This window comes from Musa acuminata, chromosome BXJ2-2 (assembly GCF_036884655.1).
Source record: "Musa acuminata AAA Group cultivar baxijiao chromosome BXJ2-2, Cavendish_Baxijiao_AAA, whole genome shotgun sequence".
Classification (NCBI taxonomy): Eukaryota; Viridiplantae; Streptophyta; class Magnoliopsida; order Zingiberales; family Musaceae; genus Musa; species Musa acuminata.
The window spans coordinates 5,884,957-6,029,135 of NC_088339.1; the positions used below are offsets into that span (position 1 = coordinate 5,884,957).

Genomic DNA, 144,179 nt, shown 5'->3' on the forward strand with positions numbered 1-144,179 from the left:
TTTATGATTTCGTCAATTCAAAGTGATCACGGTGGTGAATTTCAAAACCCTGATTTTTAAGAATTTTGTGAATCTAATGGATACAATCATAACTTCTCTACTCTAAGAAATCCTTAACAAAATGGAGTAGTAGAAAGAAAGAATAGAAACTTACAAGAAATGGCAAGAACCATGTTAAACGAACATAGCCTACCCAAATATTTTTGGATCGAAGTCATAAATATGGTATGCTATGTTATGAATAAGGTTCTAGTAAGACAACTACTTTCCAAGACTCCTTATGAGTTGTGGAACAATAAAAAACCCAACATTTCATACTTTAAAGTTTTCGGATATAAATATTTTATTTTGAATGAAAAAGATGCCTTAGGTAAATTTGATGCAAAATCCGTGGAAGGAATTTTTCTTGGCTATTCCTTTGTTTCTAAAGCATTTCGTATCTTTAACAAAAGAACTTTGATTATAGAAGAATCAATTCATGTTGTTTTTAATGAAATTTTCGAAGTTAAGAAAAATGAACTTGATGATGATATTGATTTTGACACTTTGAATTTAAATGAAACCCCTTCTCCAAATAGTAATTTAGATGCATCTTCTTCCGAACCTTCCTTACTAAAGGAATGGAAGTATGTAGATGCTCATCCTAAGGAGCTAATTATAGGAGAAATATCGAAAGGGGTTCAAACTCGTTCTTCTCTTAAAAATTTTTGTGCCAACGCTGCTTTTCTCTCCTAAATTGAACCTAAATGCATTCACGAGACCATGAAAGATGATTCATGGGTCATTACAATGCAAGAAGAGTTTAATCAATTTGAGAGAAATGAAGTGTGGAAGCTTGTTCCTAGACCAAATGATCATTTAGTTATTGGTAATAAATGGGTCTTTAGAAACAAGCAAAATGAATTTAGTATCGTGGTTCGAAACAAGGCTAGATTAGTGGCCAAAGGTTTTAACCAAGAAGAAGGTATCGATTATGAAGAGACCTTCGCTCTTGTGGCTTGATTAGAAGCCATAAGGATACTCCTTGCCTATGCGGGTAGTATTAATTTTAAGTTGTTTCAAATGGATGTTAAAAGTACTTTTCTTAATGGCTTTATTTTCGAAGAAGTTTATGTTGAACAACCTCCCGGATTTGAGAATGATAGTCTCACTAATTATGTGTTTAAATTGACTAAAGCTCTCTATGATTTAAAACAAGCCCCAAGGGCTTGGTATGAGAGACTTAGTTCATTTCTTATTGAAAATAATTTCTCTAAAGGCAAGGTCGATACATTGTTTATCAAAAATTTTAAAAATAATTTTTTTATTGTTCAAATTTATATTGATGATATTATTTTTGATTCCATGAATGAATCTGAATCATTTGCTAAAAGTATGAGTCTTGAATTTGAAATGAGTTTAATGGGTGAATTTGATTTAAGCCTTATAATAATTGTCTAGATTGAAGTAGATTTTAAGTGTGCAGGATTAACTACGATAGCAAGGCATAAAGCAAAATGAAGTCCCGGAGTCAAGAATGAAACTTCGTTGGGAGTTCGAGAGTTCATCAAAAGTCTGGACAATCGTCGGAAGTTCTATCGGAATTGACCGAGAAGTCCATGAGCTTGCCAGAGAAGCTTGTCGGAACTCGCCAAGAAGATCATCGTGAAGTCTAGGAGCTTGCCGGGAGTCTGTTAGAACATTGCCGAGAGATCATCGGAAGTTCGTTGGAAGATCGCTGGATGCTCATCGGAAAGAAAACTAGACTTACGGACTTATTTAGATTAGTAAATGTCTTAAAATACATAGTGCATAATTGGGTTGGAATTGGGCCAACTCAATTAGGGGACAATTGGGCCAAGTTTGGGTTGTGTTTGGTCAAGTGAGAAGGCCCAAACAGTGACCCAATAGGTGGAATTGACATGGCATAGACTCTAAGACTATTTCAGGCGGTGGTACCACCAGTTTGGGTGATGGTACCGTCCAATGTCAATGTTGCTAGCAATGGTACTGCCCAACACAAGCGGTGGCACCATCAGGACCCGGAAAACCCAGGATGAGACCTTTCTAGGCTCCAAGTTTGAATCAACTTGAGGCCTATAAATACCCCTCTAATCCCTGGTTAACTCATATAAGAATTGAGTGAAAAAAAGCAGAAAAACTCTTTTGTAATCTTGTGAGAACTCCTCTAAAAGCTCTAAGTGTTAGTATAGTTTTAGAGATGAGTGAAGGAGGTGTAAAGGTTATCTCCTAAACCTATGAAAAAGAGAAGAGGGTTGTAAAAGAGTAGTTGATCTTCGCCCGTTGAAAGAAGATCGTTAGTGGATGTCGATAGCCTCGGTGGAAGAGGAATCGGCGGAGTGGATATAGGTCATGACGACCGAACCACTATAAATTAGTTTACATTTCGTTTTAAGCAATTTACCTTTACTACAAATTGCTTTACCTTCTTATTACTTTCATTAAGCTATCATACTCTCTCAAGTTAATACATTATGAAACGGTTTTTTATCGTACAAAGATTTTTAAACCGACGTATTTTTTTCGCTGCACTAATTCAACCCCCCCCCCCTTAGTGCCGACTCGTTCTTAATAGTTGGTATCAAAGTCACATTATTTCTCATTGGTTTAAGACCCAAAAAAAATAGCTCTTTTCGAATTTCAAGAGGGATTTTCTATCGTTCATCCTCCTATGTTCAATGGAATGGACTACACTTATTGGAAAACTCGAATGAGAGTTTTCTTGCTTTATATAGATTTAAACTTATGGAATTTAGTTGATAACGGATTTAAAAAGTCTTCTACTCCAATCAAAGAATGGAATAACTTGGAAAAGAAAACTTTTTCTTTAAATGCTAGAGCTATGAATGCTCTATTTTACGCCTTAGACAAAAATAAATTCAATCAGGTTTCTACTTATGAAATGACTTTCGATATTTGGCATACACTTGAAATCACACACAAAGGCATTAGTAGAGTAAAGGATTCTAAGATAAATCTTTTCATGTATGATTTTGAACTATTTGAAGCTATGCGAAACCATTTTTGACATGTACACCCATTTTACGGATGTTGTTAATGGCTTAAAAGCTCTTGGCAAATATTTTTCAAATCTTGAACTTGTTAATAAAGTTTTACGATCTCTTTCTAAAACTTGGGATTCTAAAGTAACGGTCATTCAAGAGGTCAAGGATTTGAATACTTTTCAACTTAAAGAACTTATCGGGTTGTTAATGACCTATGAGATGACTTGCAATGCTCACAAAAAGCTTGAGAATAACCTTCCAAAGAATAAGAAGGATTTGACACTTAGAACAAATAAAGACCACTCGAGCGAAAGCTCAAATGATGAGGACTTTGAACTCCTAACTATAAAGCTCAAAAAATTCTTAAAATAAGAATCAAATAACAAAAATAAACTTAAAAAGAAGAAGTTACAAAAGAAGAAGAAAACACTCAAGGTGGCTTGGGACGAATCAAGTTCATCCAAAGATAAAGAACAAACCAACAAATGTGAGGTGGCAAACTATGCCTTAACAACTTTCGATGATGAGGTAACCAAAACATCTTTGCTTTATTTCAAAATTACATGATGCATTTCATGAGTTATTTTTAAATTAATTTAAAAAAATTATAAATATTTTTTTTAAAAAATTACGTGATGTAATGAAAATAAAAAATTTAGGAATCATGCTTATCCTTCCAGTAATTTTTGAAAATGATCATAAAAATTACATGTTTTATGATAAAAGAACAAAATGTTAGACTTTAATATATTGCTTCAGATAAATCCTATGTATGTTTTTAAGAAGCATTAATGTGCATCTTAATGATTTTCGTAATGCTTTTCGATTTCATTTAAAAAGGTTTTATGATTTATGAAATCATGCTTGATGAAATAATGTAATGATGATTTGAAATCATGCTTAATGATTATATATTTCAAAGTTATACAGGATGATTTTTGTGATTCATGGCTTATTGATCTTTGTCGCAATGAAAGTTGATTTTTCGGTTTTAAACAAGATGGATAGTTTTCATATGAAAAACTTGAGCATATTTATATGAAATATAAAATGAAACACGTAAAAAGGAAAATGTATGATCATTGGAATTAAAATGATAAATCAAATCTCTTGTTTAAAGAAGCCATATATTTTGATGTGTCATATTTTTGGTCATGATGATGAAATTTATTGTTTTTCGGTCTTAAACAATGATGCATCTTTTTATTTGGTATAAAAAATACAAAGGCATGCTTGTATGAAACAAATAACTTAAAATGAAACATCTCTATCTGATTGATTTTTCAATAAAAGATTTATGAATCTATATATATTATGCTTTTGTGAATCTCTTGGACTATGAAAATGAATTTGAATAAGTTTTATCGAAATCATAATTTCTTGAGATTTATAACATGAAATCTTTTATGAATCAATATCTCTTATTTGATCTCTTATGTTTCTCTTTGTCATTTACTAAAGACGAAAATAATCCAATTCATAATCTTGATTTCTCGATATTTGGTACTTGAAATCTTTCTATGAATTAAGATCATTTTCTACTTGTTTCTTTTTGCTATTCACAAAAAAAAAAGGGGGGGGAGACTTATCCTAACAAACTATGATATGCTACTATTAGGAAATCTTGGGGGCGACATCATATGCACAGCAGAAGAACAAGAAAACAAAATCCCCGATTCCCAAAGAGATGTTCGTCGTCGTGCGAGGATTAGTGCGCAAAATCCGCGAAACTTAAAACTGCGTATAGAGTAGATTGTGTTACCTAGGGAGATCGTATATCTCTGTTTCCTTGCATATCCTTAGGAGAGGGTGAAGGAGGTCAAGCGTCCTCCTCTCTAGCGGTGATCCACACAGCAGGGTTGCGACGACGCTCCTCAAAACTCCAGGCCTGCTCTGAGGTGGAGAGGGAGAGGAGAATAGGAAAGGCAAGCAAAGGCTCTAGCCTATGAGGCTCTGAATCCCTCCTATTTATAGAGGTCCCCTGTCAAACCCTAATGGGTCCTCCCCTAGTGGGTATTGGATCTGCATCCAATAAGACAAGGGCTCCGTCGGATATCTTATATCCGAACCTCTACTCATCGCAATGCCTACCATATGTGTGTGACCCTCTAGGCCCAATATCGAGCTGGCCGTGAGTCATACCTATCATAACTCCTTCTAATTCAGTGAATTATTATCTCTGTAATAATTCACTTGACTCATCGACTACGGACGTACTGGGCCACTACGCCATAGTCCCCAAACGATACAAGGGAATCCAATCCATTGGACCTGTCTGTCCTCAGTTACCGTGTACCTATAGTCCCTCATCCATCTAATATCCTAGAGATCGTATATCGAGCATGGTGCTGTCAGACCCATACGGTTTCTACTCGAGTCTCGTTCTAATCGGATTCTCCCTGAGAACTCTTTCTCTCTCAACCTGAATGACTCTGGCTAGGGATTTGTCTGAGCAAGAATACATGGGATATTCCTCTCATGACGCCGAGAGTGGATGATCCTCTATCGACACTCAATAGCCCTCGTAAGGTTGACTACCATTCCCAATGACCAGTTGTACTAGATCTGGGACAGCCAAACCTATAAGTCTGGTATCAAAGAGTGGAGCACTCATACAGGACATCCTTGGTGTCTCAAGTTTAAGGACCAGATACACCACTAGGACTACGGAATCACTGTCTGACAATAAGACATCATCAACCATCCAGCATTCCGTAAGCGGATCAATCAGTGAACTCATTCTCCAATGAGCACCTGTACTATATCCCTAGTGTCCCTACACGAGCAGCTATAAGACCAACTGCATCCATCATATGGACGGGTATACAGCACACCAGTCTGTTCGGTTATCACGATATCCCTCTCGAGTAACCTATGACCGGGATTATTTAGGATATGTGTTTAAAGGTGAATCGATCTCATTATCGTGATCTCATCACGATCCGATTCCCATTGCACAAATCCAAGGACATCACAATATATATATACATTTATGCAATAGTTATAAAGTGATATATGCTAAAATATAATAAGTAAAAAGATTCTGTATCAAGTCACACGTGCCATCAATCACGTGATTGGCTTGCTAGGCACCTATGACTAGTAGCTACTTGACATCTTGAGAATTTATGACTTGAGTTTTGTTATGCATTTCTTCCCTTCTTCGTTCTTATTTACAATGACAAAAGGGAGAATCAATTAATAAATCAATTAATGTCATTTTGAATCTCTTATGATTTTGATGATTTGATGATTTGAATCTAAATAAGATTTTTCCAATCGAATCATGAACCTTCTCTTTTTTTCTTAACTTGAGATTTTCTTTTATGAATCAAGATTTCTTACTCTTTATTTTCATATGATTCTTGTATTTTGTTTAAGAGAAAATTTTCTATATGAATCATATCTTTTGGTATTCACATGATCTTATCTTTTATGAAATGATTTTTATAATTCCTTGTATTTATGAAGTATATCTCAACACAAAAATTCTCTTGATATTCTTCAAGTGATGATATGAAATTATGCATAAAATACTCATGAATTTATGTTGATGCATACAAATGAGAAATTATGATCATGCAAGGTAAGATGTAATGTTGTTAGGATCGGGGTCGGCACTAAGAGGGGGGTGAATTAGTGCAGCGGAAAGATTACATCTCGAATAAAACTTTGTTCGATAAAAACCATATCCGACGAAAACCTTTTCATAAAGATCTTAACTTGAAACCTGTTTGTAAATGTATTAAAGGTAGTAAGCTATTAAAGAGATTTGCAGTAAAGATAAATTGCTCAAAGTAAAATGCAACCAGCTTTTTAGAGTGGTTCGGTCAACGTGACCTACATCCACTTTCGGCTTCCTCCTCCGACAAGGTCACCGACGTCCACTAGAAGCCTTCCTTCAATAGGTGAAGGTCAATCACCTTTTATACCCCTCTTCTCCTTTTACTAGGTTTAGGAGATAACCCTTACAAGCACTCACTTTCCTCTCTAAACAAAAATCTAAGTTTAAGCTAGAGGAGGGAATACACTTATGATCGCAGCAGCATTTTCTCTCTTTTATTCTCTCTGTGCTTGTGTGTTTTAACCAGTGATGAGAGGGGTATTTATAGGCTTCAAATTGATTCAAACTTGGAGCCTAAAACTTTCCCATCCCGAGTTCCCTAGGCATGGGCGTTACCACCGCCTAGTGTTAGTTTGGCTGACACTGTCTTGGGTGATGCCATCGCTTGGGGGGCAGTGCTAGGTGGTACCACCACCCAGACTAGTGGTACCACCACCTGGCACCCTGCTAGGGGCAGTACAACCACCTAGACTAGCGGTACCACCGCTTGACAGTCTCGAAGACTGTGCTATAACGGTGAGACTTCTTAGGGCACTGTTTGGGCTTCTTATTAGGCCCAACACAATTCTTACATGGGCCTAGCTGGCCCCTAATTGGGTTGGCCCAAATCCAAGCCCAATTACTTGCTAACTATGAAATCCTAAGACATTTGCTAAGCTAAACAAGTCCCTATGTCTATTCTTCCGGTGAGCTTCCGGCGAACTTCTGACGATCTCTCGACAATGTTCCGACGGACTCCCTATTGAATCTCGGATTTTGATGATGAAGTCAATTGTCATTTGTTATCTAATCTATATGTTGAGATAAGTGTGCAGGATTAACTACGATGAAAGTAAGACATGCAGCAGGAGTTGCGCCGGAGTCAAGACAATGATCACGTTGGGAGTTTGAGAGTTCGACAGAAGTTCAGACAATTGTCGGAGGTTCTACGGGAACAAATCCGAGAAGTCCATGAGCTTGCCAAAGAAGCTCGTCGGTACTCACCAAGTGGATCGTCGCATGTCCAGGAGTTTGCCGGAAGTTCGCAGGAACATCACCGAGGGTTAATCGGATGATCGACGGAAGTTCACCGGAAGCTCGCCGGAAGAAGCGATTGACGCACCGGAGCAAGTTGCAGTAAATGTTTTAGGGAATATCGTAGTTAGCACAATGATTAAGTTGGAAATGGGAGGTGATCCCATTAACTTAATCTTGGGGCAATTGGGCCCCTGAAAAACCCAAATTGGGCCCAATGGATCAACCCATTCGGACCCTGATTTCTGCCAGGCGGTTGAACCGCCCAAGGCAGGAGGTTGCACCGCTTGGGCTGAGTCTCCGAGCGAGACTAGGAGGTGCAACCGCTCCAGCCAGGTGGTGGCACCGCCTGGGCTCAGTCTCCAAGCGAGACTGGGCGGTGCAACCTCCCTTGACAAGAGGTGGCACCGCCTGAGCTCGGTCTTCGAGCTCTGCCAGGAGGTGCAACCGCCTCAGTCAAGCGGTGGCACCGCCTAAGCTCGGTCTTCGAGCTCTGGCAAGAGGTGCAACCACCCTTGACAGGAGGTAGCACCATCCAGAGGCTCAGTCTTCGAGCTCTGCTAGGTGGTGCAACCGCCTCAGTCAGGAGGTGCAACCGCCTAATCCCGGAATTCCGGGAATTGACAGTTTTGAGCTCCAAATTTGAACTGGGTTGGGGCCTATAAATACCCCACCCATTCAGCACTGAAAGGGCAAGAGCTCACACCGAAATCCTGATCTTGTTCTGTGATTTTTAGAGCTCAAAATTGTTGTAAAGGCCAAAAGTTCTTCTCCCTCTTTTCTTCCAAGTTCTGATCTGTAAAGAGAGGAGAGAAAATTCTGTAAGGGTTGTCTCCTAAGCCCGTCAAAAGGAGTGAAACTGTAAAAGGGTGGTTGGCCTTCGCCTATTGAAGGAAGGCCTCTAGTTGACGTCGGTGACCTCGTCGTTGGAGGAAGCCAAAAGTGGAGTAGGTCAAGATTGACCGAACCACTCTAAATCTCAATTTACATTTACTTTGAGCATATTATCTTTACTGCAAACCTCCTCAAAAGCTTACTGCTTTCTGCGCATATACGATCGGGTTTTAAGCTTTGCACTTTCCGAATCGGCGTTTAGACGTAAACTAGTTTTTTCGTACGATCATCATATTTCAGTTTGCGTTTACGTTTTGATTTCTATCATAACTGTAAACTGCCTTTATATCCTTGCTTAAACTATATCTCGCTTAATCAAGTGATTTACGAATCATCATTTAGACGTAAATCAGTTTCTTCGTACGAATATCATATTTCAGTTTGCGCCTACTATTTGATTTGAATCATAACTGAAACTGCATTTGTATCATTGCTGCATTTCGCTTAATCAAAAGTTAAAGTGATTTATGAATCGGCTTTCTTACCGAAATCACTTTTATCGAACGAACGCAGTTTTTATTTTAATCGTAAAAGGTTTTTCGCTGCACTAATTCACCCCCCCCTCTTAGTGCTCTTGATCCTATCACTCCCAACAAGCTCCTTGACTTCACGACGATCTTCTTGTCGAGTTCCGACAAGCTTCTTTGGCAAGCTCTGAGACTTCTCGGCTGGTTCCTCCGGAACTTCCGACGAATGTCCAGATTGTTGAATCTCGTATTTTGATGATGAAACTACTTGATATATGTTTATGATTTAATCTACGTTTTGAGTGATGCAGGGTGCTTCGATCAGGATGAGACAATTAAAGCAGGAAAATCATGTTGTGCCGGAGGAACATGTCAGAAGATTGGACATCGGGCCGGCGGATCGGTCGACGTATCGACAGAAGGCTTCGGGCCGTGGACTTGGGCATCGGGCCAAGAAGAGCGGGTATTGTGCCAAGGATATCGGAGTTGCGGAGCCAACTGGCCGATTGGGCAATAGGCCGCAGGAAAGGACGATGCGCCGAAGAATCGGACGAAGCGTCGAGGGACCAATGACATGCCGGACAACTTGGTTAATTGCTTAGGATTAATTGTCTCGATCGAAGTTTTTGTTTTGTGTGTGCAGGATTAACTACGATGAAAGTAAGACATGCAGCAGGAGTTGCGCCGGAGTCATGACAATGATCACGTTGGGAGTTCGAGAGCTCGACGGAAGTTCGGACAGTCGTCGGAGGTTCTGCGGGAACAAATCCGAGAAGTCCAGAAGCTTGCCAAAGGAGCTCGTCAGAACTTGCCATGTGGATCGTTGCAAGTCCAGGAGTTTGCCGGAAGTCCGCAGGAGCATCACCTAGGGTTCATCGGATGATCGACGGAAGTTCGCCGGAAACTCGCCGGAAGAAGCGAGTGACGCACCGAAGCAAGCTGTAGAATATGTCTTAGGAAATAATCGTAGTTAGCACTTTGATTAAGTTAGAAATGGGAGGTGATCCCATTAGCTTAATCCTGGGGCAATTGGCCTGAAGAACTCAAATTGGGTCGAATGGTTCAACCCATTCGGACCCAGGTTGCTGTGGGAGGTGCAACCGCCCAGGCAGGGAGGTAGCACCGCCCAGGCTATGTCTCCCAGCGAGACTAGGCGGTGCAACCGCCCCAGCCAAGAGGTGCAACCGCCCAAGGCTCAGTCTCCGAGCGAGACTGGGGGGTGCAACCTCCTCTGTCAGGAGGTAGCACCGCCAGAGCTCAAGTTTCGAGCTCTGCCAAGCGGTGCAACCTCTCCAGTCAAGCGGTGCAACCGCCTGAGCTCGGTCTTCGAGCTCTGGCAGAGCGGTGCAACCGCCCCTGATAGAGAGGTGCAACCGCTTGGGCTCAGTCCTCGAGCTCTGCCAGGCGGTGCAACCTCTCCAGTCAGGAGGTGCAACCGCCTGATCCCGGAATTCCGTGATTTGATCGTTTTGAGCTCCAAATTTGAACTAGGTTGGGGCCTATAAATACCCCACCCATTCAGCACTGAAAAGATACAGACCTACACCGAATTCTTGATCTTTTCTGTGATTCTAAGAGCTCAAATTTGTGTAAAGTCCCAAAGTTCTCCTCTTTCTGTTCTTCAAGTCTTGAGTTGTAAAGAGAGGAGAGAAAGGTTCTGTAAGGGTTGTCTCCTGAGCCCGTCAAAAGGAGTGAAACTGTAAAAGGGCAGTTGGCCTTCGCCTATTGAAGGAAGGCCTCTAGTTGACGTCGGTGACCTCGTCAGTGGAGGAAGCCAAAAGTGGAGTAGGTCAAGACTGACCGAACCACTCTAAATCTCTGGTTTGCTTTTATTTTGAGCACTTAATCATTACTGCAAACCTCCTACATAGCTACTGCTCTCTGCGCTTTTACGAATAAGTTTCTAAGTTCTGATCTTTCCGAATCTGCATTCAGACGTAAATCGGTGTTTTCTTACGATCTTTACATTGCAGTTTACATTTACGTTTTGATTCTATTTATAACTGCAAACTGTCTTCTGCGCTTTTACGAACGAGTTTCTTTGCAGTTTACGTTTACGTTTTGATTCCATGTATAACTGTAAATTGCCTTCTGCGCTTTTACGAACGAGTGTCTAAGTTCAGATCTTTCTGAATCTGCGCTTAGATGCAAACTGCGCTTAGACGCAAACTGCGCTTAGACGCAATCTGCGCTTAGACGCAAACTGCGCTTAGACGCAAACTGCGCTTAGACGCAATCTGAGCTTAGACGCAAACTGCGCTTAGATGCAAAATGCGCTTAGACGCAATCTGCATTTAGACGCAAACTGCATTTAGACGCAAACTGCGTAAACTGCGCTTAGACGCAAACTGTGTTTAGACGTAAATTGCACTTAAGCATAAGTAATCTTAGAATCGGCTTTTGCATCAAAATAGTTTTTATCGAACGAACGCAGCTTTCGTTTTTAATCGCTGAAAGATTTCCGCTGCACTAATTCACCCCCCCCCCTCTTAGTGCTCTCGATCCTAACACAGACTTCCGATGAACTATCAAACTCCCAACGTAATCACGTCTTTGACTCCGGGACTTCATTTTGCTTTATGCCTTGCTATCATAGTTAATCCTGCATATGCAAAACACACTTTGATCAAGACAATTAATACTAAGCATTAATTAAGTTGTCCGGCATGTCATTGGTCCCTCGACGCTTCATCCGATTCTTCGGCGCATCGTCCTCTCTTACGGCCTATTGCCCAATCGGCCAGTTGACTCTATAATTCCGATATCCATGATGCAATATCTGCTCTTCTTGGCCCGATGCCCAAATCCACGGCCCGAAGCCTTCTGTCGATACGTCGACCGTTCCTCCGGCCCGACATCCAATCTCCTGATATGTTTTCCTCCTGTACAACATGATTTTTCCTGGTTTAATTGTCTCATCCTGATTGAAGCATCCTGCATCACTCAAAATGTAGATTAAAATATAAACAAATATCGATTGGTTTCATCATCAAAATTCGAGATTCAACAATCTCCCCTTTTTTGATGATGACAATCAATCGACGACAAAGTTAACCTTAACTCCCGGAGTTTAAACAAACTCCCCTTATCAATATGCCATATTGATAGAGACTCTTGGATTCGAAAATCCAAGCGAACATGTTATGATAAAATCATGCATGACATCAACATACTTCTCCCCCTTTGTCATCAACAAAAAAGGAGAAGTTCAACTATTCATGTGTTTGGAATATTCAAATTCAATACATTGCATCATAAATCTCCAGTTTTGTCATCATGTAAGCTAGTTAAAATTTTGAGTTTTGTAAGTTTATAAATTTTGCTAGATATGCAAGTTCAGCATGCTTGTTTTGCAATGTTCAAGCTAGCAATTGTTTGAAAAAGAAAGCAAGTTTGCAAATTTGCTTTTCTTTGCGATGTGCAAGATAGCATATTTTTGCATCTTCTTGAGATTTCAAGCTAGCAACTCTTGGTAATGTTCAAGATAGCAGTTTCTTCTCTTTTGAGAAGTTCGATTATTTTTGCTTCCTTTGCAAAAATGTAAGCTAACAAAATGTTACATTATTTTACAACATGGAAACTAACAATTTGAGATGTTCAAGAAGCAAGTTCTTTCTTCTTTTTTGAGAAGTGTAATTTTTGCTTTCTTCTTAAATTGTGTGAGCTAGCATCTTTTATCTCCCCCTTTGTCATTGTCAAAAAGAAAGGAAGACCCTTAGTATCAATTTTCAGATTATGACAAAGATAAGTATCAATCTTATTTGTGCATCATTATATTTTCAAATTAAAACATACACATTTTCAAAACCTTACATTTCATTTTTTATGCATGATACTTAATAATAAATCAATCATCATTATGAGCATATCATACATGATACTAAGACATTAAAAAATTTAATCATTTATTAACATTTTGATAATAAATCAATCATCATATATGATAATCATAAGCTAGCAAATTTTATATCATTTTAGAGCATCAAAACAATATCATGAGTATTTCATGTATAATTTTATTTCATCACATTCATCATTTAAAGCATTCAAGATACACATCATATGCATCACAATAAAAAGCATAAGTATTGCATGCATCATTCCAAATCATAAATGTTTCAAATCATGATGGTATTAATTTGTCAAATTGCACCCTATCATTCATGATCATAACTTTTCCCTCTTTAATCATTGTAAACAAGAAAGAATAAGGGAAGAACAAAATAGTGTAAAATATTTTAATCATTTCAAGGCATACAAGCCATAAATACAATGACATCATGTCATGAAAGATAAGACATCTTGAATTACAAAAGACATGATTTATTTTATCAAATCTCTTCATTTTATAAATAGCAAAAATTGTAGGTGTACAAAGAAGAGATCTTAAAAAAATCTTAAGTAATAAATCCAAGAAATCAAGATCATAATTTGAATACAAATTCATTCAAATTCAAATCATCAAGTCATAATCATTTTCAAAAGATTCATAAAAAGATGATCAAATAGATTTATCAAAATCAATAAGATAGAGAAAATTTTTTTTTAAGAAAAATGCTTTTCTCTTTTTAGTTGTTTCAATTCATGTGATTAACTTTATTCAAGCATGCCCCCCCCTTTTTTTTATTTATGCCAAATAAAAACATGCATCAACATTTAGGATCGAAAAATAAATTTCGTCATAAAAACCATTCATCTTGCTTATAACCAAAAAAAGTCACTTTTATTACAGTGAAAATCAATAATCCATAAATCTCAAGAATCATCATGCATAATTTCAAAATTTATTAAGCATGGTCATTATGCATCATTACATTATTTCATCAAACTTAAAGCATTTTCAATCAAGTTCATTGTAGTCATGCATTTTTCTTTTTAGGTGAATCTAATTTTTCATTCTTAGTTTCCATACAAAAGCCATGCATCATTTTTAAAATCGGAAGACAATATGAAAATCATTAAGATATACATTATTGCATCTCAAGCACATACATAAAATTAATCATATTTAGTGTGCAAGCATTAGATTAACATTTTATTATATTTTCATATAATTTTCATGATCATTTTAAAAAATTACTTAGAAAGATAAGCATGATTCCTAATTTTTTATATTTTCATTATATTTTTAAACATACAATTTTTAAAAAATAAAATTTTCTAAACTAAAAAAAATGCATCATGAAAGGCATCATGTAATTTCGAAATAAATTAAGGGAGTTTCGATTACCTCATCGTTGAAAGCCATTAAGGCGTAGTTCGCCACCTCGCCTTTCTTAATTTTCTCCTCATCTTCGGAGGAGCTCGATTCATCCCAATTTTTGTTCTTCTTCTTACGTTCAAAACAAGTAGTTACATTCTTTTTATTCTTTAATTTTTGTTTTATGAACTTTTTAAATTTCTTAGTAAGTTCAAGTTCATCATCACTTGAACTTATGCTCGAGTGGTCTTCAAATGTTCTAAGTTCGAAATACTTCCTGTTCTTTGGAAGGTGGTTCTCGAGTTCTTCACATGCATTGCACGTCATTTCATAGGTCATCAAAGACCCGATTAGTTCTTCGATCAAAAAAATATTTAAAATTTTGGATTCTTGAATAGCGATTGCTTTTAAATCCCAAGTTTTAGAAAGTGAGCGTAAAATCTTGTTAACGAGTTCAAAATTCGAAAAGCTTTTACCAAGTGCTTTTAGACTATTGACGATATCCGTAAAACGGGTGTACATGTCTCCAATAGTCTCCATTGGTTCCATACAAAACATCTCAAAATCATGCATCAAAAAATTTACTTTAGAATCTTTTACACTACTTGTACCTTCATGTGTGATTTTGAGAATATGCCAAATATCGAATGCCGTTTCGCACAAAGAAACCCGATTAAACTTCGATTTATCTAAGACGCAAAATAGAGCATTCATAGCTCTAGCATTTAAAAAAAAAAAATCTTCTTCTCCAAATCATTCCAATCTTTCATTGGAAGAGAAGACATTTTAAAACCATTTTCGAGTATGTGTCAAAAATCAGGATTCAATAAAAGAAAACTCTCATTCGAGTTTTTCAATAAGTGTAGTCCGTCCCATTGAAAAAGGGAGGACGAATGAGAAAATGACCCTCTTGAAAGCCGAAAAGAGTCATTTCTGCTAGTCATAGGTGCCCAACAAGCCAATCACGTGAGTGATGGCACGTGTGACTTGATACAAAATCTTTTTGCTTATTATATTTTAGCGTATATCACTTTATAACTATTGCATAAATGCATATATATATATTGTGATGTCCTTGGATTTGTGCAATGGGAATCGGATCGTGATGAGATCACGATAATGAGATCGATTCACCTTTAAACACATATCCTAAATAATCCCGGCCATAGGTTACTCGAGAGGGACATCGTGATAACCGGACATACTGGTATGCTGTATACCCGTCCATATGATGGATGCAGTTGGTCTCACAGCTGCTCGTGTAGGGACACTAGGGATATAGTACAGGTGCTCATCGGAGAATGAGTTCACTGATTGATCCGCTTACGGAATGCTGGATGGTTGATGATGCCTTATTGTCAGACAGCGATTCCGTAGTCCTAGTGGTGTATCTGGTCCTTAGACTTGAGACACCAAGGATGTCCTATATGAGTGCTCCACTCTTTCATACCAGACTTATAGGTTTGGCTGTCCTATATCTAGTACAACTGGTCATTGGGAGTGGTAGTTGACCTTATGAGGCTATTGAGTATCGATAGAGGATCATCCACTCTCGGCGTCATGAGAGGAATATCCCATGTGTTCTTGCTCAGACAAATCCCTGGCTAGGGTCATTCGGGTTGAGAGAGAAAGAGTTCTCCGGGAGAATCTGATTAGAGCGAGACTCGAGTAGAAACCGTATGGGTCTAACAATTGGGCAACCTCAATTAGGGGACAATTGGGCCAAGTTTGGACTATGTTGGGCCAAGTGAAAAGGCCCAACAATGACCCAACAGGTGGAACCGATGTGGCACAGTCTCCGAGACTATGTACGGCGGTTGTACCGCCCAAACTCAGTCTCCGAGACTGTTAGGTGGTGGTACTGCTAGTCTAGGCGGTGGTACCGCCTAGTGTTAGTGCTACATGCGGTGGTACCGCCCAACACAAGCGGTGGTAGCGTCAGGACCCGGGAAACCCGGGATGAGACCATTTTAGGCTCCAAGTTTGAATCAACTTGAGGCCTATAAGTACCTTTCTCATCCTTGGTTAACTCACATAAGAATTGAGTGAAAAAAAGTAGAAAAACTCTATTATAATCTTGTGAGAACTCCTTAAAGCCTCTAAGTGTTAGTATAATTTTAGAGGAGTGAAGGGGGTGTAAAGGTTTTCTCCTAAACCTGCAAAAAGGAGAAGAGGGTTGTAAATGGGTAGTTGATCGCCCATTGAAAGAATATCGTCAGTGAATGCCAGTGGCCTCGACGAAAGAGGAATCGGTGGAGCGGATGTATATCATGACGATCGAACCACTATAAATTGATTTACATTTCATTGTCACTATGCTCTCACACTCTTTCAAGTTAATATCTTTACGAAATGATTTTCATCGGAATCAATTTTTGATTGTACAATGATTTTCAAACCGATATAATTTTTTCGCTACACTAATTCACCCCCCCCCCCCCCCCCCCCGCTCTTAGTATCGACTCGTTCTTATTGTTGAATCTCGTATTTTGATGATGAAACCAATTAATAAGTGTTTATGATTTGATAAGCATTTTGAGTGACGCAGGATGCTTCGATCAAGGAGATTCATTTAAAGCAGGAAGAATCATGTTGGGCCGGAGGAAAACATGTAAGAAGATTGGACGTTAGGCTGGAGGATCGGTCGACGTATCGTTAGAAGGCTTCGGGCCATGGATTTGGGCATCGAGCCAAGAAGAGCAGATGTTGTGCCAAGGATATCGAAGTTGCGAAGGTCAACTGGCCAATTGGGCAATAGGCCACAAGAGAGGACGATGCGCCAAAGAATCGGATGAAGCGTCGATGGACCAATGACATGCCGGACGACATGATTCATGCTTAACAATAATTGTCTAGATCATAGTGTGTTTTTATTTGTGCAAGATTAACTATGATAGCAAGGCATAAAACAAAATGAAGTCCTGGAGTCAAGAACACGATTTCATTGGGAGTTCGAGAGTTCGTCGGAAGTCCGGACATTCGTCGGAAGTTCTACCGAAACCAACCGAGAAGTCCTGGAGCTTGCCAAAGAAGCTCGCTGGAACTCGCCAAGAAGATCATCGTGAAGTCCAGGAGCTTGTCAGGAGTCCATCGGAACATTGCCGAGAGATTATCGGAAATTCACTGAAAGATCACCGGAAACTCGTCGGAAGAAACCGGACTTATTTTGCTTAGAATATATCTTAGGAATCATAGTTAGCATATAATTAGAGTTGAGATTGGGAGGTAATCTCATCAACTCTGTTAGGGGCCAATTGGGCCTGAAGTTGGGCTGGTTTGGATCGAATTCAAGGCCCAACCAAGATGCTGAAAACTTGGCCTACGGTGGCACCGCTTTGTCACGGACTTAGCTGGTTTTGCCTAAGTCGTGCGGCACCCTTGCGTGTCCGTCCGCAAAGGTCAGCCTCCCCGAAGCCTCCCCTTGTCCCTTAGGACCAACAAAAGAGAGAACGGGCTAGAGAGAACGCCTCAATCGGGATCCACAAGCAAACATCTCTGAAAAACACTTCATAGATAATGCAAATTATAAACAGACTTTACAAGCTCTGAACAGTGGCACAACAAAGGGTAAAATGGTCCATTACAGACTGAAAATCTCTCGCACGTGTCCACATGACACAACCTTTATTTACAAGCCTAAAGAGGCCACCAACCCAACTAAAATGGGACTATTAAGCCTTCGGCTGCCCCTATATATGCTGTACAAGGCATGAACATGCCAAAAGACACGGACATACATAAGCATTACATCAAACATCCTGTTTCGAAGTTTGTCCGTGACATTCTCCCCCACTAATTCCTTCGACGTCCTCGTTGAAGCCTTTGTCGACACTGCAACTCCTCGCCTTTGCTGAGTCTTCAATCTTCTGCTCCAGCTACAATGCGCCTCTTGACTCCCAGCTGCTCTCCGCTACTGTTTTTGAGTAGTCGAACCTTTTGATCCGCCATGCTACTGCAACTCACCGATGACTCTGACTCTGGTGTGGGGTTGGCTGAGTTGTGTTGATCATTGTTGATTCCTACGGATCCCCCAGATGAAGGAAAAGACCATCCATACTGCGCCAGTCTCTCAAATTCCTCATGCTGCTTGAACTGGGTGGATGCTTGTTGGAGCTTTAACGAGCATCGTCTCGCAAACTTCTGAAGTTTTGGGTCCTTCCTCCACAAAATTTGCTCATTGACTCTTCTTTCAATTAGTTGTCACATCCAAGTAGGTTCGCATCACTTCCGCTTTCGATTGGCATTTCGTTGGGAAATGAAGCGGACAATCTACTCTCAGTAACACTGATCACCGTTGGTGAGGATTTGACAACTATTGTCTTCCATTATCTTCGAAGGGTCTTTGAACATATGCAGAGCTCCTCTGCTGGATAGATAAGAGAATTGGGGTACTCGGTTTCGCCCATTCTCTTAAGAGTTGAGAAGGCAAAGGTTACTTGACTTCGCCCACCTCCTCGAGGTTGTACTTCATGCATCGAGCTGGTTACTGGCCTTCGCCTGCTCTTTGCTCACACTTCTAAAGCACATGAAGTGTTTGCACTCCTTGCGTTGAGTTAGCTACTGTGATTCACCTTCTCAATGCCATCGAACTTCTGGAATGCAGGAAGTTTTCACCCCAACTTGGAGTAGTTCTCTCATAGGTTTGGTCGCCTCTGGGATTGTACCGTCTTCTCCATCAACCCTACCGCCTACTCCTCTGAGTAGCAAAGGTACAGCACCGCGTACTGCCTGCTTCGTTCCTTGGTTATGCACTCTTGCATGACCCGAAGTCCTTCACTTTCGGCTATCTTGATGAGAAGCACATTGACACCGATCTTATGAAGTTCTTCGGCCTCTGCCCTTCAGCCTTGTCTCGATACTTGAAGATTGCCTCTGCATTCTCCACCTCCTCGGCCCCTTTCACGACCAAGCGCTCTCTCTCCATGAGGGCAAGGGATCAATGACTTTCACGGAAGTCCCGCCTCTGCGGTACCATGACGCTGCCATGCCCATGGCCCGACTATCCGTCGCATCGCATCTGCATCCCTTTTCTTCACGATCAGTAGATATGTCTCCGTGGCGCTCCTTTGAGTCCACCTCCATTCTAACTGATCCTTAATTTTCGGTAGCTAAGTCCCTCTAGACTCGTCGTCGCTTCCTCGCCCCTTTCGACCCCCCCTGCTTCAACACCTCTGTGTTCTCCAAGCAGTCTGTTTGGTCGATGGAGAGACAGACTGCAACTCCCATGCATGGCCTCTGCCATCACGTTGTAGGGTTTGCACCAATTCTGTTCTCCTTAGCTTCCTTGGTAGCAACGTTCGCTTACTCGGCCTTGTCCTCTGACTTGCCGGGCTCCCTTAAGCGAATATGAGCTCTGGAGCAGTCCAACTCTCCAGCTGCTTCGATCATACCTCTGCATGATCAAGTTCCTCCCATGGAACTCACTGGTACTTGCATTCGAACTTTTCCCTTGGTGGAACATAGCCCCCATATGCTGATGACCAAGGTTTTCATCCGATGCAAAATTCGATGCACGCCCGGAAGACCCGCCTCTGCGGTACCATGGCCTTCACTCCTTGAATCCATAGCCCTTCTTGCCGTCGTGTTGTTCACCGAAGTGGAGCTTCCAGTAGCTCCCGATCATACCTCCATATGATCCAGTCCCTCCCGGGACTAGATTGTGTGTGTCGCATTGCCACGAACTGTTCCACCACGATCCGCTGCACCATGTCGCCTCCTGATGACATCTCCATTGCATTCTGATCCTTGTGGAATAAACTCAAATTGTGAACCCTCCATGTGTGGCCTTTGCCAATACATCGCAGGGTCTCCTCCACCTTCGATTTTGTTCGCTCCTTTGGCAATCGACATTCATCCACCCACTCTTGGGTCACACCTAGATGAAGCACCACTCTAGGACAGTCCATCGCCTAGTAGCTCCCGAAGTCCACCGACTTCACTGTAATTTGTTCATCATTGTCTAGATCCTGGACCTCTGCCCCTACCAGCACAATCTCCGCTGCGCACCGCTTCCTTCATGGCAACTTGAATGACAACACTGTGGCATATTCTTCAAGAGTACCCACCTCTGTGTCCTCTTGCCCCATGCTAAGGCCTTCTGAACTCAACTTCGCCTTCGCAAATTGAGTCGCCTTAGTTCCTCCATCAAATGCTCCTCCGAGATAAGGTGCATGTGCCCCGAAGCTCCCTTCGTCTTTGGCACCATGCAAGATGAGTCCGCTCCGTCAGAATGAAGGACCCATGGAACAACATGATCTTACTCTTGCCTCTGCAAGAGTTCATATCCTTGACCTCTGTCTAAGGAAAGCACTGTGCCTCTGCTCCATGTGCCAACTTCTATGCTGGCTCCCTTCAAGCGGCTTGAGTACTTCGCCAAGTTACCCCCAAGTTGCTCCGCTCATCGTTTTTGCATTGAGTCGATGGTGGCCCTCGCGCCCACCATTCCACGGGTCAGCCCTCCCTTGAGTCCGATCTCCATATCGACTCTGAGTGTGCCTTCATTTAAGTTGCTTCAGGTCGCTCCCCCACTTGATCTCGCAATGCATCCACCAATGCATTCTCTCGAGCGAGATCATGCGACAACTCCTCGCTGCTTGCTCGGTCCATTGAGCTTCGTGGAGTGGTTGTTTGTGAGGTACTCCTCCTCAACATGTGAGGTCCGTCTCACATGATTCTCCTTCTGGAGAGCCGAGACTTATCCCTCCTGGATAACTGTCCCGTTAGAGCAACATCTCTCTTCGTTTCTGAGACCACCATCCCCTTGGACTACTTCGATATGCTGAACAAACTGTGCATTGTTCTGCCTCTTGCAAACGCACTTGCTAGATTGCGCCTCCACGTCAATACAGCCACCGCTGCACCCCTCAAGGCCTAGCAACATGCTGAACTCGTTGCACACTTCAGCCTCCTCCGGATGTATCCTTCGCATGACGAAGAGAAAGTTTCAATGCTCCATGACGCCGAGTTTCGGTCACCTTGGGATGGCCACGAACAGTCCGTCGTCCGCATACAAGCCCATGCATGAGTACCGAATTCTTCGAGTTAGCAATTCCCCTCACCTCTGTGAGCTTTACAAAACTCTTTCGGTCGCTGAGCAACTCATTCCACCTTGCCTGGTCTCATCCTTTGCCAAGCACCTCGCTTGCCTTGAGCACCATCAAGTATAGTTGTCAACGTTGAGCCGTAGCTCAAACTCAGTCATCCCAACCTTTGTGCGCTCCGCATTCTTCCAAGCTTGTCTGTTCTCGTGGTGCCTCTTGCGCGAAGGGTTGGCCATTCCTCTGAATGCCAATGTCGGATGCCCGCTCTTCCGAGCGACTCCTTTTCCCTACATCTCCATGCTCGTTTTCCCCCCAACGATCGCGCGTGTGCTGACTGCCCTCAACGCAGCCCCGCTAGGTCCCCCACGTTTGTATGCTAAGTGTTTCTATGAGTGCTTGTCCCGCTCTGATACCATGTGTCACGGACTTAGCTGGTTTTGCCTAAGTCGTGCGGCACCCTTGGGTGTCCGTCCACAAAGGTCAACCTCCCCGAAGCCTCCCCTTGTCCCTTAGGACCAACAAAAGAGAGAACGGGCTAGAGAGAACGCCTCAATTGGGATCCACAAGCAAACATCTCCGAAAAACACTTCATAGACAATGCAAATTACAAACAAACTTTACAAGCTCTGAACAGTGGCACAACAAAGGGTAAAATGGTCCATTATAGACCGAAAATCTCTCGCACGTGTCCACATGACACAACCTTTATTTACAAGCCTAAAGAGGCCACCAACCCAACTAAAATGGGACTATTAAGCCTTCGGCTACCCCTCTATATGCTGTACAAGGCATGAACATGCCAAAAGACACGGACATACATAAGCATTACATCAAACATCCTGTTTCGAAGTTTGTCCGTGACAGCTTGTGAGACTCAGTCTCCCAAGTGGTCTGAGCAGTGGTACCGCCCCTGTTTGGTGGTGGTACCGCCATAGCTCGGTCTCCGAGCTCCGTCAGGCGGTGGTACCGCCCAATGGCATGATGTCAGGCGGTAGCACCACCCCTATCAAGCAGTGGTACCGCCCAGTGCAGTGTTAGTGTTAGACTGATATTGGTGGTTTTTATCATGATTAATTATATAAATATAATAAAAGATCCTACGGGATGATAATTGTTATATTGAATATAATCAGTCATAATATGATATCTAATTACTTATGTGATCCTTATTTTAACTTTATATATAATTTTAATTAATTAAAGATGTTATGGCTAATTCCTAATTAATTAAGAATATATGGATCACTAGACATTTTAGACATATAAAATTGACTCATAAGCATAAATTAATATAACCAAATATGCATATATGAGCATTTTACCGACTAAAAATATTAAAATATTATATCCTCATGATTTTCAACATGAAATATATCAAGAAGTTTAAAAAAGAAACCAAAATCAAGTTATATTCATGATATAAAAATAAAAACTTTCATATCAAGGCAGAGGTTAATTGGCTCTGATACTAACTGTTAGAAATTTTAATACAAAAGTATGTTTCTAAACCATTATGATAGAAACACAAGAAAAAACTATTGTGGAAACGAAATTATGTACCTCCAGCCATTGTTGTCAAAAATTTCAGCAACGATTTTTCCTTTTATTTTGGTACTTCTTGGTTCAGAACTCTCGCTTTAGATGTTGTAGAAAATATTTTAGACTTGAGATAAGATGTTGAGCCTAGAGACCAAAACTATCGTTTATATAAATGTTCTCCCATCAGGAATATTTATTATCACCAACTCATAACGTTCAAGAATTAATTCAAATTTATAACATTTGGACCATAATGAAGAATTTAATTGATATTAAATAAAATATTTAATAATAATGATTATATTTAGAATGAAAAACTAAAATATTTAAATCATAATAAATGAGAAAATTGATTATAATAAATGATGAACTTAATAAGAATAGTTATATTATGGTTAAATAAAATATTTAATAATAACGGTTAGAATACTAACACGAGCCAACTGAAATATGCGATGGAGTAAAAAGATCTAGTAGACTATCATTGGAAAAATTATTTAATCATAAGATTTAAAATCATTCTATAAACCAAATAATACATACTAATGAATTAAAATCAAGAACCTTTTAAGGTATTCTATAGTCCTTGTTTGATCCCCAATAGTTAAAATCTTCTTGGCGATAAAAATAAACAACCAACACTTAATTTTATTTTGTTAATAAAGGTCGACGATGTTGACACTATCGTCACTAGAAACAAATACACATGAGATCTTCTATAGTTCGTCGGGTCACCAACTTCTATGTAAATTATTTCTAATACATATAATCTAAACCTTTTCCGTCAACGTCACTCTTCGGTGTGGTACATCCAAAATAAGTGCAACATCCCAGACTATTAGATGTCCATAATACCATGTAACACAAAAGTGCATCCATCCAATTGATCCACAATACCAAAAAGGATACCCGATATGTTGGAATATCTATTAGATGTCAAAATGGAGTCTTACTATATGACACTGCCCAAGAGAAATGGTGAGTAAATGACCGTACCTCAAGAACTTGGGACAAACAAAATCTTATAAAATGGTTGATGAAACTATGATAAATTGCAGAGTTGATGAAGTCAGGGGTGATGAAGACAAAGGTAATGAAGACATCCCAGACTTTACATTTGATAAAATTTATAATTAATTAGTTGTATTAACATAAATTAATTAATATTAATGATTGCATATTCAAATATATGTCATAAGACCTTCATCAATATTTTACTGAGAACTTCGGAGACGAAGGATAAACGAAGAGCCTTTTTTTTTATTCAAAAAATAAAGCTATCAACACGACAAGGATAATGAAGACCTAATCACAACCCATTTTGATTAACTAATAATTGAAATAGCTTGCCTTTCGTTAAAGCTTATGTGTATGCTTTTATAATCATTTATTATTAGCTTAAATTTATATAGACTTAAATATCGTGAGTTAAAACATTACTGACATAGAGATACTCAAATATCCATAAAGGCAGAGGATTGTTTGCGACACGAAGGTAGAAGATGAAGTGGGAATCATAGATGTCTCAGTAGGCTAACATCCATCAACATAAAACAATAGTGAGAACAAAGGGAAAAAAAAAAGAGACATGAAGCAGAAGCAGGAGAACCTATGGCTTCTCCCCCCATCATCTCATGGTAAAGCAACTTAGCTCCAGCGTTAAGTTTCGAAACTTTGATGGCAGGGCTTTAGCTCTCTTCTTCTCTCATAGATGTTGAATGAACATGACACATTCGGAAAGCCTACTACACTATCACAGAATCTGGTGGCCAACATGTGTAAATATCAAGTTGGTGGGTTGCTTTTGATTCATCTACAGGTGATATAACATGAGAACACTTGAACTGTGAATAAGGTCGAATCAAAGAGAAAATAAGTGCCTGATGCTTCAGCATGCTTAGGCATGAGTTAAAGTAAGTGCGTGATGGTTAAATAAAAGGACAAGATAATTGACTCAGAGAAATCAAGTTAAAATTTACTCTTTAGATGACATAAGGTCGAGAAAGCTTCGACCATTGAATCGCCAAGAAAGCTTTGACAACGAGAGTTCGTCGAGGAGATGTCGAGGCCGAGGATGGAAAGCCGACAAGATATCGCCGTGAAGAAAACCCAAGGAGACATCACTACCAAACCTTTGTCACGGTTACACTAGGATTACAGTTGTTTGTAGTGTAACCCAAATTAGGTCGGGCCATGGGATATTAACTGAGCCGATTCAATAGCAATCGGTTAGTTCACGAGCCTATCATAGACTGTTGTCATTTGTGAAAAAAGAGATGCCCTAAAGTAAAAACGAATATGGGAGTCATCTCGTAATACTGTTTTGTGTGGTAAATACAAATTTGTAAATATGTAATATATATGTATGTATATGTATATATATATATATAGGATGCAGGGGCCCGAGGAAACGTGTTATGCTGTCTATTGAACTAGACTTTTGGCGTCAAATATAATAGAATTTTGACCACTGCTCGCACGATTGCCCCAAAAATAAAAGGACCTCTGAACAAATCAAAATGCAGTGCTCGAGGAAACATGTTATGCTGTCAATTGAACTAGACTTGTGGCGTCAAATATAATAGAATTTTGACCACTTGCTCGCACGTTTGCCCTAAAAATAAAAAGACCTCTGAACAAATCAAAATGAAGTGCTGTTAAGTGCAACTTCAATTGAGAAAGATAAAGGAAATAAAAAAGAAAGGAAGAAAAAATAAAAACTTTACTATTTCCATTTTTCAAAGAATCAACGAATAGTTGACTGAGCCATCCAAATAATTTATAACATTTTATTTTTGCCCCACTACTAGTCCTTTCAGGAGCCTCATATTTTCTTCTTCTTTCTGTGACAAATGTTTGATACCTTTACAAGCTATGCCGGCTGCCTCATTAAGTGGTGTACAACACTTCGATGTTGTAAGAGTAACAAATGTACAACCTTTAAACTTAGAAAAGTAACAAAATGAATGAATAGAGCCTAATGGAACACCTGAGATGATGCGTAGAACTCACCTTCACTGAAGCCTGGTCTCAGATCCTCATTGCACATAAAGTCCAAAGGGAAAGAAACAAGATGACCTCTGATTGATTGCAGTCTCTCCATAGGGTCCGTGTGTTTGACATTTCCATTCTGATAAGTCTCCAGTTTCTCAGGAGTGATTCCTAAATCAATGGTTGTATGTCCGAGTTTCTCCTTCCAGATGTTGGTGTTTTGTCGGAAAGCAGCTCTGCATATGTTTGACATCGTCGGCGATTAATGTCTTAGCAGGAAAGTTTGAGCATAGATATCTGAAAATATGATTGTACCTTGAGTGGATAAGATCACTGGGTACACATGAAAAGACATCCTGGTAGATCATGGTGTTTGTCTGCCACAGAAACAGAGTTTAATAACTTGGGTTTGAAATAAGCTATACAAGGCAAACAACAGGCTGATCTGGTACCACAGCCAATACAAAATCCTTACTCCACAAGGAATCAATTTATGAAATTGACTCCAAAGTCTTGTAAAACAAGAATATATGTTGAAACCTTTCTAGCATGGTATATATATGTCATGCCGTTTTGCATGCACCACTGAATCAGCACAAGCCAATAACTAACTTGGCCATGTTTCATCACATATATCATGGTTCAGCATGGTAACATGGTACAGATCCAACATGGCTTGGCACATGCCATCAATCCATGATGATAGCACAACAGTCTTCCTTGACTCCTTCAAGAGATGGGTTAATTCCTATATTAAATGAATTCAAAATAAATTTTTATTTAGAAAGTTTTGCCTACAGAGACACTATATAAATGCATCCAACACATTGACAATAATACTTGGTGATATCTTCTATTAAAGTGAACAAGAAGGGGTATGATAAAAAACAGCTACATTTAAGGGCAATCCTAAACAAAACTCAATGAAATCACCAAGCATGTCAAGTTATATTCATTGGATACTCTCTTCCAAGATGACCAGATTTTAGCTAACCACAAACCTTTTGGCTCAAGACACCACAAATATTAGATGATGGAAACTTCAGTTTACTGGTTAGACATTTAGACCTTCATGCTCTTATATTGGTAAGGAAAAAGTTTGCCCTTTCATCACAAAAAGAGCAATATAGAGTCTGAAGCATCTGCAAAAACAAACCAAACATGATCCTTCTAGATTTGTTGATCCATTTGGAGGAAAGATTTGGTGATCTTGATCCTTCCTACAAGTGGACTTATGCTTTGTGGAGGATTGATAGAGTTGTTGAAACACGAGAGAAAACTGAAAGGAAAACGATCTAGATTGCTTCTTGAAAAGGAATACCTACAACTAAGAAGAGACTTCTTGAACAACAAGTTTGGAATTCTTGAACGATAGCTTGAACTTCATGTGTGATAGCTTGGACTTCATGAGTGATCCTCGGACTTCTTGAGGCTGCAATCTATGGCCTCTCCCTTTCTCCTCTTCTTTCTAGCCGCCGACTCTTCTTTCTTAGGCTGCTGCTGATCTCCTCTTCTTTCTAGCCACCAACTCTCCCTTTCTAGCCGCCAACTCCTCTTTTTATAAAAAGATTTGTACAGGGGAGGACTCCTAACTAGAGTAGCACTCTCAATCGGAGTCCAACTCTTTTTCCAATTCAGTTCCAACTCGGATTGAGTTGGGTTGAGCTTTGAGCTGGCTGAACTTGAGCTCTGAGCTTGAGTTTGAGTCGGCCAAATTTGAGATGAGTTGGAATATGAATTGAACTGAGTTTGAGCTGAATTGGAGTATGCCTTGAACCGAGTTTGAGCTGAATTGGGGTATGCCTTGAACCGAGTTTGAATTGAATTGGGGTGTGCCTTGAACCGAGTTTGAGCTGAATTGGGGTATGCCTTGAACTGAGCTTTGAGCCATGATCATGGCTTCCCCAATTTGACGATTTAGCTCCTATTTAATGTGAAATTGAAGATAGGGAAACTCTACTTCATTGGCTTTTTTCGTGAACCACCTTGCTGAATTCGGCTTTTTTCTTTTGCATTTTACTCGGAAGCTGTTTTTATGTCTCCTCGTCTTGTGGTAGGAACCTTCTTTTTAAGGATGGTATCTTTGTCTAGAATCTACTCTTAGTCGATCACCAAGTCATCTATCGAAGGCAGCTTCTTACTCAGCTTGTTATCCGGTGATGTCCCAAATGCCTTTAAGTTCTCCACATTCACAACTGAGTACATCTCCTTGTACGAAGGCAACTTAAATTGGCAAGTGTTGTCTCCTATTTGCTTTAAGACTTTGAACGGTCCATATCGGATAGGCTCGAGTTTCTTTCCTTATCCTTTCGTTCATTCCTTCCCTAGGTGCATGCAACTAGACAAGGCCACCTTGGTACTGACCCTTAATACAGTGTCGATCTAATCGCTCTTTGTACTTTTGCTGAGCCTGCTGAGCTCGTTAAACTTCATCGTGGTTGTTCAACTTCCTCGTGCACTTGTCGGATGTGCTCGAGAAATTTCTGGGCTACGTTGTCTTTTTTGGAGGTTTGTGACGTTGAATTGAACATAAAATGCATATCATAAGGACTTCGGTGTAATGCAAGTAATTTTTTGTTGATCAGGTAGTTCTTCTGAGATCCTTGGAACATCTTAAAGTTGTATGTCAAGGGTTGGCTATCTTGTATCAAAACAACCCTCATCACATGTCTGGACGCATCCACCTCCAACTCGAACAATCTTTATAAGTTTAGCAAGGCTAGGACAAGAGCCTCACTAATACTCATCTTCAGAAAGAGAAATGTATCCTTGTGTTTTGTCATCCACTCGAAGCTCCTTGGTGAGGGAGTACAATGTTGTGGCAAAGACAAAGAAGTTTTGGATGGGCTTACGAAGATATTGGCATGCCCCATGAAGCTCTGAACCTTCATGACCATCCTCGACCTCGGCCACTCTTAGATTGCCTTGACTTTGTGCGGGTTGATTTGAAACTTCCCTCTGCTTATGACCAAGCCGAAGTAGATGAGGGTTTGTTTCCCGATCTTGCACTTCTTCTAGTTGACCTGCACTTGGTGTTTCTCTAAAAGGTCGAACACCTTCTGCATGTGCTGAATGTGTTCTTCGCTCCATCGACTATAGATGAGGATGTTATCGAGGTAGATGAGTCATCAATGTGTGAATGGAGTACATTGTCCATCAACCTCATGAATGTGGCAAGGGCGTTGTAAAGTCTAAATGACATGATTAGCCAGTTGAACACTTGATGTGTTTTGAAGGCTGTCTTCCATGTGTCTTCTTCTCGAACTTAGACTTAATGATAGTAGCGTGTTGGCATTGATCCAGCACTAGTTTGATGAAGATGGTAGTGTGATGGAGCTGATCTAGCAAGTCATCTATCCTAGATAGGGGATACCGATTTATTGTGATCTTATTCAAGGCACGATAGTCAATGCACATATACCATCCTCCGTTCTTCTACAACATCACCACCTATGATCCACAAGGAACAACTCGGTTTGGTGATGTTGTTCTCGATTAGCTCAGTCACTTATCATTAGATATTTTCACCCTCCAAAACTGAGTTTTGGTACATGCTGAGATTCGATAGAGGTGCATCAGAGATGAGTTGTATTTTATGCTCTATTGCTCGTCATGGAGGTATTCCATTGTTTTCGATGAAGAGATTCGAATACCGATTGATGAGATCCTATAACTTTCCACCATCCTCTTTCTTGCATGCTAAGTCTTTCATTCCCGTGTTGACCAGTAGGATAAGCATTAGCACAAATTTTTGGTACTTGTTCACCATCCTTTTTGCTTGGCCGGTTATTATGAGATCAATTGAACGTCCATTTTTTTTCTTGCTTAATGATGAACCTTTTACCAAAACTCGTATTGCTGGGGCTAGCGGTAGTAGACATCTTAATCCCAAAAGTATGGACTTACGAATATTACTTGGTTTATGTCAAGGGCACCACTTCGCATTATACCTCATTGATGTATTTGCTAGTGATGGCAAAGCGAAACTTGCACTATCGATCTATCCTTATCTCCACACTTTTCTGGATCCAACTCAATAGATATGGGTTTAGATGAGGTATGGCTTGTAGGCCAAACTTCTGGACCAAGCTTCTTTTGAATGCCGATGTCAATTTCTTTTTTCACCTAAATTTTCAAAAGGAATAGCTCCTCCCAAACCTTTGGACTGGGGGTCGAACTTGAGTCTATAATCTTCAGCCTCACCATCAGCGATGGACTTGGATCCGCATGATCAATCGTCGCAAACTTGGTAGAATCTTCATTAGTGATCATAGATATTATCCGTCAACTTTGGTCGTTCTTCTTCTACATTTTTGGGAAAAATTCTGGTTAAACCTTTCGACACTTTTTTCTTATATGTGCAATTTTACAGTGACCACAAAAGAGGTCACTTTTCTTCGAGCAAGAACGATTCTTACTATTCTCAAAATTTTTCTCGACCTTCAAGGAACCCTCTTTGGTCTTCTCCACAACCCTGCCACTGTGGGTTTGGTTCTTCCTTTTGATCAGCATGGTCATTCCACTAGTGCTCGATATGTCATGAACCTTGAAGAGGCACAATTCGGTACTGATCTGGGTGTGCAAATCAACAGTAAACTTCATCACTGTCGAGTGGTTGTTGAAGGAAATTCTGAGTGCCAACGGTTGTTGTTAAAACTCAATGGTGTAGTTTGAACTATTGGTCTTGTCCTTATGCACGCTATGCCATCTTTTCCATCGATTTCGAGGTAGCCCATCAGATAGAGTTCTTGTCGAGTGAGTCTTTTAAATTGCCCTTATGTAATCTCTTTGTTGCCATAGGATCACAAGTAGACGTTCCACTCTACTAGAGCATGGCTGATCAACTTGACTCGCATGAGCATGACTTTGTCTTTGCTACTATATGTAGGTGTCAGGTTGATCAAGCCGCACATTTAACATCTCTGCATTGATAAAGCAGTCGTAGGAGGGGAAATCAATCCATACCTCAACTTGGAAAGGTCGGAACCTTTGTCTTCACCACTGGTTTTGCAGCATCATCATCATCACGGTGCATTTTAGTGAACTGATTTTGTTTGTCAACGAAGATAGCTCCTCCTTTGTTCTAGCACGCTTATCTCCATCATTTTTCACTGTCGTGTTGGCTTGAGATCAGATCCAATCCATCACGTTCTCCACCTTTTGCATGAGCACTGCGACTTGGGTAACAAGATTCGACGATGCTACTGGAGTAATTCAGGCCATCATGTCATCGGCTCTTTTCATTGGCGATCAAGGTTAAAACTCCTAAACTCCTGAAGTTCTTCCCCTAATCTTTATATCCTTTCCTCATGGTAACCATCCTAGGTGAGGATAGATGTTCTAATACCACCTGATATGTTTTGGGAAAGGACTTGATGATTTTGATCCTTCCTTCAGGTGGATTTAATGCTTTGAGGGAGACTCAATAAAGGTACTGAAAGAAGAGAACAAAGGCAAAACAATCTAGATTTTTTCTTGAAAAAGAGTACTTAAACACGAATCTATGAACGGACTTCTTGAGCGATAAAGCTCCGACTTCTTGTGGATAAGCGCTAACTTCTTGAGGCTGCAGTTTGCTGTCGCCTCTAGCTTCTCTCCTCTTTAAGGGCCAGCTGCTAACTTCTTTGTTGTGACTCCTGCTGGTCAAGGGCTTTCTCTCCTTCTAGGACTGGCTGGCGCTGTTCGTTTCTGGTGATCTTTGGCTGCCTAGAGGACTGCTAATCGGAGTCCAACTCTACTTCTAATTCGAGCCCAACTCGGATTGGGCTGGGTTGAGTCTTTGAGCTGGTCATACCTGAGCTTTGAGCTTGAGTTTGGCCGAACCTGACTCGAACTAAGTTTGAGCTAAATTGGAGTAGGACTTGGACTAAGTTTGATCGTCCCTGATCGCTTGTCTCTTATAACAAGGCAATCCAGAAGAAACAGAGCCTGGTCCAACCCCAAAACCTGATCGAACCAGGAACCATATTGAAGAAAGTGATAGGGGTACCATGATCTTCCCTGGTTGCCACATAGGGCCTGTAACCCTATGACTTCGAGAGGAATTAGGATCTAGGATCGACCCCATTACTAATCCTATCAGGAGTTCATCCAAAGGCAATCAGTCCTATTTCTTTCTAGTCTAATGTGTTTAGGATATAGTCAATGGTGGTCTATAAATAAATACTTGGTAATATCTAGTGCTGGTAGAAAATAATATATTACATAAGGTGACCAATCATGGAATGACAAGACTTCTGGATGACGAGCCAAAGTAGTCACAATGTTCAAAGGAAAACAATGGATTGAACTGCCACAAGAAAATCAGTTGTTTCCTAAAGGTTTCAGTTTCCTCACCTTAGCAGTTGCCGTCCAGATGTCCCTATATGTTGCATTGGTGACAGGATCCCTGATCTGACTTATCTGTATGAACCAAATAATGAGATTACAAGTAAAACATGAGAAAATCCAATAAGCTTTTAAGCATTATTCAAGGTCAAACACATTTTTGTAACTGTGATATAATGCATCACTGTCAGTGACGGATCCATCTTAGCAAGTTGCCTTCAAACAGACAAATTTTCCATGTGACATACAAAAACTGAAGAAGAGATCATTGAAGGATATCTGTGAATCTTTAGATGTATTTGGGTATCCAAAAGGAACACCCAAGATACAGTTTCACCATAACACTAGTCACAGAATGCTACTAGAGTTCTTGAAACCTGGTGAACTTACTAAAAATAAAAATAAAAAGACAATCTTTTGAATAGTATACAAAGTTAACAAACCTCTTCAGCACGAAGACCCAGGTGTTCTTGCCATAGTGAGAGGCGAAGACTAAGAGAAAATTTTCCAGCTTTCCATGGATTTCCATTCATATATGATTCAACAAATTCTTTATCTTCGATAAGAACACCAATCTGAGCAAGCAACACATGCCACCATGAAAAGGAATTACAAAGCATTGTTAAATAGGCAAAATAATATAAAAATAAAACTTTTGCCTGGAAAGAAATCAATAAACTAAAAGCAGATAACTGAGGCTCAAAGAAAATTTTCCAGCTTTCCACGGATTTCCGTTCATATATGATTCAACAAATCCTTTACCTTTAACAAGCACATCAATTGGAGCAGGAAATGAAATATAAAGCTTTGGTAAATAGGCAACACAATACAAAAGTAAAATGTCTGCCAAGAAATGAATAAGCTAAAAGAAGATGGCCCAGGCTCAAATAACTTTGACAAATTCCAGCAACATTTGAATTTTTCTCTAAAAATTTTACTCCTTCCAACTATTACATAATATGTGTGATTGGTGCCTCCAGCAGATCTCAAATTCCTGACCTTGTAAGTGCGCACACTGCACTTTGACCACTTTGATGTCTCCTCGAAGACAACTTCTGAAGTTTTCAGAATTGTCATCTTTAAAGATTGAATTTAAGCATACTTGTCTATGGCATAACATTAAAGGTAGAGTTAAAAAACTGATGAGAAGTACAATATCTATTTTCCCACAACTTTCTAGATAATTTACTATTGCCACTAATAAGGATTGAAATTTTGTATCGTACCGGAGTTTTGAGCTTCGCTCAGTACGGTACGATACTATGTACCGAGCTGTCACGGACTTATCTGATTTGCCTAAGTCGTGTGGCACCTTTGCGTGTCCGTCCGCAAAGGTCAACCTCCCCGAAACCTCCTATGGTCCCTTAGGACCTACAAAAGAGAAAACGGGTTAGAGAAAGCATCTCATTCGGGATCCACAAACAATCATTTCAGGAAACACTTCATAACCAATGCAAATTAGAAACAAACTTCACAAGCTCTAAACGCTCGCACAATAAAGGATCCAAAATGGTCCACTATAGGCCGAACATCTCTCAAAGTGTCCACATGATACAACCTTTATTTAAAAGCCTAAAACGACCACCAAACCCAACTAACTAGGGCTATTAAGCCTTCGACCTTCCCTCTACATGCTGTGGAAAGCATGAACAAACCAAAAGACACGGACATACATGAGCATTACATTAAACACCCTATTTACAGTTTTGTCCGTGACATTCTCCCCCACTTATTCCTTCGACGTCCTCGTCAAAGCCTTTGCCAACGCTGCAACTCCTCACCTTCGCTAAGTCTTCAATCTTTTGCTCCACCTACAACGTGCCTCCTGGCTCCCAACTGCTCTCCGCCGCTGTTGTTGAGTAGTCGAACTATTGATCTACCATGCTGTTTCAACTCGCCAATGACTCTGCCTCTACTGTGGGGTTGGCTGAGTTGCGTTAATCCTTGTTGGTTCCTGCGGATCTTTCAGATGAAGAAAAAAACAATTCTTACTATGCACTAGTCTCTCAAATGCCTCATCCTGCTTGAACTGGGTGGATGCTTTTGGAGCTTTAACGAGCATCGCCTCGTAAACTTTTGAAGTTTTTTGGTCCTTCCTCTATAAAATTTGCCCATCGACTCTTCTTTCACTTAGTTGTCACTTCCAAGTAGGTTCGTATCACTTTCGCTTTCGATTAGCATTCTATTGGGAAATGAAGCGGATAATCTACTCTCAGTAGCACTGATCACCATTGGTGAGGATTTGACAACTATTGTCTTTCATGTGGTTTCTTCGAAGGGTCTTTGAACATGTGCATAGCTCTTTTACTTGATATATATAATAAGAGAATTGGGGTACTCGGTTTCGCCCATTCTCTTAAGAGTTGAGAAGGCAATGGTTACTTTGATTTCGCTTGCCTCCTCGAGGGTTATACTCCATGCATCGAGCTGGTTACTGGCTTTCGCTTGCTTTTTGCTCACACTTCCGAAGCACTTAAAGTGTTTGCATTGCTTGCGTTGAGTTAGTTACTATGATTCACCTTCCCAATGCAATCGAACTTCTGGAATGCAGGAAGTTTTCACCCTAACTTGGAATAAGTCTTTAATAGTTTTAGTCGCGTCTAAGATTATACCGTCTTCTCCATCAACCCAGCCGCCTACTCCACTGAGTAGCAAAGGTATAACACCGCATACTGCCTGCTTCGTTCCTTGGTCGTACACTCTTGCATCAACCCAAAGTCCTCCACTTTCGACTATCTTGATGAGAAGCTTGTTAACACCGGTCTGCATTCTCCACCTCCTCGACCCCTTTCACGACCAAACGCTTTGCCTCCATGAGAGCAAGGGATCGATAACTTCACAAAAGTCCTGCCTTTATGGTACCATAGCATTGCCATGCCCATGGCCCTACGATCCATCGCTTCGCATCTGCATCCCTTTCTTCGCGATCGGTAGATCTGTCTCTATGGCACTCCTCCGAGTCCACCTTCATTCTAACCGATACTTAGTTTTGGGTAGCTAAGTCCATCTGGACTCGTTGTCGCTTCCTCGTCCCTTTCGACCCCCTGCTTCAACACCTCTATGTTCTCCAAGCAATTCCCCTTGGTCGATGGAAAGACAAATTACAACTCCCATGCATAGCCTTTGCCATCATATTGTAGGGTTCGCACCGATTCTATTCTTCTTAGCTTCCTTGTTAGTAACGTTCACTTACTCGGCCTTGTCCTCTGGCTTGTCAGGCTCCCTTAAGTGAATATGGGCTCTGGAGCAGTCCAACTCACCAACCGCTCTGATCATACCTCTGCATGATCAAGTCCTCCCATGGGACTCACTAGCACTTGCATTCAAACTTTTCTCTCGGTGGTACACAACCCTCATATGTTGATGACCAAGGCTTTCATCCAATGCAAAATTCGATGCATGCACGGAAGACCCGCCTCTATGGTACTATGGCTTTCACTCCTTGAATTCATAGCCCTTCTTGTCGTCGTGTTGTTCACTGAAGTGCAGCTCCCAGGAGCTCCCAATCATACCTCCGTATGATATAGTCCCTCACGAGACTAGATTCGTGTGTATCACATTGCTACGAACTGTTCCACCACGATCCGTTACACCATGTCGCCTCTTGGTGATATATCTATTGCATTCTAATCCTTGTGGGATGAACTCAGATTGTGATCCCTCTATGTGTGGCCTTTGCCAACACATCGTAGGGCCTCTTCCACCATCGATTGTGTTCACTCATTTAGCAATCTACCTTCGTCCACCTGCTCTCAGGTCACACGTAGACGAAACACCGCTCTAGGACAGTTCATCACCTAGTAGCTCCCTAAGTCCACCGAATTCGCTGAAATTTGTGCATCATTATCCGGATCCTGGGCCTCTGACCCTACCAGCACAATCTCCGCTGCGCACCGCTCCCTTCATGGTAACTTAAATGGTAACACTGTGGTATATTCTTCAAGAGTATCCACCTCTGCATCCTCTTGCCCCGTGCTAAGGCCTTCTGAACCTAACTTCGCCTTCGCAAGTTGAGTCGTCTTAGTTCCTCCATCAAATGCCTCTCCGAGATAAGGTGCATGTGCCCAAAAGCTCCATTCGTCTTTGGCACCATGCAAGATGAGTCTACTCCATTAGAATGAAGGACCCATGAAACGACATGATCTTACTCTTGCCTCTGTAAGAGTTCATGTCCTTGACCTCTATCCGAGGAAAGCTCTGTGCCTCCGCTCCATATTTCATCTTCTCTGCTGACTCCCTTCATGCGGCTTGGGTACTTCGTCAAGTTACACCCAAGTTGCTACGCTCCTCGATTTGCATTGAGTTGATGATGATCCTCACGCCCACCATTCCACGGGTCAGCCCTCCATTGAGTCTGATCTCCATATCGACTCTAAGTGTACCTTCATCTTGTGTTGCCTTGGGTCGCTCCCCCACTTGATCTCGCAATGCATTCCCCAATGCATTATCTCAAGCGAGATGATGCGATGACTCCTCGCTACTCGCTTGGTCCGTTGAGCTTTGTGAAGTTGTTTTGAGGTACTCCTCAACATGTGCGGTTCGTTGCACATGGTTCTCCCTCTGAAGAGCCCAAAGACTTATCCCTCTTGGATATCTGTCCTGTTGGAGCAACTTCTCTCTTCGTTTCCCTCTCTCTGAAAGTTTCAAAGACCACCATCCCCTTGGACTACTCTGCCTTGCTGAACAAATTGTGCATTGTTCTATCTTCCGCAAACGCACTTGCTAGATTGCGACACCACATCACTACAGCCTCCGCTGCACCCCTCAAGGCCTAGCAACATGTTGAACTTGCTGCACACTTCAACCTTCTACGGAGGTATCCTTCTCATGCTGAAGAGAAAGTTTCAATGCTCCATGGCGCCGAGTTTTGGTTGCCTTGGGATGGCCACGAACACTCCATCGTTCGTATACAAGCCTTTGCATGAGTACCGAATTCTTCGAGTTAGCAATTCCCCTTACCTCTGTAAGCTTTGCACAACTTTTTTGGTCGCTAAACAACCCATTCCACCTTACATGGTCTCATCCTTTACCAAGCGTCTCGCTTGCCTTGAGCACCATCAAGTATGGTTGCCAACGTTGAGTCGTGGCTCAAACTTAGCCATCCCAACCTTTGTACGCTATATATTCTTCTCAGCTTACTTGTCCTCATGGTGCCTCTTACGTGAAGGGTCGGCCATTCCTCTGAATACTAATCTCAGATGCCCGCTCCTCTGAGCGACTCCTTTTTCCTATATCTCCATGCCCGCTTTCCCCCAAACGGTCGCGCATACTGCTGCCCTCAACGCAGCCCCGCTAGGTCCCCCACGTTTGCATGATAAGTGTTTCTATGAGTGCTTGTCACGCTCTGACACCATCTGTCACGGAATTAGCTAGTTTTGCCTAAGTCGTGCGGCACCCTTGCGTATCCGTCCGCAAAGGTCATCCTCTCCGAAACCTCCTATGGTCGCTTAGGACCTATAAAAAAGAAAACGGGTTAGAGAAAGCGCCTCACTTGGGATCCACAAACAATCATTTCAGGAAACACATCATAATCAATGCAAATTACAAACAGACTACACAAGCTCTGAACGATCGCACAACAAAGGATCCAAAACGGTCCACTACAGACCGAGCATCTATCATAAGTGTCCACATGACACAACCTTTATTTACAAACCTAAAACGACCACCAAACCCAACTAAAATGGGGCTATTAAGCTTTCGACCGTCCCTCTACATGCTGTGCAAAGCATGAACAAACCAAAAGACACAAACATATATGAGCATTACATTAAACACCCTATTTATAGTTTTGTCCGTAATAGAACGGTATGCTAGGGCGTACCGAGCGGTACACCTAATTTAGGCGTAAAATCCTCCGAAAATACCTTAAAATAAATAAAAAGTTATGATAGAGTTTTTAAGTTAGAAATAAATATAGTAATAGCATAAGTTTAATAAAATCAATGTAAATTAGGTAAGAATAGTATCACATATCCATTTCGGACTTTGAGGAATAGTCTTATGCAAGGTTCGTATTTCGATCTGTTACGGATTGTCCTTTTGTAAATATTAAAATATTTATAAAAAATTATTTGAATTGTTAGATTATTTTGTTACACTATAAACTTTAAAATTCAAATGAATTAAATAATCACATATGTAGATATACCTGATTGTTGTTTCTACCACCAAAATGAACGCCTCCACGGGTGGTGGATCGGGGTCCATGGTTCTATATATCTGCATATCAACATGATATGTTTGTTGGACCCAATCATGAAATTGATCCCACGACATAATCTATTGACCCAATCGTGAAATTGATCCCATGACATAGTGTATTAATATATCGTATGCCATTGGTGCATCAATGTGGTGATGATCGTAGGTTGATCATCATGGATCGCATTTGTCTGAGGCGGCTCTTGAGGCATATATTGGTGAATGTTAATGCTTCTACTTTCGCTACTGATCTGTTGCTCTGTATCATACTGTTGCTCGGAGAAGTATAACCAACTATCACCGTACTACTATTGGTCGATTATTCTTTATAATACGATGGCTGTGAATACGATGATTCCCTTCCCCTTCCTCTTCCATGCATAAACTTGACCAATACTTTGTCAAGTTCTATAATCAGAATCTTGAGTGGCATGTATAAAATATTGCACCTCGGTCCATGAGTAAAATACATATCTCTTGATTAAAAGTTCTTTCTCTTAATCTTCCCAAATTAGCCTCGATTCAATTCACAAATCGTCACTTTGTAGAGTTTAGGAGAGTGCAAATATAAGAAAAAATGAGTTTGAGGTAGTTGAAGAGAGTGTGAAAGTGAAATGGAGTGAAATAGAGGAGAATATGAGTTTAAAAACCTATAAGAAAGAGCTCTAATGGTCATTTTGATTGTTGGAGTACTGTTACAGATCGGTAACGATTAATTTTGACCGTTATCGAGCTGCGCCGAACAGTAATGATCGATTTGTTACCAAGTTGTGCCAAGTGATAACGATCGATTTGTTATCGCCTGTATCATCCGATACGGGGCGTTATTGAGCATTCCGCCCGGTAGCGGGTGGTTCACGTAACGGCATGCTATCGGACTAGTATGTACCGCTTTTACCAGGTAGTATTATTCAAAATTAAAAACCCTGACCACCAATAAGAGCAATGGGAAGTTCAAGAAAATAACTACATTTATAGAAAATTTTCCAAGTCATGTTTCCTTGCATCACTCCAGAAACAAGTCTACTTGGACAAGTTTAGCTATATAAGAAATGAAGGCTAATTTAGTCATCCAATTACTTACTAAGGAAAGGACCCAATGTAGTTATGTACAATAATTAGAATGCTACAGAATACTGAACAATTATGCACGTAGAAGTGCTTTCTGCTTTACATTAAAAATGAAATGATTTACCATACAACAGAATAAAATAAAATTCCTCAAGAGTATGGACAATGTTGATATAAACAGACAAGTGATCTTGAAGCAAGTCTTCAATGAAGTTACAGAATTACAACAATTTAGGTAGTACAAGTATTCTCTACCAATTTTTATTGACTAGATATATTTCTTAAATGCGGAAAACCAAATAAAAAGATAGGATCATACCTCAGAATCTCTAGATCCTAACAAGCTTCTATCATTTATATTAGCTGAACCAACCAATGCCACCCGATCATCAACTATCATCAACTTGCTGTGCACATATATCTGAGAGAAGCAAATGCTATTAACAGGAAATCTTAAGTCATGATCTGTTACAGAATGGGGAAAAATAAAATGTACAAAACACAAAGATTCCTTAAGTAGGTACTTTTCAATAAAAAATTGAGTAGCAGCATATCCACAATTGACCAAGGATGCCATACAAGAAAGATAATGCAGATCAATAACAGCTGAAACAACAATTTTACCTGATGCTGCTAGATGATTGTAGTTCAAACTTTAAGGTTCAAACCCCAACTATGTACTCCCATACTATGAAATGGACAACTTACTACAAACCATTCACATTTTTTGCAGAATAATCAACAACTATAATGCTTGAGTCAGGCCAAATTATAGCAAAAATTAAATGATCTTACACGTGCAGTCCACTGCTGCATGATTCAAACCAATGATGTGCAAATCCTAATTTAATAAGTTCAGAATTGCACAAGTCATGAGACCTGTGGAATAAGTACCTAAACAAGCATGTAAACTTTTAGACTATTGTTATTACAAAGATCACTGTTTTGGCTACCGGACCCGTTTTGGTGATCTATTAGACCGGTACATACCGAGTTGGTGCTCAAGGAACTACAGGCACCTAACGGTCACAGTCGTCTGCCCAGCGTGTAAAGGCAAAGGGGAAGGTAGTAGCATCAATCGCATCGTTGGAAAGAATCGAGTTGGGCGACAAGACACCTTCATAATCGCATTCAACAACTCGCTCGATTCAGAGATATGATAGCAACACGGACAACAGTGCCTCGACGGATGATGGTGGCAATGTCGGGCAATCGTTGGTCTCGTCTACACAACTTGAGGGTGGTGCATGGACCGAGGAGCAATATTTTACACATGCCACCCAAGATTCAGATCATGGAACTCGACAAGGTACTGGTCAAGTTTATGCGTAGAAGAGGAAGGGGAAGGCAATAGATGAATTTGAGCAGATGCGACAGAGCCTACACATGATGTAGACACAGAACGAAGCTCATCGTATTCACAGTCGTCGTATTATGGAGAATCATACGACCAACAGCAGTATGGTGATAGTTGGTTATACTTCTCCGAGCAATAGTATGATACAGAGCAATAGATCAGTAGCGAAAGTAGAAGCTCTAACATTCACCAATATATGCCTCAGGAGCTACCTCGAATAAATGTGATTCATAACGATCAACCTATGATCATCACCACATTGATGCACCAATGGCATATGGTATATCAATACACTATGTCATGGGATCAATTTCATGATTGGATCCAACAAACATATCATATTGATATGCAGATGTATAGGATCGAGGACCCCGATCTACTACCCGTGAAGACCCGTTGTTCGTTTTGGTGGAAGAATCAACAATCAAGTATATTTAAATATGTGATTATTTAATTCATTTGAATTTTAGAGTTTATATTGTAACAAAATAGTCTAACAATTCAAATGATTTTTCTGTAGATATTTCAATATTAATAGAAGGACAATCCATAATGGATTGAAATACGAACCTTGCACAAGACTATTCCTCAAAGTCCGAAAAAGAGGTGATACTATTCTTACCTAATTTACATTGATTTTGCTAAACTTATACTATTACTAAATTTATTTCTAACTTAAAAACTCTATCCTAACTTTTTTTTTTATTTTCAGGTATTTCGGAGGATTTTACGCCTAAATTGGGTGTACCGCTCGGTACACGGTACCGTACCATACCGAACAAACCTCGAAACACTGGTATGGTACGATATTTCAATCGTTAGTTTAATTATGAATTTATTAATTAACTAAATTTTTTTCTTGTATTTAATCTGATTAAAGTCTAATTAGAGCTAATTAATCTCATTTTCTTAGTTTTGGACCCAATTAAGGATCCTTAGGTATAATTTAGACCTAATCACAACATGATTATTATTGCTTGATTATGATAGTTGTGGTGGATTAAGGTTAACTAAAGCTAATTAGGGTCTTTATTTTGATTTAGACCAAATTAAAGCAACTAGAGATAACTTATTATATTGTTCTAACTACTCAGCCTCAATGTGTGGTATGGATGGAAGAACATGACTTTACGCATGCCACCCAAGATTTTTATGAAACTCGTGGATTAGCACATCTCGTTTTTGGTCGGGAAAGGGGAAGGCAGTTGACTACTTTAAGCTGATGCGACAAAACCTATACGATGATGACACCGATAAGAGTTCATCGTATTCATAACCACTGGAGGATCTTATTACCAACAGATATATAGTGATGATCAGTTTTTTCTGGTCTAATCATTCTAAGTGATGATAGCCGAAGTTCCAATATACTCCAACCTCTATAGGCCTAAATGCCACAATTATACTTGCCTAAGAAGGCTCCTCGGATAAATGTCATTAATAATGATGGACAATGGTGGTTATAACATTAATACATCAATAATATATGTTTTCAATATAATATGTCGTGGGAGCAATTCTAAGATTCGAAGATTGGGTCTAACAAATCTATCATATTAACATACAAATTCATAGGATCAAGGATCTAGATCCATCGGCCGATGAGTCACATCATTCAATTTGATGGTAGAAGATGATATATATTAATGTTATTTTTATGGTTTATTTTGCTCAAATATTTAAGTTTCAACATCTAATCTAATATCTCAACTCAACTTTTTTCTTTGTATGTTATCCACAAGATTAATGAAAACAACTTTCTTCAACGAAGGATCGAAAAGATAAATTCAATTTTTCATCCATATAACCTAGAATTATAATCATTTATGGCTTAGATACCTTTTTATTCTTATTTAAATTTAACTTATATATAAAGAAATTAGGAGAAAAAATCCTAAAATATATATTTTTTATTTCAGACCATTTTTTGGCATTTTTATCGATTTATGCCTATGTATACTGGTCGGTACATACCAATCAACTAGGGACTGATACGCCTAGTTGACACGATATGATATTCCAACTACTTCTTAATCCTACCTATTAAGCTAAGAAATAAGATTCATCTTTGATTTACAATTATATTAGGGCTTGATACACAAAGAATCAAATTATTAAGCTAAGAAATAAGGTTACCTAATTTACCTAATTTTGGAAAAAATTTCTATTGGATCTATGCTTCCAACATTTGTCTTGAATTTGGGCTTCTATTGAACCACCCAGTTCAAAGCGGTCTATGACCTAATCTGTTGTCGGTATCACACATAACGCTCAGTACATATTGGTCTAGGCAGAATGTAGATCTATGCTAAATAAATCCACTAGGAGAAAAAAAAGAACCTACAACAGTCCTATTCCAGTCTGAAGGAGCATTTTATTATAGTGATTTTTCTAATATTACTTTCTTTATAATTATTGTTATGTTGCTATAATACTCCTCATAAAAATTGAGAGACTATCCAATAGAATGGATTGGGACAGTGAGCAAGAGATGAGTAAAATTCACTTTCTCATCCTTAAGAGTCTAAAATTCCAATTCATTTATGCCTCATATACACTCTATTCTGACATAAATGCAAAAAAAAAAAAAACTATTAAATTAGTTAAAAAAATAAAAGATGGTTTTTTATAATTTCCAGTCATTTTTTTATTTTTTTCCAAAAACTAGTACATACAAATGTACCAACATAAAGAATGCTGGTACCGACCGATATGTACGAATCCGCCCATGGACTGATACCATCAGTCAGCATGGCACGTCAATCCATGACTATGATAATATGAAAATTGTGAATCTTTAAATGAAACTATAAGGTAACACATATGAAATGCAAGAGCATTTTGTATATTGTGTTAGTAAGAAAAGAAGCTTATTATAGGTCCAAGTGAGAATTTTTTTGTACAAGGGAGCTACCTGATTGGTAACCAGATGACCTCCATCACAAAGCCTTCCATATGATCGAAGGCCATAAAATGAAATGAACTCATGTACTTTAGGACCCATTATGTCATAAAGATTCTGCAATATTGAATTTGGTCCTCTACAAATGGTTCGATATTGCCAATGCATTATTGCCCTCACAGATGCAGCACCACCATCATCAATGCCACCCTGTTATGAAGGTTCTCAGGTTAAGAACTAAGGAAAAAGAAAGAGAAAAAGGAAAACAAATATCCTGTTAGTGCACAGTACCTGAAACCCAGGTAACAAGGGTATGATAATAATAACCCTGAAACACTTCTTTTCTTTCTCAGCTCTCATAATACGTTGACACAGTGCTTCCAATACACGATTCCTTATTATGACATCTCCTGAGAGACCTGATATGAAAAACTGGTTCTGGGAAAAGGTAGAGATGGCAGACATTCAGAAATTGGTAAAGAGATAAATGATATTCTGGCTGAGAATGTCAATATAGAATCAGAGATACACATAAAAAATGATGCTTTTCTAGATTTTTTTTAAGAGCCTGAATAAAAGTGTAGCTGGAAATAAGCCACGTCATTGAGAAAGTGCTGCATTTTCTAGTCATTACAAGGAAGAAATTTCAAAATTAAACACACCAAACACAGAATATTTTACCCATATCAGTTTAGTATGTCTCAATAGTTATTACTACGCTAAACACCACCATGAATAAATATATGGCCAAAGGAAAACGTCCAAGGTACGAAATCACAAATTATTAGAAAATTTTAAATTCTTAGCAGGGTTCTGCATCAAAATTTGAACATGAAGAATGACGCCATAACAAGAAGGGCATCTGAAGCAATAATCAGATAGAAGGCAAGAAAAGATGGATGACAGCAATCAGAAACTAACTTGTTTGAACAGAAATAATGCCCTGAGAACTCAATATCTACTGGATTAGGAGCATCCTTTTCCTTTTTTGTTGGAACAGTATGGGAGGCATGTTTGTTTTGTCAGCCAAAAGCCTTCTTTTTTTCTATTTATCCCTCATCTCCCTTCTTTCCTCATGTATTCTTCTTTATTCTAAACTACTTTTGATATTGTTACTGAACTACAGTATTCTCTTTCATTTGTTAATTTGTTAAAAGTATGAGATATGAGAAGCTACTGTAATTTGTATAATCTTGAGTTGGAAATTGCGAATAGTTTGCTTCTTGTGCATATTCTTCTCACATATTTCGATGTGCCTGTCATGTATGACAGTCCATAAATGGCATTTTCTCATTGCAACATGTCGCCCTATGTAAGCTACTCACAAAAGATCAATCCCTTATCCTCCATTACAGCAAACAAGTCTACATCTTCTCTGTAAAACATGTGGATAGTTTTAATTTTTTCTGCTTTTGCAAAACTTGCTTTTAGCATTTTCTTTATCATAAATTTGTACAACATAATCACATTATTCAATTGAAATCAGATTCATGCAATACTGTACACAAGTACAAGTATCCTAGACCATGGACAGCGACAATAGCGGAGTTATTGCTCAACCGACTACTGTCCAGGTCTAGTTGATCACTTTATCTTAATTATTTATTCAGACCATAGTTTTTCCTAGATTGGTATATGGTATTATATGTTGAATATGAATTATATACTAGCTAAACCATTACTGCCTACTGCCACGATGTCACAGACAAACTTCGAAACAGGATGTTTGATGTAATGCTTATGTATGTCTGTGTCTTTTGGTATGTTCATGCTTTGTACAGCATTTAGAGGGACGGCCGAAGACTTAATAGACCCATTTTAGTTAGGTTGGTGGCCGCTTTAGGCTTGTAAATAAAGGTTATGTCATGTGGACACGTATGAGAGATTTTCGGTCTATAATGGAACATTTTACCCTTTATTGTGCAACTGTTCAGAGCTTGTAAAATCTGTTTGTAATTTGCATTGTCTATTAAGTGTTTTCGGAGATGTTTGCTTGTGGATCCCAAATGAGACGTTTTCTCTAACCCGTTCTCTCTTTTGTGGGTCCTAAGGGACATGGGAGGCTTCGGGGAGGCTGACCTTTGCGGACGGACACGCAAGGGTGTCGCACGACTTAGGCAAAACCAGCTAAGTCCGTGACAGATGGTATCAGAGCGGGACAAGCACTCATAGAAACACTTAGCATGCAAACGTGGGGGACCTAGCGGGGCTGCGTTGAGGACAGTCAGCACACGCGCGACCGTTTGGGGGGAAAACGAGCATGGAGATGTAGGGAAAAAGAGTCGCTCGGGGGAGCGGGCATCTGACATTGGCATTCAGCGGAATGGCCAACCCTTCGCGTAAGAGGCACCACGAGAACAGGCAAGCTTGGAAGAATGCGGAGCGCACAAAGGTTGGGATGGCTGAGTTTGAGCTATGGCTCAACGTTGACAACTATACTTGATGGTGCTCAAGGCAAGCGAGGCGCTTGGTAAAGGATGAGACCATGCAAGGTGGAATGAGTTGCTCAACGACCAAAAGAGTTATGCAAAGCTCACAGAGGTGAGAGGAATTGCTAGCTCGAAGAATTTGGTACTCATGCATGGGCTTGTATGCGGACAATGGAATGTTCGTGGCCATCCCAAGGCGACCGAAACTCGACTCCATGGAGCATTGAAACTTTCTCTTCGGCATGTGAAGGATATGTCCGTAGGAGGCTGAAGGGTGCAACGAGTTCAGCATGTTGCTAGGCCTTGAGTGGTGCAGCGGGGGCTGTATTGACGTGGATCGCAATCTAGCAAGTGTGGTTGCAGGAGGCAGAACAATGCACAGTTTGTTCAGCAGATTGGAGTAGTCCAAGGGGATGGTGGTCTCCGAAACGAAGAGAGATGTTGCTCCAACGGGACAGTTATCCAGGAGGGATAAGTCCCGGCTCTCCAAAGGGAGAATCATGTGGGATGGACCTCACATGTTGAGGAGGAGTACCTCAACAAACAACAACTCCACAAAGCTCAATGGTCTGAGCAAGCGACGAGGAGTCATCGCATGATCTCGCTCGAGAGAATGCATTAGTAGATGCATTGCGAGATCAAGTGGAGGGAGAGACCCAAAATAACTCAAATGAAGGCACACTTGGAGTCGATATGGAGATCGGACTCAAGGGAGGGTTGACCCGTGGAATGGTGGGCGCGAGGGCCACCATCGACTCAATGCAAAAACGAGGAGCGGAGCAACTTGGGTGTAACTTGGCGAAGTACCCAAGCCGCATGAAGAGAGCCAGCATAGAAGTTGGAACATGGAGCAGAGGCACAGTGCTTTCCTTAGACAGAGGTCAAGGACATGAACTCTTGCAGAGGCAAGAGTAGGATCATGTTGTTCTATGGGTCCTTCATTCTGACGGAGCAGACTCATCTTGCATGCTGCCAAAGACGAAGGGAGCTTCTGGGAACATGTACCTTATCTCGGAAAAGCATTTGATGGAGGAATTAAGGCGACTCAATTTACGGAGGCGAAGTTGGGTTCAGAAGGCCTTAGCACGGGGCAAGAGGACACAGAGGCGAGTACTCTTGAAGAATATGCCACAGTGTTACAAATCAAGTTACTAGGCAGGAAGCGGTGCGCAGCGGAGATTGTGCTGGTAGGGGCAGAGGCCCAGGATCCAGACAATGGGGCACTAATTGCAGCGAAGTCGGGGGACTTGATCATACAGAGGTATGATCGAAGCAACTGGAGAGTTGGACTGCTCCAGAGCTCATATTCGCTTAAGGGAGCCCGACAAGTCAGAGGACAAAGTCGAGTAAGCGAACGTTACTACCAAGGAAGCTAAGGAGAACAAAATCGGTGCAAACCCTATAATGCGATGGCAGAGGCCATGCATGGGAGTTGCAGTCTGTCTTTCCATCGACCAGAGGAAGCTGCTTGGAGAACACAAAGGTGTTGAAGCAGGGGGTCGAAAGGGGCGAGGAAGCGACAACGAGTCCAGAGGGACTTAGCTACCCAAAATCAAGCATCAGTTAGAATGGAGGTGTACTCGGAAGAGTGCCACAGAGGCATATCTACTGATTGGGAAGAAAAGGGATGTAGATGCGAGGCGACGGAGAATAGTGTCATGGGCATGGCAGCGCCATGGTACCGCAGAGGCAGGACTTCCGTGAAAGTCATTGATCCCTTGCTCTCATGGAGGGAGAGCGCTTGGTCGTGAAAGGGGCCGAGGAGGTGGAGCATGCGGAGGCAAGCTCCAAGTACCGAGACAAGGCTGAAGGGCAAAGGCCAAAGAACTTTGTAAGACCGGTGTCAACGAGCTTCTCATCATGATAGCCGAAAGTGAAGAACTTCGGGTCAGACAAGAGTGCATGAACGAGGAACGAAGCAGACAGTACGTGGTGCTGTACCTTTGCTACTCAGTGGAGTAGGCGGCATGGTTAATGGAGAAGACAGTACAATCCCAAAGGCGATCAAACCTATGAGAGAATTACTCCAAGTTGGGGCGAAAACTTCCTGCATTCCAGAAGTTCGATGGCATTGAGAAGGTGAATCACAGTAACTTACTCAACGCAAGGAGTGCAAACACTTTAAGTGCTTTAGAAGTGTGAGCAAAGAGCAGGCGAAGGCTAGTAACCAGCTCGATGCATGGAGTACAACCTCGAGGAGGCAAACGAAGTCAAGTAACCTTTGCCTTCTCAACCCTTAAGAGAATAGGTGAAACCGAGTACCCTAATTCTCTTATCTATCCAACAGAGGAGCTCTGCACAAGTTCAAAGACCCTTCGAAGATAATGGAAGACAATAGTTGTCAAATCCTCACCAACGGTGATCAGTGCTACTGAAAGTAGATTGTCCGCTTCATTTCCCAACGAAAAGCCAATCGAAAGCGGAAGTGATGCGAACCTACTTGGATGTGACAACTAAGTGAAAGAAGAGTCAATGAGCAAATTTTGTGGAAGGACCCAAAACTTCAGAAGTTTGCGAGACGATGCTCGTTAAAGCTCCAACAAGCATCCACCCAGTTCAAGCAGTATGAGACATTTGAGAGACTGGCGTAGTAAGGATGGTCTTTTCCTTCATCTGGAGGATCCGTAGGAACCAACAGGGATCAACACAACTCAGCCAACCCCACACTAGAGTCAGAGTCATTGGCGAGTTGAAGCAGCATGGCGGATCAAAGGTTCGACTACTCAAAAACAGCAGTGGAGAGCAGCTGGGAGCCAGGAGGCGCATTGCAGCTGGAGCAGAAGATTGAAGACTCAGCAAAGGCAAGGAGTTGCAGTGTCGACAAAGGCTTCGACGAGGACGACGAAGGAATAAGTGGGGGAGAATGTCACGGACAAACTTCGAAACAGGATGTTTGATGTAATGCTTATGTATGTCCGTGAGTTTTGGTATGTTCATGCTTTGTACAGCATGTAGTGGGACGGCCGAAGGCTTAATAGTCCCATTTTAGTTAGGTTGGTGGCCGCTTCAGGCTTGTAAATAAAGGTTGTGTCATGTGGACACGTGTGAGAGATTTTCGGTCTATAATGGACCATTTTACCCTTTGTTGTGCAACTGTTCAGAGCTTGTAAAGTCTGTTTGTAATTTGCATTGTCTATTAAGTATTTTCAGAGATGTTTGCTTGTAGATCCCGAATGAGGCGTTTTCTCTAACCCGTTCTCTCTTTTGTGGGTCCTAAGGGACATGGGAGGCTTCGGGGAGGCTGACCTTTGCGGACGGACACGCAAGAGTGCCGCACGACTTAGGCAAAACCAGCTAAGTCCGTGACAACAAGGCCTTTACGGCTTTAGGTTTCACAGTTTCACCTTGCACACCTTATGATATGCTGTTTCACCCCTTTTCAATACCAGAACTGAATATGCATAACTCTCGTCATTGAATAGACACTATTAATTAATACTTTTATGTTCAAGTAGCTTCATCACAACTCATTGTACAACAGGAACCTCCTGTGCTTCCACAAAAAGAATGGATCTCTAGCATTAGGTTTTGACTATCCTCACCATTTTCAATTGCATAATTCAAATACAGACCAAATTGGCCAAGCCAGAGCATTTATTACTTTCATGGGGATAAGCAGAGGCTTTTCTCATTTATGGGATGGAACTGGGAATGCACAAGGATTCTCTAATAAGGAAGGCAAAGGTTTTGTAAATGAGATAAGAAATTCTGACTATAGGAATTTTTAAAAATCATTATTACAGTTATTTGAACAATAAGAACAAAAAAAATCCAATATAAAATGAAATTTTCCCTACCTCAATGTAAATGAAGTGCTCTGCTTTTTCGATAAGAGAAGTATAGGCATTATGAATGCTTTCTTCAGTCTGGCTTGTTCCAGCTGACCACTGTCCAACGCTTCTAAGAACCTATAGCCAATATCTCATCAAATAAATTTAATAAATATTATACTTCAGTTTAGATAAGTTAAAAAATAAAAGCATTATAATATAACATCCAAAGAAAAAAATTATGTAAACAATGAAACCTACATGCCATAAATCACAAGAGGACCAAGATGATAACTTAATCAAATCTAGTTATGAGCTTAAGTCTAGAGGAGGAATGTTTTATACAAGACAACAATTTTACATGGTTCTATGGATTCTCATGTCCAGTCACACAAATCTGAATCAGATACACATCCACCTGATAATACAAATAAATACTTGGACATCAACAAGATTTAATTCTAAACGTATATAAAATTAGGGATATGGATTCACGCATGAACAAGTCCACGTTACTTTGACCAATGTAATAAATGGCATGCTGCAGACAACAATTGAGGATCTGAATGGTCACAATATTACGAGAACTACTAGAAGCCCAAGATGGGAAATCCATCAAAGCTTTTGCATAAAAGAACTAAAAAGTAGAGTCAAGAAAGAAAATCAAATACCATTCATACAGCAATTTACCATCCAGTTATCATGTAAAGCATAATAACATAATCTGCAAGTTTGACATGTAACATCAAAAACACAATACTAGAATCTAACTGTGATTTTAACAAAGAAAATATCAAACGATAAAGTCAATCATCAAATTTTCTAACAGGAAGGGTTCCTTTTCTCCATAGGCGAAGAGAGAGTAGGAAAAGAGGACAAATAGATAAATGATGCCATGGGTCTTTCCATCATCCGCCTATTCCTCTTTGTTTGACTGAAAAGTCTCCAAAAAATAGAAGAATGAAGCACTCAGAGTAAAAACTCAATGTTAAAAACTTAAAATCTTATTTATGTTGGACATGTTAACATAAATTGAAAACTTTTAACTATTTCATGCAAACTAATAGGAAATTAAATGGCAGCTTGTGGACTAGTGTAGAATTTGTCATTTAAAGTGCTTGTGTAGGCTCATCTTTAGCAGCTATCAGACAGCTATAGCAGCTGCTATGTTCTAAAATCGCCATATACCATGGATACAACCGAGGTTCAAAATCTTGATATCAGATCCATACCAGTCCGCTGGCAGTGTACCAGCACATGGTAACATTGAGACAAGACGACCAGATGTCTTAGCCTAGTTGGCATGTTGATTCATGGACAGACTGGTAAATACCAGGTGGTAGCTACCAGTTCGATCAGAATCCCAAATGTTGGCTTCAACTATAGTGTGGCACTTGCGAATGCAAATTTCTGTAGCAGCTACCATCACCACCACAATCACCATTTTTCTAATTAAAATATAACTATTCTAATCTCTAAGGACACTTGATATCTGTGTTTTTAGTAACCAATTTATGTTGTTTATTGCTGACCTTGCTGTCTGTCATAATTATTGCTTTATATTAAAACTTAAAAGTACAGGTTCAGCCGAGAAGTGTCAATATTCAAGATATAGGTGCGTAGATGTGATAAAAGAGCAAAATAATATATAACTAGCCAGGGATTCAACATAAAAGTTGGACCGGTATGTACTAAACATTGTGTACTGACAAGTATCTGCAGGGAACAGGCAATTTCAGATGGCTCTTCCAAAATGCTCCTTGTAGCTTGGTAAAGGTCCTGAACGGGGGCCATTGCTTGGTTTCAGCCTATTAAAATCAGCCTATCAAATGGTGACGTCACCCCTGGTTATTGGATCCATCAAAAGACCTGTTAAGAGTCTCTTTGGACTTTTTTAAATCTCCTTTGCCCTTCTTTCGTCCACCTCTTTCATCTTTCTTCATTCCCACTCCCAATTTCACCCAATTTTCAGTCAAAATCCTCTCGCATACTCCCTCAATCCAATCTCAAAAGCTCGAGATTTCTGAAACTGGAGGCCATCTCAACAAATTGAATCCTGTTCTCAAAATCTGAATTCGTTTTCTCCAAAACGAAAAGGTAAATCCTGAAACTTAGCTTTCAAATTAATCACTTTGATGTTTATTGCAAGAAGTTAAGGATTAGATTTTTTCTCTTGTAAGACAGTTATTTCATGAACCTGTGTTTTCCTTAATGGATTTGGGGCTGGATCCGCAAAGATCAAGCATGTATCCTTGCGGATCTAAGCTAGATCCAAGAGGATAAAACTTTGGGGATTTAGGTTAGATCTACAGAAATCCAGCCTATGTTTTAAGTATGAAATTGAATTTTAAATTTACTGTATGATGTTCAGAAATCTTCTATATATATTTAAATAAATATAGTTTCTAACCCTTATTTGGAAAATGTTTTGATTTATTATTCATTATTTTGTAATAAAAAATCTTCATAAATTCACTGAATTTTGACTCGAATTAGATAGAACCAAGGATTGCAATATCGTACCGTATCGGAGTTTCGAGATTCGCACGATACGGTACTGTATATCGAACGATATATTTCAGTATACCATTCAGTATATATATATATATATATATATATATATATATATATATAAAGTAAAAAAAAATCTTTTTTGACGACGTCGTGTCTCTTCTCCCCACACGAGGTGACGTTGCCAAGGCGATGTTGCCGAGGTGACGTTGCCAAGGCGACATCGCCTATATATATATAAGTAAAAATAAGAATCTGTGACGTTGCCTCTCTTCTCCCCACACGGGGCAACATCACAAAAAAAGAGGCGACATCGTTTATATATATATATATATACCGTTCAGTAGCGGGCAGTATTATTCGAAATTGAAGACTTTGGATAAAACTATTGAATAGATACCCAAAACTAAGATTTTTTTTTTATCTATCCAGTTTGGACGGGCCAAAGCAATGCAAACCAGTATGACAACATACTGTAAAATGACAAGTTAGTATATACCAGATTCGTACCAGCCCAACCAAGGATCAATACGGATCCAATATGCTTTAAAGACATTGACAATAACCAGTTCAAAGGTAAAATTTTTATTTCTTCTATTCCTTCTCTTGTTGTCATCTTCTCTACTCTTTTAACTCTATGTTCCCCTCTTCTCATCATCAAAAACCTCATTTGCTCAAATAGTAGACCAACCACAAAAATGCCAATCAGAGATATACCTTATTGATGATTCAATAAATAATATATTTAATGATACACTTTCAAAGAGGATGAGCATTTTGCTCCTTTATAACTATGGCTAGAGTTTTGAGTCAAAAAAAAACTTTATATTCAAAAGCATGGTTCATCGTACTGACCTATACCAGGTGGTATGAGCGATATGTACTGGTCCGACGAGGGATCGGTACGCAAACCACCCTATATCAAGTAGTCCAAAACAGGGGGGCCTGTATCACTCGACACTAGGTCTCTACCGATTGGAACGATCGAAATCCAACCGTTATTGACCTATACTAGTCAGTAATGATCGGATTTCGACCAATACCAATCAATGGTTGGGATTTGTTGAATCCAAACGATCCATTTGAATCAGATCTAAGAGTTTTTAAACCCTCATTCTCTCCCCTTACATTCTTTCTAACTCATCTACTCTCTCAGTCACTTTCTCACTCACATATTTCTCTTATTTTCTCATTTACACACTCTTGAACTCCACAAAAGTGTGATTTGCAGATTGGATCAAGCTTAGGAGGCTAATTAAGGAGGATTAACACCTAAGTTAGAGGAAGAACTCTATAATTAAAGGAATATATTTTTTTCTTGATTTTTGATGATTTATGAGATGATTAAGCCTACTCGTTTGAGGTCTTTATGATAATAGAATAGTTTCAATTAAGAAGAAATTAAGACCTTTAATGTTGTGATTAGGGTGTTTAATGTGCTTTTTTCAAAATTAGACACTTAATGGGTCAAATATTTGTATTTCATATATATTAAGGTGATTTACATGTTTGTGATAGCATAATAGATTTAATTAGGTTTTAATTAAGTTTTTTAATACTGTGATTAGTGGTTTTAATGATGATTTAATCGAAATTTGACCTATATTAGGTTAATTCAATATTTTTTTAATACCTATTAAGGTGTTTGACATGTTTATAGTAGTGAAAGTAGACTAATTAGAAATGAATTAACTATGTTAATGCAGTGATTAGTGTATTTTTAGTGTATTTAATCAGAATTTGATCCATATTTGGTCAATTAAATGTCTTTAATGCTTGTTAGAATATTTGACATGTTTATAGCGATGAAGAAAAATAATTAGGAAGTAATTAATTATATAATGATTGGGATTAGTGTATTTAATGATGATTTCATCGTAATTTAACCTATATTAGATCAAATTTACGTATTTAATGTCACTTAGTGTGCTTGACATATTTACAGTGGTAAAATACAACTAATTAGGGTTTAATTAAGTTTTTTAATACTATAATTAGTATATTTAATGATAAATTTATTGTTATTTGACCCTTTACTGGGTCAATTTTATGTATTTAATAATTATTAGAGTGTTTCACATATTTATTATGGTAAAAGAGGGCTTATTAGCGAGTTATTGGTGTTTTTAATATTATGATTGTGTATTTAATTATAAATTCATCGTAATTTGACTTATATTAAGTCAATTCTATGTATTTAATACCGAACAAGTAGTTGACATGTTTATAATGGCAAAGTAAGGTTCATTACATATAATTACATGTTTTATTTTAGATTAGAGCTAATCGCAACTTGCTTATTTGATTCAATTTTGGTACAAATAAGACACCAAAGGAACAGGCATATGATGATGCTTAAGATCATGACTTGAAAGATAAATGGAAGCCATTATCATTGGCAGTACATTTATTGTGACTACATTGACAAGACTAATGGAATCACCTAAGTGAAGATGCATTTGGGCGGTAGGTATCTCGATGTTGCAATGTATAAGAAGTTTCCAACAGAAGTCTGTAAATCATTTCAAGATAAGTTATAACAAGCAAGAGAAGATAAAATTAAAAAGAAAAGAATAACTAAGGAAGAATACTACAGGGCTATGCATGAACTGGTTTACGATGAATATGAGGGTCGTGACGCTGATATCGACTCGGATCTCAAAACTGGTATTTGTGCATCATTGGAGCAATAGTATATGTACAAGGAAGCAATGAGGCATCGACGACTTAACTCACAATGGGAGTATGGTGGTGGTAGTGGGTCTGTGCTATAGGGATTTAAGAGATCGACCAGCATGAGGTAGTCAATTGCCCCTCGTCAATTGAGCCAGATTGATAGCATGAAGCAAGATAGAATCTATGATTTTATCAGAGGACTTGGTAGGAGGTCAATACCATATATTAATGATATTGATCCGCAAGCCTATCCTCTATAAATAACAAAGCAAACATAGATTAATTATGCATATACAAAAGAAAAGAAGCAGAATATTGTGAAGGCAATAGCTAAATGGTTCAACTCCTGTAGGATTCCAACAAACATAACCCAAGGTCCATATTATCAAAGTACGATCTCCTCTATTCAAAAAGCTGACATAGAGATCCAACCTCCAACACTAAAGGAGATCCATGGTGTGTATTTAGATGACAAGGTGGCATAATTAAAGGATTGGATCAAATCCTTCTAGTCGCAATGGGAAGAACATGGGTTGACACTAATATGTAATAGTTGAATAGGGCATACAAAAATTAGTATCATCAATTTTCTTTTGTATTGCAACTAATAGGTGATTTTTCATAAATTAGTTAATGTTTCCGACAAGATTCAAGATGCAAACTATATTGAAAACCTAACGGATACCGTGATAGAGGAGATCGAACCATAGTATATTGTCCAGATAATCATTGACAATGGAGCTAGTTTTATTTACAATTGATGAAGAAAAAAAATATTATTTTGGACTCCATGTGTAGCTCATAGCAAGGATCTAATATTGAAGGATATTAACGAGCTACTATCAGTTAGTAAGTGTATAGCTCAGGCACAATTAATCATAAAATTTATATATAATCATCATTGGGTCTACTCTTTGATGCAAAAGTATACAAATGGTAAGACACTCCGATCCGGAATCACTCGATTTGCTATAAATTTCATTGTCTTAAAGTCAATATAGTAAAATAGGTAGGGTCTCAATGCAATGGTCACTTCACAGGAATGGTTCGATTCTAAGTATTCGAGATTGAGTGATCGAAAAAAGGTGGAAAAGACTAATTCTTTCTACTAAATTTTAAGATACCATGAATGAAATTATAACAAGAGTGGAATCACTTTACGTTATCCTTCATAAGGTCGATATAGACAAACATCCTTAAATGTCTTATCTTAGACATATACTGATTACAGTAAGAGAGAAAGTCAAGAAAGCATTCACAAATGATTTTAAGGCCCAGCAATACTTATAGATCATCGATCCCAAGACCGAAGTTTATATAGACCAAGACATCCATAATGTAGGTAAATTCATATTCAATGTAATTTACTTCATAATTTTTCAATATTTAAAAATTTTTACTAACAAAATTATTTGTCTTATAGCATATTATCTAAATCTAGCTATTTATTTTCAGTATAGTTTTGAAACATAATTAGATTTATTGTTTATACTAAGAAATGTTATATATCGACTCTTGTCAAACACCACCGATACTATTATGGAGGGTTGATTATTTAAAGAAATAATCGATTCATTCTCCGACGATATAACCGTATCATGTCGTTACAATATGGATCATGGTAAAGGAAAGTTACACACATGTTGATTACAAACTATTGTTTATATTAATTATTTTTTAGCTAATAAAGTCCTATTTATATATTTTTACAATCGAGTGATGGCTATAATTTAGAGGGGATGCACTATATTTAAGGAAGGTTGTTGTTCGTGTACTTTTGCAGACGACGACATCGAGTGGTTGCGAACGTAACTGGTCAAGCGTTCGCATTGATTCATATGAATGTCCGCAACAAACTATTGTATAAAAATTTGAAGAAACTGGTATATGTTGTCTACTACAACATGCAACTAAGGTTACGATGTGCTGAATTGTACAAGGAGCTAGAGGAACCAAAGATTAATCCCATCGAAGATTTATAGCTGACGTTATAGTGGGTCGAAGCAATTGAGAACCAAGAGGATCTTCTACTTGATGAGGCGGGAGATCCTACACGTCCTTAATATTTTATTATCGAGGCAATAGAAGAAGAGGAAGCACATCCCCAACAGGAGAAAGATCACCCTCAGTCAGAACGTGGTGGAAGAAGCCAGACAACATTGAGTCAAACTACTCGAGGAACTAGAGACACCCAATCATATAGTCATCCGCCGAACATGCAAAGGCAAAGGCAAAGGTAAAGATAGTAGCATCAGCCGTACCATTGGAAAGAATCGAGTCCAGCAACAAGACACCTTCTCAATCATATTAGCAACTCACTCGGTCCGGAGACATGGCAGTGACATGGACAGCAATGCCTCAATCGATAATGACGACGACGTCGAGGAGTCGTTGATCCCATCTACACAGTTTGAGAGTGGTGCATGGATCGAAGAGCAATATTTTACGCATGCCACGCAAGATTCAGGTCATAGAGGTGTTGGCCAAGTTTATACACAGAAAAAGAAGGGGAAGGGGAAGGCAACGAATGATTTAAGTAGATACGATCGAGCCAATACGACATAAACATAAAGTGGAGCTTGTCGTATTCACAATTGTCATATTATAAAGAATCTTATGACCAACAGTGGTATAGTGATAGTTGGTCATTCTTCTTCATGCAACAGTACAGTGATCAATGGCGAAAGTATAAGTGCCAACATTCTTTAACCTCTGCACCGATACATGTCATAGTCCAACTTACCTTAGGAGCTACCTCGGACACGTGTGGTTCACGACAATTAAACTGTGACCATCACTGCATTGATACACCAATGGCATATGGTGTATTAGTATACTATGTCATGGAATCAATTTCAAGATTAGATCCGGCAAACATATCAAATTAATATACATATACATAGGATTGAGGACCCCGATCCATCGCTCATGGAGTCTCATCATTTCTTTTTGGTGGTAGAACCAAGTATTTCCATTGATCGATTACTTGATTTATTTAAATCTTAAAGTCTAAGTTATTTAGAAAATAATATAACAATTCAAATCATTTCTTTGTAGTTAATTCAATATGAATAGGACGGTCAGGAATGTACCATAAAGCTATTCCTCAAAGTCTGAAAAAGATATATATCACTATTCTTTCCTAATTTAGATTTTTTTACTAAAATTATACTAAAATTTTATTTATTTCTATCAAAAACCCTAGTTTAATTTTTTTAGGAATTTTTGGAACTATTTTCGACTATTTTTTAATATTGTTGGTACACCTTACCGTACTAACACATGGTATATCGGTACAAAGCAGTACATATCATACCGCCAACTAATTAGTACACCAATATAGATCAGTAAGGTGAACCCTATTCAAAAGGGTAAGGTGTTTATTAATGTTTCTTAGACCCAAAAATTAACAGGAGCTTTGTGCAACGATTGCCTCCTTTATTAGACGCTTGTGAATAAGATAGCTCATAATTAATTTTAATAAACTCAAAAATTAAAAAATTAAAAGAAAACATAAGTGACATGCATTCAAGATTCATAAAATTGACCATACTATTTAACACAAAAAAGTACAAGCTAAGAATAGTTTGCGGATTAAGCAATTTCGTCCAATCCAGTTCAGAATAAACTGTTCAATATACTTACTATTCTAAAGTCCCATCAAAATTTGACCTCTACCATATGATACCTGTACCATATTTTCAACAGGCATGAGACAACTGTCTTTTTATCTTTTTCTTTCTTTCACGTATTCTTACACACAATACTTGATGAAATATGTAGTGGGTTGAGATGTTTTTTTAGTAATTAAACTATTGACAAGATTAGATACTTAAAGATGAACTAATATATAGATATATTTTTATATGGCTTAAGAAATCTGAGATTGTATCCAGCACATTAGATTTCTTACTTCAAAACTAAAATCAAACATTTTCTCGAATACCCAGATAAATCATACTGGAAATATTGGTTCAGTTTGACAATTCAATTTTCTCAAGTTAGTTGGACAATCCTACTTGTCATGTGAGGAAACCAAAGAGAAAAAAATCAATGCTTTCAATCACTAAGAAGATCTCTCATAACCTGTCAACAAAAGGGGGATACTACAGAAACTAACAAACTGAAAAAATTGAAGAGTTAACACAAACTCCTAATATCACCTCAAGATATGTTTGATTACTGATAATCTATATGGCACTTAGTAGAAAAGGAGTGCAGGATTCTTCGCAAAAAGGAACAAGAGATGAATATTAGTTAACAAAAAAACTTCGAAGAATAAAAGTCATGGGAAAGGAAATAAGGGTTGATCATAAACTAGGTCCCTTGAAGAGATAAACACAAAACTTTATTTACCAAGAACAAGGATTGAAATATCATACCGTACTAAAGTTTCGACCTTCTCTCGGTACGGTACAGTATTGTATACCGAGCGGTATACCGTCCGGTATATATATATATATATATATATATATATATATATATATATATATATATAAGTAAAAAAAAAAAAAATTCGGTGACATTGGCACCCTTCTTCCCCACGCGATGTCACGGACAAACTTCTAAACAGGATATTTGATGTAATGCTTATGTATGTTCGTGTCTTTTGGTATATTCATACTTTGCACAGCATGTAGAGGGACGGTCGAAGGCTTAATAATCCCATTTTAGTTGGGTTTGGTGGCCGCTTTAGGCTTGTAAATAAAGGTTGTGTCATGTGGACACTTATGAGAGATTTTTGGTCTGTAATGGACCATTTTGACCCTTTGTTGTGCAACTGTTCAGAGCTTGTAAAGTCTGTTTGTAATTTGCATTGTCTATGAAGTGTTTTCGGAAATATTTGCTTGTAGATCCCGAGTGAGGCGTTTCTCTAGCCCGTTCTCTCTTTTGTTGGTCTTAAGGGACAATGGGAGGCTTCGGGGAGGCTGACCTTTGCGGACGGACACACAAGGGTGCCGCACGACTTAGGCAAAACCAGCTAAGTCCGTGACATATGGTATCAGAGAGGGACAAGCACTCATAGAAACACTTGGCATGCAAACGTGGGAGACCTAGCGGGGCTGCGTTGAGGGCAGTCAGCACACGCGCGACCGTTTGGGGGAAAACGGGCATGAAGATGTAGGGTAAAGGAGTCGCTCGGAGGAGCGGGCATCTGAGATTGGCATTCAGAGGAATGGCCAACCCTTCGCGCAAGAGACACTACGAGAACAAGCAAGCTTGGAAGAATGCGGAGCGCACAAAAGTTGGGATGGCTGAGTTTGAGCTACGGCTCAATATTAACAACTATACTTGATGGTGCTCAAGGCAAGCGAGGCGCTTGGTAAAGGATGAGACCATGCAAGGTGGAATGAGTTGCTCAACGACCGAAAGAGTTGTGCAAAGCTCACAGAGGTGAGGAGAATTACTAACCCGAAGAATTCGGTACTCATGCATGGGCTTGTATGCGGACGATGGAATGTTTGCGACCATCCCAAGGCCGCCAAAACTCGGCGCCATGGAGCATTGAAACTTTCTCTTCGACATGTGAAGGATACGTCCATAGGAGGCTGAAGTGTGCAGTGAGTTCAGCATGTTGCTAGGCCTTGAGTGGTGCAGCGGGGGTTGTATTGATGTGGAGTCGCAATCTAACAAGTGCGTTTGTAGGAGGCAGAACAATGCATAGTTTGTTCAACAAATCGGAGTAGTCCGAAAGGGATGGTGGTCTCCAAAACTTCTAGAGAGAAAGAAGCGAAGAGAGATGTTGCTCCAACGGGATAGTTATCCCGGAGGGATAGATCTCGGTTTCTCTAGAGGGAGAATCATGTGCAATAGACCGCATATGTTAAGGAGTACCTTAACAAACAACAACTCCACGAAGCTCAATGGACCGAGCAAGCGGCGAAGAGTCGTCGCATGATCTCGCTTGAGAGAATGCATTGGTGGATGCACTACGAGATCAAGTGAGGGAGCGACCCAAAGCAACACAAATGAAGGCACACTTAGAGTCGATATGGAGATCGGACTCAAGGGAGGGCTGACCCGTGGAATGGTGAGCGCGAGGGCTACCATCAACTCAATGCAAAAACGAGGAGCGGAGCAAATTGGGTGTAACTTGGCGAAGTACCCAAGCCGCATGAAAGGAGCCAGCATAGAAGATGTAACATGGAGCGGAGGTACAGTGCTTTCCTTGGACAGAGGTCAAGGACATGAACTCTTGCAGAGGCAAGAGCAGGATCATGTTGTTCCAAGGGTCCTTCATTCTGACGAAGCGGACTCATCTTGCATGGTGCCAAAGACGAAGGAAGCTTCTGGGCACATGCACCTTATCTCGGAGAAGCATTTGATGGAGGAACTAAGGCGACTCAACTTGCGGAGGCGAAGTTGGGTTCAGAAGACCTTGGCACGAGGCAGAGGACGCGGAGGCGGGTACTCTTGAAGAATATGCCACAGTGTTACCATTCAAGTTGCCATGAAGGAAGCGGTGCGCAGCGGAGATTGTGCTGGTAGGGGCAGAGACCCAGGATCCAAACAATGGTGCACCATTTTCAGCGAAGTCAGTGGACTTCGGGAGCTACTAGGCGACGCACTGTCCTAGAGCGATACTTTATCTAGGTTGTGACCCAAGAGCGGGTGGATGAAGGCCGATTGTCAAAGGAACAAACAAAATCGAAGGTGGACGAGACCCTGTGATGTATTGGCAGAGGCCACACATGGAGGGATCACAATTCGAGTTCATCCCACAAGGATCAAAATGCAATGAAGATGTCACCAGGAGGCGACATGGTGCAGCGGATCGTGGTGGAACAGTTCGTGACAATGCGATACACACGACATAGTCCCGTGAGGGACTAGATCATACGGAGGTATGATCGGGAGCTACTAGAAGCTCCACTTCGGTGAACAACACAACGACAAGAAGGGCTATAGATTCAAGGAGTGAAGGCCATGGTACTGCAGAGGCGGGTCTTCCGTGCGTGCATCGAATTTTGCATCGGATGAAAGCCTTGATCATCTACATATGGGGGCTATGTTCCACTAAGGAAAAAGTTCGAATGTAAGTACCAGTGAGTCCAATAGGAGGGACTTGATCATGCAGAGGTATGATCGAAGCAGTTGAAGAGTTGGACTGCTCCAGAGCCTATATTCGCTTAAGGGAGCCCGGCAAGTCAGAGGACAAGGCCGAGTAAGCGAACGTTGCTACCAACTAAGCTAAGGAGAACAGAATCGGTGCAAACCCTACAACGTGATGGCAGAGGCCATGCATGGGAGTTGCAGTCTGTCTTTCCATCGACCAAAGGGTGCTGCTTGGAGAACACAGAGGTGTTGAAGCAGGAGGTTGAAAGGGGCGAGAAAGCGACGACGAGTCCAGAGAGACTTAGCTACCCGAAATCAAACATCAGTTAAAATGGAGGTGGACTCGGAGGAGTGCCACAAAGGCATATCTACAGTAGAGGCGGGACTTACGTGAAAGTCATTGATCCCTTGTTCTCATGGAGGGAGAGCGCTTGGTCGTGAAAGGGGCCGAGGAGGTGGAGCATGCAGAGGCAATCTCCAAGTACCGAGACAAGGCTGAAGGGCAGAGGCCAAGGAACTTCGTAAGACCGGTGTCAACGAGCTTCTCATCAAGATAGCTGAAAGTGAAGGACTTCGGGTCATGCAAGAGTGCACGACCAAGGAACGAAGCAAACAGTACGTGGTGCTATACCTTTGCTACCTAGTGGAGTAGGCAGTCGAGTTGATGGAGAAGACGGTACAATCCCAGAGGCGACCAAAACTATTAGAGACTTACTCCAAGTTGGGGTGAAAACTTCCTGCGTTCCAGAAGTTTGATGGCATTGAGAAGGTGAATCACAGTAGCTAACTCAATGCAAGGAGTGAAAACACTTCTAGTGCTTCAGACGTGTGAGCAAAGAGCAGGCGAAGGCCAGTAACTAGCTCGATGCATGGAGTACAACCCTTGAGGAGGCGGGCGAAGTCAAGTAACCATTGCCTTTTCAACTCTTAAGAGAATGGGCGAAACCGAGTACCCCAATTCTCTTATCTATCCAGCAGAGGAGCTCTGCACAGATTCAAAGACCCTTTAAAGATAATAGAAGACAATAGTTGTCAAATCCTCACAAATGGTGATCAGTGCTACTGAGAGTAGACTATCCGCTTCAGTTCCCAACAGAATGCCAATCGAAAGCGGAAGTGATGCGAATCTACTTGGAAGTGACAACTAAATGAAAGAAGAGTCGATGGACATTTTGTGAAGGAAGGACCCAAAACTTTAAAAGTTTGCGAGGCGATGCTCATTAAATCTCCAACAAGCATCCACCCAGTTCAAGCAACATGTGGTATTTGAGAGACTGGCGCATAGTAAGGATGGTCTTTTCCTTCATCTGGAGGATCCGCAAGAACCAATTGGGATCAAAACAACTCAGCCAACCCCACACTAGAGTCAGAGTCATTGGCGAGTTGAAGCAGCATAGCGGATCAAAGGTTCGACTACTCAAAAACAACAGCAGAGAGCAGCTAGGAGCCAAGAGACGTATTGCAGCTGGAATAGAAGATTGAAGACTCAGCAAAGGCGATGAGTTGTAGTGTCGGCAAAGGCTTCGACGAGGACGTCGAAGGAATAAGTGGGCGAGAATGTCACGGACAAACTTCTAAACAGGATGTTTGATGTAATGCTTATGTATGTCCGTGTCTTTTGGTATGTTCATGCTTTGCACAGCATGTAGAGGGACGATCGAAGGCTTAATAGTCATATTTTAGTTGGGTTTGGTGGCCGCTTTAGGCTTGTAAATAAAGGTTGTGTCATGTGAACACTTGTGAGAGATTTTCGGTCTGTAATAGACAATTTTGACCCTTTGTTGTGCAACTGTTCAGAGCTTGTAAAGTCTGTTTGTAATTTGTATTGTCTATGAAGTGTTTTCGGAAATGTTTGCTTGTGGATCTCGAGTGATACGTTTTCTTTAACCCGTTTTCTCTTTTGTGGGTCCTAAGGGACTATGGGAGACTTCGGGAGGCTGACCTTTGCGGACAGACACGCAAGGGTGTCGCACGACTTAGGCAAAACTAGCTAAATCCGTGACAGCAAGGCGACATCACCTCTTCTCCTCAAACAAGGCGACGTCGCCAAGGCAACGTCGTAGAAAAATGAGGCGATGTCGCCTATATATATATATATATATATATATATATATATATATATATATAATCTTTTATTTATATATCTATTTATTTATATATATATATATTATATATAAAAAAATTAAAAAAATATACGATGTCGCCTCTTTATATATATATATATATATATATATATATATATATATATATATATATATATATATATCGCCGGTAGCAAGTGTTCCGCGTACCGGTTTCCTATCGAACCGATACGTACCGCCTCATTCGAAACTATATACCTTGACTAAGAACTTGAGGTGTGAAAATGACAGACGGTCCAAGATGAACTTAGTTATCAAGTCTGATTAATTCTTTGTGAATCTCTTTTGTAATAATCTGTTAGCTACAAATTCCTCAAAAGATTTTTTTTTTCTGTTGAATAACAAAATCATAATAGCTTACCAAGTTTAGCAATTGAGTGACCCTCATTCCAATGGTAGTAGCTATGACAAAAAGAATATTGATTAAAGAATGGAAAAACAAATTTCTATCAAGGAAGATTCTCTTCCATTAAGGACCCATTAGAAAATAAATAGCAAGGAATTTTACCAAATATTTAAAAATTTTTGTATGACTAGTTTCACTTAGGTAATGAATTAGGTAATTAAAGATTCTATCCTTCTCATGCTTTTTCCATTATATGTTTCAAACTTTATTTGCAATAAGATTCTGTAAAAGAGAGCAAGGTCCTAAGTTTGCAATTAATGAAGAGAACACTGACTTTTCCCTTTCTCTTTGATATTAGAATTTAAAGTGGATTCATGATATCTATTTTTTTATCACTCAATTATTTGCCTTCACTTATGATTCTCAATCCTCTTTAAAGTTCAAAGTATCTAAGTCCCTCAGGAAAATTTATACCTCATTGTCCAAACTCAGAATCTCTATCCACCATTAGCTCCCTTATCACCTTTCCAACCTTTAACCTTTCAAACCCTTAACTAATCAACATTAGTTCTCAGTCCCTTTCTGCACCTAAATCTCTTTCTGTTCTCAACTACTAAGATTTTACTGGTTTTTCAATGATGACAGTAAACACTTTTCTAAATGCAATGTACCACTGTAAATGACCCTATTAGAGACTCTACCCAGTTTCAGTGAATTAAGAGCTTTAACTAATTTCAACTTTCAAGTACTTAAAGAATTACGGTATCACATAAAATCAATAAATTTTCCTCAATACATAGACAAACTATAAATTCATGAATCACTTATTCTTTTTCATTTCTATCTTTTTTTCTCCAAGTATTAAGCTCATTTTGATACCTATGACCCCAAATTAATAAATACCTTTGTTAACCATACATGATAAAGGACTATGACTCAAATTCAATTATTATTCTGATAATGGCAAGATTATGCTCTAAAGTTCATATAGATTTTTTCAATGGATAATTTTGCTTTAGGTTCTTGTTGCTCATAATTCATTACCTATATCGTAAATCATATTAATATTAATCACTTGAAAAAGGAAAACCAACAGTGTAACTAGTAGGTGCTAACATTCCCGAAAGCAAGGACATGGAAACTGGTTAGACTGGTACATACCAACCAGTATTTACCAGTCTGATTGTCAACTAGACCACTTATCAACAAGAATTGGTCAGTACCAATTCATACTGGAAGTACAATCCGCATGGAGAGGTTGACCTGATTTTAACCAAGACTCACATAGGTATCAGACAATAAGCCTGCCACCTTATGCCTCAATCCCTCTAACCCTACATCTCCAACTAGCAGCCTCTCCTCTTCACCCAGCAAATATCACCACCGTCCTGTCACGGACTTAGTTGGAATTGCCTAAGTCGTGAGGCACCATTACGGCCAAGACGCGAACTTAACTTGTGATGCCTAAGTCGCGAAGCACCATTGCGCTAACTTCTCGGACTTAACTGGGATTGCCTAAGTCTTGACGTGCCCTTGCGATATGCGTCCGCAAAGGTCAGCCAATTTGCAACCTCACTCAGGTCCCTAAGGACTTGTAAAAGATAAAGTTGATTAGTTCGAAGAACGAGCGACGGACAAGTCCCGACGTCTCGCGAAGAGGGAAGCTTCACAAGCAATTCAACAAGCACCTTGTGTGCAAGAGAGAAAACAGAGAAAGGAGGAAAACAAAAACTTTAGAGGGTTGAACGAACAGCTGCTCACAGGGTGTCGGGCGCGAAGGCAAGTTCCCGTCAAGAAAATGTACGAACTTATGAAGATTGTTCAACGCCCGACACTATACCGAAGCCCCATCCCCCATGGTGCCACTCGGGTGGTTCCAGGGTGCTGAGATGGCTGACGTTTCGCGCGTGGCAGCGGGCTGGAGAAAACAGCCCGTGGCACGCGAAAACAGAGCCATTTTGGGTTGTTTTGCTCGGTGCGAGAGCGGTCGCACTGTAGCTCTGTAACTTGTTCGAACTTACATTTTTACAAGTAAAAGACCACAAAACCAAGGCAAAATATGCTGCCAAGCATTTGTACATGTAAACAAAAGCGACGAACAGTTCGTTGAACGAAGTTGTTGCGGGTGCACGCCGACCATTCGTGACATTCTCCCCCACTTAAACTGTCGATACCCTCGTCGACGCTTGTTGGTAGTTGTTGATGATTGCTTCTTCATGTCGAAGGGCGTCTTCGAGCTCCCAATTAGCTTCGGTTCGGGGAAGCTTTCGCCACTTCACCAAGTACTCAGTCTGCTCGGCTCCATTGGGTAGCTTTATCTTACGATCCACTAAAATGGTTTCAACTCGCTTCTCGTAGGAGGCTCTGGTGGGGGGTAGCCGAGTTGGAACACTTCAGGAAACATCTTGCGGATCTAAGTGGTAAGCCTTCAAGTTGCTGGCATGAAAAACATTGTGAATTTTGAGCCACGTCGGCAGCTGTAACTTGTAAGAGATATTGCCCACCCTACTGATAATTGGAAAGGGCCCTTCATACTTGTACACCAATCCTTTGTGTACTTTGTTCCTAAAAAATTGGAGTGATGCTGGTTTAAGTTTTACTAACACCAAATCGCGGACTTTGAACTCCTGTGGTCGCCTTCCCAAGTCTGCCCATTTCTTCATCTTTTTTGCCACCTTCTCCAAGTAAGCCCGCGCAATATCTGCATTTTGGTGCCATTCTTTTGCAAAGTGATATGCTGACGGACTACTCCCAGTATATCTAATAGCCAAGGTGTGAGGAGTTGACAGTTGTTGTCTTGTAATGATCTCGAAGGGGCTCTTGTTGGACGCAGAGCTCCGCTATAAGTTGTAAGAGAATTGGGCTATGTCCAACAGCTTCACCCAATCTCGTTGGTTGGCACTCACGTAGTGCCGAAGGTATTGCTCCTGGAGCGAGTTTATCCTTTCGGTTTGGTCGTCCGTCTAGGGGTGGAGGCTTGTGGATAAGTATAACTTAGACCCCAACAATTTGAATAGCTCGGTATAAAATCGTCCTAGGAATCGAGTGTCTCGATCATTGATAATATTGTGCGAGACTCCCCAATACTTCACCACATTCTTCATCATCAGCTTGGCCGCCTCCTTTGCTGAACAGTGTAGGGTTGCAGCAATGAAAGTTGCAAACTTTGAAAATCGATCGACCACTATGAGTATCGATCCCAATCCCCCTACTGTCGGCAAGCTTGATATAAAGTCCAAGGAAATGCTCTCCCACGACCTTTCTGGTACGGGCAACGGCTCCAAAAGCCCCACCGACTTCCACTGCTCCACCTTGTCTTGTTGGCAAGTGAGGCATGTTCGAACATATTCCTCCACATCAGTACCCATCTTCGGCCAGTAGAAGGCCCTCTCCACGAGAGCCAAGGTTTTATCAAGAGCATTCTCGTCGAGTGGCTCTAGCTTCCTAGCAGCCACGAATGTTAAATTCGCCTTTTCGCACCCCTTTCTTTAGTTGTAATGTCGACATCTGTTGGGGTTCCCGAGTTCCCCTCTAAGAGACAGAAATCACATAGGGGTCGTCACCTACCATCATACATAGGGAGTTTAGGAACGGCATTGGCACTAACTTCGCTGCGTGCATGAATTTCATTCCAAGAATCGCTTGGAAGTCGTCCAGTGGCACCGCATCATGTTAGTACTCTTGTTCCACGTTCCGATCTTGATGGAGACTCCCTTTGCCAACCCGGAGATTTGCTTGGCCTCCGAGTTCACCGCCTTCATTCGACTTGGGTTCTTCTCCAAGATCAGCCCAAGATGCTTTGCTTCTCGATCAACAATAAAGTTATGGGTAGCGCCCGTGTCCACCATTACACGGGTTGTTTGGCCATTGAACTTAATGTCCACATACATCAGCTCGCTACTCCCTGCTTTCAATGGCTTTGCCTGCATGTGCTCCCCCACTTGACCTCACAATGCATTTAACAAACGCATTGCTCCCATTCGGGGACCTTGCGACTCCTCATCGTCGCTGCTAGATTCTGAATTGCTTGAACTGAGGGCGACGGCTTTGCCCTTGTCTGATTTGGGGGGATGCATAAAAGCTGTTAAAACATTGAGTGCTTGTTTCTGTGGGCACTCCCTCACCATGTGCGGCCCTCCGCACAAGAAGCATCTGCCAGTTTTTGGGGCTATGCCTTTTGAGCTTAGCCCTTTGTGGGAACTCTTCTTCCTTTGTTCGCCCCCGGGCTCCTTCCCTCGAGAATATTTTGGAGGGCGATTTCCTGAAGATTGTTTCCTTTTTCCCGGGTCCTCAGAGGAAACAAAGTCGGTGAGCCTTTCTGTGGCAACAATTGTCCCGATCACATCGGTGACATTCCTTCGATGCAGTTCTTGTTGCGCCCATAGCTTCAAACCATCGAGAAAGCTAAATAGCTTATCCTTCTCGGACATGTCCTGTATGTCTAGCATTAGCGCAGAAAATTGCTTCACGTAGTCACGGATGGAAGTGCTTTGGCGGAGTTGTCTCAACTTTCTCCTTGCGACGAACTCTGTGTTATCAACTCTCGCTTTAAGTCCTCCCATGTGTCCACCCGACACCGACCTTGTTGGATCTCCTCCCAACAAGTTTGCCACCAAAGTTTTGCATCCCCATTCAAATACATGGTTGCTATTGAAACTTTGGTTTCTTCAGAATTAGGCCTCGTAGCTCAAAAGTATTGTTCCATGTCGAACAGGAAATTCTCAAGCTCTTTAGCATCTCGGGCACCTCCATAACAATGCTGCTCGGGTGCCCTCAAGTTTTGTGGTGGTGCAACGTGGGTGTTGCTTCCTCCTGCATTCAGTGCCCTTGTGAGCATGGTCACCCTGGAAGTGAGTTCTGCCATGACTTCTTGTAGATGTTGCACGGAATCTTTGGAGTCGTCCGACAGTCGATCGACTAGGGCCTCGACCTTGTCGATTTTGGATTTAGCTTCTTCTTATGAGCTCTCTACCACAAGAAGCCTTCGCTAGCCTTGGTAGAGTTCCTCCAAGCTCGCTTCAAGAACATCCAAGCGGGTTTCCGCCGTTGTGAGTCTCTCCTTATGGCTCTTCTTCCCAGTTGGCGCTCCAGATTGCGCCTCCTCTCGCGAAGAGTAGCCAATTTCTCACTCACCATGTTCGCAGCCACGATCCTCCAAACTGGCTCCAATGACATGAGAGCGAGTTTACACTTGTAGCCCACCTACGGTTGCTTGGGGCAAAGGTCCGACTTGCCCCGCCTTGCTTGATTTGCCTCGATTCTTTGCCATGGCGAACTTGCGAAGTTCCTTCATTGCTTCCTCAAATTGCTTGCCCGCTCTGATACCACAATGTCACGGACTTAGCTGGAATTGCCTAAGTCGTAAGGCACCCTTGCGGCCAAGATGCGAACTTAGCTTGCGTTGCCTAAGTCGCGAAGCACCCTTGCACCAACTTCTCGAACTTAACTGGGATTGCCTAAGTCTTGACGCGCCCTTGCGATATGCGTCCGCAAAGGTCAACCAATTTGCAACCTCACTCAGGTCCCGAAGGACCTGTAAAAGATAAAGTTGATTAGTTCGAAGAACGAGCGACGGACAAGTCTCGACGTCTCGTGAAGAGGGAAGCTTTACAAACAATTCAGCGAGCATCTTGCGTGCAAGAGAGAAAACAGAGAAAGGAGGAAAACAAGGACTTTAGAGGGTTGAACGAATAGCTGCAAGTCCATAAACAGCTACTCACCGGGTGCCGGGAGAAAGGCAAGTTCCCGTCAAGAAAACGTGCGAACTTATAAAGATTGTTCAACGCCCGACACTATACCAAAGCCCCATCCCCCATGGTGCCACCCGGGTGGTTCCAGGGTGCTGAGATGGCTGACGTTTCGCGCGCAACAGTGGGTTGCAGAAAACAACCCGTGGCACGCGAAAACGGAGCCATTTTGGGCTGTTTTGCTCGGTGCGGTGAGCGGTCGCACTATAACGCTGCAACTTGTTCGAACTTACATTTTTACAAGCAAAAGACCACAAAACCTAGGCAAAACATGCTGCCAAGCATCTATATATGTAAACAAAAGCGACGAACAGTTCGTTGAACAAAGTTGTTGCGGGTGCACGCCGACCGTTCGTGACAGCCCAACCCTGCTGTAGGCATGGATTACCGTACTGCTCACTACAGTATGAAAGGGCAGTATGTATCTGTTCAAGAGCTAGCCGAGACATGGACCAACCTGTACACAGGAAACACAAGGCGTACCAATTGGTTCACCTCATATATCACCTGATGCAGTTGGGGCCGTTTTGGGTTTACAAAAGCCCCTCCACCCTCTTTCGCTTACTCACTCACTCTCATCCTTACTCTCTTTCTCACTCTTTCTCCCTCATTCTCACTCTCATTAAACTTGCTTAATCCCTCTAGCCAATAATTAGTGGGAATCAACCACTTGAACTGGAAAAGGATGGAAACTCAAGGTCAGATGAGGTTCGTCTCTAATTGAAGGTACTTAGCTTCACCCTATGCTTTCTTTATCATGTCATTTAATTACTGTAAGGAATATTGGTATTCTTAATTAATTAGTGACTAGTGATTAATTAAGACCTAATTAGAGGTATCTAAAATGAATTATCTTAGATTGAACATGTATTGACTTCTTATTTGCCAAGTTATTCTACCATGTTTAATGGGTAATTAGAGACTTATTATTGAATGACTAGGTACCAAATTTAATTTATATATCAATAAATAAGAAAAAAAAAACCCTGAGATAGGGTTTTCTTAATTTTGGCTGATTTTTCGGTCCTTTTTCGATTAATACGTATTGTGTACTAACACATGATACACCAATACTAACCAAAGAGCACCTGGTTGGCATAATACGGTGAACCAAGGCTCCTTTGCAATCTAGGAGACCTAGTTTCAAGTCACGAAAACTGCCTCTTCAAATATTTAAAGGTAAGGTTGCATAAATTGATCCTCTTAAATTTCCGCATTGGTGGGACCATCATGCACTGAGTATGAGCTTATTTTTGCATCTCCTGCTATTGCTGCTTGGACTGCTCCTCTTGTAGGAGAGAGGTGTAGGTATTGATGTTTGGAGGCAATCTAAAAGCTATTTTGGCTGAAGCATTTCACTAACACTTTAACTGATGCATGAGAGATTTTTGAAGGTCATGGGATCTAAAATGATGATGTCTTGTGTTGCAAAATTCCCATAGCAAAAATTTTTTCATCATATGTGAGCTCTCTCTTGCTCTTTGCACTATAGGTTATTGTGACATATGAATACTAACCATACAAACACATGGTGTGGTGCCAATCTGGCTGCTACCATTATCAATTCCAGAACGAGACTTTAATCCTTGTTCCAAAGTGCCAAAATATACTCATCATAATGTCCTTTATCCTATTAACCTTATTTAAGTATAACAAATGTGATTCAAATGACAAGAGAAAGGTTTTGAAACATATAAATGTGTGAAGTAGAATCTACAGCAACATTAAGTACCATTTGCATACATAAGCACCTTAAATCTAATTTGATCATGTTCTACTGGTCTTAGAACATGGATGCATATCTCTATTCTGTTTTTTTGTTTCAGTAGGAATATACAAATGAAAGTAATAAATATGGAACCCAAGTAGTGGCTTCAGGAAAATAAGCATATTCTACAAATTTTCTCGTAAACAAAAAATGAAGAGTTGAATTATTATTACACGAGAAATGATATCATTTTGAAGTTAATAGTAAAATGCATTTTTCTCTTCAAAGCAATTGGACTTATACCAACCTGACAACGGCATTGTGTACGAGGACCAACTTGTCTCGCTTCATCTGTAGAGACAACTTGACTGCCCCGCTCTTGTGTTTCCCACCACTCATCCATATTTTGAGTAAGTGGCTCAGCAATCACATTGAAATGTCTGTCCCTCTGTGACTGATGAGAATCAATATCATCAACAAAGCCTTTCATCTGCATATCTTGAACAGGATGTTCAACTTTGGTTTTCCTAAAAGAAAATGGTTGGTTTTGGCTAGTTCTATTTGGATGGTCTAAAAGATCACAAGTATTGTCCAACTCATTATTTGCACTTCCATTAGGCACTGCTAGTCCATCAGGTTCTTGTGGTAATAGAAGGGGGATGTCTTGACATGATGAACGGGAGGAGAGTGAACCCAGCTTTTTAGTATCCTTTTGACTGACATCTTGTTCACTACTCTGCACATTAATTTCTCTACCTTTTCCCATGTAATGTGGAATAACCATGTGATGTTGAGGCATCAACAATGGAATTGCCTGCTCATTTGGAGCTTTATTTCTCTACAAAACAAAAAAGGTTTAGGGAAAGCATCTAGAAGAAGGGATGACTAAAAGAAACGAAATTAGCTTCTTAGAGAATGAAGCAACCTTCGCATAATTCCAGCGCTGAACAAAATGTCTTGCCACATCACGACATGGTGGCCCCCAAAGAGCACACTGGACATCATGCCAAGGCATGCGAGGATATTTTCCACGGTCCAATTCATCTTTCATGGTGTCTTCCCAAGAATTTGGTTCAGATTCCCTCATTCAAATAGAAAAACCACAAGATAGATTTAGGAAAAAAACACTGTAAACCTATTATTTTACTATCTTTGGTAATATGAGGTCAATTTATTGAGGTTGAGATTCAAAGGTACCTGGGATTATAGTAGTCCTTGCCAGGCCATATTAGGGGAGGAAAATCACCAACTTTGTGTTCATGGTTGTCATAGCGACCAAAACACAGATCAAGCCCTCCAATGAAGCATATTTGATTATCAACAATAACAATTTTCTCATGATGAGACCTGGTTTTGAACATTATCCAGTATGAAACTCAACTGCATCAGAATATTCATAATCAACAAGATAAGGAGTTTCGTACCATAGATAAACACCAGTAGAAAAATGATCTGGATAGCGTAGAACTTTTACATTCTCATGAATGTTAAGCAATCTTCTCTTACTATATTCACTGTTTATTTTTAAAGCAAGAGCGACCTCTTTGTAGAGAAGAATGTGAATCTGCATATTTTTGGAGGTCAATGTTGTCAATCAAACACAGCCAAAGACATCATGCACTTTGCAAATTGTCCTAAATGAAAATTATATTCCAAAAAATATGAAAGACATAAGGTTACAGATTTAAGAAACAATTATAAATTTTTTATTCTAGCAAAAATAAAAGCTGTTTTATGCCTCGTACTCAGCGAAGAATTTCGAGCACATAAATTTAGGAATGCACCTACACGTTAAGGAATCATTCTCTCCCAACACCTGGAACTAGACATGTAGATAAACAAACCAGAAAAAGGTAAAGAGCCTATATAATGTCAAGATCCAATTCCATATAAGCATAATAAGGCCTCCACCCTATATGCAAGTAAGAAAAATGCATAAGCTAGGTAAAATAAATGCTAGACCAACATAAAGATTAAAAGGTGATTCAATGTTTATTAGAAAATAGAGGATGGTCTTCAGGAGCAAGTCTCTATGACTACAATATCTAGGAGGGTTAGGTTTATGCAGCCCTATGGCTACATGAAGGACACAAGATACAATCTCATAAAACAGCATTTTCATACATGAAGGCTCACCCTCTATAGTCTATAGACTCTATACTTCTATTTTTTATACAAAATCTTTTTGTTATTGAAAAGATATTGTATGTCTGTGGGTAACACTAAACATAGTGATCTAAATGGCTCAAACGGCCAGGACTCCATCAATTCTTAAATGTTTGGAAGGACCAAAGAGTCTAACATGGTGATCATTATTAGATGCAGTTTGTTTAATTTTAATATGGATGCTTGGTACTAATGGTTGTAAAGTATGGATCACAAATTACCAGAATATATCAACCAACCATCTGTAGTCATTTTCAATTTTCTACACACAACTGACTCAGAAGACTACGAACTGTCTGAATGTTGTACAATTATCTTGATTTCTTGATGTATTCTCTTATAACACTAGATTTTCCTTATCAATGATTGCTTGAGAGAAACATATACAGGATGATGCACTCCTCATCATAGATAGCCTGGTGGGGACACAGGCCATGACTGTGAGGTTGACTATAAGTAGAAATTCTCTTCCATTCTTCCAGATTCATTCCGCTTGCATTGGCATCAGGTAAGGTATGATGCAGGGAAATGGATAAGGGATATTTAAGTGATACGATTCATGCTTACTTGTACGGTTAATTTTTGAAAAAAGGAAAAACAAGGCAATGATACATACTTCAAGTATATGGAAGATTTATGATGTTATAATGCAAATTTTTCAAACCCAAGCCAGATCAGTCCAGTGTTCTACTTAATTCTGGTATTGAACTACAGAGCAAGACCAACTTAAAGATCCAAGTGGGGCCATTTTTAAAGAAAACAATGGTTAGATTTACATTTTTAAATTGGGGAATTCAGTGATTTAAAAAGGCGCTCGAGCGCTCGCCTAGGCGCTCGGGCGAGGCGAGGCGAGGCCCGAGCGCCTCGCTTCATTTCCAAGCGGCGCGCTTCAAAGAGGCGTCGCCTAGGCGCTCACCCGAGCCTAGGCGTCGGGCGCTTCGGGCAAGCGCCTGGGTTAAACCAGGCGACCGAACCAGCGGTTTAGGTCTGGTTCGGTCTCTGGTTCTTTAGTTGGTTCAATCGAACCAACTAAAGCACCGATATCAGCACGACTTCCCCAACCCTAACCCTACTCGTCGTTCACGCTGCTCGCTGCCGCTGTCGCCGCTCCCGCTCCCGCTGCTCGCTGTTTCCGCTACCGCTGCCATTGTTGCCGCTTGCCGCTCTCGCTGTCGCTGCCGCTGCCACTGTCACTGTCGCCGCTCGTTGCTCCCGCTCCGGCAGCCGTCGCCACTGCTCGCTGCTGTCGCTACCTCTGTCGCCGCTCCCGCTGCTCGCTACTACCGTTGCCGCTGCTGCTGCCACTGTCGTCGCTCGCCGTTGCCACTGCCGCTGTCGCTACCGCTACTGCTCCTGCTTTTCTCAGCACCCTCGATCTTCCCTTACACTCTTCTCTTTCGCTTCTCTTCTTTCGAAATCGAAAGTATACTGTTATACCGTATACTGTTAACACTATATTGTTAACTGTATACAGTATAACACTATTATTTTGATTTTAATACTATTAATTTTAATATTATTAATTTTTAGCGCCTCACTTCGCTCGGGCGAGCGACTGGGCGATCGCCTAGCGCCTCGGGCATTTTTGGACCGTGACGCCTTTTAGTGCCTAGCATTTTTTAAATCACTGGGGGAATTAGAAGATCCTTTTCTCAGCAGACAACACACATCTGCAAGTCAAGATCCAAATTAAGCCTCGAGCTAAAATTTGAATTAAGATCTTGGTAGCTCCTAAAAGTAAGGTCTGCCATACCGAAGCGTACCGCCCGTACCGGGCGGTACGTACCGGTCCGACAGGTTACCGATACGCGGACCGTCCGATACCACTACAATGCTACAGTACTATACTGTAGCACTACTACAGTATAAAAAAAGTATAAAATTATTCGGTACACCAGGGTGTACCGCCCGGTACACCAGTACCGTACCGTACCGAGCCCAGGTCAAAATACCAGTAGGGTACGGTACGGCGAACCTTGCCTAAAACCATGGTTCGCCTTATTGGTCAGTACCGATATACCAACCAGTTGTCAGTACAGTAAATACTGAGTTATACCAAGCCGTACCAAGCATATCAACATACAGTACATGAGAAAGTACTAATGTACCACACATAACGATTCCCTGTCAGACCGATACATACTACCTGTATCGAGTGGTACGCTACGATACAACGAACCTTAACTAAAAGCATCACAAATTAAGAACCAAATTTTACCCTCTCTATTGTTTTGTTTATCACACTTCACTTTTTCTTTTCCTTCCTCCTCACTTGGAGTTATTTTTCCCTTAAAAAAAGGAGCTCAGTAAGGTGTTAAACCTATCAATTTAATTTACGAGTAGTAGCTATTATGGATCAACTTTTTTCATCGCTGGTTCATACATTATGAAAAGATTTATCTTGGAGATGTCTAACTAATTATCCAAGGTTCACAATTTTATATATTGATACTATACCAATCAGGGTTCAAATTGGTATGGTACCGGTTCATATCAATGTACCAAGTGTCAGTATGCTAGTACGTAATAAGTTTCAGATTAAGCCTAAAAATGACTAAAAAAGATTGTAGAGCTGAAAAAAGAAAATACCCAGTATGGGGCCTGCACCATCCTATACCTAGCGGTACAGGCCATTACCAGGTTTATTGAGTGATAAAGGTCTTGTACCTTCATTTGACAATTTTGATCTTAGGCTACAAAACTATAACAATAATTTTGGACCATATACAAGGGCAAAAGGGGAACCTAACAACAACACCCATCTCATTTCTCAAACTCGTCGAATCAACCTCTTCCACTAGCTAATCAAGTCATGCTTCTAGCTTCAGTAAAGTTTCTCAAATCTGACTATACTACAAAATAAAAGGAGATTGCAAAAATTGAACATGCAGAAGGTCCTAACAAAAAATTCGACCTTCCTAAGGTGCATTTTTAGTCCCTAGAGATCAAGGATTGCAATTTTGTACCAGGTACCATATCGATCCCTATTTGGACTAGTATGAATCTGCTGGAACTGGTGTATCGACGGTCGATACACTGGTACATACCGATATTTCAAAAGTTTAGAAGGAAAATCAGTCAAAAATTAGAAAAAAAAAACCCCTATCTTACGTATCGGTATTTTGAAGTTTTGGCTAGACAATCAGTCAAAAATTAGAAAAAACCCTATTTCAGGTTCTTTCTCGTATTTTCTTGGTTTATACAATCAAATTAAATAAGAATAAAGTAATTCTAAGCTATAAAACAATAGATCGAATTGCTTAGTGACCAAGGATCAAAGGTATAAATTCTATCTTTATAGACTGAAGAAGAATTTTGTTGCACGGTCCTGCATCTAATAGAATTAAGTTGCTTCCCTTGGATTGAAGTGTCCCCAAACTTGTAAAGAAAGAGCAGAGAGGTCAGTTTAGGTGTCAAAACTCTTAAGATATGCACAAAATAAAATATTGAGATAACCAAACTGAATGACAAGAGTATATGACGTGGATCAGGGTCCTCGAACGTTTGATGTTATATGTCAATATTGTAAGTCTGTGGAACTCAGACTTGGGCTACTCCCATGATCGATTATACTGGTAAATGGTGTGCCATTTGAAGTATCAATGTGGTAAAAGTGTGGTAAGTGATTGTGGCATGTAAGGCTGCAGAGTTCGATCACACTAGAGCTATGACTAAACTGCTGTGGTGTAAGATCGACCTGACTCCAAAAAGAAAACCAACTATCATTATACATATATTGGCCATGAGATCCTCCATAATATAAAGGCTATAAATCAGTGTCAACATCATAGAGGCTCTATCGCATCTCCACAAACTCATCAACTGTCTTTCCCTTTTCTTTATCCTTGCACATGGATCCTCAGCTCCATGATATCCCATATCCTGAATCTGAGTAGTCGGAACAATCGATTGGTCACCACCATTGCCATCCTGAGATTTAATCCCTCTTTTATCCAAATCAACCTCCCCTAATCGTCAATTAGGGAGCTTAAGTGTGTTTAACTCAAAACCCAAGAGAGAATGAGATTGAGAGAGAGTGAAAGTGAGAGTGAGAGGAGGAAGGGAGGCAGCAAATGGGGATTAAATAAGCCCCAAAGTGTTGCCAATGGTCAAATTGATGAGTCAACTTGACCTTTGGCTAGTGGTACCAGATGAAATCTCACCGTTACTGACTTGCGCCAATCGGTAATGGATGAAATTCAACTATCTCGAGTAGTACAAATGGTGTACTAGGCTATCACGGACAAAGTTGTAAATAGGGTGTTCGATGTAATGCTCGCGTATGTCTGTGTCTTTCAGCTTTGTTCATACTTTGCACAGCATGTAGAGGACTTGCAATTGGTTTGGCAGCCCCATTTTGGTTGACTTTTGTAGCTGTTTCAAGCAAGGTCCGCAATACCGTACCGTACTAGAGTTTCGACCTGGGCTCGATACCGGTACGGTACGGTATACCGAGCGGTACACCCAGGTGTACCGCTCGGTATATTTAGGCGTGCCGATCACTGTAGCACTGCTACAGTGTTGCTACAGTGTCGGAACGGTAAAAGACGGTCCGCGTACCGGAAGCCTGTCGGACCGGTACGTATCGCCCGTACCGGGCGGTACGGTCTGGTACTGCAGACCATGGTTTCAAGCTTATAAATGCAGGTTTGTGCAGTCATCACGCAGAGGAAAAACTGCCTAGAAATAGGCCATCCAGGCAGTCATTTAGGGGTTTTCTAGCTCCGCAGAGTGGTGCGGAGTGTCAACTAGCACAGCACCCAGGAGTTACCCAAGTGGCATATGGCTGGATGAGCCTTTAGGGCAGTGTCTAGGGTTGGTTCGCTATCTTGTTCTACAGTAATGTCATGTGGGCACTTGTGGGGACTTTTGGCTATAGTAGACCACCTTGGACTCTTTGTCGCGCAACCGTTTAGAGCTTGTAAAATATATGTTTGTAATTTGCATTGTCTATCAAGTGATTGCTGAAATGGTTGCTTGTGGATCCCGAGTTAAATGTTTTCTCTAACCCGTCTTCTCTTTTGCAGCTCCTTAAGGCACCAAGAGGATTCGAGGAAATTGACCCTTTGTGGACGGACATGCAGGGGTGTCGCACAATTTAAGTAAAGCCAATTAAGTCTGTGACAGATTGTATCAGAGTGAGAAAAGCACACTTAGAAACACTTGACTTGTAAACATGGGGGACCTAGCGTGGATGCGTTAAGGGCAGCCAGCATGCGTGACCGTTTAAAGGAAACGAGCATAGAGACGTAGGGAAAGTAGTTACTTAGATAAGCGAGCATCCGAGATTGGTATTCAAAGGAATGACCAACCCTTCGTGTGAGAGGCACCATAAGGACAAGCTAGCTAGGAAGAACGCGTAGCGCACAAAGGTTGGAATGACTGAATTCAAGCTATAGCTCAACGTTAGCAACCAAATTTGACAATGCTCAAGGTAAGCGAGGCGCTTGGCAAAGGATAAGACTGTGCAAGGTGGGAGGGGTTGTTCAACGACCGAAAAAATTTTGTAAAGCTCAAAGAGGTGAAGGGAATTGCTAACTCGAAGAATTCAATACTCATGCAAGGGCTTGTATGCAGACGATGGACTATCTATGATCATCCCAAGGTGACCGAAACTAAATGCCATGGAGCATTAAAACTTTCTCTTCGGCATGGGAAGGATACTTCTGTAGGAGGCTGAAGTGTGCAGCAAATTTAGCATGTTGCTAGGCCTTAAGGGGCACAGCAAGGGCTATATTGGGGAAGAGTCGTAATCTAGCAAGTACGTTCCCGGGGGCGGAACAGTGCATAGTTTATTCAGCAAGGTGTAGTCCAAGGGGATGGTGGTCTCCGAAACTTCTAGAGAGAAGAATACAAAGAGAAAAGTTACTCCAATAGGACAGATATCCAAGAGAGATAAGTCCCAGTTCTTTAGAGGGAGAATCATGTGCCACCGACCGCACAAGTTGAGGAGGGGTATCTCAAGACAACAACTCTAAAAAGCTTAACGAACTGAGCAATCGATGAGGAGTCGTTGCATAATCTTGAATGAGAATGCGTCAGTGGACGCATTACAAGATCAAATAGGGGAGCAACCCAAGGCAACACCAAACGAAGGCACACTTAATGTTGATATAGTGATAAGACTCAATGGAGAGCTGACCTGTGGAATGGTAGGCGTAAGGTCCACCATCAACTCAATACAAACCGATAAGCGGAGCAACTTGGGTGAAACTTGGTGAAGTGCCCAAGCCTCAAGAAGGGAGTCGACATAGAAGACGAAATATAGAGTGGAGGCACAAAGCTTTCCTTAGACAAAGCTCAAGGACATGAACTCTTGCAAAGGCAAGAGCGGGATCATGTCATTCTATGGGCCTCTCGTTCTGATGGAGCAGACTTAACCTGCATTATGCCAAAGTTGAAGGGAACTTCGAGGCACATGCACCTTATCTCGACAAAGTATTTGACAAAGGAACTAAGGCGACGCAACTTGCAAAGGCAAAGTTAGGGTCAAAAAACCTTGATACGGGGCAAGAGAGTGCGGAGGTAGGTACTCTTAAAGAATATGTCATAGTGTTGTCATTCAAGTTGTCGTGAAGGAAATGATGCACAATAGAGATTGTGCTAGGGGGCAGAGGCCCAAGATCCAAACAATGGTACACCAATTTCAGAAAAGTCAGTAGACTTCGAGAGTTGCTAGGCGATGGACTATCCTAGAGCTGCACTTCGTCTAGGTGTGACCCAAGAGCAGGTGAACGAAAGTTGATTGCCAAAGGAACGAACACAATCGGAGGTGGCAAAGGCCCTGCAATATACTAGCAAAGGCCACACATGGAGAGATTACAATCTAAGTTCATCCCACAATAATCAAGATACAATGGAGATGTCATTAGGAGGCGACATGGTGCAACGAATCGTGGTGGAACAGTTCGAGGCAATACGACGCACACGAGAGAACTCCCGCAAAGGACTAGATCATATAAAGGTATGATTGAGAGCTACTGGGAGCTCCACTTCGATGAACAACACGATGGCAAAAAGGGCTATGGATTCAAAGAGTGAATACCATAGTACCATAGAGGTGGGTCTTCTGTGCATGCATCAAATTTTGTATCGAATGAAAGCCTTGGTCATCGGCATATGGGGGTTGTGTACCACCGAGGGAGAATTTCAAGTGCAAGTACTAGTAGTCCCATGGGGGAACTTGATCATACAGAGGTATAATCAGAGCGGTTGGAAAGTTGGACTACTCTAGAGCCCATATTCGCTTAAGGGAGCTTGGCAAATCAAAGAACAAAGCTGAATAAACGAACATTGCTACCAAGGAAACAAAGGAGAACAGAATCGACACAAGCCCTATAACATAATGGCAGAGACCATGCATGGGAGTTGTAGTCTATCATTTCATCGACCAAAGGGAACTGCTCAAAGAACACAAAGGTATTAAAGCAGGTGGTCGAAAGGGGCAAAGAAGCAACGACAGGTTTAGAGGGCCTTAGCTATCCAAAACCAAGCATCAGTTAGAATAGAGATGGACTTAGAGGAGTGTCACGGTGCCATAGAGGCAGATATACCGATCGCGAAGGAATTGATGCAGATGCGAGGCGACAGATAGTAGGGCCATGGGCATGGCAACGCCATGGTCTCCCATGGTCTCATAGAGACGAGACTTTCGTGGAGTCATCAATCCCTTGCTCTTATGGAGGGAGAGAGCTCAGTCGTGAAAGCAGCTAAAGAGGTGGAGAATACAGAGGTAAACTCCAAGTACCGAGACAAGACTGAAAGGTAGAGGCCAAAAAACTTTGTATTTCGTAAGACCAGTGTCAATGGGCTTCTCATCAAAATAACTGAAAGTAGGAGACTTTGGGTCAATGCAAGAGTGCTCGACCAAGGAATGAAGTAGGCAGTACACCATGTTATACCTTTTCTACTCAAAGGAGTAGGTGACAAAAATAATGGAGAAGATGGTACAATCCCAGAGGTGACCAAAAATATTAGAGACTTGCTCTAAATCGGGGCAAAATTTTGCTTTTTTGGGGTAAAACTTCTTACATTCTAGAAGTTTGATGGCAATAAGAAGGCGAATCGCAAAATCTATGGAAGGAGTGCAAACACTTTGGGTGCTTCAGAAGTATAAGCAAAAAGCAAGCGGAGGCCAATAATCGACTCGTTACATAGAGTACAACCCACAAGGAGGCGAGCGAAGTCAAGTAACCTTTGTTTTCTCAACTCTTAAGAGAATAGGCAAAACTGAGTACCCCAGTTCTCTTATTTATTTAGTAAAGAAACTATGTACATGTTCAAAGACTCTTCGAAGAAAATGGAAGACGACAATTGTTAAATCCTCACCAATGGTGATTGGTGCTACCGAGAGTAGACTGTTCGCTTCATTTTCCAATAGAATGTCAATCGAAAATGGAAGTGATACGAACCTACTTGAAGGCAACAACTAAGTAAAAGAGGAATCTATAGGCAAATTTTATTAAGAAAAGACCTTCGAAATTTCAAAGTCAGCAAGGCGATGCTCGTTAACGCTCTAACAAGCATCCACCCAGTTCAAGCGATGTGCGATATTTGAGAGACTAGTGTACAACAAGGAAGGTCTTTTCCTTCATTTGAAGGATCCGTAGGAACCAATAAGAATCCATATAACTCGACCGACCTAACACCAGAGTGGGAGAAATTGGCGACTTGAAGCAGCGTGGTGAATTAAAGTTCGACTACTCAACAACAATGACGAAGAGCAGTTGAGACCCAAGAGGCCCATTGCAACTAGAGCAGAAGATTAAAGATTCAACAAAGACAACGAGATGCAGCATTCGCAAAGGCTTTAACGAGAATGTTGAAGGAATAAGTGGGGAGAATATCATAGACAAAGCTATAAACAAGGTGGTCGATGTAATGCTCGTGTATGTCCGTGTCTTTTGGTTTTTTTTACATTTTCACAGCATGTAGAGGGCATGCAGTAGGTTTAGCAGCCCCATTTTGGTTTATTTTTATGGCTGTTTCAGGCTTGCAAACGTAGGTTGCATGCCCTGTACATGCTTTCCACAGCATGTAGAGGGCATATAGTAGGTTTAGCAGCCCCATTTTGGTTGACTTTTGTGGTTGTTTCAAGCTTGCAAACATAGGTTGTATACAATCGTCGCGCAAAGGCAAAACTACCTAGATATAGGCCAACTAGGCAACCATTTTAGGGGTTTTTTAGCTCCACAAAGTGGTGCGGAATGTCAACCAGCACAACACCCAAGAGCTACCCGAGTAGCACATGGCTAGATATGCCTTTGCAGTAGTGTCTAGGGTTGGTTTGCTATCTTGTTCCGCAGCAATTTCATGTGGGCACTTGTAGGGACTTTTGGGCATAGCGGACCACCTTGGACCCTTTTGTCACGGACTTAGCTGGTTTTGCCTAAGTCGTGCGGCACCCTTGCGTGTCCGTCCGCAAAGGTCAGCCTCCTCGAAGCCTCCCACGGTCCCATAGGACCCACAAAAGAGAGAACGGGTTAGAGAAAACACCTCATTCGGGATCCACAAGCAAACATTCTAGGAAACACTTCATAGACAATGCAAATTACAAACAGACTTTACAAGCTCTGAACAATTGCTCAACAAAGGGTTAAAATGGTCCATTACAGACCGAAAATCTCTCATAAGTGTCCACATGACACAACCTTAATTTACAAGCCTAAAGCGGCCACCAACCCTACTAAAATGGGACTATTAAGCTTTCGGCCGTCCCTCTACATGCTGTACAAAGCATAAACATGCCAAAAGACACGGACATACATAAGCATTACATCAAACATCCTGTTTCGAAGTTTGTCCGCCTCTGCGGTACCATGGCCTTCACTCCTTGAATCCATAGCCTTTCTTACCATTGTGTTGTTCACCGAAGTGGAGCTTCCAGTAGCTCTCGATCATACCTTCGTATGATCTAGTCTCTCACGGGACAGTGTCGTGTGTATCACATTGCCACGAACTGTTCTACCACGATCCGCTGCATCATGTCGCTTCCTGGTGACATCTTCATTGCATTCTGATCCTTGTGGGATGAACTCGAATTGTGATCCCTTCATGTGTGGACTCTGTCAATACATCGCAGGGTCTCTTCTACGTTCGATTTTGTTCGCTCCTTTGGCAATTGACCTTCATCCACCCACTCTTGGGTCACACCTAGATGAAGCACCGCTCTAGGACAGTCCGTCGCCTAGTAGCTCCCAAAGTCCCCCGACTTCGCTGCAATTAGTGCCCCATTGTCTGGATCCTGGGCCTCTGCCCCTACCAGCACAATCTCCGCTGCGCACCGCTTCCTGCCTAGCAACTTGATTTGTAACACTGTGGCATATTCTTCAAGAGTACTCGCCTCTGCATCCTCTTGCCCCGTGCTAAGGCCTTCTGAACCCAACTTCGCCTCCGTAAATTGAGTCGCCTTAGTTCCTCCATCAAATGCTTTTCCGAGATAAGGTACATGTTCCCAGAAGCTCCCTTCGTCTTTGGGCACCATGCAATATGAGTCTGCTCCGTCAGAATGAAGGACCCATGGAACAACATGATCCTGCTTTTGCCTCTGCAAGAGTTCATGTCCTTGACCTCTGTCCAAGGAAAGCACTGTGCCTCCGCTCTATGTTCCCTCTTCTATGCTAGCTCCCTTCATGTGGCTTGGGTACTTCGCCAAGTTACACCCAAGTTGCTCCGGTCCTCGTTTTTGCATTGAGTTGATGGTGGCCCTCGTGCCCACCATTCCACGGGTCAGCCCTCCCTTGAGTCCGATCTTCATATCGACTCCAAGTGTGCCTTCATTTGTGTTGCTTTGGGTCGCTCCCCCACTTGATCTCATAATGCATCCACCAATGCATTCTCTCAAGCGAGAGCATGCGATGACTCCTCGCCGCTTGCTCGGTCCATTGAGCTTCGTGGAGTTGTTGTTTGTTAAGGTACTCCTCCTCAACATGTGAGGTCCGTCTCACATTATTCCCCCTCTGGAGAGCCGGGACTTATCCCTCCTGGATAACTGTCCCATTGGAGCAACATCTCTCTTCGTTTCGGAGACCACCATCCCCTTGGACTACTCCGATCTGCTGAACAAACTGTGCATTGTTCTGCCTCCTGCAAACACACTTGCTAGATTACGACTCCACGTCAACACAGCCCCCATTGCACCACCCAAGGCCTAGCAACATGCTGAATTCGTTGCACACTTCAACCTCCTACGGACGTATCCTTCCCATGCCGAAGAGAAAGTTTCAATGCTCCATAGCGCTGAGTTTCGATCGCCTTGGGATGGCCGCGAATATTCCATCGTCCGCATACAAGCCTATGTATGAGTACCAAATTCTTTGAGTTAATAATTCCCCTCACCTCTGTGAGCTTTGCAGAACTCTTTCGGTCGCTGAGCAACTCATTTCACCTTGCATGGTCTCATCCTTTACCAAGCGCCTCGCTTGCCTGGAGCACCATCAAGTATTGTTGTCAACGTTGAGTCGTAGCTCAAACTCAGCCATCCCACCCTTTGTGCGCTCCACATTCTTCCAAGCTTGCCTGTTCTCATGGTGCCTCTTGCGCGAAGGGTTGGCCATTCCTCTGAATGCCAATCTCAGATGCCCGCTCCTTCGAGCGACTCTTTTCCCTACATCTCCATGCCCGTTTTCCCCCAAATGGTAGTGCGTGTGCTGACTATCCTCAACACAGACCCGCTAGGTCACCCACGTTTGCATGCTAAGTGTTTCTATGAGTGCTTGTCCCGCTCTGATACTATCTGTCACGGACTTAGCTGGTTTTGCCTAAGTCGTGTGGCACCCTTGCGTGTCCGTCCGCAAAGGTCAGCCTCCCCGAAGCCTCCCACGGTCCCTTAGGACCTACAAAAGAGAGAACGAGTTAGAGAAAACGCCTCATTCGGGATCCACAAGCAAACATTCCAAGAAACACTTCATAGACAATGCAAATTACAAACAGACTTTACAAGCTCTGAACAGTTGCACAACAAAGGGTTAAAATGGTCCATTACAGACCGAAAATCTCTCACAAGTGTCCACATGACACAAAGCATGAACATACCAAAAGACACGAACATACATAAGCATTACATCAAACAACCTGTTTCGAAGTTTGTCCGTAACACTTTGTCAGAGCTTGCGAAGTATATATTTGTAATTTGCATTGCCTATCAAATGTTTGCTAAAATGACTGCGTGTGGATCCCGAATTAAATGCTTCCTCTAACCTGTCTTCTCTTTTGTAACTCCTTAAGGGACTATAAGAGGTTTCAGGTAGGCTGACCCTTTGCGGACGAACATGCAAGGGTGCAGCATAACTTAGGCAAAACAGCTAAGTCCATGACAAGGCGGTACCGATTAGACCATGTCTGAAGACTTTGAATCATCTGGTATAACCTTGTTTTATGCACCGACAGTTAATTGGGCTGTTAACTACGGTAACTTCGTATCGTGCAACCCAAAATTGTAGTCCTTGCTAGAGATGCCTATTTAAACCCTTCATGCAATCAAAGGTGGGATCGATCACAAAAGTGGCCAATGCATCAAATTAAGTATAACATATCATTGAGCCAGCTTCAGCAATCATGTGATCTTCAAAACCATTCTCCAATAGGTGATAGTAATAATAATCCAGCCATATTGGGTCACCACTACCTTCAGAATAAGGCTTCAACATGACCAATCAATCGATGAGGGTGGACACAGATCCTAAACCTGGATTACCCAATTGAAATTCTCATTCTAACCACCTACAAAGCCATATTGTAAAGGACCACTTGTGTTGGTATTCAGGTAGGTTGCACATATTCTTCAAGTTCCTAAAACAACATTCATTTCTATCATACAAATTTCTGACTCATGAATAAGTATTGAATTTTAAATATGGATCCCAAAAGAATAAGTGGAACAAAAGTGCAAGTCTATGGTCAAATAAATAACTTATGGGAGCCTTTATCATATTCATCAAGAATTAATAATAAAAGAAAATATCCACTCTAAGCAAGGTTTTAAGGACTAAATTTCACCTATATTTGGTGAAGCTCTTGGGAAAACCCACAAATGCACCGGCATGTCACAGACAAACTACTAAACAAGATGTTTGATGTAATGCTTATGTATGTCCGTGTCTTTTGGCATGTTCATGCCTTGTACAGCATGTAGAGGGGCGACCGAAGGCTTAATAGTCCCATTTTAGTTGGGTTGGTAGCCTCTTTAGGCTTGTAAATAAAGGTTGTGTCATGTGGACACGTGCGAGAGATTTTTGGTTTGTAATGGACCATTTTACCCTTTGTTGTGCAACTGTTCAGAGCTTGTAAAGTCTGTTTGTAATTTGCATTGTCTATGAAGTGTTTTTCGGAGATGTTTGCTTGTGGATCCCGATTAAGGCGTTCTCTCTAGCCTGTTCTCTCTTTTGTTGGTCCTAAGGGACAATGGGAGGCTTCGGGGAGGCTGACCTTTGCGGACGGACACGCAAGGGTGCCGCACGACTTAGGCAAATCCAGCTAAGTCGGTGACAGATGGTATCAGAGCGGGACAAGCACTCATAGAAACACTTAGCATGCAAACGTGGGGGACCTAGCGGGGCTGCGTTGAGGGCAGTCAGCACACGCGCGACCGTTTGGGGGAAAACGGGCATGGAGATGTAGGGAAAAGGAGTCGCTCGGAGGAGCGGGCATCTGAGATTGGCATTCAGAGGAATGGCCAACCCTTCGCGCAAGAGGCACCACGAGAACAGACAAGCTTGGAAGAATGTGGAGCGCACAAAGGTTGGGATAGCTGAGTTTGAGCTACGGCTCAACGTTGACAACTATACTTGATGGTGCTCAAGGCAAGCGAGACGCTTGGTAAAGGATGAGACTATCCAAGGTGGAATGAGTTGCTCAACAACCAAAAGAGTTATGCAAAGCTCATAGAGGTGAGGGGAATTGCTAACTCGAAGAATTTGGTACTCATGCATGGGCTTGTATGCGGACGATGGAATGTTCGTGGCCATCCGAAGGCGACCGAAACTCGGCGCCATGGAGCATTGAAACTTTCTCTTCGGCATGGGAAGGATACGTCCGTAGGAGGCTGAAATGTGCAACGAATTCAGCATGTTGCTAGGCCTTGGGTGGTGCAGCGGGGGCTATGTTGACGTGGAGTCACAATCTAGCAAGTGTGTTTGCAGGAGGCAGAACAATGCACAGTTTGTTCAGCAGATCGGAGTAGTCCAAGGGGATGGTGGTCTCCGAAACGAAGAGAGATGTTGCTCCAATGGGACAGTTATCCAGGAGGGATAAGTCCCGGCTCTCTAGAGGGGGAATAATGTGAGACGGACCTCACATGTTGAGAAGGAGTACCTCAACAAACAACAACTCCACAAAGCTCGATGGACTGAGCAAGCGGCGAGGAGTCGTCGCATGATCTCGCTTGAGAGAATGCATTGGTGGATACATTGCGAGATCAAGTGGGGGAGCGACCCAAAGCAACTTAAATGAAGGCACACTTGGGGTCGATATGGAAATCGGACTCAAGGGAGGGCTGACCCGTGGAATGGTGGGCGCGAGGGCCACCATCGACTCAATGCAAAAACGAGGAGCGGAGCAACTTGGGTGTAACTTGGCGAAGTACCCAAGTCGCATGAAGAGAGCCAGCATAGAAGTTGGAACATGGAGCGGAGGCACAGTGCTTTCCTTAGACAGAGGTCAAGGACATGAACTCTTGCAAAGGCAAGAGTAGAATCGTATTGTTCCATGGGTTATTCATTTATATCAAAGAGGACTCATCTTGCATGGTGCCAAAGATGAAGGGAGCTTCTAGGCACATGCACCTCATCTCGGAGGAGCATTTGATGGAGGAACTAAGGCGACTCAATTTGCGGAGGCGAAGTTGGGTTCGGAAGGCCTTAGCACGGGGCAAGAGGACGCAGAGGTGGGTACTCTTGAAGAATATGCCACAGTGTTGCCATTCAAGTTGCCATGAAGGAAGCGGTGCGCAGCGGAGATTGTGCTGGTAGGGGCAGAGGCCCAGGATCCAAACAATGGTGCACAAATTACAGTGAAGTCGGTGGACTTCGGGAGCTACTAGGCGATGGACTGTCCTAGAGCGGTGCTTCATCTAGGTGTGACCCAAGAGTGGGTGGATGAAGGTCGATTGCCAAAGGAGCGAACAAAATCGAAGGTGGAAGAGACCCTGCGATGTATTGGCAGAGGCCACACATGGAGGGTTCACAATTCGAGTTTATTCCACAAGAATCAGAATGCAATGGAGATGTCACCATGAGGCGACATGGTGCAGCGGATCGTGGTGGAACAGTTCGTGGCAATGTGATACACACGACATAGTCCCGTGAGGGACTAGATCATACGGAGGTATGATCGGGAGCTACTAGAAGCTCCACTTCGGTGAACAACACGACGGCAAGAAAGGCTATGGATTCAAGGAGTGATCGAATTTTGCATCAGATGAAAGTCTTGGTCATCAGCATATGGGGGCTGTGTTCCACCAAGGGAAAAGTTCGAATGCACGTACCAGTGAGTTCCATGGGAGGGACTTAATTATGCAGAGGTATGATCGAAGCAGCTGGAGAGTTGGACTTCTCTAGAGCTCATATTCGCTTAAGGGAGCCCGACAAGTCAGAGGACAAGGTCGAGTAAGCGAACGTTGCTACCAAGGAAGCTAAGGAGAACAGAATCGGTGCAAACCCTACAACGTGATGGCAGAGGCCATGCATGGGAGTTGCAGTCTGTCTTTCCAACGACCAAAGGGAGCTGCTTGGAGAACACAGAGGTGTTGAAGCAAGGGGTCGAAAGGGGCGAGGAAGCGACGACGAGTCTAGAGGGACTCAACTACCTAAAATCAAGCATCAGTTAGAATGGAGGTGGACTCAGAGGAGTGTCACGGAGACATATCTACTGATCGTGAAGAAAAGGGATGCAGATGCGAGGCAACGGATAGTAGGGCCATGGGCATGGCAGCGCCATGGTACCGCAGAGGCGGGACTTCCGTGAAAGTCATTGATCCCTTGCTCTCATAGAGGGAGAGCGCTTGGTCGTGAAAGGGGTCGAGGAGGTGGAGAATGCAAAGGCAATCTCCAAGTACCGAGACAAGGCTGAAGGGCAGAGGCCGAGGAACTTCGTAAGACCGGTGTCAATGAGCTTCTCATCAAGATAGCGTGAAGGACTTCGGGTCATGCAAGAGTGCATAACCAAGGAACGAAGCAGGCAGTACGCGGTGTTGTACCTTTGCTACTCAGTGGAGTAGGCGGCAGGGTTGATGGAGAAGACGGTACAATCCCAGAGGCGACCAAACCTATGAGAGAATTACTCCAAGTTGGGGTGAAAACTTCCCGCATTCCAGAAGTTCGATGGCATTGAGAAGGTGAATCACAGCAGCTAACTCAACGCAAGGAGTGCAAACACTTCAAGTGCTTCAGAAGTGTAAGCAAAGAGCAGGCGAAGGCCAGTAACCAGCTCGATGCATGGAGTACAACCTCGAGGAGGCAGGCGAAGTCAAGAAACCTTTGCCTTCTCAACTCTTAAGAGAATGGGCGAAACCGAGTACCCCAATTCTCTTATCTATCCAGCAGAGGAGCTCTGCACAAGTTCAAAGACCCTTCGAAGATAATGGAAGATAATAGTTGTCAAATCCTCACCAACGGTGATCAGTGCTACTAAGAGTAGATTATCCGCTTCATTTCCCAACGAAATGCCAATCGAAAGCGGAAGTGATGCGAACCTACTTGGATGTGACAACTAAGTGAAAGAAGAGTCAATGAGCAAATTTTGTGGAGGAAGGACCCAAAATTTCAGAAGTTTGCGAGACGATGCTCGTTAAAGCTCCAACAAGTATCCACCCAGTTCAAGCAGCATGAGGAATTTGAGAGACTGACGCAGTAAGGATGGTCTTTTCCTTCATATGGGGGATCCGCAGGAATCAACAATGATCAACACAACTCAGCCAACCCCACACCAGAGTCAGAGTCATTGGTGAGTTGAAGCAGCATAGCGGATCAAAGGTTCGACTACTCAAAAACAGCAGCGGAGAGCAGCTAGGAGCCAAGAAACGCATTGTAGCTGGAGCAGAAGATTGAAGACTCAGCAAAGGCGAGGAGTTGCAGTGTCGACAAAGGCTTCAACGAGGACGTCGAAGGAATAAGTGGGGGAGAATGTCACGGACAAACTACTAAACAAGATGTTTGATGTAATGCTTATGTATGTCCGTGTCTTTTGGCATGTTCATTCCTTGTACAACATGTAGAGGGGCGGCCGAAGGCTTAATAGTCCCATTTTAGTTGGGTTAGTGGCCTCTTTAGGCTTGTAAATAAAGGTTGTGTCATGTGGACACGTGCGAGAGATTTTCGATCTGTAATGGACCATTTTACCCTTTGTTGTGCAACTGTTCAGAGCTTGTAAAGTCTGTTTGTAATTTGCATTGTCTATGAAGTATTTTTCGGAGATGTTTGCTTGTGGATCCCGATTGAGGCGTTCTCTCTAGCCCGTTCTCTCTTTTGTTGGTCCTAAGGGACAATGGGAGGCTTCGGGGAGGCTGACCTTTGCGGACGAACACGCAAGGGTGTCGCACGGCTTAGGCAAATCCAGCTAAGTCTGTGACAGGCATGTACTGGAGAAAGGCCTCAATGTTGAGGAAATCAGCATAATTTATAAGATCTCTGATAATGGGCCTAAACCCTAAACTAGAGCAATCTGTCCCTCACCAAAACCATATTAGCTTACTTGCAGGTTTATGAGAGGCTGGCAAAAAGAAGATGGGGTAAGAATTGCATGCCATAAAAGGGCATGCTACACTTAGAAGATTTGGACATGCATTGTGCTAAGTCATGGCAGCAATGCCCAAACCAGTTTTTGGCTAATGGCATCAAAAGAGTTTGCTGAACATAGTACAGTTCATTCCATGCTAGAAAATTATCGACATGTCTTCATGACACAAATAACGAAAAAACTTAAGTTGGAGATGATGTCGAGGAGTCGATAGTCCCATCTACATAATTTGAAGATGGTGCATGAACCGAGGAGCAATATTTTACACATACCACCCAAGATTCAGATCATAGAGCTCGACAAGGAACTAGTCAAGTTTATACACAGAAGGGGAAGGGGAAGGTACTAGATGAATTTGAGCAGATGTGACAACCTACATGACATAAACACAGAGGGAAGCTCATCGTATTCATAGTCGTCGTATTATGGAGAATCTTATGGCCAATAGCAATACGGTGATAGTTAGTCATACTTCTCCAAACAGTAGTATGGTGATCGATCTTATGATATGGAACAATAAATCAATGGCGAAAGTAGTTCTGACATTCTCCATGTTCCACGCCAATACATGTCACAATTATCCTTGCTTGAGAAGCTGCCTCGCACACATGTGATTCACGACGATTAGACTATGACCATCACCACATTGATACACCAATGTCATACAGTGTATCGATATACTATATCACGGAATCATTTTTAAAATTGGGTCCGACAAACATATCAAATTGATATACAAATACATAGGATCGAGGACCTCGATCCACCACCCATGGAGTCTTATCATTCCTTTTGATAGTAAAACCAAGTATACCCATTGGTTGAATACTTAATTCATTTGAATCTAAAAATTTAAATTATTTAAAAGATAATCTAATAATTGAAATTATTTCTTTGTATTCAATATTAATAGAAGGAAGGCTTGAAACGTACCACAAAGCTACTCCTCAAAGCTTAGAAAAGATATGTCATCGTTTCCAACTTAAAAACCCTAATCCAACTTTTTTTCTATTTTTAGAAATTTTTCGAGCTATTTTTGGTAATTTTACCATATCGTTAGTACGCCCAAGCAAACCGACATATGATATCTCGATATGCCATAGTACATACCATACCAATAGTTGGTCGGTACATTGGTACAAACCAATAAAGAAATCCTTTATATATATGTATATGTATGTATGTATGTATGTATATATATATGTATATATGTATATATATATGTATGTATTTGTATCTATACATATATATATATGTATGTATATATATATATGTATGTATATATATATATGTATATATATAAACATATATATATATATATATGTATATATACATATACATGTATATATATGTGACATATATATACATGTATATATATATATATATACATATATATATATATACACATATATATATATATATATATACACACATATATATATATATGTATATAAACATATACATATATATATATGTATATTTATGTATATATATACATACATATATATACACATATATATATATATAATTGAATCGAACTATATAATATAATATGATATATTTATATTTAATTGATCCAAACCAAACCACTGAATATGAGTCGGATCCACGTACCGATTCATGTATTGACCAATAAATACTGATTCACATCAGAACCAGTAAATACCGGTCCATACATATCGATCTCAACCAAAAGGAGTTCAACTGCTATAGGCATGCTAAGTGGATTGAACTATCAATTTAAGTTTATGTAAGTTAAATAAGGCTGATGTTCATCCCTTTTTAAAAGTTGATCTACTAGCATAACAAACCATCTGATGTACCATCCAGACTTGAAGCTTGCAAACATAATCCCTCGTAGTTCATATTTAGAATATTTAGAAAATCAGTTAAGCTGTGCCAACATGTAGTTACAAAGTCTTTGTTTACAAATTAGAGAACCAAGTAGATATCTTAGAGCTAAAAAAAACACTACACAATATTTTGAACAAATTACAATTTACCATTTTTTTCTAGCCTGTCCTTTATGATTCTTATAAGTTATAATCATATAGTTGCACATATATGATCCAGAAAATGAGATATTGGACGTACACGCTTGCATGGGTCAGATCATGCATGTGCAAACTGCAAAATTAGCACATACCAAACAACGCCAAATAAACCTTTTGACACTTAAAGCATATTTAAATATCATGCAAAATCTATGGACAAGAAAAGCTAAACTTAATAAAATAGGTTGATGATTAACACAGGCCTTTCTTCCAACCAGGTGGGATCGGATCCTTCCCTAACATTTAGCTGTAATAAGGGAAATATTCTCAAATAACTCAAGGTTGATAGTTGATGCATGCATAATATAATGGACATAAAGCTTATAAAAAATGACTGGACCTCCAAAGAGAAAATATAATACGATCAAAGGAAGAAAGGATATGAAAAGAATGATACTAATGCATGAAAGCAATATGCAATCTCATTATGAGACAAATCAAAATAGTTTGTGGCAGAGAAGGAACTACCAAAGAGCCACTAGTTTAAGAGAGCATGTCATAGAGCTTGCAGAATTCCAATGCATGAAATTTTAAAGACAAATGAGATAAGAACAGGCCAAGACAGCTACCAACAAGGCAAGACTAGAGGTAAATGACAATTTTAGCATTCAGTAAAGACAAGAACCAAGAATGATGTAACCCAAGCATGCTGATGTAAGATTTAAAGCAATGCAGCTGAATGAGGGAAAAGCACATGCATACTTGAATATTACAACAAAAGAGTTATTAATAGATGCAAAAGCTATTATGTAGGTGAACTTATCAACCATACTATTATGAACTTGTGAGAGCGTGGTTGAACAAAGATCAAATTATAGTTCAGAGTTGGAATGCAATTAAAGAGGTCCCAATGGTTAAACTGAGTCAATTTGACTGATGGAATCTGGTACCAATCAAGATCCGACTGTTACGGACTTGTGCTGGTCGATAATGGTCGAATTTCAACCGTATTAGATGGTACAAAGGGTGTATCACCCAGTATGCCTTATATTGGGTCTGAACTGACCACTTTGACCCTGTTTCAGGTAGCAGCAGCTGACCGGAGCAGTAAATATCCGTGATTCCACATTGTGCCACCCGGAAGTCATTCCATGGTAATGCAACATACCCGAAAACCAGATCAGTATTATGCCAGAAAGATCAATCAAGAAAGCGAATTTCTTGAACAACTGATTAAGGATCAATAGAAGAGATTGACATTTTCCCTTCTCTACAACAAGCATATGCACTAGTAGTTATTGAACAAGCCTGTATTTGCATAGTCATTGATGAACCTATGATTAAATCCAATAAGGTCAGAGATTCTAAGCCACTGTACCATAATATGTTAACATTTTTTTCAAATGACCTACAAATGATAGCATATTACCCAGATATCATGCTGTTCTTTTGCATATAAAATACAACCACAATAACAACAGGCAATAATATCCCAACAATTTGGGGTCAGCTGCAATGGTTTCTTCTCCCCATTCTCTGTATAGAAAAATGTCTTTGGTTTAGATAGGATCAATCAAATCCAAAATGACAATCATGGGACATACATATCCACCCGAATGGTTTACAGTTGATAAAATAAGGGCAAAGAGAAGATAGTAGGTAGCTTTCAGCAATGGGAGAAAACTTACATGAGATTGAGTCGGATAGGGCAACAGAATCAAGGCAATAGTTTGTTCTTGTTCACGAAATATGAAGCTTCATGTAGCTCATAGCACCAGTATAATTATGATAGTTGCAAGTCTATTGCTACATAATTGTTACAGTAATATTTGCCATAGTTTACTTTTATCAATATTTTATCATATTGGTATCCACCAAGGTTCGCAATACCGTACCGTACCGGAGTTTCGACCTGGGCTCAGTACCGGTACGGTACGGTATACCGCTCGGTACACCCAGGTGTACCGAGCGGTATATTCAGGCGTGCCGAGCACTGTAGCAGTGCTACAGTACTACTACAGTACCGGACCGGTAACAGGAGGTCCGCGTACCGGAAGCCTGTCGGACCGGTACGTACCGCCCGGTACGGGCGGTACGGACCGGTACTGCAAACCATGGTATCCACATCCGTACCCATTAAAATATTTCTTATTTGCTTGCTAGAGCAACAAAAGATGAAAAATTGAAGTTCTTTGAAAAACTAATTGACAAAAATTATGAATTAAAGAAGTATGGAGGATGAGTTTATTTAAATTGACGGTGCTACTTGCTTCCAAAAAATTGAAGGTGCTATAGACAGGAAAGAATGACCAAAGAGGGAGGAAAACAAAGATAAAACATGGCTTTCATAGATTCTTCATGGAGGGATGCAATAATCATTAGTCTAATGGACCACCAAAATCTCATAAAATATTGCAGATCATTCATAGAAGTCAAAATATGAGCACCAATAAAGGAAACCTAACAAAATTTTCTAGATGACATCCCAAATGAAGAAACAAATAGAGATTTTTCTCAACAAAGATATTTCAGTAGATAATACCTGAACACCTTGCTTAGCTTTTGCCTCTAACATAGCATCAAGTCGTGAAGACCCATGAACACTAAATGGCCGTCGGAGATACAATTCTGGGCACAACCACCAACCAGTAATGAATATCTGCAATGGACTTCCAATCAACTTAGGATTCTGAACTTCAGATCAACATGCCATCTATTAGTGATTAGCATTATTTTCTATGAACCTTATGTACCTCGGATTTTGCTTCTTCAATTGAAGAAGCAATTGCTCCAAAAGCAGCTTCGCCATCAATGAACCATTGAACAAAACTATCATCGTCAGTTAGACCTCTTGGTGGTGCAAAGGAACCAAAGCGGTGCGGATAACACCAACCCTCTGGAGGCCTTAACCCAGCATCATTTATTGCAGCAACCCAATCTTTAACCTTTGCATTACTTCTAGTCCTTATCTTTACTGTCCGGTTCCCACAAGATATCTTGAGAAACATTTTTTATTAAACATTAGATGAGTTCTAAATTTATAAAGTATAATAAAAAAAAATCTAAGCTAATAATGAAGATTGGAACAGATGATAGGAAGTGAATTAAATTTCCAAATTACAATCATTTAAGTACTTATATTATAGAAAATGACAATATATATTATTTCTGATCAAATCACTCCAGAAATAATTCGATAATATGATTAGGCAATAACAAGATAACAACATAATTCGTGGCAAGGCCTAATTTCAGCCAAACATGTGACGATTAAGCATGATAAACAAACGATGCATATATTTAACAAGCCATAAGAAAATTGCAATATAGCCACACAAGAAGAAGATGAACCCATGGCATTTAAATTGACAAAAAAAGATAAAAAAAATAAAATATTCTATTCTTCCATTCATTTACTTGTTTGCCTTGAGATGCCCACTAGTCATCTAGACCAGTTTTCACTTTTACAACATCAATTCACTTTTGTCCAACTAGAATACTATAAACCAGATACATTTAATAGCAACCAAATAATTAGGACATCAAATTTGATGCAACACAGAAGCCATGATGCAAAGAGTTTAGATTTGTTTTTCTTTTCAAGGTTTTCAGGAGCTAAATCTTAATTTGGTTGAGGATTAGCCATAAGATTTAAAACTATGAGCATTCCAGATAGTGCAAAAAAAGAATAAGATTCTGAGATTACATTTTTATTTTTTTATTGAAATGGGCCAAAATCAGCCATGATTGGCTGGAATGTAAGAATAGACATCACAAATTATCTAGACTATTTGGATTGGTTGATTCGACCAACAACCAAAAAGATGAGGTTGTCAGGATCAGGCTCAACTGATCCTAATACCAAGTGACAGGCAAGGATTGAGATAGGTTGAACTCATAAGCCATATTTAAGGATTTCTCTACAGCACATATTGCCCTGTATGTAACATTACAGTATTAAATTTAGTCATCAAGTTGGTGCCTTTTCAAGATCTATTAGATTTTCACATTTTGCCAACCAATTTCTAGTCCAGATATATCTAGTTCTTTGAACACTATATAATGCAAGGTCTTATTTATAGATTGAAGCAAGAGGACATCTAGTATCACTCGTAGCATGATAAAAAGCATAATAATGTAGAGCAAATCATTTTATCATAGGATATAACTCATGGAGAAACTTGCCCCAAGTTGTAGCATCAAGAGGGTCTAGAGGCACCTTTTTATAGTTTGCAAGATCAAAATCAGATTTAATACAATGATTACCATTCTAAGATACAAATAAAATCAACATATAAAAGACAGAAAATGTGTAGAGTATAACAATAAAAAAATAGAATAATTGTTGAAAAATATTTACTAAATGTAGTAAATAACTTCTGTATATCAAAACAAAAATGAACCTTTGTGGTTTAGCAAAGAACGACAGATCTAATTATAATACTTAAGCTTCTCGAATTACCATGCAAGTCAACTGATAAGTAATGTAAAGATAAATAAAGAAAAACTTTGTTCAAAGATAGTGCCCATAGAATTCAAAATTGATAGTGAATATTGTTATATTTTATTTCACCAACATAACATATCATCTATCTTCCCCTTTCCTTTTCTGATATCCTTTCCAATCTGCTTAACAATGGTTGAAAGATATAGAAAGCTATTCATTCAAAGCAATATGGAGAACATTTCCTATTCATCTTTCAGTCTCCAATATTTATGTGTAACGTTTCTACAAATAGCTTTGTCTATACAAGTCATAGACAAAGTCAGGTAACTCATTGAGTACACATGTGGTAGTTATGACTACACATGTTGTAGGCTTTAACTCCTAACTGTAACGAGCATGTTAAGATGTGCCAAGACTACCATTGGTTACAGCATTTAACATCGTTGCCAAGATCTTTAGCTAATAGTAAAATTGAATTTGATAAAAATATCTCTTTCTCTTCGTGTAAAGTGCTCCATTTTGAGATTATACTCCATGCATGATCTTGAGTCTCTAATAATCTCTGTCAAGAGCTGAGCATTGTTTGTGTGTTGACATTCAAAGATTCTGCTACATCTCTCCTTCCACATCCACCAAATAGCACATCTGAAAGTAACCTTTGCCAATTGTGTAAGAGGTCCTTTTCTTGAGAAACTTTGTATAAGGTCGCCTAATTCTTGATGCAAGTTTGGTTGCGGCAGCCTATTGAGTTCAAATCGCTGGAGAATCTCCTTCCATATCCATTTAGTATATTCACAAGCAAAATAGAGGTGGTCAATAGTTTCTTCTTGTTGCAAACAAAGGGAGCATCGGTTAACATGATAGATACCTCTTCTCTTAATATTATCTATTGTAGGTAGTTTATTCAGAAGGGCCTGCCATGTACATAAGGAATGTCTCTGTGATCCCGGTCGATCCCATGTCCAACTGCTTGGGAGCCACTTGTTATTTCTTTGCCTAATTTGATTCCATACGGATGTGGCACTAAATTTACCATTGTCATGAAACCAAATAAGTACATCTGAAGGGTTGTTCCTGATTGGAATAGCTGTGATAGTCGGCCAAAGTGATAACATTTCAGGAGAAATAGGAGTAGGGAGACACCAGGTACCATTAGCAATGAACTCGGAAACCTTCCAATCTTTGGGAGCCCCAAGATCTTTTCGTATTCTGTCACCATATAATTGAAATATACTTTTCCCATTCACCCAAGGATCGTACCACATATTAGTATTAGTTCCAGTAGAGATTGCATAAGAAATGTGTTTGATTATCCAATTCCTTGCCTTTAAAATTCCTTTCCAAGCTGCAGAGTGGTATGTTCTTGTTGAAATTTCCCAAATCGATTCCTTCGAAAGGTACCTAGCAGAAACCCATTGTGACCATAAGGAACATTTGTTTTGCAAAAGGTCCCACAATTGCTGTACCAAACATGCTTTATTCCACTCTCTAATATTTCTCAAGTTCAGCCCCCCTTCATCTTTCGGTTTACAGATGTTGTCCCAATTTACCATATGCATTGCCTTATCATTTGTACCATTCCAGAAGAAGTTCATTAATAGCCGTTCAATATCTTGGATAAGTCCAACAGGCAGAAGAAAAGCATTAGACCAATATATAGAGTAAGAGTACAACACCGAACGGATGAGTTCAAGTCGTCCTGCTTTTGATAGAAGCCTATTTTTCCAGGAAGAAATTCTATTCTTTATTTTTTGCAGGATAGGTTGACAGTGGGTTTTATGAATGCCAGTGGATATGAGTGGGAGACCCAGATAAGGAACTAGCAGACTTCCCTCATTAACCCCCAGAGTGTGTGTAATAAAGTCCTTGTCCTCAATGCAAGGACCCATATAGACTTTACTTTTTGCATGATTTAACTGAAGGCCAGAAACCATACCAAAGTCATTTAGAATAGTAGCTAGGTTCCTCACTGAAGTTGGATCATTCTGGAGAAATATAAGTAAATCATCTGCAAATGTTATGTGTGATATGTGAATAGAACCAGCATTTGGTACCTTAATACCGCCATTCAAGACTGCTTGTTCCAACATACAGCTAAGTCCTTCCATTGCAATAGTAAAGAGATATGGAGAAAGTGGATCACCTTGTCGGATGCCATTCGTGCTCCCAAAAAAACCAATAGGTGAGCCATTAAAAAGTATCGAAAACTTTGGAGTTTCCAAGCAACTTTGAATCCAATTTACCCATTTCTGTGGGAAGTTCATATCGCTGAGCATCTTATAGATAAAACTCCTATTAACTGAATCAAAGGCTTTCCGTAAATCAGCTTTAAAACATATTTTCGTCCCTCTTGCATTTGAGTGCAGGTCTTTTATCAAGTCATTAGCAAGCAGAATATTATGATGTATGCTTCTCCCTTTGATGAAAGCTGCCTGATTTGGACTAATGATCTTGTGTATTACCTTTTGCATTCTATCTGCTAGCACTTTGGAGATGATCTTGTAAATAAAGTTGCATAATGATATGGGTCGATAGTTTTCTAGTGAATCAGCCCTTGCATTCTTGGGAATTAAAGAAATAAAAGTGCAGTTCATCTCTCTAAGAATACGGCCTGAAGAGAAAAAATGTTGGCAAGCCTTAATCACATCATTTCCAATAATAGACCATGCAGTTTGGTAAAATTCAGCTGGAAATCCATCTGGACCAGGGCTTTTATCCTTCGGTGACTTAAAGACAACTCTTACAATTTCATCATCTGTAACTGGGGCACTAAGGATTGAAATGTCATCCGAATCAAGCTTTCTAGTTGGCTCCACATGAATGTTATTAGGTTGCACCGCTTGATTGAGTAAGGAATAAAAAAATCGCTCAGTGTATGCTTTAACTTCATCTAAATTCTCAATAAGATTACCATATTTGTCTTTGCATTTTCTGATGCGATTAACGGCCCTTCGAGTAGCAATGGATGCATAGAAAAACTTAGTATTGGAATCTCCTAGAGTTAGCCAATGTTGTCGAGACTTCTGCTTTGCAAAACTTTCCTCCTGCTTTAAGGCTTGCATGAAGTTACTTCTAGCTTCTGTCTCTTTGTAGATAAGATTCTCATCTTGGGGCTGAAGTTGAAGCTCATATTGTATCGCCATTAGTTCCTTTCCGTAAATTTGAACCCGAGTGGTAATATTTCCAAAGGTGTTTGTATTCCACTCCTTCAGTGCCGCTTTGCAAACTTTGAGCTTTTGGCATAAGATGTAAAGTGGCGAACCATGTATATTAATATTCCAAGCCGATCTGATAATATCAAGGAACTGAGGATGAGTACTCCACATGTTAAAGAATCTAAATGGTTTCTTACCTCTAGGTGTTGCTTTCTCTACGTGTATATACATTAAGGAATGATCAGAAAACAATGGTGCATCATACTCAAGAAGTGAATCAGGGTAAACTGTTAACCATTCTTGGTTAATCAAACATCTGTCTAGTCGAGCCATTATTTTTCTGTTACCATCGCCTTGATTACTCCAGGAAAGCCAATTGCCCACAGATTTCATATCAATCAATGCGGCAGTGTTTATATAATCATTAAATCTTTGAAGCTGACTTTCAGAATGCTGTCTACCCCCCACTTTTTCATTTGTGTATCGAACAGTATTAAAGTCACCAAGAACAATCCACGGCATATTAAGACAGTTATTTGCAATGTTAGTCAGATCGGTCCAAAGTGTATTTCTTTCTTGCATACTATTTGAAGCATATATACCAATAAAATTGAATTGACAGCCATTCTTTTTGTCCTCCACCTTAAGATGAATGAATTGATCGGTAGCAGAAATAAACCAAGCATTAATGGAGTTAGGATGCCATAAGACCCATATTCTACCAAATGTTTTACTAGAGTCATTGGTAAACAGTTCTGCGTCCGGCCATATTAAATTCTTTTGAGCAAGAACGAGCGATTTTTTAATTTTTGTTTCTACGAGAATAGCAATATCACATGCGGCAGACTTGATTATTCTGTTGAGCTCCCGACATTTTTCAGGCTTATTAAGTCCACGAACATTCCAGCAAATTATCTTCATCAGAAAAAGAAAGTAAGGTATTCATTCTACGACTTTGAATGGATAGTACCATCCTTTTTCTTATCCTTAGGTTTTGCATTTTCCTCCCGCACAATATCTTTACCTTTTAAGGCCTTATTTCTATATTTATCCACTTCATCCACAGCTATCAAATTTTTAAACTTTATACCTTGAGTCAAGTAGTCTGATTTTTGAGGCGCAATATCCTGGTTAGTATGATTTATTGATGCTTGAGATAGTTGAGGCAGAATATCCTTACTAACAAGGTTTGTTGGGGCCTGTGTTTGTTGTGGCAGAATATCCTTGCTGGCGATGTTTGTTGGTGCTTGAGTTTGTTGAGTCACAATGTCTTGGTTGGCATTTTGAGTGGATATTGGAATTCCTGTTGTGGATGGATCCGGTAATATAGTAAGAGATGAAGTTTCCAACTTCTGCTTCTCTTGTCCATGAGTACCATAGGCTGTTGTGGAAAGCTCCGACATAATAGGGAGAGATAAAGTTCCTGATTTGTCTTGTCTATGGCGCTGTCCCTGCGAGTCGAAATGCTCACACGTCTGCGTCACCACCGGTTCTACTACCATTAGAGGAGGTTCGCCTTGTTGCTGAGGCATCTGATGTGGCCTGTAGATCTTATTAATTGGTTTCGGGGTTTGTTGACAGGCTCCATTTGCATGACCAAAAGATAAGCAACTCTTGCATCGTTGTGGCTTCCAAGAATATGAGACATGTACCTTACGAGTGTTCCCTTCAAGATCTCGATAAAAAACCTCATTAGGGAGATCTTCGTCAGAGGAAACCAGTACACATGCTCGGGCAAATGTTAATCTCGTCTGCGCAGCTGTTGCTTTATCAATATAGAGTGGCTGTCCCAAAGTACTGCATAACTTTGCAATAAAACGTCGACTCCAAAGATGCAGAGGGAGACCTTGAAGGGATGCAATTTCATCTATCTTGTTGTTTCATCTCATCATTATCTTCTAATTCAATCTTTGATCCATGGTATGCAATTTTAAATGGTACTGCCCGGTACGGGCGGTACGTACTGCTCCGACGACATACCGGTACGTGGACCGCCAGCTGCCGGACGGACCGTGCTACAGTACTACAGTAATACAGTATAGCAGTGCTATAGTGGTACACTGTAGAGTGCTACAGTGCTACAGTAAGAGGAAATAGCTCGGTACGCCATGGTGTATCGCTCGGTACGCCATGGTGTATCGCTCGGTACGCCGGTACCATACTATACCGAGCCAACCTTGAAATACCGGTACGGTATTATATTGCATACCTTGCATTGATCATCTTGTTGTTCCTTTTATCGTCTTCTAAAGGGAAAAAAAACACAATTCTTTTTGTTTGTATCTTCACATATTGATGAACTCTTTATCTTTCTTTTACCTTTTCTAAACTAACATCATGAAAAGGAAAAACTACATATAAATACCAAGAGGTAGAGGGACAGAAGGAAATGAGGGATGAAGACAAGTACAACGAGGAAGAGAACCAGTAGAACCAACAATCATACAAGAGAACAGGGTTGACAGGGTCAACACATTCCAAAGTTAGCTCATACAAAAGCTCATTTTCATTAACACTGAGAACCATGAGCAATGTGAAATTTATAGTTCTTCGTTGCCTCTTACCCCTAATCTCTTTCATTTCTTTCCCACATTATAAGAATTTTGAATGGTAAGAGAAAGATATTCTATGTCATCCATTAGGTGGTTTAAGCATGCACAGTTATATAAGGTAGGGTAGATTACATGAAACCAGATTCATGAATAGAACTATAAGTTGTCCTATATGCAAGGTTCGCAATACCGTACCGTACCGGTATTTCGACCTGGGCTCGGTACGGTATATCGAGCGGTACACCTAGGTGTACCGAGCGGTACACCCAGGTGTGCTGAGTACTGTAGCACTGCTATATTGCTACAGTGTACTGCTACAGTGCTATAGTGCACTCGAACCAGTAACAAGCGGTCCGCGTACCGACAACCTGTCGGACCGGTACATACCGCCCGTACCGGGCGGTACAGTTCGGTACGACAGATCCTGCCCATATGGGTTAGCTTAGAAGTACAATAGTCTCATACAAATAAATTATGAGAGATTGAATGTTACTAAAGACTATAGAGGACAAAATTGTTCAAATCATCCATATACCTTGAAGATACATGGAAAAGGAAATAAAATGTCAAAAAATCTCCTTGATTATTTTGATGTAAAGAGAACCTCTAGTTAACTATGGTCTCCTCATGTAAATTTGATTTGACAATAAACTCAACCAGATCACATAAAGTTTAAAGTTAATATTAGCCAAAAATTTGTACCACCCTAAGTGAGACTCTGTCTTATGCATCAAAGTGATATCAAACAGAAAATTTAAATTTTTATAGCAAAACAAGAATGAGGGATGAATTTGAGTGATCTTACTTGAAAGCCAAAACGCAGAGGATTCCGTTCCTTGGTCTCTTTTGCTAAAAGAACTCTGCCTTCCCCATTTCCATCTGAAGATGGCAGTACATCAAAAACAATTATATCCAAAAGATTTGTGTCAAAAGGATCTTCAAGCAAAGCCAAGAATCCAGGTTTCAGTACAGCCCAGACCTGTAAATGATTTTAGGTTAATTCATTTCACCAATAAGTCATGTATATGGGAAAATCAACCTTAAACAAGAAATGCTTTCACATAGTATGAACAAAAAGAAAAATGCATAAGAGAAGATGCATCCACAATCATCTTAACATATAATACAAACGGGCAAGGCTTATAAAGTGAGAACAAAAAACAAAGAAATTTCATGTGATAACTTCAGGAAGAAGGAAAATAACAACTCTACATCATGAAGGCCAGCTACTCGCTGATTGAAGCCAAAGTCTAAATTCTTCCTTAACTTCTACAGGGAGTTTAAAAGCCTTCCAGCAAATGGTGGTAAAATTAATTGGAGAGAAATATACTCAAGCAACATCACAATCCCACCTATTTCTGATTCTTACATTTTAGAAAGCATGATCAAGCAGGTTGAGTCAAGAAAGACTCTTGACCAGTAAATACCAGTTTTGCCAATTAGTACGGCCAAATTTTAAAACTTTTGATATTATCCTAAATGGCTAGAGACATTTCTTTTCAGACACTATACATTTTAATTTTTAAAAACTGACATTACCACTATCTACCATTTTCCTAATACTTCAATGTTAAAATAACATTATTTATAAATCATTATTTTATTTTCAATAAGTAAAACTTGGTATATTATTTTAATTCCCGCTTTTCGAGTCATTAAATCATTAAAATCATGCTAAAATAACCAATTAATCAAGAACACATACAACCATCATCTGGGAGAATTTCTGAGAGCTTACAATCATAAATTGGATCATAACAGTTACCTTTTGCCAGCTGCCATCACAACAACTGAAAAAATGGCAGGGACAACAGCTTCTATCATCATCATCCTTTTGAAGTTTTGGCAAATGTCTCACTGTAACGTAATCTTCTTTTAGCTTAGGTCCATACTCGGGCAAAAATGATAGGCTTGAGACCTCCAAAAACTTACAAACCTGCCAAATATGCTCAAAGGCTCCATAAGTTTGAAATTATGGCAAATAAGATCTACTCCATCTAAGGCCTGATTCATTTTTAGAAAATTGAAACATGCTGCAAAATCACAATGTATAGGATATCCTATTGAAGGACATTTGGAGACAAGCAAAGCAAAACATTTTTGACATATTACGTTACTATTGGCTGCTATATCCAATCAATGGTGTAAATAATCAGTGAACATCCTGAGTAAATTACTACTCATGTTAAAGAAAGAGCAATGATACAGAAACAGGTATGCAAGTAGTAGAAATCTATGACATGGAGTAACTGTCATAAAAAATCATATTTTATTTAGATAAATGATGTCAAGTAAGTCTTCTATATTTCCAATAATCTGTTCTTGAGTTCTTAATAGAATATAGGACGCATATACCTCTTGAGAATTCACAATATCCAAGTTCCCCAAAAAATGATTCAAATAACCTCGCATAGCAACTTTTGCCCTGTCAGAAATAGAATGCTGTCTTCCTAGTGCAGGCCGAATAATTGGCAGTGCAGCACTAGAAGGCACATTTCTGCACAAAGATTGAATTGTGTTACAATAGCTTTAAGAGAGGTCATAACAAACACTCAATATAATTATATCACATAACTCTGGTTTACTAAAGTCCAAACAGACAATTCCTATCATCACGTGTGAATGTTTTATTGTGGTTAAGGAAGCCATCAGTAAGTAATTGGTGTGCCATCTGAAATAAGATAGATTCAAGCATGTTAAGATGGATGTGCAGTGAAACTAGAAAAAAAAAATACTAAAATAGAAAACATAATAATATTTCCACGAATTCTAGATTTTAGAGGCAAGGTTTTCAACACTATTTAGTACAGATTCAACCTTTGGGGTCCCTTTTTTAAAATTAATTTCTCCACTCACTCTCGTTCCTTCCCCCTCACCAAAATTCTCCCGAATCCCACTCAAATATCTATTAAATTCAAACAAAAGTTAGAGAGATCCAACTTCTCAATGAGAAGATTGAAATTGAATATAAGACTTTTCTTCAAAATTAGGTAAATCCTAGCCTACTTTGTTAGCTTAATTTTTTAATTTGGGTTTAACTATATCAAAATTAGTATTATTATTTTCGTGATTCTTTATATTCTACTCAATTTGGGGCTTGACCCGCAAAGATCAAGTCTTGATCCATGTGTATCTATTCTACATGACAACTACCTTGATGAGCAAATCAAGAAATCAGAGATTGGATTAAGCCATTCAAGAAGCAATGAGATCTCTTGGCATTACAATGATGAGTGACAGTTGTACTAGGCAAGGATTGAAATACCGTATCGTACCGATGTTTCAAACTTAGCTCGGTACCGTACCGTACCATGTACCGAGTGGTACGCCGGGGCGTACCGAGCGGTACACCTAATTTAGGTGTAAAATCCTCCGAAAATACCAGAAAATAAAAAAAATTAGGATAGGGTTTTTAAGTTAGAATTAAATATAGTAATAGTATAAGTTTAGCAAAATCAATGTAAATTAGGTAAGAATAGTATCATATATCTTTTTCGGGCTTTGAGGAATAGTCTTGTGCAAGGTTCGTATTTCAGTCCATTACGGATTGTCCTTTTGTAAATATTGAAATATCTATAGAAAAATAATTTGAATTGTTAGACTATTTTGTTACAATATAAACTCTAAAATTCAAAATAATCACATATGTAAATATACTTGATTGCTGATTCTACCAGCAAAACGAACGACGAGCCTCCACGGGTGGTAGATCGGGGTCCTCAATCCTATACATCTGCATATCAATATGATATATTTGTTGGATCCAATCATGAAATTGATCCCACGACATAGTGTATTAATACACGGTATGTCGTTGATGCATCAATGTGGTGATGATCGTAGGTTGATCATCATGAATCACATTTGTTCGAGGCAACTCCTGAGGCATATATTGGTGACTGTCAGAGCTTCTACTTTTGCTACTGATCTGCTGCTCTGTATCATACTATTACTTAGATAAAAATAGAATATTTTTAGGGTCCCAGATGATAGAAACCCTTAAAAACAGTGTACCAAACCCATACCGACATGCGGCCTGCACATGCCAGACCTATATGGTCTGACCAGGGACTAGTAAAGGTCCAGTACCCGAACCTTAAAACCATGCATTTGATTATATTTTAGAATATCTAGATATGTCCCTGCATATGCACCTGGATATCTGGCACCTTAACCAATTACATATCATGACCACTTAATGAGAACATTCGACATTGTAAAAAAAAATCAAGATAGACCATGTTTGTTATGAATGTATTTTAAGAGTTAAATCTGGATTTTAAAAAGACAGTGCAAGTTAATCAACCCAATAGCCTAAGATTGCATATGTTAGTTGAATTCAGAAAAATGAGTAGAATGAAAGTTCAGAACTTCTACAAACAGTTAACACACTTTTAAAAGTGCAAACAAAGATTAATCAACCGACACAAAATAATTCAATTTGGTAAAGAGGATGCAGGCATTAGTAAGTTGTTTGTAGTGATGTTCTTTTATATATCAAACATGAATAGGATTACAGTAATAAATCTAAACAGCACACATATTTTAAGAAGGAAATTTTAGCTTTCAGGTTCATCCAACAGTATCTATGATGAAAATTTCCATCAAAAACCTGGGACATTATCCACTTCAAGCTTTTTACTGGACCAATTATTTGTTGCATTTATAAGTATTACCGTTTGAAGCTAATAAAGGGAGTGTTAGATTAAGAATGGCAACAACCACCTATTTTTAGCTGACAAGTGCTCCTCTTGCAGTAAAGGAACAGGCTCATCATCAGCTTCATCATCATCTTGCACAATAGGTGCATGCTCCCCTAGGCCAAGATTTTGAAGCCATTCTTTAACCTTCATGCAAAAGGAAAGGAGAAAACTAATATCAAATTCACGTAACTGATATACATGATTTATAACACTGTCCTACTGTTTTCAAAATAAATTCATATTCAAGAGATAAATAAGAATCGAATTGCGAAATGGAAAAACAGTACGATGCCTGTAACAATGTATAGAGAACTCCATGCTTCAAATAAATAAGGAGAAATGTCAAAAGATGTATACTAGCAAATATTACCAAATGTTATTTGAGATGGCCACTACTTCACAATATAAGTAATGCAGCAAAAAGAAACCCCATAATGGCAACTGATCTTTGATAATATAAAAAATCTCTGGGAACCAAAGCAAAGACCAGCAGGAAATCTTAATGAAAAAAAAGTTAAATAGGATAATGAAGAATTTGGCAAGAAGGTACAACTTGAAAAGTTACAATTATCTGAAAGCTAAACATATAGAAAAAGCCCAAAACAGATTGGTCAAGAAAGATATTATTTGTGAAGTAATGTGCACTAAGAGAAAAAAAAAGACAGACATATTGGTAAGTGAACGGATTCACCTGTTCCTGCTTCTCATGAAACTCCTCAATAAATGCACGCTTCTTCAAATTAAGATGCAGATACAGAACTTGTGAGGCTTTCTTTACTAAGCGCCATTTGAACTGATCAATAGAATTAATAAAATTAATTCATGACAATGTTTGTGATAATGTGTAACCATTTAAATTCAATTGAGCGTCTATGCAGGTTAAACTGTCCACACGGACCTAAACATATACCTAATACTGAAACAACATAAAGTGATGATGTCCAAGTATCATCCAACAACCAAACATGTAAAAGGACAGATATTTAGATTTGAATGGTAGCATTCCACAAACATTACCTAACAAGACAAAAGCCTAGAGCATCTAACTGCTAAATTAGCATATTGTCATACCCACTATATACTCTATTTGCAGCATTCATTACAAAAAGCAATATCCATTTTTGCATCAAATATGCAAGTTCGATAAACTTTGATTTCTCTGGTGTGTAGAACTCACATGTAATGAGCTAAATGCATTGATATGTTTAACTAATTCTCTCAATAGTTCACACTTCAGAATGTAGTGGATGATGTGTCTGGTATTTATGGTTTGATGCCCAACCAGTATGCAAATCAGGCAATTTCACCTTGTTCAATATAAAACTGAGCTTACCACCCAGTAAGTTCATTATACTAAGTTTATCAGATGATAAACAGACTGGTACCAAGCTATAGAGTGATAAACCTGTTGTCTGGTACAAGTAGCCAACCCTATTTTTGCTTTATATGTGAGACATGATAGCTGTCTCCTGATAGATGCATTGATACCTCAAATGTGACGGCTGTCTCACATGTTTTTTGGTTCTCTTTAATATATTGTTGTCAATAGCTGATCAACTTCTCATTTTTTCATTCTTCTTTTTCTCCCCTCTTATTTCTCCTCCTCCAGATCACCATCCCCTCTACGTTGGCCAACACATCTCCTCCTCCTATGCCACCTCCTCATCCTCCTTGGCTGCATCATTAGCATGCATCGCCTCCACATCCTCTACCTCCCCTCTTCTCTCTCTTTCTCTATGATCCAAAGTAGCATCAACCAAGGATTGACGTACCTCCCGAAATGGTATGAGATAGGATGGTATATTTAGCTGATTGACTACTTCTAAAAGTAGAAGAGGGAGAAGTCCTAAGCTAATAAGCATATGCTCCTATAAGAACTTGGAGTGAGATTACATCCTTCTTCACTGCACCCATGCAATGAGAGCAGGTCCATGTAGTTGATCTGAAACACCTGGGAACTACAATGGCTAGTTGCTGAGTTCTTAGATATAATTAGCATCAGCATTTGCATTATTTCACAAAAATGGGATAACTACACAAATTGGCCGCCGAATGTATTGAACATTTTTTGTCCGGTCAAGGTCTATTTTTAAGATTGTTGCATCATTGAATAAGCCGAGAAGTTTGGTGTACTTGAGTTCAAATCAGTTTAATGATCCATAGAACAGACTTGTATCCCAGAAGGCCAGAACTATACTTCTCTACAAAAATCTGATAAATCCAATAATGCTGTTTCCAAGGATGTTTAGTATATCTATTTCCTTCTTTTCACACACGTGAAATACCACTTAATTGCTCCCACACACAAATATACTTCAACAGTTATTCTTTATCAAATAGGTATTGTTGTGACAAATAAGTATTCAACATAACAGAAGTAATAAACCAAGAAACCAAACAATGAATTCTTGTATAATCTATACCTAAATGAAAATTCCAGATTTCAGTCTTCCAGGCCTTAAAATTTGACAGATAGATATTGAAATAAACTTTGATCATCAAATTTATTGGTCACCTTAATGAAAGTGGAAGCCCAAGCTATTCCAGTGTGCTAACCATGGAAAACAAATAAAATTATGTGAGTTCGAAAGGAAGTCCGATGATTTACAGCAAAATGGCATCCTCAAGCCATAGAGAATGAAACAGCACAAGTAAAACTATTGTTAGTGAGGCAAATGCACAGATTACTATCTAGCATCAAGAATGTTCAACACATCCCCTTATAAAATTGGGCATACCTAAATTTTTTTTTTTTTTTGTAAACCGATGTTTAAACATATATTTTGAATCCGCAAAGCAAATTGGTTTGCTCGCTCCTTGCTGTCAACAAAATTCTATCTACAAACACGAGACTCAGATACTGATAAACTAATCGCCCACCAACATACCATCGAAACAACGAAGATTAAAATATAAGACGCAATTTTGAACTCCGAAAAACCGATTAAAGCCCCAATGAATACCCTCCACAACATTAACAACCGAAAAAAGAAAAAAAAAAAACACGAGTGAGCAACTTTAGCAAAAAAAGGAAAGGAAACAACTACCCGACGATGTATCAAGAAACAAAACCAGGAACACCTGTTTGTAACGGAATTCGATGGTGTAGGAGAGGAGCATGGGGCTGATGTCGCCGGCGTCGGGTCGGGACACGGAGACGATGTCGGCCTTGGGCAATTCGTCAAAGATCCGGGGCTGTTCCTGCAGCCGGAAGGAATGCGACGACGATACCGCGATTGCCGGCTCGGGATGCATCTTGACGTACCGGATCCCGCCTTCGGGCGGGAGCTGATCGGAGGCCATCCTTGGATCAAACAGAGTCCGCGTCTCGGGGGCGATCAAGGTGGGATTCTTTTACGCCGAGGAGACGACAGGGCCGGCTTTCGACGAGTTTTCGCCTTCGCCTCTCTTCCGCCTTTGTTTGGTTACTAATCTTGTGGACTCGAAATGAGATCGCTCCGGATCGATGGAAACCGGGTGTCGTGGCTTTACATCTGGGGAAGGACGGGAGACATGGGCGGTGCGTTTGGTTAATGGTTCGATTGGGGTTGGGATTGTGAAGATGTTGGTCGATTAGAGTCGGGATTAAGAGCTGGGAATTTTGCTAAATGGGGGGGAAGGGGTCCAACCTAAGAAACATGGCTGCTTTATATTTGGAGTCACGTGGGAGAAAGTTCTTGCCACCTTCTCGTGCAAAAATACCACTTGCGGCGGCTCCTTGTGTTTCCTGTTGAAATAAAGGGGCATTAAATCATAATATATGAGTAGGCCCTTCGATTGGAGAAATTGATTCACCTGGTCAAGTCATCATCATTTGGCCATGATTAGGGCAGGTAATAGTTACAAAATGTTGGAATTTGCTTGAAGTAGATGAGGTTGTCCTTTTTTCACTCTATTTGTTGAGGTTAAAAGCCAATAGCTATTGCACATCCATTATTTATATAAGGCCATTGTAGTCAATTAGCCATTCACATGGCACTTGTAGATCCATTATTTATCTTAGGGGAAGAGAATATGTACAATCATGCAGGTTCAGATCCTTCGAAGCACCAACACCGTGAAGTGAATGGCTTGTTTGAACGATGGAAACAAAGAGATCATTTAAAGTGGTTCCGAAGTGGCCCCATTTTATTTATTTCTTACATTAAGTTTAACCATGTTCTTACATTAAGCAAACCATGTTTGTACAGTACATACTATTCGAGAGCAGTTATATCATGACGTCAAAAGAGAATATTTTTAAATTAATTAAAAAAAGCTTTTATGTTTGAGCAATTCTAATAGAATCCTCCTTTTTATAGCCTGTACCCTCTAATCTTATTTGTCTGACTCATCATCGCTTTTACTTTTGTCTTTGGCCCTTGTTGAACTCATCATCTTGCCTACCGCATAAGTGATTAGTGTCATCGTCTGTAGCTCTCATACTAGGAATGAGGACGCATAAATGCCACTACCACCTCCATGCCCCTCCTTCAAATGACAACGAGATGAGCAAGGGTTGGTTCATGATAGGTCTGACAAAACGAAGGAGATAGGAGGCAATGGCGGGCGATGTAGGATAGAGGTGGAGGCAACTCCAAGAGTTAGGACAAAATTTTTTAAAGTTAGGATACTCTAATAGAATTTATTAAAGATAAAAAATCTTTTTTTTATATTCACCCTTTTGTTATGAGAATAAACATGAATTTTTTAAAAAATTATTATGTATTAAAAAAATTTTGTTGTTAATCCTCTAATGTCTATATGTTGGGGTAAAAAGTAGGATATTCTTTAAAAAAATTAATAAAATTATAAAATAGTAAAATAAAATGATAATATTTAGAATGAACCTAATAAAAAATAGTATAATTAACTAAAAAAGATAAGAGGAAGAATAATTTTTATTATTTCATAATTACATCAATCGATATGTTTAGGACTCTATTTATTGAGTCTACAAATATCTCAAAGGTAAAATTATACTGTTAATTAATAAAAAAATAACAAAGTTGGTGCTCCACTCTTATATACTATATGTTGAGTGAAGTAATTTGTAAATTTAAAACTTATAAAATTAAAATGTTACCTGGAACAAAGTCGAACTAGGTTGGGTCAAACTAGTCTAGCAAAGGTTTGAACCTAAACTACTACATTTCTGTTATTACGTTTTGGTTTTAGTTATAGCTTTGCCTCTTTATTGCTACACTAGTTCATTGCTTTTATTGATGAATATAAATCAAGATAGAAGCTGGTTATGGTTATGATTCTCGATGCACTCCAAAATCATCTGATTTGCACATGATACGTCTGCTCACGTATGAAAAGCGTATGAATTCTCTCACTCATATCAAGGTATTTTATGCTTATTACACAAAAGTATTTGAGACACCCAACGTATCCTTAAGTATCTAATTTACACACATTGCTTCTATCTATAATTAAAAAGCATCTTAAGCTCTCCATGATACATCTATTCAAAATATTTCAAATTATTTTATAGATACCCTACAAGCCAATCACATGAGTAATGACATATGTGACATGACATACAGTCTTTTTACTTATTATTATTATAATATTTTTTCACTTTATATTGCTCAATGTATAAATATATAAGATATCCATGGGTTTGTGCAATGAGAATCAAATCGTGATGAGATCACGATAATGAGACTAATTCACCTTTAAGCATAGACTCTAAATAATCCTAGTCATAGGTTACTCGAGAGGGACATCAAGATAATCAGATAGACTAGTGTGCTATATACCTGTCCATATGATGGAGATGATTAATCCTTAGATTTGAGACACTAAGGATGTCCTGTATGAGTACTCCACTCTTTGATACCAAACTTATAAGTTTGAAAGTTTAAAATATAGTACAATCGATTATCGGGAGTGACAGGCAATCTTACGAGAGCTATTGAGTGTCGATAGAGGATCATCCGCTCTCGGTATCATGAGAAGAATATCTCATATGTTCTTACTCAAACAAATCCTTGGCTAAAGTTATTCGAATCGAGAGAGAAAGAGTTCTCCAAGAAAATTTGATTAGAGCGAGACTCGAGGAGAAACCGTGTGGGCCTAACGGCACTATACCTGGTATACGATCTCTAGGATATTATGTGAATGATGGACTATAGGTACATGGTAACTAAGGACAGATCGGTCCAAAGGATTAGATTCCCTTGTATCGTCTAGGGACTATGGCGTAGTAGCCTAGTACGTTCACAGTCAATAAGTTGAGTGAATTATTATGGAGATAATAATTCATTGAGTCAGAAGGAGTTCTGTCACGCCCCTCAAAAATATCCATAATATTAAAATTTTCATCACAAACCAATCCAGGATCCAAACTAACATTTAAGGACATTGAAAAACATTCTATCAAATTCACATCTATAAAACCTATGTAGTTTATAATCATATATCACATCACTCGATAATTCATATTTATGGCAACCCAAGCCAACTTGACAAACATGAACAACATTTATAAAATCCACAAGCTAAATAAATTATACAATCAGAACTCCAATTATTCACCACAAATTCATATCATCATGAACTAGATTTAACATTCCGAAATTCCAAATAAGAGAGATCTTCTAACACTTTTACACAGTATATCCATTTTGATTCATCGATAATATTTCATTATATACAAAATATGCTTATACAATAATAACATAATAACCAATAAGACTTCACTGCCTCAGCCCAATTCAAACATCTCAAAGAGTGACAACTTGATATGAAAGATTTATATAACAACGGAGTGAGCTAAAAACAGCTCAGCAAGTGACAAAGTATATTCAGAACAAAAGGAACGGTTTCAAATAAGTAAAATATCATAATGCAAGGCAGAATACAAGATTTCTTAAAGATACCATCTCATTAGATACAAAATCATATGTGTCATATCATTCAAAATATATTTGGTTCATAACAAATGGAGCACAGAGTAATTGGAGCATATCAATAGCGTGCGAGATGTTCCGGAGCATATCAATTGCAAATAGGACATTTCAGAACATATCAGTTTATAGCAAATGGAGCACAGAGTAATTGAAGCATATCAATAGCGTATGAAATGTTCCAAAGCATATCAATGACATATAGAACATTTCGAAGTGTAACAATAACAAATGAAACAGATAGAAGGTGAAGTGGGATTCCAAACATAATATGGTCTATCCATTTTTGAATGACCACCAAACATAATCTAAAGCATCGCAGGCTCTAAGCACATACCCTTTACCATTTCTGGCAAAGGTCCAAATAATCCTACAAATACTAGAGTACAAAAGAGTATTGTGAACAATAATTTGAGACAGTAGCAGATGAAGCATTTCGGAGCATATCAATGGCATATGAAATGTTCCGGAGCATATCAATGACATGGAACATTTCGAAGCGTAGCAATAACAGATGAAATATTTCGGAGCATATCAATGGGGTATGAAATGTTTCGGAGCATATCAATAACAAATGAAACATTTCGGAACATATCAATAACAAATACCAAACAGAAGCTCAAACGTCGTATTTGACGTTGCATTCATATCATTCTTATCTAAAGCATGTACAGAAATACATAACCAAAGCTCTGGATATCATATCAAACATACAAAAGGTGTAGTGGGACCATAGACAGAATATGATTCATCCATTTCTAAATGACCACCAGACAGAAGTCTCCCATGTATGGGAGGTCTCCCACGTCTGGGAGCTCCATCCACCCACGTCTAGGTGAAGTCAGAGAGGGCCGGCAAAGCATCGCAGGCTCTATGCATAACTCCCTTTACCATTTCTGGCAAAGGTTTACAAATCCCACAAACACCAGAGTACAAAAGGGCAATATGAATAATAAATAGCACATATCAGAAGCACACGCGGAACAACAAAACGTACATGTGCCTTTACGAGTCAATACGAAGTAAGCAATAATCTTTTACAATTGTATTCAGATTTGAAAGGAAATGAAAGCAAGAGCATTCAAGGATTCCAAGCAATCACATATAACTCAATTCAAATAACAAGGTTACATGAATTCAATGTCCAAAGGAATGAAACTGGAATAGGCACATATCGAAAGCAAATGCGGAACAATGGGATATACATGTTCCTATATGAGTCAATACGATGTAGCATAAACGTTACACAATAGTTTTCAAGAATGCAAATAATTTTAAGGATAAGAGCATACAAGAATTCAAAGTAGTAATATAAAGCTCAATTGAATAAGAAAGCTAAAGGACATCAACTTCCAAAGGAATGAAACCAGAATATGCGAAATCGACCAAAGCTTGATTTCTAGCAAAATTCAAGAGGCACATTGAACAAATGATTCAAACTATCAATTGTACTCCAATATACTCAAGAAACTATTGTGGAAAGATATTTCCATCTATTTTCAGATAAAATAAGTCTCGTATGAATCGAAGTTTCCAACAAAGAGTTACAATGGATTTAGTAATCCAAGATCAAATAACAAATCTTAATTTTACAGAATTCATAGGGTTGGTTTCAACAGAAAACTGGGTAGGCATTTGGACTCTAAATCTTTCAATCCAGGTATTAAAGAAAGATCTACGAGTCTAGTTTCCAATGAAATAAGCTTTGAATAAATCAACGTTTCCAACAGGGACTTATAGGCAGTTCAGTATCGAAAGGTCAGAAATTATGATCCCTGTTTTGCTGAATCTGTAGGCTAATTTAAAACAGAAGTTTGGACAGACAAACTTACTTCGAATTCTTAAAATAAGCTATCAAAAGAAAGGTTTATGAGTCTATATTCTGATCAAATAAGTTTTGTCCAAATCAGAGGTCAATACATGAAGTTATAATCATAACAAAGTAGAAAGGTCAGAATCTCAAAAGTTGCACAGATTCAAATCGTTACGTCTAAACAGGAGATATATCAAATGCAAGGTTTGAACGATTCAAAGTTCCTCATATTCAAAGCAAATGTAGAGATAAAATTACAGTAAGGAAAGATCAAGACACTTGTAATAAGAAAGATTAGAAAGCTTACAATAGGAAGGATCGGAACACTTGCAAGAGAAAAGATTAGAAAGCTTGCAATAGAAAGGGTTAGAACACTTGCAAGAGAAAAGATTAGAAAGCTTGCAATAAAAAGGGTTAGAACACTTGCCTCTTAAAGATTTTGATCCGAAGATCCAAAGAAGGTGTCAGCCCAAATCCTTCTACTTTTCCTCCGTGTCCTCTCCCTGTTTCATTTTCTACATGTCTTCTCTTTTTCCTCCACAACTGCAGCTCATGCAGAACATAGAGGCATAGTCACCTGCTCTCTCTTACTCTCATTCCTTTGGTTTCTTTCCCAAACGTAGCTGTCACAGCCATCGCCATTGCCACTACCACAGTTGTAGCCATGACCGCAACTATTGTCACAACCGCAGCCCCTTCCCCTGCACTGCCTTCTTCCTCCCCTTCTTTCACAGACACAACTGTTGCATACGCAGTCGCTGCCGCCACGGCCGTAATCCCGATTGCAGCCCCTTCTTTTTTTTCCCTTTTCCTTTCTTTCTATTTCCCAAACACAATTGCTGCAGCCACCACCGCTGCCGCAGCTATCGCAGCCAACGTCGCAGCCGCAGTCGCAGCCACCACAGCCGCAACCTCTTCATCCTCCCCTGCTCAACTTCCTCTCCTTCTACTTCCAACTGCAGCTGCCACTACCGCAGCTGCCTCCCCTTCTCCTCTTCCTCTCTTCTTCCCTTTTCCTTTCTCTTCTTCTTCCTTTCATTCTCTTCTTTCACAGCTGCACTGTTACAGTCGCAGCCTCAGCCACGGCCGCAGCCTCTTCTTCCTCCCATGCTTATCTTCCTCTCCTTCTTCTCTTCCAATTGCAGCTACCATCGCCAGAGCCGTAGCCCCTTCTTCCCCTTCTCTTCTTCCTCTCCTTCCCTTCTTCCTTCCTCTTCCTCTTTCCCTGCCACAGCTGTAGCTGCCACAGTCGCAGCCGCAACTACTTCTTTCCCTTCTCCTTCCTTTCTTCTTCTCCTTCCTCCCCTTCTTCTCCCCGACGAACAGCACCTCCTCTCCTCTGTTTACTCCTGCAGGAAACAGAGGTGCCGCCTCTTCACCCGCTTCTACTTCTTCTCTTCCTCTTCTTCTTCTTCTCCTTCTTCTCCTTCTTCTTCTCCTCTTCTTCCCTTCTCCTACCCGACACCCCACACCTTCTCACTGCAGCCCATGCCACAGCCATCCTTTTTTTTTTTCTCTTCTTCTTTTTCCTCTTCTTCTTCTTCTCCTCCCCAACACCCCACACCTCGTCTCCTCTGTTTCCGCCTGCAGGAAACAGAGGTGCTGTAGCCCTAGCTGCTACAGCTATCTCTCTTTTCTCTCCCTCTTCCCTCTCTTCTTCTTCTTCTTCTCCCCACGCCCCACAGCTCCTTTCTCTGTTTTGGGAACAGAGAGCGTGGGAGGCGGTCGGATAAAACCGAAATTTTCTATTTTCTTTATTTTTTTTCTTTTTGCAACTTAACAGTTTAATCCTTGAAATTTTTATATTTACATATAGGTCCTCCGATTTATAAATAATCAAAAGTGAGGGATATTACAAGTTCTGACAGGTATGACTCATGGCCAACTCGATATTGGGCTTAGAGGGTCACACAAATATAGTAGGTGTTACGACGAGTAGAGGTTCAGATAGGAGATATCCGCCGAAGCCCTTATCTTAATGGATATCCAATAAGCCCCTGAATTATTGGATCCTATAGATGAGATACAATAAGAGCCAATATGAGATTATTGGATAAAGATCTACTAATCTAAGAGGCTTGGGTAGTTGGATGGAGATCCAATACCCAATAGTACAGAAAAGGCAAGGAGGGGAACTAGGTTTTTTGGGCGAAAGATAATATTGCTGAAATTCTGAGGTTTATCCTTTATGACCAAATTATGAAAATATCCCTCATAATTTAAAAAATTCTCTGCATATACTGAATTTCAAAAAAAATTAGTTAATTAAAATTTTAATTAACTATTATTATTTATCTAGTGATCCTATATAATGATATGTATATGTGATATATGATATGGATGAATAATCATGGACAGTATGATATGATGTGATCATTATTATTATTATTATTCGAGCCTACGAGTCTCTAATTTTCTCATTCATTATCGAGCCTGTGTACCTATGGTTATGTTGTAATTATACGAGGAGGCGTAGCGGGAGTATGGAAGTGATAGTGAGACCCACGAGGCCGAGATGGATGATCACGACGCATGGAGATGCGCCGAGATGCCAACGGAATCGACGAGGACAAGATAGACGATCACGGGGTATGGAGATGCGCCGCTGCACACATAGATCTTGATGTGAGTGATTGGTACTAGTCATAGGTGCTCTGCATGCCAATCACGTGAGTGATGACACATGTGACTTGATATGCAGTCACATGTGACTTATTATATTTTGACATTTTATCACTTTATATTGATTGTTGCATATACACATATATATATTGTGATGTCCTTGGATCTGTGCAATATGAATCGAATCGTGATGAGATCACGATAATGAGACTGATTCACCTTTAAACACAGACCCTAAATAATCCCGATCATAGGTTATTTGAGAGGGACATCGAGATAACCGGAAAGACTAGTGTGTTGTATACCCGTCCATATAATGGATGTAGCTGGTCTCATAGCTGCTCATGTGGGTACACTAGTGTTGAATCTCAGATTTTGATGATGAAGTCAATTGTCATTTGGTTATCTAATCCGTATGTTGAGATAAGTGTGCAGGATTAACTACGATGGCAGTAATACATTCAGCAGGCGTTAAGCCGGAGTTAAGACCAAGATCATGTTGAGGGTTCGAGAGTTCATCGAAAGTTCGGACGGTCGTCGAAGGTTCTGAAGGAATAATCCGAGAAGTCCCTAGCTTGCCAAAGAAGCTCGTCAGAACTCGCCAAGAGGATCGTCACAAGCCAGGAGTTTGCCGGGAATCCACCGAAGCATCGCCGAGGGTTCGTCGGATGTTCGCCGGAAGTTTGCCGGAAGAACCGATTGATGCATCGAAACACGATCTGCAGTATTGATGTCTTAATTGTCATAGTTAGCATGTAGATTAAGTTAAGATTGGGAGGTGATCCCATTAACTTAATCCGGGGCCAACTGGGCCCTTAGCAGACCTAAATTGGGCTGAATGGATCAGCCCATTCGGACCCAGAATTCCTGGCCGGCGATGGCACCGCCTAGGAGACTTGGTCTCCTAGGAGTTTTGGGTGGTAGTACCGCCCCTGTCAGGCAGTGGTACCGCCGTACCACCCTTGTCAAGCGGTGGTACCGCTTGAGCTCGGTCTTCGAGCGATGTCAAGTGGTAGTACCACCCAGACTGAGCGGTAGGACCACTTAGTGATAGATGACAAGTGGTAGTACCACCCAGTTATGGTGGTGGTACCGCCAGGACCCCGGAAATCCAGAAATGGATACTTTTGAACTCTAAATTCAAACTGATTGGGGCCTATATAAACCCTACCCTTTCTGCATGAAAGGGCAACGGAAAGCTTGCTTTTATTCTGAGTATTTGAGAGCTTAAAAGTGTTGTAAAAGGCTAGAGTTCCTCTCCCTCTTTTCTTTCTAAGTCTTGATCATTCAAGAGAGGAGTGAAAACTTGTAAGGGTTGTCTCCTAAGCCCGTCAAAAGGAGAAAAGCTGTAAAAGGATAGTTGGCCTTCGCCTATTGAAGGAAGGCCTCTAGTGGATGTTAGTGACCTTGTCGAAGGAGGAAGCCAAAAGTGGATGTAGGTCAAGATTGACCGAACCACTCTAAATCTTGGTTTGCATTTACATTCTGCTCTTTATCTTAACTGCAAAGTATTTCTGTTGCTTTACATCAACTATACTTCTGTTTGCTCTCAAGTTAAAGATCTTTCCGAAATGATTTTCATACGAAGTCTTTTTAAACTGATGAAAGTTTTTCGCTGCACTAATTCACCCCCCCCTTCTTAGTGCTCTTGATCCTAACAATTGGTATCAGAGCGTGTTCACTCTTAGTTGGATTAAAACCCAAGAGAGATGGTATATACCGAAAACCAAGAAAGTGTTAGGATCGAGAGCACTAAGAGGGGGGGGGGGTGAATTAGTGCAGCGGAAATCTTTCAGCGATTTAAAAATGAAAGCTGCGTTCGTTTGATAAAAATGATTTCGATGTAAAAGCCGAGTTTAAGATTACTTAAGATTAAGCGCAGTTTTACTTCTAAACGCAATTTACGTCTAAACCCAGTTTGCGTCTAAGCGCAGTTTACGTCTAAACGCAGTTTGCGTCTAAACACAATTTCCGTCTAAATGCAGTTTGCGTCTAAACGTAGTTTTACGTCTAAACGCAGATTTACGTCTAAACGCAGATTTACGTCTAAACGCAGATTTACGTCTGAACTCAGTTTACGTCTAAAACACAGTTTTACGTTTAAACGTAGTTTGCGTCTAAACGTAGTTTTACGTCTAAACGTAGATTTACGTCTAAGCACAGATTTACGTCTAAACTTAGTTTACGTCTAAAACGTCTAAACACAGTTTGGACAGTTTTACGTCTAAACGCAATTTTACGTCTAGACGCAGTTTCAAAGGATCTGAACTTAGAAACTCGTTCGTAAAAGCACAGAAGATAGTTTTGCAGAATCAAGGCGTAAACGTAAACTGCAATGTAAATATCGTACGAAAACACTGGTTTACGTCTGAAAACAGATTCGGAAAGATTAGCACTTAGAAACTTGTTCGTGAAGACGCAGAAGACAGTTTTGCAGAATCAAAACGTAAACGTAAACTGTAATGTACGAAAACACCGATTTACGTCTGAATGCAGATTCGAAAGGAACAACACTTAGAAACTTGTTCGTAAAAGCGCAGAGAGCAGTAGTTATGGAGGAGGTTTGCAGTAATGATAAAGTGCTCAAAATAAACGCAAACCAGAGATTTAGAGTGGTTCGGTCAGTCTTGACCTACTCCACTTTTGGCTTCCTCCACCGACGAGGTCACCGACGTCAACTAGAGGCCTTCCTTCAATAAGCGAAGGCCAACTGCCCTTTTACAGTTTCTCTCCTTTTGACAGGCTCAGGAGACAACCTTTACAGACCTTTCTCTCCTCACTTTACAACTCAAAACTTGAAGAACAGAAGGAGGAGACTTAAAGGCTTTACAACACTTTTGAGCTCTTAGAATCACAGAAAAGATCAAGATTTCGGTGTAGGTCTGTATCTTTTCAGTGCTGAATGGGTGGGGTATTTATAGGCCCCAACCCAATTCAAATTTGGAGCTCAAAACGATCAAATCCCGGAATTCGGGGATCAAGCGGTTGCACCTCTTGACTGGCGAGGTTGCACCGCTTGGCAAAGCTCGAAGACTGAGCCCAAGCGGTTGCACCTCTCTGTCAGGGGCGGTTGCACCGCCTGAGTCTGGCTCGGAGATTGAGCCCCAGGCGGTGCCACCTCTTCACTGAGGCGGTTGCACCTCTCTACCAGAGCTCGAAGACCGAGCTCAGGCGGTGCCACCTCTCTGTCAGGGAGGTTGCACCGCCCAGTCTTGCTCGAAGACTGAGCTCAGGCGGTGCCACCTCCTGGCTGGGGCGGTTGCACCGCCCAGTCTCGCTGGGAGACTTAGCCCAGGCGGTGCCACCTCCTGGCCTGGGCGGTTGCACCTCCTGGTGCAATCAGGGTCCGAATGGTTAGCTCCATTCGGCCCAATTTCAATCTTTCAGGGGCCCAATTGCCCAAGATTAAGCTAATGGGATCACCTCCCATTTTCCAACTTAATCATCGTGCTAACTACGATTAAATCTAAGACAATTTCTGCAGCTTTGCTTCGGTGCGTCAATCGCTTCTTCCGGCGAGTTTCCGGCGAACTTCCGTCGATCACCCGATGAATCCTCGGTGATGCTCCTGCGGACTTCCGGCAAACTCCTGGACTTTGCGACGATCCACTTGGCGAGTTCCGACGAGCTTCGCTTGGTAAGCTTTTGGACTTCTCGGATCTGTTCCCGCAGAACCTCCGACGACCGTCCGAACTTCCGTCGAACTCTCGAACTCCCAACGTGATCATGAACTTGACTCCGGCGCAACTCCTGCTGCTTGTCTTACTTTCATCGTAGTTAATCCTGCACACTTATCTCAACACATAGATTAGACAACAAATGACAATTGACTTCATCATCAAAATCTGAGATTCAACAATCTCCCCCTTTTTGATGATGACAATCAATTGATAATGGAGTTATCCTTAACTCCCCCTGTCTATATGCCATAGTTGAGATAAGTCAACCTTGAATTCAAGACCCAAGAATTCAAGTGACGTATTGATAAGTTAGATCAGTTAAACTTATCAATACTCCCATCATGATACTCATGATGTATCTCTTCAAAGATGATGTCAAGTCTTGACATACATCATCAAGTTTGTATGATTGTGTTTGTAACTATTCATCATGTAGTTTGAACATTATTATTTAAAGCTGTGAAGCACTATTACATGATGCACACATTTGAAATATTCTAGCAAGTTTTGCATTTTCTTCACATGATAAGATATCAACTCAGGGCATAATGCAAACTTTAGCACATGTTCATATATCTCTTGGTGATGCAATGATGACAAAATCATAGCAGTGTTTATCAATTCATATATCTCTAGCACATGTTCATATATCTCTTGGTGATGCAAGGATGGCATAATCATAGCAGTGTTTATCAATTCATATATTTCTCCCCCTTTGTCATCAACAAAAAGCATAGTAGTTATGATACCAGGAAAATAATATTAGCAAGCTTATAGAGGAATTTTACATAGATTGCTTTAAATACTTCTTCCCCTTTTTGTAAAGATTTTGCAGGATGGAATACATACACATCACTTCATCAAATTTATTCATGAAAGTGTACGAGAAAATCTGTTTTATAGCATTCGAAAAAATAAGATGCATTCGGACAAGATTTTGTTGCAGATTTTCACATAGAAACATGGCAATCAAGTGTTTTGATAATTCAATATAGTCCGAAAAATAATTTTAGCAAGTTTATCTATTCGGACATATCAACATTCCTAATTCTCTTCTAATGAAATCAAATTGTTCTTCACTTAGAGGTTTTGTAAAAATGTCAGCTAGTTGATGTTTAGTATCAATGAACTCTATGGTTACGTCATGATTAGTGACATGATCTCGTATAAAGTGATGTCTAATATCAATATGTTTTGTTCTTGAGTGTTGTATAGGATTCTTGGTTAAGCAAATTGCACTCGTGTTATCACATTTAATGGGAATATCTTTAAGATTAACTTTGTAATCTTTTAAAGTGTTTTTCATCCATACAACTTGTGCACAGCATGCACTTGCTGCAATATATTCAGCTTCGGTTGTTGATAGTGCAACCGAGTTTTATTTCTTTGATGACCAGGAAACAAGGGCATGTCCTAAGAATTGACATGATCCTGATGTGCTTTTTCTATCTAATCTACAGCCAGCAAAGTCTGCATCAGCATAAGCAATTAACTCAAAATTCTCTGATTTTGGGTACCATAATCCTAGATTTGTGGTACCATTAAGATATCTAAATATTGTTTTAACTGCTTTGAGATGAGATATCTTAGGGTTTGATTGAAATCTAGCACAAAGTCCTACACTGAACATGATGTCTGGTCTGGTTGCAGTGAGGTAAAGTAAACTTCCTATCATACCCCTATAAGTTTTTTGATCAAAGCTTTCTCCACTTTCATCAATTTCTAACTTAGTGGAGGTGCTCATAGGAGTGTTACTAGCCTTTGAGTTGTTCATATTAAACCTTTTTAATAAATTCATGGCATATTTAGTTTGACTAATAAAGATGTCATTGCTTAGTTGTTTGATTTGTAAACCTAAGAAGAATGTTAATTCTCCCATTAAGCTCATTTCGAATTCAAGACTCATAGTTTTAGCAAAAGATTCACAAAGAGATTCATTTGTAGAGCCAAAGATAATATCATCAACATAAATCTGAACAATGAGAAAATTATTTTCAAAATTTTTGATGAACAATGTAGTATCAACCTTGCCTTTTGTAAAATTATTTTTGATAAGAAAAGAACTAAGTCTCTCATACCAAGCCCTTGGGGCTTGTTTTAAACCATAGAGAGCTTTAGTTAATCTAAACACATGATTAGGGAGGCTATTATTTTCAAATCCAGGAGGTTGTTCAACATAAACTTCTTCGGAAATAAAGCCATTTAGAAAAGCGCTTTTAACATCCATTTGAAATAACTTAAACTTATTACTACTAGCGTAGGCAAGGAGCATCCTTATGGTTTCCAATCGAGCCACAGGTGCGAAGGTTTCTTCGTAATCGATACCTTCTTCTTGGTTGAAACCTTTGGCCACTAATCTAGCCTTGTTTCTAACCACGATACCATTTTCATCTTGCTTGTTTCTGAAAACCCATTTAGTACCAATAACTAAATGGTCATTTGGCCTAGGAACAAGCTTCCACACCTCATTTCTCTCAAATTGATTCAATTCATCCTGCATTGCGATAATCCATGAATCATCTTTCATGGCTTCGTCAACGCATTTGGGTTCAATTTGGGAGAGAAAGGCGGCGTTTGCACAAAAAGTTTTAAGAGAAGATCGCGTTTGAACCCCCTTTGACGTGTCTCCTAAGATTAGCTCCTTGGGATGAGCATCTACATACTTCCAATCCTTTGGTAAGGATATTTCGGGAGTGGATGCATCCAAGTTGCTAGTGGGAGAAGGGGTTTCATTTAAATTCAAGGAATCAAAATTAACATCTTCGTCAAGATCATTTTTTGTGATTTCAGAAATCTCATTGAAAACAACATGAATGGATTCTTCGATAATTAAAGTTCTTTTATTGAAGATACGAAATGCTTTAGAAACAGTAGAATAACTAAGAAAGATTCCTTCATCGGATTTAGCATCAAATTTTCCTAAGTTGTCCTTCTCATTTAAGATAAAGCACTTACACCCAAAGACTTTAAAATATGAAACATTGGGTTTTTTATTGTTCCATAACTCATAGGGAGTTTTTGCTAGTAGAGGTCTTACTAGAACTCTATTCAAAATGTAACATGCAGTATTTACGGCTTTGGCCCAAAAATATTTGGGTAGGTTGTATTCATTCAACATGGTTCTTGCCATTTCTTGTAAATTTCGATTTTTTCTTTCTACAACTCCATTTTGTTGAGGATTTCTAGGAGTAGAGAAATTATGGTTGTATCCATTGAGTTCACAAAATTCCTGGAAATCATGGTTTTGAAATTCACCACCATGATCACTTCTAATTGACGAGATCATAGAACCTTTCTCATTCTGAACAAGTTTACAAAACTTGGTAAAGGATCTAAGGCATTCACTTTTCTGTTTTAAGAAGTAAGTCCATGTGTATCTGCTATAGTCATCCACGATGACGAAGGCGTATTTGCTACCTCCTAGGCTTGATGTGGAGATTGGTCCGAACAAGTCCATATGGATCAATTGTAAGGGCCTAGAGGTGCTTATTTGATTTTTAGATTTGAAGCTATTCTTAATTTGTTTACCTAATTGGCAAGCATCACATACATTATCTTTGACGAACTTGATATGAGGAATTCCTCTCACAAGTTCTTTGGATGATATTTGAGTGATTAGTTTCATGCTAGCATGACCTAATCTTCTATGCCATATCCAAGCATCCTCATTCAAAGCAGAAAAACACATTTCATTATACAAGTCATTGATGTCAATAGTGTATACGTTATTTTGTTTCAATGCAATCATAGATATGTTTTTGTGTGGTTTTTCAATGATACAAGCATTAGATTCAAATCTAATAATATATCCTTTATCACATAATTGACTAATGCTCAAGAGGTTATGTTTTAAACCATCAACTAGCAAAACATCTTCAATAGAGAAGTTGGATTTGTTACCTATGGTTCCTTTGCCAACGATTTTACCCTTGTTGTTGTCTCCGAAGGTGACATATCCTTCGTTAATGCTAGTGAGCTTAGAGAATTGTGATGGATCTCCGGTCATATGCCTTGAGCATCCACTATCAAGGTACCATCTCTTGCTCCTAGCTTGCGATGGTTTAGTTTTCTACAAGAAAGGATGATGTTTAGGTACCCATTTGCTTTTGGGTGCCTCACAAATAGATCTACATTTTCTATCATGTTGCATAGAATTTGTCATGGTTCCTTTAGGAACCCAAATCAATTTGTTTGGACTTATTTTCTTGAATGGACAACAATGTGTCTTGTGTCCAAATTTGCAACAAAAGTTTGTAAGGATCATGTTTAATGACTTGCTACCAACCTCGAATTTCTTCAATGTGTCCTTAAGTAGCAGGTTTTCTTTTTGGAGAGTTTCTAGATCATGGCATTTTATGCATGGGCTTAAATTGTCATGATGTTCAGCATTTAACTTATCGAAACTACAAATAAGACTATCATGCTCCTTTTTTAGCAATTTGTATTTACTACTGATAGTCTTACACTCATCAAACAATTCATGGAAAGCATTTAATAATTCATCGAATGATAAATCTGCATCTATTGAATTTGTTACCTCATCTTCGATGGCCATTAAGGCGTAATGAGCAACTTGCTCGGTGTTGGACTCCTCTTCTTCGGATGCGCTCGAGTCATCCCATGTTGCTTGAAGCGCCTTCTTCTTCGATGTTCTCCTTTTGACTTTGGGACAATCACTCTTGTAGTGTCCCGGCTTTTTGCATTCATAGCAGATTATTTGGTCCTTTTTGGGTTCAAGTTTATTTTTTGCATCATTCTTAAACTTGTTTCTTTTAAAATTTTTTTTAAACTTTCTTGTTAGAAGTGCCAAGTCATCATCACAGTCCTCATCACTTGAGTTTTCTCTCAAGTGGCATTCAGAAGTTTTGAGTGCCATATCCTTCCTGTTCTTTGGAAGGATGTCTTCTTGCTCTTCATGAGCTTTACAAGTCATTTCATAGGTCATTAATGACCCGATTAGTTCTTCAAGAGGGAAGTTGCGCAGATCTTTTGCCTCTTGAATAGTAGTGACTTTAGGATCCCAACTCTTAGGAAGGGATCTTAGTATCTTATTAACAAGCTCAAAATCCGAAAAGCTCTTTCCGAGTCCTTTTAGACCGTTGACGACATCCGTGAAACGGGTAAACATGTCGCCAATGGTTTCACTCGGTTTCATCCGGAAAAGTTCGAAAGAATGTAACAGCAAATTGATTTTTGACTCTTTTACTCTACTTGTGCCTTCATGGGTCACTTCGAGTGTGTGCCAAATATCAAATGCAGTTTCATAAGTTGAAACACGATTAAACTCGTTTTTATCAAGTGCGCAAAATAAGGCATTTATAGCCTTTGCATTAAGAGCGAAAGCCTTCTTCTCCAATTCATTCCAATCGATCATTGGAAGAGAAGACTTTGAAAATCCGTTTTCGACAAGGTTCCACAGTTCAAAATCCATAGAAATAAGAAAGATCCTCATTCGGGTCTTCCAGTAGGTGTAGTCCGTCACACTAAACATGGGTGGACGTGTAATAGAATGCCCTTCTTGGTTTCCGGCGTATGCCATCTCTCTTGGGTTTTAATCCGTTAGAGAGTTAACCTTTCTCTGATACCAATTGTTAGGATCGAGAGCACTAAGAGGGGGGGGGGGGGGGGTGAATTAGTGCAGCGGAAATCTTTCAGCGATTTAAAAATGAAAGCTGCGTTCGTTTGATAAAAACGATTTCGATGTAAAAGCCGAGTTTAAGATTACTTAAGATTAAGCGCAGTTTTACTTCTAAACGCAATTTACGTCTAAACCCAGTTTGCGTCTAAGCGCAGTTTACGTCTAAACGCAATTTGCGTCTAACCACAATTTACGTCTAAATGCAGTTTGCGTCTAAACGCAGTTTTATGTCTAAACGCAGATTTACGTCTAAACGCAGATTTACGTCTAAACGCAGATTTACGTCTGAACTCAGTTTACGTCTAAAACACAGTTTTACGTTTAAACGTAGTTTACGTCTAAACGTAGTTTTACGTCTAAACGCAGATTTACGTCTAAACGCAGATTTACGTCTAAACTTAGTTTACGTCTAAAACGTCTAAACACAATTTGGACAGTTTTACGTCTAAACGCAATTTTACGTCTAGACTCAGTTTCAAAGGATCTGAACTTAGAAACTCGTTCGTAAAAGCGCAGAAGACAGTTTTGCAGAATCAAGGCGTAAACGTAAACTGCAATGTAAATATCGTACGAAAACACTGGTTTACGTCTGAAAACAGATTCGGAAAGATCAGCACTTAGAAACTTGTTCGTGAAGACGCAGAAGACAGTTTTGCAGAATCAAAACGTAAACGTAAACTGTAATGTACGAAAACACCGATTTACTTCTGAATGCAGATTCGGAAGGAACAGCACTTAGAAACTTGTTCGTAAAAGGGCAGAGAGCAGTAGTTATGGAGGAGGTTTGCAGTAATGATAAAGTGCTCAAAATATACGCAAACCAGATATTTAGAGTGGTTCGGTCAGTCTTGACCTACTCCACTTTTGGCTTCCTCCACCGACGAGGTCACCGACGTCAACTAGAGGCCTTCCTTCAATAGGCGAAGGCCAACTGCCCTTTTACAGTTTCTCTCCTTTTGACAGGCTCAGGAGACAATCTTTACAGACCTTTCTCTCCTCACTTTACAACTCAAAACTTGAAGAACAGAAGGAGGAGACTTAAAGGCTTTACAACACTTTTGTGCTCTTAGAATCACAGAAAAGATCAAGATTTCGGTGTAGGTCTGTATCTTTTCAGTGCTGAATGGGTGGGGTATTTATAGGCCCCAACCCAATTCAAATTTGGAGCTCAAAACGATCAAATCCCGGAATTCCGGGATCAGGCGGTTGCACCTCTTGACTGGAGAGGTTGCACCGCCTGGCAGAGCTCGAAGACTGAGCCCAGGCGGTTGCACCTCTCTGTCAGGGGCGGTTGCACCGCCTGAGTCTTGCTCGGAGACTGAGCCCCAGGCGGTGCCACCTCTTGACTGAGGCGGTTGCACCTCTCTACTAGAGCTCGAAGACCGAGCTCAGGCGGTGCCACCTCTCTATCAGGGAGGTTGCACCGCCCAGTCTTGCTCGAAGACTGAGCTCAGGCGGTGCCACCTCCTGGCTGGGGCGGTTGCACCGCCCAGTCTCGTTGGGAGACTTAGCCCAGGCGGTGCCACCTCCTGGCCTGGGCGGTTGCACCTCCTGGTGCAATCAGGGTCCGAATGGTTAGCTCCATTCGGCCCAATTTCAATCTTTCAAGGGCCCAATTGCCCCAAGATTAAGCTAATGGGATCACCTCCAATTTTCCAACTTAATCATCGTGCTAACTACGATTAAATCTAAGACAATTTCTGCAGCTTTGCTTCGGTGCGTCTATCGCTTCTTCCGGCGAGTTTCCGGCGAACTTCCGTCGATCACCCGATGAATCCTCGGTGATGCTCCTGCGGACTTCCGGCAAACTCCTGGACTTTACGACGATCCACTTGGCGAGTTCCGACGAGCTTCGCTTGGCAAGCTTTTGGACTTCTCGGATCTGTTCCCGCAGAACCTCCGACGACCGTCCGAACTTTCGTCGAACTGTCGAACTCCCAACGTGATCATGAACTTGACTCCGGTGCAACTCCTGCTGCTTGTCTTACTTTCATCGTAGTTAATCCTGCACACTTATCTCAACACATAGATTAGACAACAAATGACAATTGACTTCATCATCAAAATCCGAGATTCAACAGAAAGTCACTCTATTACACATCCGCCCATGTTCAATGAGACAGACTACACCTATTAGAAGACCCGAATGAGGATCTTCCTTATTTCCATAGATTTTGAACTTTGGAATATTGTTGAAAATAGATTTTCAAAGTCTTCTCTTCTAATGATCAATTGGAATGAATTGGAGAAGAAGACTTTCGCTCTAAATGCAAAGACTATGAATGCCTTATTTTGTGCACTTGATAAAAATGAGTTCAACCGTGTTTTGATTTGTGAAACTGCATTTGATATTTAGCATACACTCGAAGTGACTCACGAAGGCACGAGTAGAGTGAAAGAGTCAAAAATCAATTTTTTAGTATATTCTTATGAACTTTTTCGAATGAAACCGAGCGAGACCATAGGTGACATGTACACCCGTTTCACGGATGTCGTCAATGGTCTAAAAGGACTCGGTAAAAGTTTTTCAGATTTTGAGCTCGTTAATAAAATTCTAAGATCCCTTCTAAAGAGTTGGGACGCTAAAGTCACTACTATTCAAGAGGCTAAAGATTTAAACAACTTTCCTCTTGAAGAATTAATCGGGTCATTAATGACCTACGAAATGACTTGCAAAGCTCATGAAGAGCATGAGAACACCCTTCCAAAGAACAAGAAGGATATGACACTTAGAACTCAAGAAGACCACTTGAGAGAAAACTCAAGTGATGAGGACTTTGACGATGACTTGGCACTTCTAACAAGGAAATTTAAAAAATTCATGAAAAGAAATAAATTTAAAAATGATACTAAAAGTAAATTTGAACTGAAGAAAGACCAAGTAATTTGCTACGAATGCAAGAAGCCAGGATACTATAAAAGTGAATGTCTTCAAGCCAAAAAAAGAACACTAAAGAAGGCCAAAAAGAGAACACTAAAGAAGAAGGCGCTCAAAGCAACATGGGATGACTTAAGTGCATCCAAAAAGAGGAGTCCAACACCGAGCAAGTTGCTCATTATGCACTCATGGCCATTGGAGATGAGGTATTAAATTTAATTGATGCAGATTTATCATTTGATGAATTGTTAAATGCTTTTCATGATTTATTTGATGAATGCAAAATAATTAGTAGAAAATATAAATTGTTAAAAAAGGAGCATGATATTCTTGTTAGTAATTTTGATAAATTAAAAATTAAACATAATGATAGTTTAGTTCCATGTACGAAATGCCATGACTTAGAAGTACTCCAAAAGGAGAACTTACTACTCAAGGACACATTGAAGAAGTTTGAGGTTGGTAGCAAGCCTTTGAACATGATCCTTACCGATAAGGGTCACGTTCCTAAAAGAAGTGGAATCAGATTTGTGAAAAGCTCTTACCAAAATCTAACCACTTTCATTAAAGGCTCTATCTTGCATGTTTTGCACCAAAATAAGTGCAACTTTTATTGCAAACATGGACATAGAACTTATCATTGTCCATTAAGAAGATTAATACTAACAAATTGATTTGGGTTCCTAAATGAACTGTAATAAATTCTATGTAATATGATAAATAATTTAGATCGATTTTTGAGGCACCCAAGATCAAAAAGGTACCTAAAAATTATCCTTTTTTTGTAGAAACATATATCACCACAAGCTAGGAGTAAGAGATAGTACCTTGATAGTGGATGCTCAAGGCATATGACCGGAGATCCATCTTAATTCTCTAAGCTCACTAGCATAGACGAAGGCTATGTCACATTCAGAGACAACAATAAGGGTAAAATCATTGGCAAAAGAACCATAGGTAACAAATCCAACTTTTTTATTGAAGATGTTTTGTTAGTTGATGGTTTAAAACATAACCTCTTGAGCATTAGTCAATTGTGTGATAAAAGATATATTGTCAAATTCGAATCTAATACTTGCATTATTGAAAAACCACACAAAAACACATCTATGATTGCATTAAAACAAAATAACGTATACACCATTGACATCAATGATCTTTATAATGAAATGTATTTCTCGATTTTGAATGACGATACTTGACTTTGGCATAGAAGATTAGGTCATGCTACCATAAAACTAATCACCCAAATTTCATCCAAAGAACTTGTAAGAGGAATTCCTCATATCAAGTTCATCAAAGATAATATGTGTGATGCTTGTCAATTAGGAAAACAAATAAAGGGTAGCTTCAAATCTAAGAATCAAATAAGCACCTCTAGACCTTTGCAATTGATCTATATAGACTTATTCAGAGACCAATCTCTACATCAAGCCTAGGAGGTAGTTAATATGCTTTTGTTATTATAGATGTTTATAGTAGATACATATGGACTTATTTCTTGAAACACAAAAGTAAATGCTTTAGATATTTCACCAAGTTGTTTCTCGGTTTTGAATGATGATGCTTGGCTTTAGCATAGAAGATTAGGTCATGCTACCATGAAACTAATAACCCAAATTTCATCCAAAGAACTTATAAGAAGAATTCCTCATATCAAGTTCATCAAAGATAATATGTGTGATGCTTGTCAATTAGGAAAACAAATAAAGGGTAGCTTCAAATCTAAGAATTAAATAAGCACCTCTAGACCTTTGCAATTGATCTATATAGACTTATTCAGACCAATCTCTACATCAAGCCTAGGAGGTAGCAAATATGCTTTTGTTATTGTATATGTTTATAGTAGATACATATGGACTTATTTCTTGAAACACAAAAGTAAATGCTTTAGATATTTCACCAAGTTTTGTAAACTTGTTCAAAACAAAAAGGATTCTATGATTTCATCAATTCGAAGTGATCACAGTGATGAATTTCAAAACCATGATTTTCAAGAATTTTGTGAATCTAATGGATATAACCATAACTTCTCTACTCCAAGAAATCCTCAACAAAATGGAGTAGTAGAAAGAAAGAATATAAATTTACAAAAAATGATAAGAACCATGTTGAATGAACATAGTCTACCCAAATATTTTTGGGCCGAAGCCATAAACACGACATGCTATGTTATGAATAGAATTCTAGTAAGACCCTTACTCACCAAAACCCCTTATGAGTTGTGGAACAACAAAAAATCCAATGTTTCATATTTTAAAGTTTTTGGGTGTAAGTATTTTATATTGAATGAAAAAGATGCCTTAGGAAAATTTGATGCTAAATCCATTGAAGAAATTTTTCTTGATTATTCCTCGATTTTTAAAACATTTCGTATCTTTAATAAAAGAACTTTAATTATAAAAGAATCTATTTATGTTGTTTTCAATGAGATTTTCGAAATCAAGAAAAATGATTTTGGTGATGATGTTAATTTTGATTCCTTGAATTTAAATGAAACCCCTTCTCTAACTAGCAACTTAAATACATCCACTTCCGAAACATCCTTACTCAAGAATTGGAAGTATGTAGATACTCATCCTAAGGAGCTAATCATAGGAGACATATCTAAGGGGGTTCAAACACGTTCTTCTCTTAAAATTTTTTGTGCCAACGCCACTTTTCTCTCCCAAATTGAACCTAAATGTATCAAGGAAGCCATGAAAGATGATTCATGGATTATCACAATGCAAGATAAGTTAAATAAATTTGAGAGAAATGAGGTGTATAAGCTTGTTCCTAGGCCAAATGACCATTTAGTTATTGGTACTAAATGAGTCTTTAAAAACAAGCAAGATGAATCTGGTATCGTGGTTAGAAACAAGGCTAGATTAGTGGCCAAAGGTTTCAACCAAGAAGGTATCGATTATGAAGAAACCTTCGCTCCTGTGGCTCGATTAGAAGCCATAAGGATGCTCCTCGCCTATGCTAGTAGTAATAATTTTAAGTTGTTTCAAATGGATGTTAAAAGTACTTTTCTTAATAACTTTATTTCTGAAGAAGTTTATGTTGAACAACCTCTCAGATTTGAAAATAATAGTCTCCCTAATCATGTGTTTAAATTAACTAAAGCTCTCTATGGTTTAAAACAAGCCCCAAGGGCTTGATATGAGAGACTTAGCTCTTTTCTTATTGAAAATAATTTCTCTAAAGGCAAGGTCGATACTACATTATTTATCAAAAATTTTAAAAATAATTTTCTCATTGTTCAGGTTTATGTTGATGATATTATCTTCGGTGCTACGAACGAATCTCTTTGTGAATATTTTGCTAAAACTATGAGCCTTGAATTTGAAATAAGTTTGATGAGAGAATTAACCTTCGTTTTAGGCTTACAAATTAAGCAACTAAGCAATGACATCTTTATTAGTCAAACTAAATACGCTTTAGATTTGCTAAAAAAATTTAATATGGATAGCTCAAAAGCTATCAACACTCTTATGAGCACCTCCACTAAGTTAGAAATTGATGAAAGTAGAAAAAGTTTTGATTAAAAACTTATAGAGGTATGATAGGAAGTTTACTTTATCTCACTGCTACTAGACTAGATATCATGTTCGACTTTGTGCTAGGTTTCAATCGAATCCTAAGATATCTCATCTCAAAGTAGTTAAAAGAATACTTAGATATCTTAAAGGTACCACAAATCTAGGATTATGATATCCAAAATCCGAGAATTTTGAGCTAATTGCTTATGCTAATACGGATTTTGCTGGGTGTAGACTAGATAGAAAAAGCACATCAGAAACATATCAATTTTTAAGACATGCCCTTGTTTTCTGGTCATCTAAAAAATAAAACTCGGTTGCACTATCAACAACCGAAGCTGAATATATTGTAGCTAGTGCATGCTGTGCACAAGTTGTGTGGATGAAAAATACCTTAGAAGATTATAAAGTTTATCTTAAAAATATTCCCTTTAAATATGATAACACAAATGCAATATGCTTAACAAAGAATCTCATTCAACACTCAAGAACAAAGCATATTGATATTAGACATCACTTTATATGAGATTTTGTCACTAATCATGATGTAATTACAGAGTTCATTGATACTAAACATCAACTAGCTAATATTTTTACAAAGCGTGAAGAACAATTTGATTTCATTAGAAGAGAATTAGGAATGTTGATTTGTCCGAATGCATGAACTTATTAAATTGATTTTTTTAGACTTTCTTGATTCTATGATCAATCACTTAATGCTGAAAATCTTATGATACGAATTTTACATGATTATATGCTTCAATAACATGTTGGAAATTGTGTGTCTTGATTTCCATGATGATAAGCATGTTTTACCTTCATGATTGTGTTTGAAAAGCTATGGCAAAACTTTATCCGAATGCATGAATTTGTTAAACTTCATTTTCGGACTTTCTTGATCCTAACAATGCATGATTTTGTATTTCTCTTCCGGATTAAATGTATTTCTTGAATGGAGCTTTCATGAGCCTATGTCATATCAAGTTTATTTCATATCAATGCTCCATGATTTTTGACATATGGAATTGATTAACAAATGCATCTCTCATGGATTTACCTTGTGAAAAATGATTTTTAATTGAGAAATGGATTTGATAAAATGAATTCCTTCTTGATGAAGGAAGAATTTTTTTTTAATGAACAGTTGCAAGAATTTAATTTCACATGTATATCTTGATTCTTGTAAAAATGAAGCATGATTTAATCTCTTATCATTTTTAACTTCATTCAAAGTTAGTTCACAATGGCTTTTCTTATTCATGCAAAACGTTAATGACAAATAAGGAAGAAGTAATTAAAGCTATCTCCTTAATGGACTTTTGAATGATACCATGTCATGATTGCTTGAATGATATCTTATGGTTGAAAAATAACATGAATATTTACCACACTTACTACTATGCTTGAAAGACACTTGAATCGTTCTCCTTTTTGTTGATGACAAAGGGAGAGAAATATGTGATAAATTGATGATAGAATGAATTGCTATGTTTGCCATATTTGCATTAATGATAAGATATCCAGAGCTTACATTGTAATTTTACAATGTTGATATCTTGCCATATGATGAATTGCTATGATTGTCATATTTGCATCATGTTAAGATATCTAGAGCTTACATCGCAATCTTATAAATTGATATCTTGCCATGTGATGAATTGCTATGATTGCTATCTTTCACATATGAAATATAAGACTTGAAAATGGATGTCAAGCATTGACATCATTTTTAGAAAGATACATCATGATAGGAATCATAATTGGGGTATTGATAAGTTTAAATGAACTTAACTTATCAATATGTCTCTTAAATTTAAAGGCTTTGAATTCAAGAATGACTTATCTCAAGTATGGCATATAGATAGGGGGAGTTAAGGTTAACTCCGTCATCAATTGATTATCATCATAAAAAAGGGGGAGATTATTGAATCTCGGATTTTGATGATGAAGTCAATTGTCATTTGGTTATCTAATCCATATGTTGAGATAAGTGTACAGGATTAACTACAATGGCAGTAAGACATGTAGCAGGTGTTAAGCCAGAGTCAAGATCAAGATCACGTTGGGGGTTTGAGAGTTTATCAAAAGTCCAGACGGTCGTCGGAGGTTTTGAGGGAACAATCCGAAAAGTCAAGGAGCTTACTAAAGAAACTCGTCGGAACTCACCAAGAGGATCATCGCAAGTCCAGGAGTTTGCCGAGAGTTCACCGAAGCATCGCTGAGGGTTCGTCAGAAGTTCCTCTGAAGCTCACCGGAAGAAGCGATTGATGCACCGGAACATGATCTGCAGTATTGATGTCTTAATTATCGTAGTTAGCATGTAGATTAAGTTAGGATTGGGAGATAATCCCATTAACTTAATCTGGGGCCAACTGGGCCCTTGGCAGACCCAAATTAGGCCGAATAGATCAGCCCATTTGGATCCAGAATTCCTGGCCGGCGGTGGCACCGCCTAGGAGACTCGGTCTCCCAGGAGTTCTAGGCGGTAGTACTGCCCTTATCAAGTGGTGGTACCATCGGCAGTTATTACTGTTAGCGGTGATACCGCCTGAGCTCAGTCTTCGAGCGATGTCAGGTGGTAGCACCGCCCAGACTGAGCGGTAGTACCACTTAGTGACAGATGACAGGAGGTAGTACCGTCAGGACCCCGAAAATCCGGGAATGGACACTTTTGAGCTCCAAATTCAAACTAATTGGGGCATATATAAACCTCACCCTTTCTTCATAAAAGGGCAACTGAAAGCTTGCTTTTATTCTAAGTATTTGAGAGCTTAAAAGTATTATAAAAGGCTAGAGTTCCTCTCCCTCTTTTCTTTCTAAGTCTTGATCATTCAAGAGAGGGGTGAAAACTTGTAAGGGTTGTCTCCTAAGCCCATCAAAAGGAGTAAAGCTATAAAAGGGTGGTTGGCCTTCGCTTATTGAAGGAAGGCCTCTAGTGGACGTCGGTGACTTCGTCGGTGGAAGAAGCCAAAAGTGAATATAGGTCAAGATTGATCGAACCACTCTAAATCTCAGTTTGCATTTACAATCTGCTCTTTATCTTAACTGCAAACTGCTTTCGTTGCTTTACATCAACTATATTTTCGTTTGCTCTTAAGTTAAAGATTTTTTCGAAATAGTTTTCATACAAAGTCTTTTTGAACCGACGAAAGTTTTCCATTGCACTAATTCACACCCCCCCTCTTAGTGCTCTTGATCCTAACAACTAGGGATACAATACAGGTGCTCATTGAAGAATGAGTTCACTGATTGATCTGCTCATGGAATATTAGATGATTGATGAAGCCTTATTATCAAATAGTGATTCCGTAGTCCTAGTGGTGTATGTGGTCCTTAGATTTGTGGCAATAAGAATGTCCTATATGAGTACTACATTCTTTGATATCGGACTTATAGGTCTGGAGGTTCCAGATCTAGCACAATCGGTCATCGGGAGTAGTAGTAAAACTTATAAGGACTATTGAGTGTCGATACGGGATCATCCACTCTCGATGTCATAAGAGGAATATCCCATGTGTTCTTGCTTAGACAAATCCCTAGCTAGGATCCTTCAGATTGAGAGAGAAAGAGTTCTCCGGGAGAATCCGATTAGAGCTAGACTCGAGCAGAAACCGTATGGGTCTGATAGCACTATGCATGGTATACGATCTTTGGGATATTAGATAGATGAGGGGTTATAGGTACATGATAATTGAGGACAAACAAGTCCAATAGATTGGATTCCCTTGTATCATCTAGGAATTACGGTGTAGTGGCCTAGTACATCCATAGTCAATGAGTCGAGTGAATTATTATAGAGATAATAATTCACTAAGCTAGAAGGAGTTCTGATAGATATGACTCACAGCTAGCTCGATATTGAGCCTATAGGGTCACACACATATGGTAGGCGTTGTAACAAGTAAATGTTCGGATATGAGATATTTGTCGAAGCCCCTATCTTATTGGATATCCAATAAGCCCTTGAATTATTGAATCGTATGGATAAGATCCAATAAGAACTAATGAGAGATTATTGGATAGAGATCCACTAATCTAAGAGGCTTGAGTATTTGGATGGAGATCCAATACCCAATAGTATAGGATACATTAGGGTTAAGTTGACAAGGGACCTCTATAAATAGGAGGGAACTAATGGTTCATAGACTAGAGCCTTTTTGGGTTGCCATCTCCTATTCTCCTCTCCTCTTCTCCTCCTCAAATAGCAGCCCTGGAGATTTGAGGAGCATTGTTGCAGCCATGTTGTATGGATCACCTCTAGAGAGGAAGACGCTTGACCTCCTTCACATTTTCCTAGAGATCTGCAGGGATTCAGGGATATACAATCTCCCTAGGTAACACAACCTTTTATATATGTAGTTTTAAGTTTTGTAGATTTTGCGCACCAATCTTTGCACGACAACGAACATATCTTTAGGAAATTGAGGATTTTGTTTTATGTTCTTCTACTGCACATGTGATGTCACCCCCCATATTTCCCTATATTGGTATCAGAGCTAGGTTGTTCGCACAAAAGATTAGTTTTGAACTATGTGTGTTGTGTTTTGGAGAAGCTTTTGACATCAAAATTATTGATGCAAAAGTGAGAAAGGGCAACAACTATTGCTGCCTTTGCTGTTGTCGCAAAGGTAGCTAAACGCTGCTTGCAGGCGGTGCCTACGGGCGGCGTGCCCGCAAGGGCCGATAATGCTTGCGGGCGACCAACCCGCAAGGGCAAGCGGCGCTTGCGGCCAGTTTGCATGCAAGGGCGGGCAGCTCCTGTGGGCACACCCGCAACGATGCTCGCCCAAAAGAGGGGGCGCCCGCCTACAAGCGTTGTTGCCCATGTGTAGAGGCGGCGCCCCCATCCCCCCCTACAGTATCCACCGTCGACAGGGTGGCAGCGACTGTAGCGCTCGCTGTAGGGGGAATAGAAGGGTTAGAGTTTTTCGAGCAAAAGATGATTTTGCCCCTCGAAATTTCAGAAATTCTAAGTTATGTACTTTATCTAAATTATAAAAATACCCCTCATAATTCAAAAAAATTTCTTACATGTCCTTGATTTTAAAAAATATTAATAAATTAAAAATTTAATTGATTATTATTTTTATTATTATCTAGTAGTCCTATATGATGATGATATATACATGTGATGTATGATATGTGGACGGATGATCGTGGACTGTATGATGTGTGTACTTGTGATTATTATTATTGGGGGGCTTACGAGCCTCCATTTTATTTCTCGTTTGTTATCGGGCCTATGTGCCTATGATTAAGTTGTAATCACACGAGGAAGCGCAACGGGAGCATGGAAGTGATAGTGGGACCCACGAGGTTAAGATGGACGATCGCGATGCATGGAGATGCGTCGAGATACCAACGGAACCGACGAGGATGAGATAGATGATCTTAGGGCATGAAGATGCACCACTGTACATATAGATCTTGATGTAAGTGATTAGGCCCATTGGTTCGGGCCTGATCACATTAGGCTATGGTCCATGATCATCTTGTGTGATTGCTTGTACACCTACTATATACATATATATATATATATATATATATATATATATTTAAATACATGTGATGTAGATATATATTAAATATGTATGTGTGTGACACGTTACATTAGGAGGCCAAATCAAAATCCTCTCTCTCGATAATATTAAGTTGATAAACGTGAGGCAATTAGATTGACCCATGCGACCTTCTATCGTTATAGGTAGGGACCGATTCTCGATGTAGGTTGAGTTGATCGAGTCCCTCGATGCTCACCTATATCACGATTCGCTATCTTGCTTATGACATAGAGATGTCATCAGTGACTTAAGGACATAGTATGCTTGGTCGAGTTCCTCGAGGGTATATCATTAAATCAGACTTATTTTGTAACTATTGAATCTAAGATTTTGATGATGAAACCAATTGATAGTGTTTATCTAATTTGCGCTTTGAGTGACGTAGGAAGTTTCGATCAATGAGAGACAATTAAAACCAGGAAGAATCATGTTGGGCCAGATTGGAACATGTCAGACGATTGAACGTCAAGCCGGAGGATCGGTTGATGTATCAGTAGAAGGCTTCGGGCCATGGGTTCAGGCATCGGTCTAAAAAGAGCAAAAATTGAGCAAAGGAAATCGAAATTGTGGAAGTCAACTAGTTGATTGGTTAATAGGCTACAAGAGATGTCGATGTAACGAAGATTCAGATGAAGCGCCGAAGAACCAATGACATGCCGGATAACATTTGATTAGCTTTGTAATAATTGTTTAGATCGAAATAGATTTTAGGCGTAATTGAGATTTAATTAGGCCAACTCAATTAGGGCCCAAGTTTGGGCTGTGTTCGGCTAAGTGAAAGGCCCAAATAGTGATATAACAGAGTGAACCATTATTGGTACTGTCTGTTAGGATCAAGAGTGGCACTAAGAGGAGGGGGGGGGGGGTGTGAATTAGTGTAGTGGAAAACTTTCTCGATTTTAAAAGTCTTTGTTTCGATTAAAACTAATTTTGACGAAAATGGTTTCGACTCAATCCGTTTCGGAGAGAATTTAAACTTAAAAGCTTTCGTAAAAGTGTAATAGAAGATTAAGGAGATTTATAGTAATGTAAATTGCACAAATGAAAAGCAAACCAGAATTTAGAGTGGTTTAGTCAATGTGACCTACATCCACTTTCAGATTCATCTTTTGATGAGGTCACTAGCGTCCACTAAAGGCCTTCCTTCAATAGGTGAAGGACAACTACCTTTTACAGCTCTTTCTCCCGGGTTTAGTAGATAACCCTTACAAGTCTCACTCCTCTTTCTTGGATGGTTACAAGGCTAAAAGATGAAGGAAGAGAACTCTTCTAACTTTTACAATACTTTAAGACTCAGAACTCAAGATTATGCCAATATCTTTTGTGCCCTTTCATGCAAAAAAGGGTGGGGTTTTATAGACCCCAATGACTTTAAAAAATGGAGCAAAAAAGTATCTCATCCTGGATTTTCAGGTTACTGATGGTACCACCGCCATTACTGGGCGATACTATCGTCTACAATCTGACACTATGCGGTACTACCACCTAACAGAGCTTGGAGACTGAGTTCTGCCGGTACCATCGCCTGATAGGGGCGATACCACCGCTGGCAAGTAATAATTGCCGGTGGTACCACCACCCAAATAACTTGGGGCACTACTTTCCAGGTGGTACCACCCCCGGCCAAGAATTCAGGGGCTGAATGGGCTACTCAATTCAGCCCAATTCAACCCTTTAAGGGCCCAATTGGCCACTAATTAAGTTAGTAAGATTACCTCTCAATCCTAACTTAATTTATGATCTAACTATGACAATTAAGACATAATCATAGCACTTCTTGTTCTGGTGCGTTAATTGCTCTTCCGGCAAGCTTCCGGCGAACTTCCGGCGAACATCCGATGAACTTTCGGTAATACTCCGATGAACTCCCGATAAGCTCCTAAACTTTACGACGATCTTCTTGGCAAGTTTCGACAAGCTTCTTTGGCAAGCTCCAGGACTTCTCGGTTCGTTCTAGTAGAACTTTCGACGAATTGTCACGGACTTAGCTGGTTTTGCCTAAGTCGTGCGGCACCCTTGTGTGTTCGTCCGCAAAGGTTAGCCTCCCCGAAGCCTCCCATTGTCCCTTAGAACTAACAAAAGAGAGAACGGGTTAGAGAGAACGCCTCAATCGGGATCCACAAGCAAACATCTCCGAAAAACACTTCATAGACAATGCAAATTACAAATAGACTTTACAAGCTCTGAACAGTTGCACAACAAAGGATAAAATGGTCAATTACAGATCAAAAATCTCTCACACGTGTCCACATGACACAACCTTTTATTTACAAGCCTAAAAAGGCCACCAACCGAACTAAAATGGGACTATTAAGCCTTCGGCCGCCCCTCTACATGTTGTATAAGGCATGAATATGCCAAAAGACACGGACATACATAAGCATTACATCAAACATCTTGTTTAGAGGTTTGTCCGTGACATTCTCCCCCACTTATTCCTTCGATGTCCTCGTTGAAGCCTTTGTCGACACTGCAATTCCTCGCCTTTGCAGAGTCTTCAATCTTCTGCTCCAACTACAATGCGTCTCTTGGCTCCTAGCTGCTCTCCGCTACTGTTTTTGAGTAGTTGAACCTTTGA

At 39.9% G+C, this 144,179-nt stretch overlaps 1 protein-coding gene across 6 annotated transcripts; it reads right to left on the reverse strand.

Annotated features, from left to right (window-relative positions):
* Positions 1-25,695: 25,695 nt before the first annotated feature.
* Positions 25,696-112,596, reverse strand: LOC104000973 (phospholipase D zeta 1). Of its 6 annotated transcripts, XM_018822626.2 has the most exons (21): positions 112,068-112,595; positions 111,502-111,537; positions 109,678-109,779; positions 109,009-109,130; positions 106,639-106,780; positions 106,049-106,219; positions 105,089-105,262; positions 96,883-97,125; positions 96,672-96,788; positions 73,664-73,803; positions 73,437-73,586; positions 73,165-73,321; positions 72,547-73,077; positions 50,082-50,192; positions 44,147-44,293; positions 43,868-44,065; positions 39,916-40,017; positions 32,765-32,896; positions 32,331-32,396; positions 26,310-26,371; positions 25,696-26,230 (listed from the first exon to the last, which is right to left on the reverse strand). In XM_018822626.2, the coding sequence occupies exons 1-21, from the start codon at positions 112,287-112,289 to the stop codon at positions 25,981-25,983; spliced, it is 3,375 nt and encodes a 1,124-aa protein (XP_018678171.2). In that variant the 5' UTR covers positions 112,290-112,595; the 3' UTR covers positions 25,696-25,980. The 6 variants fall into 6 exon arrangements, 4 of the variants coding, with proteins under 4 accessions (XP_018678171.2, XP_009421421.1, XP_018678172.1 ...); XM_009423146.3 differs by lacking the exon at positions 111,502-111,537; XM_018822627.2 differs by lacking the exons at positions 109,678-109,779; positions 111,502-111,537; positions 112,068-112,595 and having other exon boundaries at positions 109,006-109,129.
* Positions 112,597-144,179: the final 31,583 nt, after the last annotated feature.

What these genes read in the sequence shown, in the direction of transcription:
- LOC104000973 (XM_018822626.2), bottom strand. Translation starts at nt 112,289, where the DNA reads ATGGCCTCCGATCAGCTCCCGCCCGAAGGCGGGATCCGGTACGTCAAG. An exon ending in GTGATGGCAGCTGGCAAAAG is followed by an intron (nt 105,263 to 106,048) that starts GTAACTGTTATG and finishes AATCATTTACAG; the next exon opens with GTCTGGGCTGTACTGAAACC. An exon ending in AGCACTTCATTTACATTGAG is followed by an intron (nt 44,294 to 50,081) that starts GTAGGGAAAATT and finishes ACCTTTTCCCAG; the next exon opens with AACCAGTTTTTCATATCAGG.